Raw genomic sequence first — 130,601 nt, 5'->3', positions numbered from 1 at the left:
AAAAGAACAAATATTTTTAGGTATAAAAGCTTTAAAAGCAGAGAAAAATTATTGGTGCACCTGTAACACATCACAGATGAAACTGGCTCTAGAAGAATTTGTACAGCAAAAATCTTTAATCGAAGCATTCACTGTATGTCTATGTAAGATAATAGTGCAGTGATTACATGTCATGTTAGTGAGTGTACTTTAATTCAGTGACTAGTATTGGTTGATTTGAAGCCAACATGAAAGGCTCTGTGTAAGCAAAGACATTCTTGCTCTATCGGCGTGCCTGATCATACAGTCAAAAAGGAATCGTCTTTCAATTGCATCAGGTGTAACACTAATTGCATTGTTTAAATATTTAAACCAGCACTCGATCAACAGAGGAACAAAGGGAGAGGGAGGGATACGGGTTAAAAAGAGCAAGAGAGCGAGAGGGGCAGAAGAAAGAGAAAGAGATGACAGGAGAAGAAAACACAGCAGAATATGGCTCTTGTTGTTTGTGGAACTCCAGGTCATGACAGCACCTAAACAAAGAGAAACGATAGTAGAGCATCATGGTTGTTTGAGCAATGTGAGGCCTCCTCTGTGTTTTTGTCCATGTCGGGGGAAAATTAAAGATGGAATGGGGGAAACTGGATGTTCCGATCCTTTTTTGTTTTACTTTTCCCAGCAATCAATGAAGTGGCTCATTAGAGACTAACGAGAGGTCTGATGTGCACACTGGGGGCGGCAGGGAGCTGCCAAGTGTATGAGTGAGGCCTTGTATAAAAGCTGTCAGTAATGAGCTGAAACTGGTCCATGTGAGTCCCACTAGAACGAATCCCACTCTGACATGTTCAGTTGTATTTTCATGAGTAAACCAGGGGATTTCAGGCTCTTGTTACTGTAATGAAGCACCAAGGAAAGAACCGTTTGTATAGCCAGTATACCAATAAAATGGTTATGGTAAAGTTTTACTGATTTTTATTCTTTTGTCAGTTAAAGGAATAGTTCAGCCAATTGTGACGTTTCCTTATATTTTTTGTTTGTCCGAGGGCACATGTAATAAACAGAGAGTAACTCATATCCATATGAACAATGTCTTTTATTGGAGAACTTCAAACATAACCAAACTTCATGCATGGCATTTCCGTTTCGCACTTCCTTTTTCCAGTCCCCATGACAAAGCTAACTTTTACATCATAAACGTCATTATATCTAAACATTAAACCAATGAACTATGCAAATTAAATCACCTTTTGTGTTCCGTGGAAGAAAGTAAGTCAAACAAACTATATGAGTGTGAGTAAATAATAACAGAGTTTCCATTTTTTGGTTGAATTATTATTCTGGTTTCAATGGTGGCACACACAAATCAGTGCTTAACCGCATAGTGAGCACCCCTGGTGGCCTACTTTACACCTCTTCCAGAAGCAACATCAGTTTTTCCCAGGAGGTCTCCCATCGAGTTACTGACCAAGCTCTGACCTGCTTAGCTTCAGTGGGCAACCAGGCGAGAGCTACAGGGTGGTATGGCTGCTGCAAACTGATGCTTCCTCATCAATGTCCACCAGCTATGTAGAAAAAGTTACCTTTTTTCCGAACAATCTTCAATAAATCAAAACAATTACCCTGTTTATGTTTGTGAGGCTTTAAAACACATGCACATGATCAACGGAGCCAAGATATAATGACAACTTGGCTTTGGCCCAATAAGGCAAGTGACAGTTCCATAAACTGGCCCGAAACTCCCTCAGACTGGCCCCTCGCCATCCTGTTACTGTTAAGCAAATGTTATTAAGTCCAATGTAACTGATGCAAACCTAAAAGAGCTGTGAAAGTGTATCACTTGTTCCCTCTGATCCTGTTGATCAGGCTTGGAAGCTCTTGAGGACAGCTGGTCTTTCGTTTATCAGGTCCATACTTCTCCACACACATTGTGTCTTTCTCTGTCCCACCCTCCATTGATCTGAAGACCCCTCTACACTTATCCTGCTGTGTACAGAACACGGTCAGAGGGTCAGATTAATGGCAGTCCTTCAGAACAGCTGCTACCGAAGGCAAAGCAGATAGATCCTTATTTGTCTTGCGACTCTTGAGACAGTCCTTTCTTTCTGCCATGATTCAATCCACTCTCTTTGTACATTTATTTAACAGCCACATAAAGTAGGAAGATCAAAGCAAGAATAAAGAGCATTTCTATGACCCTAAACAACATAAATTCTATCTGGATCAATTATATTGATTTGCCTTCAGATATCCTGAAGCTCCTTTTGAGGGCAAAGAATCATGTTTAAATGAAAATGACTCCCTTGGCTTTGTTTTGAAGATACTCTGTTCCATGCTTTAACTTAAAGATCATGAATACTGTAAAACTTAGATTGCAAATACAGCTAAAATTGTATTTATACTTGACTTGACTTTAATACTTGATTTAGAGGGTTCATAAATAGAAAGTATTTCATGAAAAATGTCAAGCCATCATCAGTCATGTAAAGCATTCGATAGTTGAAGGGTCAAAAATGAAGCTCAAGTCCCCTGTCCAACCACAAAGCAGATGTCAATTAGGCCACAGCCTCGGAAACAAATACAATAACTCTAACAGCAAGGCACCTGGCTATCTATGATTCCCCAATAATGTGCTGCCGGCACATGGGTTAGCTCAAGCAGGAACACAAGCAGACTCTTTAATTTAATGAAGACCCTGAACAGCAGGGTTATTACAGAATGTCAGAGTGTTTGGATCAGAATACCAGGTGATTTGAGACTGTTACTCTGAATTGCTACTTTGATTAAAGGTGAAGAGGAAAAAAGAGAGAGAGAAATGATAAAGGGAGTGAGTGATAATTACATAAATGCAACTGTTTTCAGACAGATTCCAGAAAACTCTCCCATCTTCCATTGGTTTTACAAACAGATAGTCCCGCCCCAAACTCACACCATTGGTCAACATAATGTTGTTGTGTTGGGCTGGTCGGGCTGCTCAAACCAACCAAGGAATGTTTTGAAAGCACAACAGAGACACAGTGTTACACTTTAAGGTGAAATAAATCTTCAAATGCCTTGCTTATAGTGGACTCTACACATTAAGCTGAAATTCAGTACAATAAAGAATTTTAATAAACAAATTACACACAATAGCTTTAAGGTAAATCAAATATGCAATTATGATTAATATTGAGTCAGACTTGTGTACAAAGCATATGAAGTAACACACTTTGACATATGAAAGTGGAAAGATCAAAGATGACCCTTGGCCAAGCTCCGCCCCCTTGGTTACCGTTGCGCACTCTGACAAGCTTTGCAGAACTACCCACTGGAATAAATTGGAGATTGCTGTGAAAAAATGTCTTTTTTGGCTAAATATTCTCATAAACAGAATTGATAATATTTTTATGTAGGCTGGAATGAAGTTACATTTTTAAGCATTTCTTTTTTACATTACACAGTAATTTGACTGAAAACTGGGGAGACTGTGAACCAGAATGGAGGCAAACAATTGTAACAGTCACTTGAAAAGAAAAAAGAATCATTTGATGATGATTACAGACCTGATAACATAAGTGTAAGTCAGTGGTTTTTTTATGGTAGTATTTGCAACAAGACCATAGTAAACACATGGAAGCATGGATCTTCTTCACCACCATGGTTAGATGTAACATGATTTCTATAAAACAAACTATGGCTTTTTTGTAATAATAAACAGTGGACCCGTGGCCTATTTCACAAAGCAGGATTAAGCAGCTAGCTAGATAAGTTTAAACTTAATTTAAGCAAACTCTGAATTTGCGGTACCAGTAAAGTTGATAGGCTTTCATGTGGGTACCTCGCCATAGTAACATATGCTAATCAGCTCCGGGGCAGGTAATTTTCCCGATCAGAGACCTCTTCCATATTGAGAGCATCCTGAGCAGCAGCATCACTGCCTGGTTTGGGACGCAAAGCCCTGCAGAGGATAGTGAGGACAGCTGAGAAGATTATCGGGGTCTCTCTTCCCTCCATCAAAGACATTTTACAAAAAACACTGTATCCGCAAAGCAACCAGCATTGTGGACAACCCCCTCACACAAACTCTTTACCCTCCTGCCGTCTGGCAAGAGGTACCGAAGCATTCGGGCCCTCACTGCCAGACTGTGTAACAGCTTCTTCCCCCAAGCCATCAGACTCCTCAATACTCAGAGACTGGTTTGACACACACACACGTGTCCTGAGTTGCACTTTAATTACTGTCACTTTATAACTGTATGCTACCTCAATAACTGCTATGTGCATAGAACACTATCTCATAGTATGTTATGTTTACGCTTTTAGAAACTGTCATCTTTTTGCACTACTGTGTACTGGTTGGCGCTGCACTGTCTCTCACTGTGCTTATTGTCCTGTTCATTGTCAGAAATTTCTTGTACTGTCCCATACATTTAGCACATGTTTGCACATGCACTTTATATAGGTATATAGGTATATATGAGTATTTTATATAGTAAAATACATTCTGTATATGGTTGAAACGACAATAAAAACCACTTGACTTGACTTGATTTGATTCTGGACCAATCAGCTGTGAGCAAAGTGACAGTCACTCCCCTCAATATCTCTCACTCCAATTTAAAGTGCACTTCAATGAGACAATTTTATACATTTATAAATTAAGCTATTTATTATCACTATTTATTGCAAGAAATATATTTTTTAAATATATTTAGAAATATATATGAATTGTTTTCCCATTAATTTTCACACTCTGGCCAAAAAACATGTATATATATATATATATATATATATATATATATATATATATATATATATATATATATATATATATAAATAAACCTAAAATAATTATATAATTTCAAGTTTAAATTCTTTATCATTTACTTGTGATCCTTAATGCTGTGTGAATGTATTATAATTATTCATGACTTCATAGTGATTATTTGTGTTGTTTAAATTTGTTTTATTTTTTTTAACGTCCTCTTGTGCATCTTGTGAAGTGTATTAATTTTTTTATAATTTGGAGAATTATAATATTTTATTCAGTGGAGAAGTAAACCTTGCTATTTCTCTCATGAGATGTGACTCACGCTATCTCGCATGCGATTGGCTGTTCACTTCATTCATGTGAACTCACTCATGAATTTATCATAACCTCAGGTTCAAACTCTGTGTTAGAGAAAGTTGGTAATGAGCATCTTGATACCACTTAACCCTAATGAAGCCTGATTGGATTTGGTGAGTTTTGACAAACTAAAACCAATCCTGGAATTCAGAAATTGTTCAGCTTTACAATACATGTAAAAACAATTAATAAAAAATATAAATATATATAGGTTGTAACAAAACTTAATTATATTCCCTCAGTCCCCTAATGTAGCCTTTGACAAATGTATTTGTTCAGCATGTGATTGAATTAGTGATGTGATAATATTTATTATACATTTATTTCTGCCTAATGTACAGTTAGGTTTACTGTATTAAATTCAAGGGTGCTGATGTAGAATTCTGCGCTGAATTCAAATGGTTTTCGCTTCTCGCGCCATGCTTCTCACTGATTCTTGCAAAGCTGCAAGTTTAGGAGCTTTGCGCTCGCACTGCTCTTTCCATTGAGCCGTATCCATCTATAGTGACATACAGGTGCATTATCCAAGCTTATGCCTCAGTCTGTGTATTTGCTTCTGCTAAACCAGATACTTCAGATGCGTCGCTAGACACAAAAATAAGATGAACCGCGGTACAAATGCATACTAACCTGTATAATTGAGAACCAACTGATATACATGTACTCCAAGTCTAGATACAATTTTAATGCATATAGGAACTTGACAATAGATTTGAATATTATGACTGATAAACGCCCCCCTCTCTACTAATTTGTACTAAGCGCCCCCTGGCATCCTTTGGGCAGTACCACCTTCATTGAGAATCCCTTATGTAAGTGAACAAAACTGCTAGTAATGTCTCATAACACACTCACTATGATGCTGTCAACTCTTCATTTACTAAGATCTGAAACAATGCGACTCTGATTGGAATAAAGCAAAAGCTTATCAGAGAAATGGCGTACAGTAACTGTTGCTAAGATAGGATTGGTCAGAAATGCTTTTAAGGTGGACTTAGCAAAGGGGCAATTTAAAATGTCAAATTGAATATGATTTTTGCCATTCACACTGTCATCTAATAACAAATGGTCATGTGAGTAAATAAATTAGACCACATTTAGCTGTGGTTTGAAAGTAGCCCATCTGTTCATATTCCGATGTGACCAATATATAGATGAAGCAAATATTTGTGGGCAAGAAATCGAAAATACACGGATCAACATGAAATAAGCCACATCAGGAACGTTTAACTGTGTCAGCTGAAGAGTCAACCCAGGTCTTGACATCTAGTGTGTTAAGCCCAGGGGTTTTGGTCCACTCCAGTTGTCTTCAGACCTACTTTACATCCACACTGACAGAAGGCTTAATCAGAGTGTGTGTTAACATAAACCCTTCCATACTGTCACACACAGGTCCATTCACTCCCCTTGACCCCACCTCCCTTTTCTGCAGGAGCCTCTATCAACAGGAGTCGTTTCTTCATTTAATTGCTGGCTAACCCCCGATCTGCCCTCAAGAAGTGTGGACAAGGGAGGGAAGGCTTTGGTCTCCTTCCAGCGCGCGTGTTTACCCCCTCCCAAACACACACACACACACACATGGTCCACACACACCAATGTCTATGAATACAATGGGACAAAGCAGCCGGAGTGCAGAACCACAAGGCAGGCCTGCATGCTTAATTACAAAACCAAGACAAGCCATCTGTGGCATAGGGCTCATCACATCTGCTTTAGATCAATAACATGCACAAATAAGGAAAGTTTTTTTCTGTTATTCAAAAGATACCCAACTACATCAATTCAAAGTTTCTGATCCATGCCATGACATAACATGCGGTTTAGGCCTACAAATTGATCTACAACATGAGGCCATTGATAATCATGTAACCTCCCAGTGGGTCCCAATGGATTGTATGAAAACACTGATAGTGACTTGTAAACCAAAACTGGTCTCAAAGGAGCTGATGAAATAAAATCGACAAAAAGACAATATAAATGTATTCAGCACATTTTAAAACAGTCAACATCTATGAAGTCAAGTCAACCTTTATTTATGGAGTACATTTAAAAATAACAGAAGTTGACCCAAAGAGCTTTACAGATCAAACAAACAAAATGACGATAAAAACAGATTGATTTAAAGTTAAATATAAACCATAATAAAATAAATAAAAACATTTAAATACAACATCATTTATTTATCCATTTCAAACTATTCAACTGATCTATTCAAAAGCTACAGAATAGTAGCTAATAAATTTTTTTTTTAAAGAAGATAAAAAAAATGGCTAATGATGAAGCTGACCTCACATGGAAAGGGAGAGTAATCCATAGATTAGGACCTATCACAGAAAAGGCACTGTCACCCTTAGATCTATAGTGGCAATGAGGAACCATCAATAGAATTTGATCAGAAGACCTGGGTGATCTGGTGGGTCACTGATATATTGGAGCGCAAGACCAGATAGTGCCTTGTAGACAAAAATCTGAATTTTAAAATCGACCCTAAATTTTACAGGAAGCCAGTGCAGAGATGCTAAAACCGGGGAAATGTGATCCCTTTTTCTTGAGCCTGTTAAAATCCTAGCTGCCGCATTTTAAACTAGCTGTAGGTAGGATAATGCAGTTTGGGGCAGGCAATGTGCAATGAGTTACAATAGTCGTGTTTGCCGTCCTTTTCGCGGCGCCGCTTTGTGGTCCGTTCTGCATAACGCGCCGGCTCATTGTTGCGGCCCATTCGGCATGTTTCGTGGCCGAACCACCGGGCCGCTCGGTTCTCCAGATGGCCATTACGCCCCTGATTGACCCAAAAGTGTGCCGGCCCAACGGGAAAATGGTGGCCAGTATGCCCAATTACCAGTCCAGCCCTGCCTTGATGTAATAAGTGAGTGGATCACAATTTCCAAGTCTTTATGGGAAAGAAAATGTTTTATTTTAGCGATAGATCTTAGGTGGAAAAAGCTACCCTTGACAACAGCGATGATCTGCTTATTTATAACGAGGATCTAAAATTACTCCAAAACTCCTTACATCAGTGGTTCTCAACTGGTTTTGCTTCAGGACCAGATTCTACATTGGAAATCAAGTAGCGACCCACCATAGTAAAAACACAACCTGTATTTAATGTATCCTGGGTTGCATTTCCTTTTATGTTGCATAGTTTTGTTCATGGATTTCAAATACAAGGACATGCATCAAGTGACGATATTTTTGTTGTTGACGTCAACAACAAAAGCGACAGGAAGTTGCCCCACCCCTTTTAGAAATTGAAGAGCATATTTACTTACAAGAGCCCATTATTATCCTGTTTGTTTCCTAATTTCAAACATAATTAAAAAAACATACGTATAAAACAGGAAGAAAGGCTTCTCGTTACCATGGTTAGGTCAGTGTAGCTAGTCTTAAATAAAAGTAATAATAATAACAAATTATAGAATTTATGAAAAAATATATACGAGCTGAAACAAATAAATTGTTGATATAAAATAACGTCTAAAAGATTCTACCTTTAGATTATTTCATATGAAACTATAAAATTTTGTCAAAATATAACTGAAAACAAATTAGCGCATAACACAGTGTTGCTCTTTTCCTCCTCAGTGCTGTTTGGCATGTCAGGGCTGCCTACTGTTTGAGAGATTTAACTTGACAAGCTCTGTAATGCTTTAAACTAGAAAAGTCTCAATAGAATTGAAATTGGTCACATCAGTTTTGAGGTCTGCGCTCCGCAATATCGAGGGAAGCTTGATTGTTGCATGAGCGCGCCAAGGAAAAAAGTAGATCATGATCGTGAGCTGGTCCCGTTACACTCGTGCGAAAGTGCAGATGAGAAGCCTTCAGCTGATTGCAAGATAATCATTAAATCTGCCTCGGCAGTCATAAATAGGCTATCACTTGGGCGGCCACTGAAATATCATCAATGGGAGAACCATGGCATTGTTCTTTCCCTGCTCTCCATTTCCCAGGACCCACCAGTTGAGAAACACTGCCTTACATGATCTTGTACATTTGACGACAGAGGAGCTAAATGGGCAACCAGGCCAGGTAAGGAGGACATGGAGGAACCTAAAATCAGAACTTCGGATTTGCTTTCATTTAATTGTAAGAACAAATTTAATTGTTTGCCAGCCAATGTTTAATCTCTTTGAAGCAATTTTGGGTATTCTTTGTTAAACCATTTTTATTTATTTATTTATTTGATCCCCTTTTCTCTCAATTTGGAATGCACAGTAGGTCCTTTACTTAGTCCCACTACTCACATGGCTCGTTGTGCATGACACCGCGGAGACTCCCAGCATGTGGAGGCTCATGCTATTCTTCGTGATCCATGCACAATTTTCTACATGCCCCATTGAGAGCGAGAACCCCTAGTCATGACAACAAGGAAGTTACCCCATGTGACTCTGCTCTTTTTAGCAACCAGGCCAATTTGTTTGCTTAGGAGACCTGGCTGGAGTCACTCAGCACGCCCTGGATTCGTTAAATCTTCGCTGAGCAACCCAGGTCCTCAGATGAACAATTCTTGTCTACACTCACTGGGAAATAAAATTGGGAATCGTAGGCATAACAGTGATACGATACACTGTATTTCTGAAAAATAGCGCTCAGAGGAAGCATATACAGGGAAAACAACAAGGGTCTTAAAATCGACCCTTGAGGGACACCACACTGTAATTGAGCTGACATAGAAGAAAAATTACCTAAATTTACAGAGAACATCCTTTCTTTTAGATAGGAGGAAAACCACTGGAGGACCACTGGAGGGCCACGATTGAGAAGCATATTATGGTCGATAGTGTTGAACGCGGCACTGAGATCTAATAAAACTAAGATGACAGGTGAACCTGAATCCATGGAGAGAAAAGTATCATTAGTGACCTTCAATAATGCAGATTCAGAGCTCTGCAAGGGTCTGAAGCCAGACTCAAATGTATCTAAAATGATAAATGTATTTAGCTGTGAATAAACAACTCTCTAGGCATAAAAGGCAGTTTGGAGATTGGTCTGTAATTGTTGTGTATTGCCGAATCCAAATAAGTTTTTTTTAACAAAGGATGTAGAATTGCATGTTTAAAAATACTTGGACCAACTCCACTTGCTAATGAGCTGGTAATTATAGCTGTCACACTGGAACTGATAGTAATGAAAACTTCTTTAAAAAAGAGTGGAGAAAGAATAAAGGATTAAGGAAGTACAATACTAGACTCTGCTGTCTTCATACAATGCACTGATTAGGGTAAATTACCCTTTTCTCCCCAATTTGGAATGCCCAATTCCCAATGAGCTTAAGTCCTCATGGTGGTGTAGTGACTCACCTCAATCTGGGTGGCGGAGGACAAATCTCATTCAATCCGCATATCTTATCATGTGGCTTGTTGAGCACATTACTGCGGAGATATAGTACATGTGGAGGCTTCACACTATACTCACCACACGCCCCACCGAGAGCAAACCACATTATAGTGACCCCGAGGAGGTTACCCCATGTGACTCTACCCTCCCTAGCAACTGGGCCGATTTGGTTGCTTAAGAGACCTGGCTGGAGTTACTCAGCACACCCTGGATTCAACCTCACGACTCCAGGTGTGGTAGTCAGTGTCTTTACTCGTTGAGCTACACAGGCCCCTGGTAAATTACCTTTTTATATTAGCTTTCTGGCACAATATTTGAACAGAAAAACATCAGGCCAATTTATCTGGCAAAGACATAATAAAAGTCACCACAAAAAAAAATATATAATAATACTAATTTGAGCTAAATCATGTGCTAAACGAACTCAAATAAACTATCTGCACTAACATAAACAGAAAAGAATTTTCATACCCATCCATCCAAACAGTGTTGAATGGTAAAAAAAAAAACAAAAAACATTATTATAAAAATGATAAACTAAAAGCTAAAAAAATTAAATAACAGACAATTACTGCAATATCATTCTCCTCGGAGCCGTGGGAAAAGCTCAGGCAAGGGATATCACTGCTTGCCATAAGGTTGTTTTAGATGCATCAAATTACAGACACCCCCCTCTGTGAAACACCTGCAGGCATGGTTATTATTTCGAGAAACAAAATTCTTGTGCCAAACCAGGGTTATCACATCTCATCCAATTAGATGGAACAAATACGGGCCCATTCCTCTGAATCTTAAAAATAGCAAAATAACACTTTTAAACGTCCATTTATTTCCAATTTACAGAAGCTAATTAAATGATTAAATGTGATTAAGGGAGTGGGTTACACTTTGCACTACTATAACAAGCAGGTCACTGTGCTTCTGTGGACATGATGCAAAGCACTGAATCTGACCTACATGTGTCATGCAAAGACATCCCCTGTGCCAGGATTATTTCTAGAATCAAGAATCAAAAATCTGTCATTATTTAATATTTACTCCAATCATGTCCTATCAAACCTGTATGCTGCTATTTTTTATGTGAATCACAAAGAGAATCTTTTTTATTTGTTTTTTTTTCTCATACAAAACAAATGTTGTCAATTTTTGGCTTGACTATGAACGTCATTGTATGCAAATGTTTTCAAAATTGTCCATTTTGTGTTCCACAAAAGTTTGGAATGATATTAGGGTGAATATTATGACAGCATTTTCCTTTTTGGGTTATCGATTTCTTTAACAAACATAAGAAAATATTGGCAGTATTAGGCTGCTGTAAATTCTGTAAATGATCAGTCAGTTGGTGAAGTTTAATGCCGTGATTTGTTAGGAGCTCAAGCAAACACTGTACATTGAATATTGTGCTAAATGTGGCTTTACTCTAGAGAGTTTTCCATCTTCACATACAGATAGAAACATTAAGCCTATATTAAAATGAGCATTATAGAGAGCGGCATGCAGGTTTCAGATATTAATCAGAGCCAGGTGAAACATCATCAATGAAGTAATCACGCTTCATTTGAGACACACACACACACACACACACACACACACACACACACACACACACACACACACACACACACACACACTCACACACAAATGAATGTTGCAGTAGTATATATCATCATGTGTTTTTTAATTTTTAAATGGGATACCCATCCCCCATGTAAGCCAGTGTGAACGGCGAACAACTGAGTTATGGTGACTAATTTAAATGTAATGTGCCTATGCCTTCTTCAATCAGAACAGAACCCTGACATTAGAAGCTAACCTGCAATGATGCATTTGGTCATAAAAACATTCACCTTCTAGGGGAGATACAGTCACCCGCATAAAAGCCAAAGGGCCACACAGTGACACTTTGCACATTATGACCTTCAAAACAGCGCTGGTGACACCAACCTTTAGGTTACGGCATTGGAGATGGAAAAATAATCTGCATGTCGCAACCTCTGCAAGATAAAGAGCAATCTGCGTCATCCCCTGGCAATCACAATGACAAACAGGTCGATTGATATGCCTTAAAAGGAGATGTTACACAAATTAACAGCAATGCTTGGAGATGAATATATGCGATACAATGAAGAAGAGAAATTATACTTGATGGACACCCCAGCACTAACACTCATCCACTTCCTGACCTTTGATGAGATTAGCCATTTAGCATTGCTATAGGACTGTCTGAACACATTAGCCACTAGCCCATTGTCACCAATCAAAACATCATAAATGAGGAGCTGCAGCATGTAATTGGGAGTCTAAACAACGTTAAATGACATGATTGAAGAGGCCTTATTTGGTCAAAATGAGCCTGTAGTTTGGAGGACAAACAGACAAGGCTAAGCTAACAATGAAACAAGCAAACGTAATCCAATATGGGATCAATGCTGAAATTTTGAATGAGGTGAACATTGTTACAAATAATTGTACCTGATATTAAACACACATCGCAGAGACATCGATTATATCACAGAGACTTCAATTTTGGGCATTCATATCTGAAAGATTCCATTTTAGTTATCAAAACAACATTGGTGTTCAAACGATATTCAGCAGCTGGGTTTTCTTATTTTTTGTTGTGAGTAAAGAATATATGTCAATCTCATTTTACAATGTTTATCAGGTGTTTCTTCACAAATAAGGCAGTTACAAGGATATTTCACTCAAAAAAAGAAAATTGTCTCACTATTTACTCACTCTCATGCCATCCCAGATGTGTATAACTTTCTTTCCTCTGCAGAACACAAAGAAAGATTTTTAGAAGAAAACTTCAGCTCTGTAGGTCTCAAAATGCAAGTGAATGGGTACCAAAATTTTGAAGCTCCAAAAGCACATAAAGGCAGCATAAAAGTTATCCATAAGACTCCAATGGTTAAATCCATGTCTTCAGAAGTGATATGAAAGGTGTGGGCGAGAAAGAGTGAGAAGTCCTTTACTATAAATTAGGGATTCACTGATACAATTTTTCACTCCCCATCCAATTCCGATACCTGATTTCTTAGTATTTCCGTTTTAATTTCTAATGGCTTTTGTTTTGACTCTGGCTTTTATTTTGATGGACCGCTCCAGGAAGACTCCAGAAGAGTTTTTGTAGGCTAGATCACAGTAGTTTAATTCGATTCTCATTCCACATCTGGTGAAATACGCACCGGTGCCGTTCTCAATTCATGTTATAACCGAACCGAACTGTTTAGCATCTATACCTGAGCAGGGGCGCAGATACACATTTCTGAATGGGTATGCAAAACAACATTTTTTACCTAAAACAAATTGGGGGTGGGAGGGTGAGTGTCATCCATTATAAGCGTTGAGTGGGGGGGGTCGATGTTGGAAGGGCTGAGGAGACCAATTTTAGTGAGCCACTGGCGCCCTCCTTTCCCTATGCATTGCATACCTTGCAAATAGGGTTTTTGCACCTCTGCATCTGAGATAAAGTTTGTGTGGAGCACCCACTAATTACACACCGCTCTGAGCAGTTCATCACAAGCCCATGCACGTGCTTATGTGTGTGTGTCAACAGAGTGGCGATCATTCAGGGAAGCATGCTACACATGCAGACTGTATATATATATATATATATATATATATATATATATATATATATATATATATATGTATTAAACACAGACTTTTGTGATTCACAAAACAATTGTTTGTTCACAAGAGTTTTTGAACAAAATGCACAAGTTAAATTGATTACTTTAATAGTGGTATAAATTTTATGAAGAGAGAAATTCAGCTGGGATGGCATGAGGGTGGGTAAATAATGAGAGAATTTTTTGGGGTGAATTGTTCCTTTAAATTACATTTAAGTAGCTTTCATTTTTTCACAGATGTTGTGATGATATCTGTTTGCTATTTTATTAATGTCTGGCTATTTAAAGCTCAAATACGACAATACAATCAGGAAGCTGCAATTTGCTGTATGCTAAATAAAATCAAATGGCTATAAAAAATCATATATCAAATGTGTGAATGAATATTTAAAGATTCCCTGTTTTCATTTAGCTCAGTTCAGGTCACTGCAGGTTACATGCTTTTGAATTATGAGCAGTCTGTTTAAATAAGTGTATGGCAACAAACCCTTAGTTCATTAAATATTAAAAGCAAAAATGTACAAAAACTATTGTTCAAAAATATTTCTCTATAGCTCACAAGGCTCATATAAATTCAGTAAAGCAGCACTGATTCATTATAGATTAGATTTTCCATTTAGTCAAGTCAAGTCAAATGTATTTGTATAGGGCTTTTCACAACAGTTGTTGTTTCAAAGTAGGAGTACATGTAATTATACTATCACAGAAAATGAATGAATATAATGCCAATATGAGTTAATTATGTTTATAACTATTAGTGATTAAAATTAGTAAACAAAGTAAGTGTTGTGGGTCAATGGTTAAACAAAATGACTTTGTATGAACTATAAGTTTTATAGTTAAAGTCATTGAAATCATACCGAAATAACTGATTCATCATAATATCAATTAAGCAAATACTTCAAGACAACAGACTGTTTAAATGAAATAAACAAAGAATAACTAGGCTATGTTTTACAGATTTCTTGGGCTGTTTATTTAAAAGGCCAAATTACCATGAGCTGTTGTGTCAGAGGCTGGACACTTTGCAGTGCATACTACACTAGACTGCTTTCCTTTGTGTAGCCTGCATTCTCTCTCTCTCTGCAACCACTTTGTAAGGTACAGATGGGAGCATGTGCAATTTGGCTGGTTATCCCCTAAAACCCTCAGCAATCATCTGGCAGAGGAAATCTTTCTCTTTCTCTCCCATTCATCTGTACTGTCTGTTCATGGAGCACTGAGGTGAGGTTCTAAGTGGTAGCATCCCACAGAGATCAATATCTTACCTGTCGTCAATACTGTGGCTATTACATAAAACTGGATTAGTTGGATTTATGTTTCTGTCTTCTTCATCTAGCATTGGAGGCTCATCTAGTTGCATTTTTACATTTTCAAAAAACATAATTTAGTATGATTTCTATGCTGTTTTCCTCGTGGGGACTGACAAATTTCCCCACAAAGCCAAAGATTTTGGGGTTTACGATTATGGGGACATTTGGTCCCCACAAAGTCATAAATACATGCTCACACACACACACACACACACACACACACACACAGGCACTTCCTTACCATTATTTGCTGACATCATTGTTGCGATGGAGCAAACACATCCCATGCCACTCTCTACGCTCCTGTTCATCACATCACCGATTTAACACATTCCACAAAACACACTTCAGTACAAATATGGTCGAACCAGAAAAAACTGTCAATCAAAGATTGTTTTCTTCTTTTTTTACCAATCATTCCCTCCCTTTTATGTCAATCTGATCCCCCACTTTTTTTCGCTCTTTCTTGGCCCACTTTTTACTGAACAATGGAGACAATTGGGTGTCGCCTTAGGGCAGTGGAGGATGCGTTTAAATATCAAAAGGCCACAATGGACAGCACGCCAGACTCCTTACACTGGCCCCCACTGTCCATCTGCTTATAACGGGAGAAATGAGGGATGAAGGAGAGTAGGCAAGATAGAGACAAAGAGAAAGGAGACACTTGCGTCACCACAGTGACAGACTTTCGTCTCTCGCCCTTTTCTCGCTTTTTTCTCATTGTTTTGAACGACTCGGTCGCGCTCCTCCCTGTCAGCTGTTAAATGATACTCATGCAGCACCCCCTAAAAACCACCATCCATTCTCATATACAAGTACACACACATGCTAAGACATATGAGGACACAAACAGCCCTCTGGTCTCCTTTTCTGACACCTCCCTCCCCTCCAGCCCTGAGGCTCACATTTCCTGCGAGGAATGAGTCTTCATTTTTTCACATCATCTTGTTTCATGAATTTACCCCTATGCCTGACTACCTTACACAGATACAGAAAGCACAAGCTCACAGTAATTGCATGGTGGCTGTACAAGCACACTGACATAAATGAAGAATCATACCTTTAATCTCCCAGAGCTATCTGTCCCAAGTGACTTTACAGTCAGTTTTTTTTACACACCATCTGAAACCACACTTAATAAGAACACATTGGCCATTTCTAAGCTGTCAGGCGTTCTATAGTAGGTTACATGGGGTTTGCCATGCCTAATGACATCATAGGTACCTGGAAGTAATAACAAAGACCTCTCGTGCCCATTTTATTGTTGTCCTCACACCCTGACCCCTATTCTATCAAAGTCTATAAAAATGGTTTGTTATTTACCACTTTCCAACACGAGCATTCGTATATGTCTAACTGATGCATTTGGGAACTGATTAAGATTCAAATGTGTGTGCGTCAATTGAGCGCAACAGTGCCCGCCCACTTTTTCAGTCATCTTGGTTGCAGAAGTTTTTCCATAATTTTTTTTTAGAGGGCTTTCATAAAATCCTTCATGAAAGATTAGTAAGCCATGAACCAAACCAACCACCTCTGAGGTAAGTCACAATATTACAAATAGTCAAAGGTATAATAATGAATAATAATAAAGGTTTAAATATAAAATGTAATGAGGGAAAGAACTACAATCCCACAAAGTATTGTGAATGATATGATTAAAATAAAAACAATGTGCAGTTGTTGATTTTAGATTGTTGATTAAAAGTATGGAAACAATATATTTTAATCTTATTGCAAAATATTCAGATATATGCAAATATATAAGTAGTTTAAGTGTGAGCAAACTGACTCGGCGGTCACTGTAGAGCACTTTTGCCATGGTTTGTTTGCCGTGATTCCCTGATTGGTTGATACCCCCCTCAGAATCATGGGTAGTGTAGTTCTTTACCAAAGATTATGCTGTTAAACACAGTGTTTAAAAATCAAGTTAAAAATAACATGAACCGATCGATTAGCAACCTCGGAGCTCACGGTAGGTCTCTCTTTAATGTTTTATAATATATCATTAATTATCAATTTCCCTATGGGACAAATAAATGGGATTTTCACATCTGAAATAAGACTGTTGCACTCTATTTTGGTATCTCTGGAATAAATGATTTCCTATTTTATATTTTCTTCTTTGTTTAGGGACAACAGGTGTTTTGACCTGGCCAGGTTTTGATAGGAATATTTCATGCCTTGCTGGCTGTCTTTGATCCCAAGGGATTCAAGGATCTAATGAAGACTTCACACTCTTGCACGAGCCCAAATGTGAATGTGTCATATCAGATGACTCCATTACTAATTGGATCAGAGGGTTATTGATTTTCTATTAGGCTTACATAACTGAAAGCAATCTTTTACATAATGATTTAGCCATATGGTTTTAAATAAATATATTTAATGTGGGAAGGTTTTTGGTATCAAATATGAAATAAAATAAAGTTTTCAATTAATATGTATATTTATTTCTCTCATGATAAAAGCAACATGGAAATAACCAATTTTAATCTAATTGTACACTAATTTACTGACTCACAAACAGTACAGCTTTGCTATAGTACATTGTAACTGTGTTTTCAACAAAGGTTCACAAATACCTGCTAGTGCTCTCACAGGCTAGTTAATGGTTACCATTTTCAGCTAATGTGTACCATCCAATATCCAGCTTTTTGTGGCTTCGGGGGGACATCGAACATCTGTCATTCAATCACTTCTAATGGCTTTCAGCCAACAGAACAAGTCTCAAAATAGTTCAATAGAGCCATATGTTCTGAACGGTCACTTTAAAGACAAGAAGCCTTCTGTTAAAATATTTCCTGCTTTCAGCGATATACAATACCGTAAATCAAACACAACATTTTTAAAGGGATCAACCTATTTCAACATCATCGACATTGTTTTTTATTTACAATGTATGTCAACACATGCATTACATCATTTCTCTGATGTCTGTGTATTGTTGGAATGCTAACAATGAACAATATCAGACTGCCTTTTGTGGGCCTTTTAAAGAAAGCAACATCCACATTGTCATACTGTACATATTTGAAGATAACTCACAATGACAGACAATTGGAGGCTTCTCTCGTGTAATTCATTATACTTTACAAATCCCATCACTGTACTTCGAAAATCTGTTCATTTGAACTATTTATTGAACTCCACTTGCATTTAAAGGAATATTCTGGTTTCAAAATAAATCAAGCTCAATTGACAGGATGTGACCTAATCTTGATTATCACATAAATGTATTTTGACTCGTCATGTAAATGTATTTTGGGTATTATATATATATATATATATATATATATATATATATATATATATACATATATATAAAGTGCTTTTGAAAAGAAGATGCTGCAATTATTCTTTCTATGTTTATGATTTAAAAAAGAAACAAAAAAAAAAAACTCCACACAAACAGGTCAACTGAATCAATCCTGATGTCACCATATGTTACACTGGATGTGCTGTGATCCCAATAATTACAAAATTAGAGCAAAACCACACATACAAACACGCAACAGCAATAAAAATAAATAAAAATTATTTTTATAGCTCAACTGGATTTTAACTGTACTAGCAACACCAAGGTCACCGGTTCCTTTACAAGCTAAATGTATAGCTTTATTGCATGTCAGGTGCTTTTAAAGCTTCTGCAAAAAACATGAATATAACATAATCCCTGACACATCATACACAAATCCTCTGATTACATTACATAAGCCAATAACATGCGCACATCCGTTCCATCATTAGTCTCATCCTTCTCCTTTTCATTCACATAAACTGTCAATGACAATAGTTTCTGTTCTTTCCATGCTTAATTTATGCATTTAATCTATTATATCAGTTCCTTGGGGAGAACTCTGTCCCTGATGCAGACGCGTGACCTAGTGCTTCAGAAGCCTGTGCAGGTGCAGGGCTGCTGGCTTTACAGAGCCAGTGGGCACCCTAGTGGTAGAGGGAACCGTGTGAGCACAACTCAAAGTCATAGAGAGATAGTACAGACTGTGCTTGATTAGAGCAACCCATAAGATCTCCTTACTTTATCTTAAATGCATTATATTTCATTTTATGCAAGACTGTACTACAAAATATTAAACGTTCTAAACCATCCTATGAACAGATGCCTCCCATTAGAGTAATGGAGGATTCCACTTGAATAAAGATGCAAATATATAGCAAATAGATGCAAAGCTTTGATGTTGCACATCAAAAACAGTCATAAAAGTCAAACAGGTCATTGTTAGAAAGGCAGAGCTGAGCACTTCTATAGATCAAACAGAACATGGGAATCTGAAACAGCACTTAGGGTGAGGGTGTGGCTATTGCAAATAAACAATTGACAATATTATACTTTTAAGCATCTTCCCAGACATTTTAGCAACTGAAGCACTTACATGCTCAGAGCATTAGACAGGATGGGCTCAATAAGGAAACAGCAGTGAGTCATGGAGTGAGACGCATTAGTTATCTCATGTTCTCTAGATTGATAATTACCAAGATTTCCTGACAGTGACAGAAAGCAGACCAAGAACAATTACTGTTTCTATCGGTTGCAATGAGGCTACTTCAATTCTCTTTAAGGGTAGTTGACATTAAATGCTATTGAAAAGAGGTGAGTGCAATATTCAATAAAAACAATTTCAAACAGCAATTTGTAAAAAAAAAATTTTAATTTTTTTTTCAAATTCAAAAATGTGAAATCTTTCAAAAAGTCTAGTTTACATCACACCAGTCAAGTTTATACAAATGTAATCTTTGTGTCCAATTTGGTTTCATACATTTTTTGAAAAACATTTATAACATTTTACAAAACAAAATGTATTTAATTTTTTTTTTTTTATGTAATGTGGCGTAAGTATCAAGTAAAAGGAATGAAAGTACTTTCCTTGCATCCTGAATACATGAGAGTGTACACAACGTAAACTCAAAAAAGTTTAAAAACATAAAAAAGGTAAGAACTATTTTAATTAAAAAATATCACTAATTTTTAAGTCAAGAATATTAAGATGTTTTCTCAATGAACAATATTCCATATTTTACAGCATTTATTAATCTTTGTTAAAGTTAATAAAAATACAATTGTTCATATTAGTTCATGTTATTTGATTGTGCATAACCTAAAGTTAAAATATACATCTTTTGATTTTAAAAACATATTTCTATATGTTGAAAATAACATTAACTAAGATGAATAAATACTGTTTATGTACAATTGTACATTGTATGTTAACTAATGTTGTTATCTAATGTTAACAAATTAAACCTTATTCTTAAGTGTTAATAAAAGTTTATTCTGCACCACTCATGTCAACATTACTTTTTCCAGAATTGTTATATTTAAATGAGACTTACAGTTTTAATGGTTACACCACATGGACATTTTTACATCAAGCCCCTGAAAAAAAAAAAGAAAAATAAAGGGGAAAAAATAGTGACCAGTCACAGCAGCTTTCCCTTTTACATTCCTATAAATTATATTTTCATTAAACTTAAAATCTTAATGTCAATAAAAAAGTCCATGGATATGTTATGCTTCAACTACTGTTAAACATTCCAGATCTACCAGATCTAATGGCTCTAACAAGGCCTCCTCAGTAATCAATATGAGAAAGTTATTCTTGTACTGGAGGGCAAAAAAAAGAAATCAATAAAGATGCAGCTAGTAGTCAGTCCTTCTTGTTTCAGTCCAGCCTGAAAACCATACCTATCATTTGCCTTGACTCAGCTGAACCTACATGAAGAGCACTTTGGGGGCTTTAAAAATCTTCCGTTACCATTGCATTCAAGCACACAGACTCAAGGCCCTGGAGCTGTATCCCAAAACATACTAATCTAAAATAAAAACCAAATGTTCAACTGACCCCATCGTTTTGGACTTTCTCTCTTTCTTGCTCTCTTTGTGATTGAAACTCTTTCGCACTGCTCCACCCCCTCTAGAGAAAGCTGCTGTTTCATAGCTAAAAATAGCACCTCTGGAAACAAAAGCCAGAGAAGTAAAAGGTGAAGCATCCAATTGCAGTGTGGGAAACCTGATAGTAGGTGAATCTGAGTCAAGGAGGAGGGGAAAGATGGGAATGCTGTTGGAAGGAGTGAAATGATGTATCTCAGGCTGATCTATGTCAGGTCACAACCTTATTTCATTGCAGACAAGTATATTTAAGCAGGGCCGTAACAAGCATAGATACTGAGAGTGATGCACCCACGCCCTCCCGCCAATATTTAAAGTAGTGGTCGATCAATAGTGTTTTTTCAATGGCCGATTTATTTTTAATTTTTTTGCCAAACTATCCCTTTAAATTGACAAATACCTGTATGTTGGCAGAATTGTCTGAGAGTGAATAGCATGTTTCTCTAATGCTGTTTTAATTGCAGGCTCAGTGTGAATATCAACAGGGTTGCTCCATAATTAACATGTTGCCAAGTATAAGGATTTCTTTCAAATTCACCATATGGCTGAAAACACCTCTATAGGTGATGAGGGGCTATGCAGGTAAAAGCATGTGGTTTTGTGTGTGCTTCTTGTGGCCAAATCTCTTAGCTGTCATACATAAAATATAGAGCACTGTAAAATGAAACACTAGCCTATTAAACTTCAAATTATTTCTTATTAAACTGCTAATGTTGACAGTACTGTTACCTGGTGGATAAACTACTACAATGTGATCATAGCAAGCAGGTAAATGGGTGGAATATCATTATCTGGTGGTGTGTTGAAGTCATTGCAACTTAACAGAGTGAACTAGAAATGAAGTTATTGTGAAAGTGTACTTGATGCAGTTGAATTACAATATACAAAGAGTATCCAGATAGTACCACCAACCAGTTTGATATTCATGAATCAGAGCTGTCACATGCATTACTGTCATAACGCATTTTGTAAATGACAGTTGTGATCTAAACCTTGATTCAACCTTTCGTCCCATTCTGACTTTTTGTAGTACAATTGTTGTGTTACCAGTAAAATGCAACAAGTGCCGTTTGCTAAGACTAAGAGTAAGAAATCTAAGATTTAATCAGATATAGTTATAATTTACATTTTTGACCATTTTGACATTTCTAATCAGAATTGTCAAACTTTCGTCAAGTTTCCAAAAGTTATGATTGGACAATACAGATCATTTTCCGCTAACTGCTGAGATAGCTCGATGGAATACCTGTGTGAATAATTGGAATATAATATGACAAAGACTGCTGAATGAGGGGATAACATGTTCATCAATGGATCATTCAGACCATGGTCCAACTCAGTGGGAATTTGGGCTCAGGCCAAGTCACATGGCCACAGATATCATCTGATGTAAGCAGCTTGGCATCTTTAATTCATGATGGAAAAAAATACAAATAAATGAGTTCAGTTAGGCTAATTCAGCTGTTCTGAGGTTCCCCAATCACCAGAAAAAGATTACAAATGTAAAACTTCTCTCTGCAGGCCAACAGTTAACACATATAGTAGTTCAGAGTCAAACAACAAAGGGAATTATACTGATTGTTCACAGCCAAGAGAGACAGACAGACAGACAGACAAAGTAACAGAGTTCTGGCCGGACCCGATTAAGGCCTTCATCATCTTCTTAAAATCATACTGTCCGTTTCAAACCCAACATGAAACATATTGCCATCAGAACCCTATATGTCTAAGTTATTTGATCCATATAGACACAGGTCAAGCCACAAGAAACGCACTGGATGGAGGATGACAGTGTCACTCCGTGCAGCATCCTTGCCCAACATACGGCAGCATCATCGGCCTAAAAAACAACTAACTTGACAACATCACACAGCCCGAGTGTATCGATCTGTATTTAACAACTCGTGACTTTAAATGAAGCTGTGATCATATGTATCTGCAGTTAAGTGAGATTTTGCACGGATCTTCGTAAAACAGAGACTGTCATAATTTGCGCAGAGCAGCAGAACTAAGACCGCATCCCTCAGATATGCGCAGAGAGGCTGAAGCGCGCGGGATGACCGAGGATTACGCGACTCGTGTTTACTGAAGCAACACTCGTATTAAAGAAAGCACAAATCTAGTATTTTCCATCAGTGCGCTGGATTTATCCCCTCTGAAACCGGTTGCATGTAATTCGCATTAAACGTGACAGCGTATTAGTGATAACATTTCCTCTCTTACCCGAGTCGCTGCTGGTTTGGCCACATGTGATGCAGACTGATTCTCCCACACGCGCAGTGCATTGAGTAGTTCTCGGGTAATGCGGTAGAAGGTGGATAATATCCTCCGTTTCCTTTCTACGCTCGCTGACTGTCTGCAGCCGTTTCGGCAGAGCGCGCACCCGCTGCCCACGCTCGCTCCTGTGCTCGTGGAGAAGTGTGATCCAGGATAGGGCGCGCCTCCGGTTAGCTACAGCTGAACAGGTGTTCTTGAAACGCGCGATCATCTGCATTCATGCAGTACTTCAATAACGTCACACAAATTAAACATTACTATAATTCCACGTGATTCATATCTATGAATAATAGTAACAATAAATAAATAAGGACATTATTGTTAAACCACATTGTTATTTAATTAATTGCAATTTAAATTTGAACATGAATGGTTAAAGTAAATCATAATAATAATTATTAAAATTATTAAATATAATGATATTATGAGTATAATTCAAATTGTATTTTTTATTGTTAAAAAAATAATACAATTTAATAGAATTTTATTTAATAGAATGTACAATTGCAGCCAAAAGTTTGGAGTAATGTACAAATTTTGCTCATATGGAAAGAAATTGGTACTTTTATTCACCAAAGTGGCATTCAACTAATCACAATGTATCATCAGGACATTAATAATGTGAAAAATGACTATTACAATTTGAAAAAAAAGGGGTAAAATGTCTCATCAAAAAATCCTCCAAGCGCAGCAATGACAGCTTTGCAGATCCTTGGCATTCTAGTTGTCAGTTTGTCCAAATACTCAGGTGACATTTCATCCCACACTTCCTGTAGCACTTGGCATAGATGTCGGGCACTTCTCACACGCCTTACAGACTAGCTGATGCCACAAAAGCTCAATGGGCTTAAGATCCATATCACTGTTTTCCAGTTATCTATTGTCCAATGTCTGTGTTTCTTTGCCCACTCTAACCTTTTCTTTTTGTTCTTCTGTTTAAAAGTGGCTTTTTCAATTTAATCTTGTATGCAGTGTGCAGTTCTGTTCCAGAATCCTCAGCCTCCCAAAAGTCAATCCTGCATACTAAACCTTAATGACAAAGGGCTGCCCTGCTATATAACATGTAAATATGCCAGGCGCTGGCCAACTCAGTGATGTTTGGAATACAAAGTAAAACTGCTCACAACCCTGATGTCTAGGTTTGCACTTATTGGATTATGTCAAGGTCATATTCTGTACAGGTCACACTTCACTGCAGTTATTGTTGTGTGCTTGAATTGCTGTTTATAATGCCTCATAATATCTGTCATAGCTGTTAACGTTTCCTTGAATTAATGGCATAAATGAAATATCTCAAGTTTACAATGTTAAACAGTGTTGCAGGTCAGTGCTACAGTTATGAAATGTCTTTCACAAGATTGTATAATGGCTATGGAATCAACAACGGTTTTCTCAACCGTAAATTTAGTTTACTGTCACTATACTTTTTTTAATTAATTTATTTGTTTATTTATTTATTTTGTCAATTTTCCCATTTTCTGCTTTACACATACACAAACATGGGCCCCTCCATCAGGCACTGAGACATTTCAAAATGTCCAAATAATTATTTTTTATATATTCCATAGGGGGTTGTTTCTTATTTTAATACACAACATAATACAGAGAGATCCTGTGCATATATGCTCTGTTACATGAAATTGATATTTTATAGCTGAACATAACTAGAAATTACCAGGTTACTTGAAAAAGTACAGCTTTGCAGAGAAGAGAATCTGTTCCACATTATGAACATATTGTTATAGTCATCTACTCTTAAGGGATCTGTGGCTCCCTCTAGTGGTTTGTGCATAAATCTCATATTCTGGGTAACAATCTAATTAGTATGGAAGCCGGTTTCCGCCACAGATGTTAACAAATGTGGTTCTGTATAATAATGATATACTAAGTCATTATTATGAAATAGTATCTCATATTATTGACAAACTTTCTCGTTATTATGACTTAATATCTCATAATAATGAGAAACCCTCTCAGGCCTAGCCCAGTGCTGTGCATGTGAGTGAAATGGATTTCTTTTCCAAGCTCAGAGCATTCTGGAAATCGCTCAAACTCCGCTCTGGGATTTGCTATTAAATATACATGCATACATACATGCATAAAATAAAAGCTTACCTCTATACAATCATTAGGGAGAAAAACACATACGAACTAATATTTATCTGGCAAATAAATTGTATTGACATATTTTGATCATTGAAAAGAATACTCTATTTCTAAGGATAAAAAAAACAAAATATGTATAAAAAATAAGCAGTCTCTGTAGTGTGTACATGCCACATGATGCTCGTAAATGTACATGACAGAGTACAGGCCTGTCTTACCAAAGCCATCATTATTTCTTTTTTTATTATTATTTCATTAATATTTAACAAATTGGCATATAATTTCCACATGTTGTGAAGAGGGTGAATTGTCCTCACAATCATGTGTCTTGTTATTGTATATTAATATATATAAATAATTTAGTATGAGATACCTTGCATTTGCGTGACTGTGAGTCTGTCATAATCAGAATCACAAGTCCCCCCTGTGTTTTAAGAGTTGATGAGCTGATCATCACCAGGCAGACCGCCTTGAAGTGTATCCTCCTTACTTGTACACTCCACAGCTGATGTGAGCAAGACATCATACCCAGACAAGGCAGCAGAGTTCACTCAAGCTCTCTCTGACTTGCTGGACACGGATCCCCCTGGTCGTAGTGCCAAAGACAGATGGGACCACACCAGAGAGACAGTACACAGCATGTCCATGCGGATCTTTGGAAAGAAGCAGATCAAGAACAACGACTGATTTGAGGCCAACTCCGCCACATTCACTCCAACCATAGAAGAACGCTGCAGTGCCCATCTGGAATACAAGCGTTCCCCCAACCAGAAGACTCTGCAGGCACAAAGATCTGCCAGGAATAAAGTATAGATGGTAGCATGGCAGTCCACATATGACTACTGGCTCCAGCTCTGTCAGAGCATCCAGTTATCGTCCGATGCTGGAAACATCAGGGGCATGTATGACGGCATCTAGAAAGCCATGGGCACCACAAAGAAGGTCACAGCATCACTGAAGTCTGCCATAGGTGAGACCATCCAGAACTAAGACAAGCAGATGGAGCAATGGGTGGAATATTATTCAGAACTGTACTCCAGGCAGAACAACGTAACTGAGGATGCCATCGTCGCCATCAAAAGTCTCCCACTCATGGTGGAAATGGACGAGAAACCCACCCTGATGGAACTGAAGAAGGCCATTGAGCGCTAGCCCATAGAGCAACAAAAGCCCCTCTTTCTGGCGTTTATAGATCTGACCAAGTCCCATTTGACCTTGTCAGCAGAGACGGACTCTTTACTGTCCTGGCGAAGATCGGTTGCCCACCGAAACTACTGAGTATGATCCAGTCGTTCCACGATTACATGAAGGGCACCGTGCTTTATGATGGCTCGATCTCTGATGCCTTTGACATCCATAGCGGTGTCAAACAAGGCTGCGTTCTCACTCAGACACTCTTTGGCATCTTCTTTGCAGGCCTGCTGAGGCACGCCTTTGGAACCTCAACAGAGGGGTTCTACCTGTGCACCTGGTCTGATGGAAGGCTCTTCAATCTGGCCAGACTGAGGTTGAAGAGAAAGGTATGGGAAGCAGTCATCAGGGACATGCTGTTTTTCTGATGATGCCACCATAGCCACCCACACAGAGGCTGAATTACAGTGCCTAATGGACCGCTTTGATTAGGCCTGCAATGACTTCGTTCAAACAATCAGCCTCAAAAAGACAAATGTGATGGCCCAAGACGTGGACCCACCCAGCATCATCATCAATGACTATAAACTGAAGGTTGTGGAACAGTTCACCTACCTTAGCTCCAGCATCATCAGCAACCTCTTGCTCGATATAGAGCTCGAGAAGAGGATTAACAAGGCCTCCACAACCCTGGCCAAATTGTCGCAGAGTGTGTGGAACAACAGCATGCTGACTGTTACGTCCCTATTAATCTAGGGGTATCGAAGGGACATCAACATAAACCAGAACCGAACCAACTAGAACATCCCTATATAAATAAACAGAAGCTTAAGCAGACCACCAACAAGGCTTGAAGTGCAAGGTGCAGGCTTTACTGAGAATAATTAAGTGCATTTACATATTTATATACATATGATCAAACAAAAGAACACAAAAATGGTGAGAAGGGGATGAGAGTGTTGCCAACAAAAAGAAACAAGGAAAACCAAAAACCAACTAACCAAAGGCAGAAAAGGCTTACTGAAAACAAAAACACAAAATAAATCTGCCTACTCTAGCTAAAACAAAAACTTACAATTGGTGGCAACCACTCCTTACCTGGTGATTCTAGACAGTGTTAAGGTCTACATGTTGCAACATGTGCAGGGCCCCTAACCTGTTCCCAATTCAAAACTGTAACATGATACCTGAAAGGTCCATGGACCTTACAAAGTTGAAAGAAAACAAAAGAAAAGCACAGAAACGGACTGAGAGGCTTGTCAATAAAAACCACAAGCAATACAAAAACAGGTCTCCTCATATCACAGCCATCTTGGATTTTATAGCCCTAGGTGATCTCAAGACTCCACGTGCAATTGGCTGATCACACAAGACAGGCGGTGATTGGCTGGAACAAAGGCAAATGGAGGAACCAATGGGGCAGGCTCCTGCAACATAAAACACACAGAGAGAAAACAAAACACATACGCCTAGAGGGCGTAACACTGACCATCAACACAAAAGTTGCTGTGTACCGTGTCTGTGTGGTAAGCACTCTAGTCTATGCCTGTGAAACCTGGACCTTGTACTCTTCACAAGAGAAAAGACTGAGTGCCTTTCATATGCGCTGCCGCCGACGCATACTTGGGATCTCCTGGAAAGATCATGTAACCATCAACGAAGTGCCGGAATGCGCCTAAACCCCAAGTATGGTCACTCTCCTCTGCCAGCTTCGCCTCAGATGGCTAGGCCATGTATGCAGGATGGATGACGGAAGAAACCCAAAGGACATCCTATATTCAGATCTTGCCAGTGGCAATAGGACTACAGGTCGGCCCCATCTCCACTTCAAAGATATATGCAAGAGAGACCTCAAAGCTCTCGATATTGACAACAACAGCTGGGAAGAACTTGCCCAGGACAGGTCATGTTGTAGACACTGCTTGACCACTGGACTGAAAGTTGGAGAAGACAAGCTGCAGCAGCTCGCCGAGGAGAGACTAGCAAAACGAAAGGAAATACATCTCCAGCCGAGAGCTGACACAACTTTCGGTGTCGACACTGCAACAGAGTCTGTCACTCACGTTTGGGACTATACAGCCACTGCAGACGTTGCAGTAACAATTAACTGGACACTCTGCATGGGCGCAGAAATTCCATTGACTCTCGAGACTAACAGACACCTATGGTATCATGTGGCACCTGTTACTTTTCTCAGTGCTGGTCAGGATGGGCCAGTCTCAGTTGTGTATTATTACTTGAAAAAAAGGAACAGAATGCTTTTATGGATAATGCAGATTTCCATTCACAGGTGTGAATCCTTACAATTACTAAAAATTGTGTGTAAAAAATGTCTGCAATACTATATAAAATTTCCTGTGATGTAAATGCAAACTATCACATTGACAGTGCTGACACATGGTACCTGTTACTTTTCTCAGTGGTGGCTATGGGCCAATCACAGTTGTTTATTATTTCAGGATGAGGATATTTATAATAGTTTTATAAATACTGCAGCTGCGGATTTCCAGTAATAGGTCTGAAACCTTTCAATTATCAGTTTTTATTACTGTAAAAATAATTGTTCCATGTAAAATGTCTGCAAAGAGATATGAAACGATCTGAGGTTTAAATGCAGCTGCACGGAGGATTCGGATTTCACAGCGTCAAGCGCCCCCTGCAGGAATAAAACTTTGTGTCTCACAAGACATAGTCACTGGCTGACAACATGTGCAATTTTGGTCTTTCTGTCACCTGTACAAAACTATAGTATTCATTCTGAAAACATGAAATATATCACATGAGTCAAAGGTGGAGTCTGTGGAGATGTTAAAAGCATCCATAGAAATGATCAGTTGTTGTTTTCTGGGTGAGGAAAGCAGACAGGCATGTATTTCAGATGCAATTTTCTGAAAGGGTGAATGTTTCCAAATGACACCTTTTCTGAATATTTGATATGATACTCAGTGTTTAGGCCTAAATGTTAAATGGTCTGCATTTATATAGTGCCTTTTTTAACCTTAGAGTTTACCAAAACGCTTTACACTGTGTACCATTCACCCATTCACACACATATTCACATACCAATGGTGACAGAGCTGCCATGCAAGGTGCTAGCCTGCCATTGGGAGCAACTTGGGGTTCAGTGTCTTGCCCAAGGACATTTCGGCATGTGGAGTCGAATCAAACCACCAACCCGGAGATTAGTGGCCGACACGCTCTACCACCTGAGCCACAGCCGCCAATATTTAGGAGTATGCTATGAATATAATTTTTCTATTTAGCTAAACTCTTATTATGCACTGTATAATGTGTTGTAATGAAACATAATCTTTTGATCATAAATGATTGGGGACAAGGATGTGCTGATGACTGGCAGGGTATTGGCCTATACCCTACTATAAATGTTAATTATGCACTGCTGTTATAATTACAGCATAAAGATATGATTGCATTATTTCCCAATGTCAGTAATCTACCTATTAACTCAGATAGATAGATAGATAGATAGATAGATAGATAGATAGATAGATAGATAGATAGATAGATAGATAGATAGATAGATAGATAGATAGATAGATAGATAGATAGATAGAAAAAAAAATGTCAAAGAAATCACATGGAAGCATGCCCCACTATTGCATATTACTAACCGAAAACAACTCATAGACCTTATTCACAGTAGCACCATCTTTGATCACATCATATTTTCCACAACTCATGTTGTCTGGAGTTCTTACTACAACAAACAGTCTTAGCAAAACAGGGTTTAACAACAGCAATGGAAACAATAGGAAACCGTGAGTTCAACAGAGCTCCCACAGTAGTCATGGTTATCTCTTTTAAACTCCTGTCTCTAGGGCCACACCAATCACAGGTGGAGATTAATTCTGGCTGGTCCAGTCCTGTGGAAAGTGGAGACAGGAGAAAGAGAGAGAACAACACAGGGAGAGAAAGAAACAAAAAGGACAACACAGCAGCATGTATACACAACAATACATCACTGTACGTTACACATCCGTAATCCTCGTGATAGAGCACTCTTTGAGCGAGAGAAACAGCCTGACTCTGACTTTCCAAAAAAACGCTCATCCCTCAAAATCACACTCTTACTCCGATCAGCTTCCACTCCGCACCACTCACATACATTGTTAGGGGGCCCCCAGCAGCCCGGAGCCCTAGACTGCAGCCCAGGTTAGCCTGTGTGTTTTAACATTTGAGTCCTTTTTTACTATAAATATCCACTTTCACTTCCACATTCTTCTTCCGTTGTTGTATACTTTCTACTGGTCGGGCAAAGGTCTAGTAAAAAAGGGCTTAAATATTAATTTCACCCACTCCTAAAACAGATCTGAAGATATAGATTGAACAACTGGGGTATGGATTATTTTCATGCTGCCTTTATGTGCTTTTGGGGGCTTCAGATTTCTGGCCAACATTCACTTGAATTGTGAGGACCAACAGAGCTGAGGTATTCTTCTAAATATCTTTGTTTCAGCTCAGCAGAAGAAAGAAAGTCATACACATCTGGGATGGCATGAGGGTGAGTAAATAATAAGTGAATCTTCATTTTGGGGTGAACTATGCCTTTAATATGTAGAAAGACAAGGTTTTTCCTTCTACGGCAGTGACTGATGTCAGGCGTTAAGGGGACTGATACATGTTTTAGGCACTAGAGACCGCTATTGTACCCCTCAACGCAAACCCTCTGCCTTCATAAATTCTCCAATGAGAACAAGGGCTTTGACATGAGCTTTGACTGAGAAGACGCCGAAACCCAACAGTAAACGATTCGCCAATCAAATAACCCGGTCAGTCAGCAGAGCGCGCGCGAGAGGAAAGAGCGTGTATCTCATTTGGATTAACAGAAATGCGTTCGTAATTTGTCTCTGGTAATGCACGAGCCACGGGACACGAGAAACCACCGTCTGATCGCGATCTATCAAAAAACACAACAATCAAGAGGACCGATCTGCCCTAATATAAACGAGAAGGACTATGATCAAAGACAGTTTAGCGACGTAGGCGGCGACCAAGAGGCCGTGCTGAAGGTATGCGTTGCGATCTTTCTTTATTATCACAGAGAGAGTGCAGTTATAATTAAAGGATTCGTATTATATACGATCAGCTGTTTTGGCGTAGCGACTGTATATTTTCCTAAAATCGTTTGAGCGTTGATTGCGCTTCCCAAAACAGCGCTGCTCCAGTGTAACATTGAATAACTGGGTGCATTCCTAGAAATATGTGCTGTGAAAATCGATACATAATTAAAGGGACATGTTAAAAGATTATCTTAATGTCTTAAAACTGGGTTTAGCCACTACATGGTCTGGGAATGCAAGCAAACGTATTTGTAAACTTATACTGATGGTTTTATTTCTGTAAACATGAATGTATAGAAATAATGTAATACAAATTACATTAACTACCCATATATTCCTATAACAGAGCGGAGATGTTACTGTATGCTTGTCCACGTTTGACTAAAATCACAAAATAAATAAAAACGTATATAAAACAGATGAGTTTCACATAAAATAAAATTAAAAAAAAAGCAGCCAACCTTATTTTGCTGAATGGCTGATGTCATCTTCAGTGTGTGATGTCATTTAATGACAAAGTATGTCAAAGTATCATAACAGACAATAAATCAAAAGAAAACACACACAAAAAAAACCCCATTGCTGTCAGTGTTCAAATCACATATTTGCCACAAATGAATACACGTCAGTGGGAGAATAATTCTAAACACTTAATTCTAGAAATCGGACCATTATTTGGTCAAATATGTTTGCAGTTCAGCAGATCTGAGGATGTAAAGAAATGACAATAGTGCAGTAAATTGAAATGATTTCAATTATTTAATAGTTGACTTTTAGCCCCACAGCAGTGTGAAACATGTTAAATTTCTTATTCTTTTTAACAAGCCTATTTAAATTGTAATCAGTTGAAATTAAACATGATAAATAACATAACCTGTACTAGCCTGGGCACATAAAAGGCACCGAATTGTAGAAATAACCCAGCTGCTTGCCTTGGACCATTTAGAGAGTTTCATGACATTATCGGCTGTATTATTATTGTTTTATATATGCAACATGCTTTGTAAATATCCCCTTGAACAGATTTGGGCTTCAAAGCTCCAGAACCACTTAATTCATATTTAGTCATTCATCCTTTCTTTCATATAGATCGACATTATGATCAAAACAAAGATATTGTAAAATAAGCATTGTTTATAGTTTGGGTTATTATTCTTATAATTGTTTATAATATATATATATATATATATATATATAATTATTTGTACATCATGGATACTGTAAACAGAAAAAGGCAAGATGGTGTCTGTTTCTATGCAATGACTTGAAGCAATATATTGCTTAGGTTAAACTCAGCATCATTATTATTAAGACCTATTTACTCAAGGATCAAAAAATGTTTCAGTCTTATACAACCTACCACATTAATTGTAGTGACTCAATGTCAGCGTTTGTATTTTACTAACCTGAAGAGATTTATACAATTGGAAGTGCTTGGAAAATAGATGCATACAGTGTTTCGATACACGTGAGGACATGTATGACCCAATAAACTCAGTTGGGATTAAGCATCAGGGCCAACTTGATTCAAGATGTCATGTCGAACACAAACTGTTGATGATGGTTTGCAGTGTTTTGTAATTAAGAGAGCACATGTTAATTATACATGATTTATCCTAAAACATGTTGTTCCAGGATTAGGTCCTTATTTGTCTCTTGCAACATATTTGTCCTTTATATTAGTGTGCACACTTCATTTAAAAATTTCAGTTTGGAATAGGGCCCAGACATTCACCATTTTTTTTCAGAGTGCAAAATGTCTTGTGTTGTACATCTGAAACCACCCACACATCTAATAATACTCAGACAAAGCTTCATTTGGGGATGACAAGACCAGTCAGACTGGTGTGAAAAGTGTTTTCATCAGCTTTAATGTCAATTCTAAAGCAGGAACTGGAAAATCCATTGAAACTAGCTGTGGTGGTGTGTGGTCTACACAATATATCACAAATGTGTATATCGGAAGGGCTTGCAATAACAGAAGGATTTTAATACTTTTAAAAAAAGATAAAAAAAAAATGTATACCCTTTTCTCCCAATTTGGAATGCCCGATTCCCACTACCTAGTAGGTCCCTGTGCGGTTACTCACCTCAATCCATGTGGCGGAGAACATATCCACACACAATTTACCACGTGCCCCATTGAGAGCGAGAACCACTAACCGTGACCACGAGGAGGTTACCCCATGTAACTGTAACTTCCCTAGCAACTGGGCCAATTTGGTTGCTTGGGAGACCTGGCTGGAGTCACTCAGTACACCCTGTATTCAAACTCGCGACTCCAGGGGTGGTAGTCAGCGTCAATACTCGCTGAGTTACCTAGGCCCCGTTGTGCTTGCGATTGTTAAGGCCAAAAGACAATTCGCTTATTTGCGTTGCTGATTGGAAAGCAAACAGTATGCATGACTTAAATTCCGTTACAAGAATAATATAATCTATGAGAATGCTGCAAATTATCTCAGACTATCTCAGCTCAGGAGTTGCTTTAAGTTAATTTTTCTTTATTTCCACAGAGCAGTTCGTTATAAGTGCAACTCTGCAGGGTCACTTTCTACATGGCCCTTACATCTGTGATTAAATCATAAAATTATACAAAAATATGTTCACCTCGAACCACAATTTATATTTCAGTGATTATTATAATTATTATGTTTACATTTATAATTGTTTATAGTTCTTAATTTGTATTAGTAGTTTTCCGTCTGATGTCATAGATGAACAGTTGCGTGACGGTAAATGGAAAGGTGGTTATATATGATTTATTTTGACTACTTTATTATTTTAATTGCTTTTTTGTTTAGTGTAAAGTCCAATTTGAATTTAGAAATGTCTTTGGTTTAAGTTTTTAATTTAAATAAATTAATTTAAATTTCAATGCAAAATCACTAAAGCAAGAATATTTACAGATCCCTTAGCTAGGGGGTTAACAATGTTATTGGATATTGTGATATACACTGGCAGCCAAAAGTTTGGAATAATGTACAGATTTTGTTATTTTGGAAGGAAATTTGTACTTTAATTGACCAAAGTGGCATTCAACTGATCACAAAGTATAGTCAGGACATTACTGATGTAAAAAACAGCACCATCACTATTTGAAGAAAGTCATTTTTGATCAAATCTAGACAGGCCCCATTTCCAATAGCCATCAACCCAACACCTTATTCTTGAGTAATCATGCTAAATTGCTAATTTGGTACTAGAAATCACTTGCCATTATAACCACACACTGGTTCGTTAAATGAAGCTTAACAGTCTTTGTGTTTTGGTTGCCAGATTATACAATAGATTGGCATGTCTTAAGGTCAATATTAGGTCAGAAAATCTGAAAACATTTCAGAATGAACAACACACATTTTAATTGCACTTAATTTTTTCAGTTTAATTAGAATTTTTAGTTAAAATAAATAAAAAATAAAGTTTTAAGTTTGAAATCAAGCCACCCGAAAATTACCTCGCAGTACCACTTAGCGTCCAACCAGCGGTAATACCGGTGTTGAACGTAAACACTTCACTGGTGTCAAAATGATGATAGTCTAGTAAGTTTGTGCAGTGTGCGTCTATCCCATGAGCGCTCCGGAGTTCGAGCAAATTTTCTCCATTGTCATTTCAACATTAACAGATTGGTTGATTTCATGAGAATGAAATTCATGTTTTGTTTACCCATTCTTTATTCATTTTTCTCCAAAAATCTGCTAACGACTTGGATGATGTTGTGCATCCTACTGTAGATATGTAGCTAAAGGTATATTATCTATATGTGTTGCTATGTTTATTATCTCTGGGATAGACAGTCCTTTTTCCCAAGAAACTTCAGTATATTTGGGCGATGGGGGTTTTGATGTGCCGTGCTCTCAGATGACATCATCATAGGATTATTGTGTTGCATATCACATAACGTATTATCAAGCTACTTCCTGCATATTACATTTTCCACCACATTCTGTGGCCCAAAACCTCAGTCACCATTCATTTTCTTTTGAATGGTGACTGAGACTGAACTTGTCTTCCACGAAATGAAAAACATTATACTGGTTTGTAACAATAATTAATTTTTATTTTGGGTGAATGATTCCTTTTATGTTTCGTTTTGATTTTAACTGTCAGGTGACCTTTTGTTTCGCATTCGCCCCTGTGATCTGCTTTAGAATTTCTCACCGATGCCACAGAGGCAGAATGTTACCTCATAGTACAAATGTGGACAAGCTCGTACGGCCATCTGCCTGTCCGGTCAGAGTAGAATTGGCTTTTGACCAATATTAGGGTGGGAATGGAAGTGTACCATGATGGAAGACCACAGTCTGCATACATCCAAACTGACTGCGCAAGCCCTAATCAGCTGGCACATCATAAGTTTACACCCTGGGCATGGATGGAGCCATGTGATATTTGTTGGTGGATGTGTTGGGGGAGGGGTGTAAGTGGGGGACAGGGATGACAGCGGTCTCTTTGTCTCTGGCTCTCAGAGCCGTGTGAATATGTCTGGGTTGGCCCTGCCTCACGTGATGCTGCTGCCCTCACTCCTCCCTGTCCTTTGTTTGGCCAATCTGGGAGCCACCCCTGACTGAATGGGATTGTATCCCAGCAGGGGATTGACTCTGGGGGCCTGTATCTGGCTGGCCTGGGGTCCCTGTGCAACAATGCAGAATCACCCGCCATACCACCCCTCCTGCCTTGCCGCTCCCCTTCGGCCATAGCTCAGTCATGAGACTGCACTGGAAGGCCAATGTAGGCCAATGGCAGGGAATGAAAGACAACCTCAATAATGCTGTCTAGAAGGATATACATTTATATTTTTGAAATCTATCTGTTGGAATCTGAGAAGGTGTTTACAAGCACATCTGGGGTTTTTTTTTTTTCGAGATTGGTTTTTACACCTTGCACCAAATCATTGTATATTTTCTTCAATCCATGAGTCCTAAGATTGTTTGGGTGCTTGACTAGAAGTCCCTGAACTAACTTTATGTGCTGAGTCTTCTCGGTGTATACAGATCTTGTGCAGAAATTAAATGAGTGCCTAGATGAATCACTGATGCAGGGTGTAAAAACATCACAGTCAAGTCTGTATATCCTTCTCCTCTCTATTTATCTGGAAAACAAGTTTTGTTTACGTTCAACATATTTATTTAGATGGAAGTCTTATCAAGAGAGAATTGCAGAAGCACACAGGAGTTTCGGATGCATTAGAGGTCAAAATATGGAGCAATGGAGGGGTCCAAAAATGTCTGTCAGACAGATCCTTCTTTTGTTCTGGTGCCACTCTTTTGGCATAAGGTGTGAGAATGTCATACAGTTGTGGTTGTGGGCGGAGGAACATACCCCTTGGCACTGTTGCCACAGTATGAAGGAAACAACAGTTAAAAAATTGTCAAACGCTTGTGTCTTCCCCCACAACACATTTAACTTTCCTCAGACCTTTTGAGTTGTGTTTATCTTCAAGCCCATTAGATAAGCTGTGGCCCATAAACGGTTATACTAGTGGTATACCTTCAACCACTCTGGGGACTAACAACACAATTGAACACTAAAACTAGTTGAGCAGCACTACTCAGCAGGTATTGTGGTCTATTTGAATTCTAAGCTTATCATCTGTTCAGCTGTGACTCTGCAGGAACAGGCTCTTAATATGCCACATCAGTCTTGAAGCAGGAGAGAGCACAGCTTCCCCCCAACCACAGAGGATCCATCCTGCTGCACTGATGAATCTGCTGAAAGAGAGAAATAGGGGGATCAGCTTGGCTTTTTATTTGCTGAGCATGCAAAGACAATATGAGCCAGATGATCAGAGCCAAAGACAATCAAAGCCAGAGGCGCACACATATGCTCCTCTAAACACAAATCTAGCATTGAACATTTTTTGGATCATTTTGATCCAAATGTGATTTGAAGTGGTTCAGTAGATAGTCATGTAGTAACGGATTGTTTACCTGACCATTTGTGGTTATTAGTGGTGCTTTCTTTTACATTTTTTCATTGTTAGGGATTTGAGCAAACACCACGTATATCATCCCACACATTTGTGTTATGGACATGAATGAGTGCGTTTACATGCACAAACTTATACCGATTATGTTTAATAAGCCAGCAACATGTGGCCATGTAAACACGTTAAACAGGTTTCCTTTATCAGGGAAAGGTCATAAAAGTTTTAAGCAAAAAACACAAATCCTGTTAATCCTGTAAACAGATGATGATGATGAAAGATTTTTATACAGATGTTGCAATCTATCCGTTGTTGTAACATGAGCATGTGTTTCTTACTCTGTTATTTTATCTCTTGACAGAGCCCAATGAACCAGTTGTGCAACCCGTAGAGCTGCCGAGCTCCTTCCTGCATTCTTCTTGTTCACTGCAGCACCCCCTATAGGAACATGTCTGCAGCGCAAACGCAAAATGATCGGGAGCAGCGTTGGGGTTGTCTGGAATCCCTCGGCCTCAGCCAGAGGGAACTGGTCCTAGCGGAAGCACTGCAGATGGAGTATGACGCCCTTGCTCGCCACCGAGAGGACAAGGGTCCGGGCAGTACTCTACTAGCAGAAACCAGCAAGTCGTCCCCCTCAAGGAGTGAGCCTTCCTTGCCTAGACGTGTTCCCAGTCCTCGGAATAATTTGCAACAAGTTGTGTCAGGATCTGACCCTATGACCAACCCTGTTCAGCCCGGGGTCTCGAACCTTTCAAGATCCATTGGCGAATCTCACAGCTATAGTAAGGAACCTTGTTACATCCTGGACAAATGGGAAAATGAATTGGAGGGAACATCACAGTTGCTAACGAAGGGACTGTCACCTCTAGATGAGCCTCCACCGGTACCGCCCAGAAATCCCATCCTCCAGAATGATCTGTTCATTGTCCATCGAAACTCTGCTCCACGGGATGTGAACATGTTCACTCCTGAAATGGATCAGCCCAAGCTTTCATCTGGAGACACTCTGAACTATGATAACCTTAACGACTCTCTGAGCAAGCTTAATGCTCACAGCAACACCCTTCCACCTCAGGTTCCCCCCCGCACCTATCTTCCAGTGCAGAAGAGCACTAGAAGCCAGCGAAGAGTGTCAGTTGAACCGGTGAGCAATCTCTCATCTAGGCCCAGTATGTCTCTGAACTATAAAACATATTTAAGATCTTATTTCCATAGGTATTTGTTAAGTGGGTTTGGATGAATAAGTATAATTTCTAGAGGTAGGCATTTTCAAATATTTTCAAACCCACAAAAAATGACTAATTGATTACTTGTAAATTAATTATGACACGTTTGAGAATGGACATTTTGATTTATTTACAAATGTGAACTGAACAATATGCATTCATAAAAATTAGAAAAAAATTATAATAATAAAAAAACAAGCACTCAACCCATACTAAAGGCACTCGTTACTAAAGATTTTAAGAACTGTAAAAACTCCAGAGTAACCATCTGTGACAACTACCAACCACCTAGTAACACCATAGCAACCACAAAAAATACCTTAGCAACCGCCCTGACCACCCTAGCAACCAGCTATAAACGCCCTAGCAACCACCAAGAATACCTTAGCAACCACCTACCAACACCATAGCAACCACCCAGAATACCTTAGCAACCGCTGTTACGAACCCCTGTTGTTACTATGCTCGTTTCGTAAGGGTTCAGCAACACACGAGGAGACGCAAAGCAAAGAGCAGTTTAAAACATTTATTATTTGACTAATAAATGACTGCATAAACTCACGTCTCTCAAATTCACTCACTCCACAGATAATACACATTGACTTGACTCTAACGTCAACATAGACATACTAAACACTAACAAATATAACAAAAGTAGTAGCACAAAACAAAGAACACAGTTGGAGTTGATCAGCCGCTAGACATCATGATGCGCACGGAGTTCACCGCTGCGTGTCTCACCCTCCTGCACACACCACTTATATGCTCAGCACGAGCCATCAGTAAGGTCATGTCATGTAAGGTCAACATGTGTTCAGCCCATGTAGACGAATAAATAACTACATCGTCTAAGTAGATATTACAGTTAGGAACCTCGCCTAAAACTATAGACATTAAACGTTGAAACGTTGCTGGTGCGTTTCGCAGACCGAATGCCATACGCTTATACTGCAGAAAAGCATCAGGGGTTACGAATGCGGAGATCTTAGAGGCGCGCTCGGTTAAAGGCACCTGCCAATAACCTTTCAGAAGATCTAACTTAGTGATGTATTTCGCACCCCCAAGACTGTCAATGCAATCGTCCATCCGCGGTAACGGAAAAGCATCAGCCACAGTGACGGAATTTATCTTTTGGAAGTCAGTACAAAAACGTAAAGACCCATCAGCCTTTGGTACCAAAACGCACGGCGAGCTCCATGGACTATTACTCGGAACAGCGAAACCATTCTGCAATAAATACTTAACCTCACTTTTCATTGCTTCTCTCCGACTCATTGGGCAACGATAAGCATGTTGCTTGATGGGTAATGCACTACCAACCTCGATGTCATGCTGGATGACATTAGTACCGGGAGGTACGTCATTGAACAAACTCGGGAAACTGTCTATCAGCTTCATTACGTCCTCTCGCTGTTCAGGCGATGGATAGGATAGTTGATCGGGAAGCGAAGATAAAACCTTAGAGTTCTCAAAACATGCTCCTCCTAAAGCTTCCATAGATGTATTCAACCCGTCGTCCGCAGTATCGGTAGGCAAAGCATAAGCTAGCAATGAAACACGCTCAGTATTTAATTTAGTCACCAGTTCACAAACCAAATTCTCAGTGTTCTCTTTTGGTTCGACACAACAAAAATATGGTTTCAACATATTCACGTGACATAAACGAGTTTTTCGCCTCCGTTCTGGAGTGTGTAAGATATAATCAGTTTCATTCAACTTACTTTTTATCACGTAAGGACCGGAGAAACGCGCAGAGAGAGAAGATCCAAGAATAGGAAACAACACTAGAGCTTTCTCGCCTGGCAAAAAATTACGCACAACTGCTTTCCTATCGAAATGTTTTTTCATTTTCTTTTGTGACAGAGAAAGTGCTTCCTTCGCCACAGTACAAGCATTGTGCAAACGTTCACGAGTACGTGATACAAAATCAAGGACTTTGGTCTTCGCAGACGAACCGTTACAGAGAAATTCCTCCTTTAACATTTTCAAAGGACCACGGACATTATGTCCGAACACAAGCTCCGACGGGCTAAACCCAAGCGAGTCCTGTCCACTGACTTGACAAATATGACATCTCTTACAGTAGGTCACGACATCAGATTTTAACCCTGGCCAAAAAAAATGCTGGAGCACCCGGTTATAGGTCTTAGTTATCCTTAGGTGTCCAGACCAAGGATGGTCATGAGCCAGACTTAAAACATGTACTCGAAATTTCGAAGGCACCACAATTTGATACACCGCATTCAAATCTTCCCGCTGCTCAGGATTTAAAGATCTACTCCATTTACGCATGAGCACATTATCTTCCCAGTAAAACTGGTGGTTACGCAGTGACATTTTGTCATTTTTAACACTCGCACGACATTTTTCTAATGATAAATCATTTCGCTGAGCTTCGATCAGAATCTCGCGCGAGACGGACAAATCAGCGATAAGATCAAAGCTAACAGATGACCTTAAAGTCGTTTTAGACGAGTCTGGAGAATCGGGAAGAACATCAGTTTTCAAAATCTTTGAGAAGACAGAATCGCAAAGAGTATTACTTTCCTGAATGTCATGTTTCGCCTGTGCTCGCGTCACCACAGCACTAAACACATTCGGCAAATTTCTACCAAGTACATTAGCCTGCAAATCGTTACACGGGACATCAATGACTTGCACTACCGGCATTACCTTACCTCCAGCTATGTCATTTCCCATGATAAAATCCACACCTTTCACCGGTAACGAAGGACGAACTGCAACCTCAAAACACCCAGATGCCAAATCGGACGAAACATATACCCGATGAAGAGGAACGGGCACAAAACCCATTTCAATACCCTGCACAATCGCGCTGGTATTACACGCCGAGTCAGCACAAAAACCCAAAATATCTGTTAATATAAAAGACTGAGATCCTCCGGTGTCACGGAGAATTCTTACAGGTTTTCGGCTTTCGACCTTCTCATTTAACGACACAAATCCATCGAACAAAAAAGGCTGAAAACAGCTATCAGGTGTCGCAAGAGAAATTAAGGATGGCGGGGACACAGTTTTCACTAAAACCGAACCTCGCGGCTGAAAAGATGAGGAATCTTGTGGCTCTTGTTTACGTTTTAAAGTACGACACTCTGCCATAATATGTCCCATCTTATGACAGTAACCGCACTCTCGATTAGACTTTGAACTGGTAGGAACCCATTTATTTCGCAAATCAGAAAGATTTTCATTTTCATTTAATGAGGAACCCCCAGAGTCAGACGGACGTTTTGGAAACACAGTTTTATGCATTAATGCATACTCGTCAGCTAACACAGCAGCCTGTTGTACAGTGCTGACTTTCTGTTCGTTTAAATACAACGCAGTACGTTCTGGAACACAGTTCTTAAACTCTTCAATCAGCAAAAGTTCTCGCAAAGAATTATAGTCAATTACCCTGCACGCCTTGATCCACCGATCAAATAAAATGCCCTTTTCGCGAACGAACTCGACATACGTTTGAGATGTGCCTTTTTTCGTGGTACGAAATCGTTGTTGATAGTGCTCAGGAACCAATTCATATGCTCGTAATATAGCAGTTTTCACGGCATCGTACTGCACGCTTTCCTCTAACGAAAGAGATGCACACACCTCTTGTGCCTTACCTGATAGTTTACATTGTAACATTAGTGCCCAAACCTCGTTTGGCCATCTTAAGGCAACAGCAACTCGTTCAAAAGCTTGAAAATATGCCTCAACTTCCCTCTCACGGAAAGGTGGAACGATACAGATATTTTTAGCCACATCAAAATGTGTCGAAAACGGCACTACAGACTCAGATCCAATATCAGACGGCACAGAATTAACACCCGAAATTGATGGACCAGCCGATGTCTCAGAGTTAACCTCCAACCTAGATGTTTTAACAATAGATTTTTTAGGTACCTCTGGAACCGCCTGCAACTCCAACTCCCGCAGTCGCACCTTCGTATCAGCATCAATTCGATACATTTCGATCTGGCACTTCAAATCATCTTGTCTCGCCTGAGCTTTGTCCTGAGTCTCCAATTGTAACCGTGCTAGACGTAACTTTAAACGGGAATCTGCACGCAAACCCGGTGATGAATCTGTGGACAGTGAAAGAGGTTCAAATTTAGGTATTGAAAAAGACGGACGTACCTCCGCACCAACCCCAATCACTGGAGTCACTGGAACACCACTCGACGAACTTAAGGGCGAACTTCCTACAGCTGGTGTCGCCAACTCCGCTACTGCAGTAGGAACAGCATCCATAGAAGGAAATACCCCTTTATCAATCAGGCTAATCACTAAACAAGCTTTCAACTCTTCTTTCCGCAGTGCTCTAGAGATAGAAATCTCATAATGTTGAGCAATAAGAAACAAATCATTTTTCCGACATATCTCCAAAACTTCAACACTAGGTTGATCTAAAAATGTATTTAGCTCAAACGTTACCATCTTTAAAGAAAAGAAAACGCAAAAGCAGTCAGGATAATCCAACACCCTCTGGACCTACCTACCCATTAATCTAATTATACCCTATCTAATCTTCAGAGGGTACCGATTAAGAGATCGCTCTCTCCCCCGGAATACCTCCAAAAACAACAAACTAAAATCCATCCATCCATCCATCCATCCATCTTCAACCGCTTATCCGAAGTCGGGTCGCGGGGGCAGCTGCTCCAGCAGGGGGCCCCAAACTTCCCTATCCCGAGCCACATTAACCAGCTCTGACTGGGCTGACCTCGAGCGTTCCCAGGCCAGTGTGGACATGTAATCTCTCCACCTAGTCCTGGGTCTTCCCCGAGGCCTCCTCCCAGCTGGACGTGCCTGAAACACCTCCCTAGGGAGGCGGCCAGGGGGCATCCTTACCAGATGCCCAAACCACCTCAACTGACTCCTTTCAACGCAAAGGAGCAGCGGCTCTACTCCGAGCTCCTCACGGATGACTGAGCTCCTCACCCTATCTCTAAGGGAGAAGCCCGCCACCCTTCTGAGGAAGCCCATTTCGGCCGCTTGTACTCGCGACCTAGTTCTTTCGGTCATGACCCAACCTTCATGACCATAGGTGAGGGTAGGAACGAAAATTGACCGGTAGATCGAGAGCTTTGCCTTTCGGCTCAGCTCTCTTTCGCGTGACAACGGTGCGATAGAGCGAGTGCAATACCGCCCCTGCTGCCCCGATTCTCCGGCCAACCTCCCGCTCCATTGTCCCTCACTCGTGAACAAGACCCCGAGGTACTTGAACTCCTTCACTTGGGGCAAAACCTCATTCCCTACCTGGAGTACGCACTCCATCGGTTTCCTGCTGAGAACCATGGCCTCAGATTTAGAGGTGCTAATCCTCATCCCAGCTGCTTCACACTCGACTGCCAAGCTGATCCAGTGAGAGCTGAAGGTCACGGACCGATGATGACATGAAGACAACATCATCTGCAAAAAGCAGCGATGAGATCCCCAGCCCACCGAACCAAGCACACCTTCCCCACCCCGACTACGCCTCGATATCCTGTCCATGAATATCACAAACAGGATTGGTGACAAAGCGCAGCCTTGGCGGAGACCAACCCCACATGGAATGAACTCGACTTTGTGCCGAGGACCCGGACACAGCCCTCGCTTTGGACGTACAGGGATTGGATCGCCCTAAGAAGGGACCCCCCACCCCGTACTCCAGCAGCACCTCCCACAGTCTCTCCCGGGGACCCGGTCATACGCTTCTCCAGATCCACAAAACACATGTAGACCGGATGGGCATACTCCCAGGCCCCCTCCAGGATCCTTGCAGAGTAAAGATCTGGTCCGTCGCTCCACCGACCAGGACCTAAAACCGCATTGTTCCTCTTCAATCTGAGGTTCGACAATCGGCCGAACCCTCCTCTCCAGCACCTTGGAGTAAACTTTACCAGGGAGGCTGAGAAGTGTGATACCCCTGTAGTTGGCACACACTCTCTGATCCCCCTTTTGAAGAGGGAACCACCACCCCGTTCTGCCACTCCTTAGGTACTGTCCCAGATTTCCACGCTAATGTTGAAGAGGCGTGTCATCCATGACACCCCCTCCACATCCAGAGCTTTCAGCATTTCTGGTCGGATCTCATCAATTCCCGGGCTTTGCCACTCGCGGAGTTGTTTGACTACCTCAGTGACCTCCCCAGGGAAATAGAATCTGATCCCCCATCATCCTCCTGCTCTGCCTCTACCATAGAGGGCATGTTGGGATTTAGGAGTTCTTCAAAGTGTTCCTTCCACCGCCCAATAACCTCCTCGGTTGAGGTCAACAGCGTCCCATCTTTGCTGTATACAGCTTGAATGGTTCCCCGCTTCCCCTCCTAAGGTGGCGGACGGTTTTCCAGAAGCACTTTGGTGCGGACCGAAAGTCCTTCTCCATGGCTTCTCTGAACTTTTCCCACACCCACTGCTTTGCCTCCCTCACGGCCGAGGCCGCAGCACTTCGGGCCCTTCGGTACCTTGCAACTGCCTCCGGAGACCTCCGGGACAACAAATCCCGGAAGGCCTCTTTCTTCAGTCGGACGGCTTCCCTGACCACCAGTGTCCACCACGGTGTTCGAGGGTTACCACCCCTTGCGGCACCTAAAACCTTGAGGCCGCAGCTCTCCACCGCTGCTCGGCAATGGAAGCTTTGAACATTGCCCACTCCGGTTCAATGTCCCCAACCTCCGCAGGGATGCCTGAAAAGCTCCGCCGGAGGTGTGAGTTGAAGATCTCACGGACAGGGACCTCCTCCAAACGCTCCCAGTTCACCCAAGACTACTCGCTTGGGCTTCCCAGGTCTGTCCAGAGTCTTTCCCCACCCCTGACCCAACTCACCACCAGATGGTGATCGGTTGACAGCTCTGCCCCTCTCTTTACCCGAGTGTCCAAAACATATGGCCTCAGATCCGACTGACACGATTACAAAATCGATCATCGACCTTCGGCCTAGGGTGCTCTGGTACCACGTACACTTATGAGCATCCTTATGTTCGAACATGGTGTTTGTTATAGATAATCCATGACTAGCACAGAAATCTAATAACAAACATCCACTTGAGTTCAGATCAGGGAGGCCGTTCCTCCCAATCACGCCTTTCCAGGTGTCCCTGTCATTTCCCACGCATGCGTTGAAGTCACCCAGCATCACTATGGAGTCCCCTACTGGGGCCCTATTCAGGACTCCATTCAGGGTCTCCAAGAAGGCCGAATACTCTGAACTGCTGTTCGGTGCATATGCACAGACAACAGTCAGAGTTTTCCCCACAACCCGTGAGGCGTAGGGAGGCTGACCCTCTCATCCACCGGGTAAACTCCAACGTAGTGGCGCTCAGCCGGGACTCGTGAGTATCCCCACACCGCCGTCGCCTCACACCCTGGGAAACTCCAGAGAAGAATAGAGTCCATCCCCTATCCAGGAGTACGGATCCAGAGCCAAAACTGTAGCGTCGATGTAAGCCCCACCAGATCCAACTGGTAACGCTCCACCTCCCTCACTAGTTCCGGCTCCTTCCCCCAGTGAGGTGACATTCCACGTCCCCAGAGCAAGCCTTTGCTGCCCGGGTCTGGTCCGCCGAGGCCCACGGCCTTCACTGCCGCCCATATGGCAGCGCACCCGACTCCTGCGGTTCCTCCAATGGGTGGTGGGCCCAAGGGATGTAGAGGGGGTTCCACGCTGCTTCTTCGGGCTGTGCCCGGCCGGGCTCCGTGACAAACCCGCCACCAGGCGCCGCCGACGAGCCCTCCATCTGGGCCTGGCTCCAGACAGGGGCCCCGGGCTTCCTCCGGGCAGGGTAACTCCTCCTCTTGCCGTTTTTTCCATGAGTCATTTTTGAACCATTCTTAGTCTGGCCCCTCACCTGAGACCACTTTGCCTTGGGAGACCCTACCAGGAGCACATGGCTCCAGACAACACAACCCTCAGGATCATAAGGGCACACAAACCTCTCCACCACGATAAGGTGCTGGTTCCCGGAGAGGACAAACTAAAATAATAAAGAAAAACAATAAACAGTAAACCGTCGTCAGGACGACAAACTAAAATAATAAAGAAAAACAATAAACAGTAAACCGTCGTCAGGACTGGCGCTAAGCACAGCCCCGCTGGCTTACTCTTCCTAACCAGAGGATATGGATCACCTGAATCAAATAGATCAATCAAATTACCACTACTCGGACACAAATCCCAGATGAGCCCCCATTTATGTTACATTTACATTTACATTTATGCATTTGGCAGACGCTTTTATCCAAAGTGACTTACAGTGCAATTATTACAGGGACAATCCCCCCGGAGCAACCTGGAGTTAAGTGCCTTGCACTTATGTTACAAATTCAAGGACACAATGGTGGTGGCCGTGGGTTTCGAACCAACAACCTTCTGATTAACAGCCCTGTGCTTTAGCCACTACACCACCCCTACACGAACCCCTGTTGTTAATATGCTCGTTTCGTAAGGGTTCAGCAACACAAGAGGAGACGCAAAGCAAAGAGCAGTTTAAAACATTTATTATTTGACTAATAAATGACTGCATAAACTCACGTCTCTCAAATTCCCTCACTCCACAGATAATACACATTTACTTGACTCTAACGTCAACATAGACATACTAAACACTAACAAATATAACAAAAGTAGTAGCACAATACAAAGAACACAGTTGGAGTTGATCAGCCGCTAGACATCATGACGCGCACGGAGTTCACCGCTGCGTGTCTCACCCTCCTGCACACACCACTTATATGCTCAGCACGAGCCATCAGAGCAACGAACGACAGGTGCACAAAGGAGGAGCCTATACTCAGAAAGAAAACACCAATTATTAAACAAGACAAACATACACACAAGAATACACAGGCAACACCTATGAAGGCTGAGGCCGTAATACCGCCTAGCAACACCATAGAAACCACCCAGAACACCATAGCAACCACCTAGTAACACCATAGCAACCACCAAAAATACCGTAGCAACCTCCCTGACCACCCTAGCAACCAGCTAGAAAGGCCCTAGCAACCACCCAGAATACCTTAGCAACCGCCTAGCAACACCATAGCAACCACCCTGAACACCATAGCAACCACCTAGTAACACCATAGCAACTGCCTAGAAATCACCCAGAATACCTTAGCAACCGCCTAGCAACAGCCCAGAACACCATAGCTACCGCAAAAATTATTAAAATTGACATGCTTGGCAAAAATTCTACCACTGGACCATTAATGAACACAAGTAAAACTTGCGGATCTATACATTTATTAACGTTAAAATCCTCTGCACTGATAAAATAGGCTAAATTAATACTTCTCGTTAAAACAATGATTAGAAATCTTGTTATGAATTTATAATAAATAAAAATGGAACTTAGTTTAAATATATCAATATACAGTCAGGTCCATAAATATTGGGACATCGACACAATTCTAATCTTTTTGGCTCTATACACCACCACAATGGATTTGAAATTAAACGAACAAGATGTGCTTTAACTGCAGACTTTCAGCTTTAATTTGAGGGTATTTACATCCAAATCAGGTGAACGGTGTAGGAATTACAACAGTTTGTATATGTGCCTCCCACTTTTTAAGGGACCAAAAGTAATGGGACAGATTAACAATCATAAATCAAACTTTCACTTTTTAATACTTGGTTGCAAATCCTTTGTAGTCAATTACAGCCTGAAGTCTGGAATGCATAGACATCACCAGACGCTGGGTTTAATCCCTGGTGATGCTCTGCCAGGCCTCTACTGCAACTGTCTTCAGTTCCTGCTTGTTCTTGGGGCATTTTCCCTTCAGTTTTGTCTTCAGCAAGTGAAATGCATGCTCAATCAGATTCAGGTCTGGTGATTGACTTGGCCATTGCATAACATTCCACGTCCTTCCCTTAAAAAACTCTTTGGTTGCTTTCGCAGTATGCTTCGGGTCATTGTCCATCTGTACTGTGAAGCACTTTCCAATGAGTTCTGAAGCATTTGGCTGAATATGAGCAGATAATATTGCCCGAAACACTTCAGAATTCATCCTGCTGCTTTTGTCAGCAGTCACATCATCAATAAATACAAGAGAACCAGTTCCATTGGCAGCCATACATGCCCACGCCATGACACTACCACCACCATGCTTCACTGTTGAGGTGGTATGCTTTGGATCATGAGCAGTTCCTTTCCTTCTCCATACTCTTCTCTTCCCATCTTTCTGGTACAAGTTGATCTTTGTCTCATCTGTCCATAGGATGTTGTTCCAGAACTGTGAAGGCTTTTTTAGATGTTGTTTGGCAAACTGTAATCTGGCCTTCCTGTTTTTGAGGCTCACCAATGGTTTACATCTTGTGGTGAACCCTCTGTGTTCACTCTGGTGAAGTCTTCTCTTGATTGTTGACTTTGACACACATACACCTACCTCCTGGAGAGTGTTCTTGATCTGGCCAACTGTTGTGAAGGGTGTTTTCTTCACCAGGGAAAGAATTCTTCGGTCATCCACCACAGTTGTTTTCCGTGGTCTTCCGGGTCTTTTGGTGTTGCTGAGCTCACCAGTGCGTTTTTTCTTTTTAAGAATGTTCCAAACAGTTGATTTGGCCACACCTAATGTTTTTGCTATCTCTCTGATGGGTTTGTTTTGAATTGTCAGCCTAATGATGGCTTGCTTCACTGATTGTGACAGCTCTTTGGATCTCATATTGAGAGTTGACAGCAACAGATTCCAAATGCAAATAGCACACTTGAAATGAACTCTGGACCTTTTATCTGCTCTTTGTAAATGGGATAATGAGGGAATAACACACACCTGGCCATGGAACAGCTGAGCAGCCAATTGTCCCATTACTTTTGGTCCCTTAAAAAGTGGGAGGCACATATACAAACTGTTGGTGGTGTATAGAGCCAAAAAGATTAGAATTGTGTTGATGTCCAAATATTTATGGACCTGACTGTGTATATATATATATATATATATATATATATATATATATATATATACAGTATATATTAGTGTTCACTCAAAACAACATAGCAACCGTTTAGAGCCACCTTGAAACCATATTGCAACATATAGAAGCCATATTTCAGCCCCACAATATCGTACAGACATGGTTGTTGGCTCAGCCAAAAAAAGTCCCATAGACTTAACATGGGACTCTTTTGACATGGCCTATCAAGTAGCTAATAAGTAGTGACATTATAACTTCATAGTACTTCTAACTATTGCCCTAGCAACAACTTGGGCAACTATAACATTTACAAGCCATATTTCAGCTCCAGCAAATAGTAGAAACATGGAGTTTGGCTTTTTTAGACTCAGACTGTCAACTCTTCTTTAAATATCATCCCATAAACTGTTTAAGCACACCATAGCAACCATATAGATTACCCTAGTAACCGTACAAATGCATGAATAAGCCATATCTCAGCACCAGAACATCGTACAGACATGTTTGTTGGCTCGTATGCAATCATGTACCACACTCTAGCAACCGAGTGGCGAGTTTTGCCACTGCAAGCACCACTCACATTTTCTTCAGGAAATGTACATTATAGTTTCATTTGTTATTTTCCAAAAATCAAGAAGTGAAAGTTGGCTTTTTACACACACAATAGTCTGATAAGCTTCAGAGTTTCTCGTACTGCATTTTCTGTCCACCCTAAAAGCAGATCTTCGTCCATTGGTTTGCATGAGTCCAAAAAGAACCAAATACCAATAGACTATTATTGCCACACTTAGCTTTACAATTGAGCTTAGATGGCATAATTTCTCATTCTTTCATCCAACACCTCGACGATAAACATCCACTGCGCCCCCAAGTGGACCCAATTGTAACTGCAAGATTTGGTGAGCAATTCCGAGGGAGTTTGTCAATATTTAGGAGTACACCTAGTAAATGTTGCCTCAAAGCTACTATAATAGACAAGAAGCCATAAAACTTAGATTTTGGGTTTCATTCCATGTTGATTTTGTATTATTATTTATGACTTAAAGTAATCCTTTTTACTTTTAAGGTGTCTCTGGGGTCCAAGCCTAATGGCTTTGGCTATGAGCTGTTTCAGGTATCTGAAGAGAGGGATGAGGAGGTGGCTGCCTTTTGTCATGTTCTTGACTTGTGAGTTACTGCTTTGTTTTTCTCACCAACTTCTTTCATATCTAGTTCTGAAGTCTCAAGCTTAAATAGTATAATAAAGTTTCAAAAAATGAATAATGGATTACACCCTCACCTCCCCCAAATAAAATTAAAATAAAACAATTATCAGCAGTGCTTTCAGTTGCATTTCAATTATATAGCTGATATTTGTTTTTGTTTCAGTTGAACACATTACGTTTTTATTAGGCCTGTTCATTCTTGTTTATTTAAATCATTTCGTGTTTTCATCAGGCTGCGATCGGCATGCCCATACAATGATTGCTCGAAAAATGCAGGCTTTGTGTGGAGCCCATGTGTTGCACTGGAGGAACTTCAGCAAGGACTAGGGGTCAGCATCAAGGTCACCGTTTACAGCGACCACTTCAGAGAGCCGCTCACTTTTTCTTGTGATGGTAAGAGCTGAAATGCATTCAATTCTCACAATAGAGTGAATCCAATCTAGTGTGTAGATTATACAATATAAAATGAGTAGACTTGAAGAAATAATTCACCCAAAAATAAAGATTCTGTTATTATATACTCACACTCATGTCTCTCCGAACCTGTGTGCAGTAATACAATGACAGTTTATAATGACTATGGCTGTCAAGCTCAGCAGAGGGGAAGGTTATTAGTGCATAGTGACATAATTTTGGTCTGTTCTTTATACAAAATTATCAAATGGCTTCTGAAGATTTGGAATAAATATCAGTAGTCAAATGGGCAACTTTTATGGTGATTTTTTTAAATCAACATTTGGTGTGAGCATCATGTGCCTTTTTAAAATAGCACCAATTCCCCAGGCACACCTGGACACAGTTTTTCAAGGTTGTTGAGAAAGGATGTTCCAAACATCTTGGAAAACTTTGCCACAGTTCTAGAATGCATCTTAAAGAGATAGTGCACCCAAAAATGAAAATTCTCTCATCAGGAGTGTATGCCTCTCTTCAGTAGAACACATTTGAAGAAAAATAGAAAAGTATCTTGGCTCAGTAGGTCCTTAAAATGCAAGTCAATGGTGATCAGACTTCTGAAGCTCCAAAAATCACAGTCAAGTAGTTCCAAACATATATGCTGTTATTTATGCCATATGCTTTCATACAACACAATTCACAGTGACCATGTAAAGTACTGAGCAAAAGTCTTAGGCACATTAGATGTTTCACAAAAACATTTGAGATCACCAAAAGTGAAGAAAGTCATACACACCTGGGATATCATGAGGGTGAGTAAATTATGAGAGAATTAAAATCTTTGGGTGAACTATGCCTGTAATTCCTTCGGTCTCTTCATGTAATCCCAGACTGACTCAACAATGTTGTGATGCGGACTCTGTGGGGGCCATTCCATCTGTTGCAGGACTCCTTGTTCTACTTCAATTCTATTTGCAAACTAGTTTGGAAATCTAAAATTAGCATTTCCTGTTGACACTAAATCAGAAGGTATAAAATAACCATCTTTATACAAATGTTTTTGTGAAACATCTAATGTGCCTAAGTCTTTTGCACAGTACTGTACGTGGTCACTGTGAACTGTTGTTGTTTGAAAGCATATGGCATAAATAAGAGCATATAGATTTGGAACGACATGAGGGTGAATAAATGATCCCAGCCCTTTCATTTTATGGTAAACTATTTCTTTAAGATCCTAAATATTTTAATATTCTGCATCAGCTCAGTCTTATTTGTGGAGCTGTGTGGACACCATGGCTATTTTGCACCGTACCCTGGAACTTTTGGATAGGCCTAGTGCATCTCATTGGAAAAATTGGAGAGGCTCTGGCTCTTGAATTCTCTTAATAACATTACATTGAATGGGCGTACTGCCAGCCATCTGTTTTGTGTACTCAATTAAAAGAGCCAGCTTTTCATTCACTTGCCTGGGAAGAACACTCACAAGCTCCCACATACACACACACACACACACACACACACACACACACACACACACACACACACACACACACAGATATGGCCTCTTGCAGGGAGATTAGAGAGGGGCCCGAGAAATATGTAGTGAGCATGTTTTCACTCTCACTTATTCACTGCACTTGTTTTTCATCCTTTGGCTTGATTTGCCTAACAGATGCCCTTTGTCATGGCAACATTCTACTGTATGATGAATGTGGTGGGCTAGAGTGCCATTCTTACTCATGGATCTTTTCCTAAACAATGAGCTACTGTGAAATCTGCAAAATGTGGGTGAAAATGATGCTGGTCAACTCAAAATAGTTTATTGTTGTTTTGTATCCTATAACAAAACTTTGTTTTCTTTCGCACACTTGTTTGAACCTGTGGATTGAGTACGTTTGAAGGTAGAGTGTCATTTTGCAGCACCGAATAGAAGTTTTCAAACAATTATCCCAAACATGCACCCATCTTTCATTGGTCAGATAAACGGATAGCCCTGCGATATAGCCCTAGCACCACAGAGCCATTCTGTTTGCATGGGGAAATTAACAAGGGCCTTCTCATAAGGGGCCTGGGTAAAGACGCTGACTACCACCCCTGGAGTCGCGAGTTCGAATCCAGGGCGTGCTGAGTGATTCCAGCCAAGTCTCCCAAGCAACCAAATTAGCCCGGTTGCTAGGGAGGGTAGGGTCACATGGGATAATCTCCTCGAGGTCGCTATAATGTGGTTCGCTCTCGGTGGGGCACGTGTTGAGTTGTGTGTGGATGGCGCGGAGAATAGCGTGAACCCTCCAAATGCACTATGTCTCCGCGGTAACGTGCTCAACAAGCCATGTGATAAGATGGGTTGAAAGTCTCAGACACAGAGGCAACTGAGATTCATCCTCAGCCACCTGGATAGAGGCGAGTCACTATGCCATCATGAGCACATTGGGAATTGGGCATTCCAAATTGGGGAAAAAAAGGGCTTACTTGTAGTTGGCACTGCAAATTTAAAGGAATTTTTCTGGTTCAATACATGTTATGATTTATTGAAAGCATTTGTTTATTTTGACTCTTCCCTTGTTTTCTTAGTGATAAAATTATTAAGAAATTACTTATTATTTTTGGGTATAATGCGACAAGCTTTGCACACCTGGATTTGTGGAAGCTCTGTCAGGTTGGATGGGGACTATCGGTGGACAGCCATTTTCAGGTCTCTCCAGAGATGTTTGATTGGATTGAAGTTCGGGCTCTGGCTGGCCACTCAAGGACATTCACAGAGTTGTCCCTAAGCCACTCTCTTGTGTTGTCTTGGATGTATGCTTAGTCATTATCCTGTTGGAAGGTGAAGGTCTGAGGTCCTGAGTGCTCTGGACCAGGTTTTCATTAAGGATATCTATGTGTTTTGCTGCATTTAGCTTTCCTTCAACCCTGACAAGTTGAAAAACGCTGAAAACGCTGAAAAACACCCCCACAGCACGATGCTACCACTACCATGCTTCACCGTTGGGATGGTATTGTACAGGGTTTCTCCAGACAAGACGCTTGGAATTGAGGCCAAACAGTTCAATCTTCATTTCATCGGACCAGAGAATCTTTTTTCTCACAGTCTGAGAGTCCTTTAATTCCAAGCGGGCTTTCATGTGTCTTGCACTGAGGAGAGGCTTCTGTCTGGCCACTCTGCCATAAAGGCCAGATCGGTGAAGTGTTGCAGTGATGGTGTTGCAGTGATGGTGTTGCAGTGATGGTGTTGCAGTGTTGGTTTTGCTCTGATATGCATTTTCAGCTATGAGACCTTATATAGACTGGTGTGTGCCTTTCCAAATCATGTCCAATCCATTGAATCTTCCACATATGGATTCCAATCTAAGTGTAGAAACATATCAAAGATGATCCAGAGAAATGGGATGCACGTGAGCTACATTTCATGTGTCATAGCAAAGGGTCTGAAAAATTGTTAATGTCATATTTCATTTTTTTCTTTTTAATAAATTTACAAAGTTTTTTATAAATCTGTTTTTTGCTTTGTCAGTATGGATTTTTTAAAAAGCATTTTAGCATAAGGCTGCAGCATAACAAAATGTGATAAAATAAATAAATGAAGGGGTCTGAATACTTTCTGAATGCACTGTAACTACCGTAGATATTTTGATTAAAAAAAGGTGTAAATGTCACACAGTGCTGTGATTCAAAAGAATCTGTGATTTAAAAAAAAAATATGTGTTCACTTAGTTGAATTACTCTAATGAACCAATTCACTCACCTGTAAATGTGACAAAAATAGCTAGATAGGTATAGTTTTGTCATGCTACTTGTTAAAAAAATAACTCTGGAACACTGTTGTGAAAACCGCTACTGCTGTCACATTGCTACGGTTAGTTAGTCCCTCCCCAACTCCATTTGATAGTTATTTTATTGTTTTATTGATTTCTCACTATGCGTGCCCATTTACTAGGAATTGAATGTTGTAAAAAAATAATTATAATTTAATAGAAATGTAATGTTCTCTTCCCACAGGATCCTCCACCATAGACCTGCTGATCTATCAGACTCTCTGCTATGCCCACGATGACTTGGATATGATTGATGTGGACGATTACCTGCTGAAAATCTGCGGTCATGCAGAGTTCCTCAAAAAGTAAGAATTGAGGATTCCCCAAAGGAGATCTGACTGAAGATCACTGACTGCTACTTTGTGGTGTGCTTCTGATATCTGTGGTTGATTGGAGAGTAGGCCTTTGCGGTCCATATTTTGATGAGGGAATTATTATGGAAGGGCTGACTCATGACTTGCTATGTCTTCCTCCTAGCACTTGATTTGCTGCTTTCAAACATGATGAGAGAAGTGAATGAACTGAGTTGGTTACCTCATGAATAATTAAATAACATCTGGATTCTGTGCTGAAAAAAGAGCTTAAACGACCCTAAGGTGGCTTGCTGGGTTTAGCTGGTCTAACTTCTGTTTAGCTGGATTTCCAGACTGACCATCTAACAAGTGCCCAAAAACTCCACTAAACCATCAAAACAGACCAGTCTAACCAACTTGGCTAAACCATCTTAATCTGTGCTCTGGCCATCGATTTTATGGTTTAATTTTGAGTTAAATATGACCAGGGCTTGTTCTTCACAGGTTTAGTGCGAATCACTCATCTAGCCACCAAAGCGGGTTCCAGCATACCATATAAAGTCAAGTCTGAAGCGTAAAATTGGGCGACGAAATATTTGAGAAAGGTTTTTGCCTTAAAATCAATGCAAATACTGTCCTAAGTCAACTATAAATTTTAATTTTATTTATATGCTCTCTGGGTATCTTGTCACTGATATTACTAAGTGCCCTAGCAACACATTTTACTATTGTTTTATTATTATTTCTGTAATATTCCAAATGTTTAAGTCCCAGGTCTTCTCTAGACTTGGACAAGAGCAAATGCTTGTTAGATGGCAACAGTTGACTGGGTGGATTGTGCAGAAATGTTTTAAGGTGGTCTTATTGAGGAATCAGTTGGCAGCCTGAAGCTGGCTGAGGGCTAGCTTGGAAAATTGCACTTAGTCTGAGTTTTAAGACAGTTCTTACATTTTCAGGATTTTCCACACATATATGTAGCATTCTGGTAAACGTCTGTCAAACATTGCTAGAAAATTGCCACAAACTAACTGCAAGTTTGCTACAAATAAGCTGTTGATTATTCCTAAATTAACCTTTTCCCACAGTCTTCATACAGAAACACAATTTGCTTGATCTTCATGTCTGTCCATGGTTCATAATCCGGGCCTTTTCTCATAAATACATAAACTACTTTTTAGGACACCTGCATCAGACAGAATCTCTCCCCAAAGCAACACATTGGTGTATGAGTGTGTGTGTGAATGGGTGATTGGGATGCAGTGTAAAGCGCTTCGATAACCTCTGAGGTTAGAAGAAGCGGTATATAAGTGCAGACCATTTACCATTTAACACCGCACAGAACTGTTCCCTGCTGCTTGACAGTGTGCAGTGTGTTGTTAAATTGTTCCCAACGAATAGGGTAATGAACAGGTTACAAGCACTTGCACTGCAAGGGCCGTTTGAGCTGCTTTGTGGGCGAAAACGGGGTGATTCCAAAGAAATTAATTTAGCCGAATATTTGCGGTTTGTGGTCTGAATATGTTCTCGTCATGAAACATAAGGCCTTCAATTGTGGTTGAATAAAATAAGCCGTACTTATGTCTGTGGATGGCTTTAACCACATTGGGTTTCCCCATAACAAGACCACCATTTTGAGGCGACATGAACAACTGATCACTCATACATTTATTATACTGTTTTCTAGTTTTCTCAAAGACCACTTGACATTTCGTTTTTTAGCTTCAGTTGTAGGCTTCTGTTAAAGGACAAAACCAACTGAGATGTTTGGATGTACGTATATGGCAGCTTTGCTTGTTGCTCCGTTGAGTGCGTGTGTGATTTACATCAGAGTTAGTTTGTCATTTTGTTTTCATTTCTACATTTTTAATTAGTCAATTTAATTTAGTTTAGTGTTTTAGCAGTTTTGACCATGTTTTAGCCAGTTTTAGCCATGTACACACTAATGCATTTTGTTTGAAAACTACTACAGTTTTCCAGAGTATGCGATAATGGAGAGCATTTTCGAAATGCTCCTTTTTTGGTGGAGGAAAATGCTGTTCAAGTGTGGATAAAAGGAGAAAATGAAGCGAAATCAGTGCGTTTTCAAACGAAAATGTATTTGCATGCAGGTGGTTTATGACAGTGGACTACTTAGTGGTATAGTTTAGCTTTAATATTTTCACTAATTTCTAGTTTCAGTTTAGCTTTTAAGTACAATTCATTTTATCTGAATTGTAGGATTTTAGGGCTGCCAAGGCTATTGCGTTAACTGATATTATTTTTAGTAATCCACAATTTTGCAGGGCCATCTAGGGCCATTTTAATGTTTTACAAATGTGGGTTGAAAAGGTTTCAAATCTTATAATATATGATGTATCTAAAACAAACTAATTCATGGCCATTTAATTTTAAGTTAGTTTGGGTGTCATAATTGTTTTTAAGATAATAACACTGTTTAACAGCTGGTTGTTTTTGCTGTGGGTGCAGCTGTGTGGTAGGAAGTCTGTCCTTTCCTGATAACTGTGTTCTTGTGCAGGGCTGTGAAAGTGTGCGTTGTGTGTGCGTTGTGTGCGTTGTGTGTGCGTGTGTGTGTGTGTGTGTGTGTGTGTGTGTGTGTGTGTGTGTGTGTGTGTGTGTGTGTGTGTGTGTGTGTGTGTGTGTGTGACTGTTTCCACACAAGTAAAATGCATCAGTTAATGAACACTGAACTGCTTGAATCATAGAGGCTGCTGCTACAATGAAACAATAATCCATAATGCCAGTGGTACAGCATAAATCATGTTGTGTTGTACAAAGCTCATTCTAATCTCAGTTTCTGTTAGATGTTGTTACACTTATAGTTCTTTTTCGTTGTTTCCTTCATTGTTTTCCTTTGCTTATCTTGTCATTCATTTATTTATAATATTTTCCTAGGTTATGTTACATGTAACGCAATGTTAACACTTTACTTTGGATTAGTAATTAGTCCTGGGTAGGTTTCGAGATTGTACATTTGTAAACCCTGGGTTAATGTTCCTACTTGCTTATTTACAAGGTTTGTCCATTGATTGGACACATACATGACTCCAGTTAACACATTTGCTCTCACTGTTCAACATGTTGCCTTCATATGCTAACTATAGGTCGACCGATAGTGGATTTTGCGATACCGATATCTAAGGTGCTGATATCTGATTAATCTGCCAATTGATTTAACATAGATTTATAGAATGTTACAATGCTCTATATTTAAGTATTTACCAAATTAAGCTTTTTATAGCCTATATATTCACCAGATAAGGTTTTTGCATTATTATTCACAAGCTATGAAGTTGGAGATGCAATGTATGAGCTGACAGGACATTATTTCATGGTCACATTTTTCTTTTCGTGCCCTCGCTTCAATTTAGAATGCTTGATTTATCTTAAATTCACATTGAAGTGGAAAAAAAAAAACTATCGGCATAGATTCCGATAATTCGAAAGCAACTACCTGGATCGTTTAATCTGTAAAACCGATATATTGGTCTACCTCTTATGATAACACTAAAGCAGATATGCTAATATATAGCTCATGACTATGTAGTTTCTGTCACAGGGTTTTGGAAATATCTGGGAATTTTAAAATAAGGATTTCCAGGTCAGGAAAAGTCATGGAGATTCTGTAAATCCCAAAAAGGCTTTGCAATTTCTGTAGTGAATATAAAAGTTATGCTCTGCATTATTTCATTTGCAAGAAGTTGTTCATTGCTAGTGCTGTCTCTTTAATTTATTTCATATATATATTTTTTTTAATCCTTCTGTAAAGTTTGTGGAAAAATCATGGAAATGCATTGGTCAAAAGGTGGGGGAACCTTTTATATAAAGTGCATGAAAAGTGCACATAATGTTTAGTTTCTGATTGATTGCCTGTTTTTAAACAACTCTTTCAGTTGCAACCTGTTCTAGAGCAGGGCTTTATAACCCAGAGTTAAAAAAGACATTAACCCAGGTGTAGTGTAAAAGCCATTTTGTGTACTAAAACCTGTATGGATGATATTATAGAATTTATTTTTGCCTTTTTAAGGCCCTTTAAACTTTTAAAACAATTAGTTTCAGTTACCGTCATCCTGACAGTCTCTAAAAGTCTGCATTTATGTACCAGTAGATAAAAGCAATCTAATGTTTTTTTGCCTCTGCTCTTTTTGTAAAGCAATCAGGCTCTGGCAAGCTTCGAGTACATCCAGCAGTGTTTGAAGTTCGACTGGGACATTCGACTCGTTCTAACCAAAAGGAGTTCCGTCAACATGGAGCTCATTAGAACGGTAAGATGGAAGTTCACAGCAAATGATACAACAATATGTTTTTGTCTTGTTTAAACATTTGAAACCAGCTGACCTGCATCGAATACGTATTTGAATCTGCAAAGTCTTTATGAAACTTTGAGTCACAGGTTTGATTGTGTGCTATTGATTTCTTGCCTTGAACCCTATGTCAAAATGCCCCAGACATGTCCGACATCACTCAGGCTCATTTAGAAATGTCAAAATGTAACATTCCTTTCATTTCTACTGGGAGTGTAGAGTAAAATAATATAATATGTCTGGTGTCTGACTCCTAGATGTTGCACCTAGACACTTACATTGTTTGAGTTCTTGGATGCTTGCATCTTTTAATGGATTTTGTTGTGTTGATAACAGATGGAGGATGATGAGACTCCATCCTCCATGAACCACTGCATTCTTTTGCAAGAGAGGCCAATCAAACAGACTGTGACTAGGTGAGAGTGATGGAAAGAGGTTCAGGAGGTTCAGATTATGATGTTGGTTTGGTTTTAACGTCTACACTGTCTGAGAGATCTAACTCCTAACCATTTGTTTGTCACAGGGAGGCATTGACTTTACTCCTGGACACCTTTCATAATGAGGCAGAGTCCTTCCTTTTATCGGAGGTAAATTTACACGCACTGGTTGTCTCCAAATAGTTATCATTTTGATAAAAGTATGTTAACGTCAACATTAAATCAAAATGAATGCATGTTCCTGGTCTTATTGTGCATATTTATATGCCATATTGGTCATTGCAAATATAGTGAATGTTATTTCAAATGCCACTTACTTTTTTAACCCCTCTCCAATCACCTGTCATATAGACCACTTTTCACAATCCTCAATCGATTCCTCAATGTTCATTGTTCATTGTCTCATGTTCATTCTGTAATATGACATGTTGATATGAAACGGGTTGCAGACTGTGTTTCATGTTGACATCAGACAGAAATGTCATGTAGGGTATTTAAAACGACTTTCTTGCCTTCCCCTCAAACTATTTTCTCATTTGCGGTCTCTTGCAGGTGGAGTTGCTGTTGCATGTGGAGCGGTTAGTGCAGTCAGTGAAGGCCCTGTGCAGCTCTCTAGCAGCTGTTGAAACACCTGACATCACTGCTGCCCTTAACCAGCTGCCAGTGTGCCCCTGCAGACTACAGCCTAAAGTGCAGAAGGTGGGAACAAACACATAGGGGGATCAAGAAATGTTTTAGAAACCCAATAAGCACACTCTATATCAGTGCATTTCAGTAAGCTGCTCTAAAGTGAACACACACACATTGCTGTAGGCGTGCAGTTCTTGCTGCTGTTTCTAGTTCCTCAAATGGTTGGACATTTTTGTGCATGCTTGTATTTTTGGTTTGTGTGAGATTTCCACCACACTGCAGAACTGACACTTTGTTTGGCTCTCTTTATGGTATGCTTATGTGTTTTTGTTTCTATTTGCCTTCATAGGATGTCAGTGTCTTGACAAAGAAAGAAAATAAAGGTATGGTAATGTCTGAATACGTATTTTCCCGGGGTATCAGGCTGTAAGGATGTGAGGATGAGAAGCAAGTGTGTTTATGTATTAAACCGCATTACGAAAGTCTATGATCTCAGATAGGGATAAATAGGAGGGATGTGCAACCTTGTGTAACCATCCCAATTTACATTTTAAGTGAATTGCTACTCCATCAAACACAAAGAATTAAAGGATCATTTGGTTTTAAGGCTCTGATAGCAACAATGGAATAAGCCCTTTAACAGCTTTAAAATCTCATCAGCTTTTATATTCATTAAGTTATATGAATAATGGAAAGTGGTGTTATCAATGCCAAGCTTATTACTTTAAACTTTAATCTTGAGACCTAATTACTGAAATGTTCACATGACCCGTTCTATGGGCATAACATGCACAAGTTTATCAAAGAACGTCAAATGTTGTTAATAGACTTGTTGTTAATACTGAGCATCTACGCAAGAAAGACAATGAAAGTGTGTCGTTGTTTAGATGCTCATAATTATTCCCTCCTTTAGTGTCTCTTTTTTCTACTCCATCTACTCTGAGATCTTGGCAGTACTCCAGATATTAGTTGGCAAAAATGTAATTCACCTACCAGAGATAAAGTATGTGCTACAGTTGTTAGTACTGCACATATCCAGCTGTCTCTGTTCATAGCAGGGTTTCATGCTTCCATTTGTGGTTGTTCTTTCACCAATCTAAACACTTAAATTTCCTTTTGGTATCCAGGGAGTGTCCAGCCACCATTTGGATCACAACATGATCCACATTTTAATAAAGACATTCTATTACATTCGTATTGCGTTAAAGTAACTATGAATTATAGCTCATCCCACTGTTGTTTTGACACCTAGCTGGAAATGTTCAAGGGACAAAGACATCTCTTCCTTTAAACCCACGAACAGTCCTTGAAATGGTCTATAAAAATATTTGACCACAGAATAAAAAAATGGATTGATCATCTGAGCCATGTTATAATTATTGATATTCTTTGCATCAGTATATGTACAGCACAGACTCTGGGAACTATGGTCCTTAATATAACTTATTTTTTTCTTGGCAGCGAAAATAGTTGAGAAGTTGACTGCAGCCATCTTGGATCTTGTGGAGCTGTATTGTAGCACATTCAATGCTAATTTTCACACCATGCCACACAGCAGCAGAGCCACAGCCCCCATACAGGAAGCTGGAATGTTCACCAACATCCTTTCCTTTAGCGTGTACGCGGCTCATCGCATCCCCATCACATGGGCTGCCAGGTAATGATGTCTTCATCAATTTAGCTTTGTAAGTTTGAGGAGAAAATGCTGATAGTCCCACCCTCATGCCGTTGGTCGGGCTGTTTCGGATGCTCAAACAAACAGAGCAATGTTTTGATGGCATCATAAAGCTGCAGTACACTTTTCGAGAAAATCAACCTACAATGATTTAGTTTTACAGTTGAAGACAGAAGTTTACATACACTTTAGTTGAAGTCATTAAAATGAATTTTTTAACCACTCCACAGATTTCATATTAGCAAACTACAGATTTTGGTAAGTCTTTTAGGACATCTACTTTTGCATGACATGAGTAATTTTTCAAACAATTGTTTACAGACAGATTGTCACTTTTACACAATCACAATTCCAATTGGTCAGAAGTTTACAAACACTAAGTTAACTGTGCCTTTAAACAGCTTGGAAAATTCCAGAAAATGATGTCAAGCCTAATTTAGCATGTGATAGGCTAATTGGAGTCAATTGGAGGTGTACCTGTGGACGTATTTTAAGGCCTACCTTCAAACTCTGTGTCTCTTTGCTTGACATCATGCTGGACCTCCACAAGACTTGTTCATCCTTGGGAGCAATTTTCAAACACCTGAAGGTACCACATTCATCTGTACAAACAATAGTATACAAGTATAAACACCATGGGACAACACAGCCATCATACCGCTCTGGAAGGAGACACCTTCTGTCTCCTAGAGATGAGCATAGTTTGGTGCGAAAAGTGAAAATGAATCCCAGAACAACAGCAAAGGACCTTGTGAAGATGCTGAAGGAAACAGGTAGACACGTATCTATATCTACAGTAAATTTAGACCTATATTGACATAACCTGAAAGGCTGCTCAGCAAGGAAGTAGCCACTGCTCCAAAACTGCCATAAAAAAGCCAGACTACAGTTTGCAAGTGCACATGGGAACCAAGATCTTACATTTTGGAAAAATGTCCTCTGGTCTGATGAAACAAAAAAGTAACTGTTTGCCCATTATGACCATAGTAATGTTTCTAGGAAAAAGGGTGAGGCATGCAAGCTGAAGAAAACCATCCCAACCGTGAAGCATGGGGGTGGCAGTGTCATGTTGTGGGGGTGCTTTGCTGCAGGAGGAACTGGTGCACTTCACAAAATAGATGGCATCATGAGAAAGGAAAATTATGTGGATATATTGAAGCAACATCTCAAGACATAATCCAGGAAGTTAAATCTCGGTCACAATTGGGCCTTCCAAATGGACAATGATCCCAAGCATACCTCCAGTTATGGCAAAATGGCTTAAGGACAGCAAAGTCAAGGTATTGGAGTGGCCATCATAAAGCCCTGACCTCAATCCGATTTAAAATTTGTTACACCAGTTCTGTCTGGAGGAATTGGCCAAAATTTCAGCAACTTATTGAGAGAAGCTTGTGGAAGGCTACCCAAAATGTTTGACCCAAGTTAAACAATTTAAAGGGAATGCTACCGAATACTAACAAAGTGTATGTAAACTTCTGACCCACTAGGAATGTGATGAAAGTATATGATGAAAATATAGTAGTGATCTTAACTGACCTAAGACAGGGAATGTTTTCTATGATAAATGTCAGGAATTGTGAAAATCTGAGTTTAAATGTATTTGTCTAAGGTGTATGTAAACTTTTGAATTCAACTGTAGTTCTCTTTGGATATTAAACTGAGGCAGGGGAAATCATTTTAATATCGAAAAAAAATTCACTCATCACCTTTAAAATGTGTGATATAAAACCCAAAAGTTGGGTTCTGGAAGTAAAAAGCCATTCATTTTTTATGATTGCTTATAAACCACTAAAGACAGACATACCATAAGCTCCAAGGTGGTAAATGGTAAATGCTTCGGTTGAAGCCATTGGTCTGTGTTCACTTCTTTTTTCAGAAATTGTTTTTAATAACAATAGTGTATATCTACACTACCCATGATGCTGAATAGAGACACCAATCAGAGAACCAAGGCAAACAAAACACTGCAAATAAGCAACAACCGCCCACTCTCATGACGTACTGCGTATTAAGCAATCCAGTCTGTCTCCCTACACTTTCAAACTACTTGCTGTATATATTAGTAAATGTTTGAATGTTGTGCAACTAAATGAAAATATATTGTTTCTATACTTAAAGTCAACTATTTTAAATCAATAGTTTTATATTTTTCCATTGTTTTTAATCCAATCGCATCATTCTCAGGCCCTCATGAAAGTATACAGCCTTCTACCTTTTGTCTGATTATTTAAAAAAATATACACTCACCTAAAGGATTATTAGGAACACCTGTTCAATTTCTCATTAATGCAATTATCTAATCAACCAATCACATGGCAGTTGCTTCAATGCATTTAGGGGTGTGGTCCTGGTCAAGACAATCTCCTGAACTCCAAACTGAATGTCAGAATGATAAAGAAAGTTGATTTAAGCAATTTTGAGCGTGGCATGGTTGTTGGTGCCAGACGGGCCGGTCTGAGTATTTCACAATCTGCTCAGTTACTGGGATTTTCACGCACAACCATTTCTAGGGTTTACAAAGAATGGTGTGAAAAGGGAAAAACATCCAGTATGCGGCAGTCCTGTGGGCGAAAATGCCTTGTTGATGCTAGAGGTCAGAGGAGAATGGGTCGACTGATTCAAGCTGATAGAAGAGCAACTTTGCCTGAAATAACCACTCGTTACAACCGAGGTATGCAGCAAAGCATTTGTGAAGCCACAACACGCACAACCTTGAGGCAGATGGGCTACAACAGCAGAAGAACCCACCGGGTACCACTCATCTCCACTACAAATAGGAAAAAGAGGCTACAATATGCAAGAGCTCACCAAAATTGGACAGTTGAAGACTGGAAAAATGTTGCCTGGTCTGATGAGTCTCGATTTCTGTTGAGACATTCAGATGGTAGAGTCAGAATTTGGCATAAACAGAATGAGAACATGGATCCATCATGCCTTGTTACCACTGTGCAGGCTGGTGGTGGTGGTGTAATGGTGTGGGGGATGTTTTCTTGGCACACCTTAGGCCCCTTAGTGCCAACTGGGCATCGTTTAAATGCCACGGCCTACCTGAGCATTGTTTCTGACCATGTCCATCCCTTTATGGCCACCATGTACCCATCCTCTGATGGCTACTTCCAGCAGGATAATGCACCATGTCACAAAGCTTGAATCATTTCAAATTGGTTTCTTGAACATGACAATGAGTTCACTGTACTAAAATGGCCCCCACAGTCACCAGATCTCAACCCAATAGAGCATCTTTGGGATGTGGTGGAATGGGAGCTTCGTGCCCTGGATGTGCATCCCACAATTCTCCATCAACTGCAAGATGCTATCCTATCAATATGGGCCAACATTTCTAAAGAATGCTTTCAGCACCTTGTTGAGTCAATACCACGTAGAATTAAGGCAGTTCTGAAGGCGAAAGGGGGTCAAACACAGTATTAGTATGGTGTTCCTAATAATCCTTTAGGTGAGTGTATATATTTTACTAAAATCATAGTTTGTGATGTTGTGATTCACCTCAGAGCTGGTTGGTTTTGTTCATGGCTTATAACTATTTTATTAATGCTATACGAAATCCCTATGGAAGAAATAAATGGGGATAATTCCTCTGAAACCCAGATGGCTAAAAAAGTGGGCAGGCACTGTTGCACTATTGCTCACTTATTGTGCCATATGGCTAAAAATTGGAATTTGGAGCATTTCACTCTCCGAGGTTTAAGCAAGTGAATATGAAGGATTTGCAGTGTCGAACTTCTCTCGTTTGTTTTGCAAATGCAAACAGATTGACGATCTGGAATTACAGGTTTTTTGAGAGGGCTTTCTATGATTATTATTTTACATGTCCTATGAACCAAAAAACTGAAACTAGAACAATATTCAAAACAATAGGGTAACAACTAAATGTTAAAAATTTAGATTACTTTTAGATTGTGACAGCTTCGGAAATAAAACAATAGCAAACGTTGACAGTATGGGAAGTAGAGGCATCTTAATCGCAGCTGTACACCATCTGTCCAGATTGCTGATCCCTTTGAGGATTATTCAGCATTGTGCTGGACAGAACTTGAGAATTGCATACCCACTTTTCTCTCCCTTTCTCCATCAACACCTATAGCCAATGGCGTAGATTTGGTTTGAACATTGAGGGGGACCAAATGTGGATCTGGTGGACAAGATAAATAAAACATATTCAATGTAGGATGCTGCGGTGTGAGTTTTTGACGGTTAGTTTACCGTCTGAGGAAAAAAAATCTTGGTTAACAGGTTTTACAATTATTTGCACATTTGCTTATTATGCAACAGCACTGATGCCAAAAATGCATATCACATAACAATTGTCTAAACGTCTAAGTGAATGTATTTCTTGGGATTATGTGGACTCTAAGGGAAGCCCTATGATAAGAAAACTGGTAAACACTCACACATACACACACAGAAAAAAGAGGTAATAATAGAATATTGTAAGTGCGCAACATGTAGTTCATGTCATTAAACAGTTTTTCTTCTTCATCAGTTTATTAAAGCAACTCAGATCTGTCAGACACCCCAACATAAAGAATCAGCGACAGACTCTAAATACTGTCCTCTCAACACCTTTCAAATGAACCTGTGGACTATGCATAATAATGGGAACATTGCTTACAGCATTTAAAGTCCGATCATGACTAAAATTGACATTTATTGTTGAATGTGGTGAATTTGTACAGAAACAATGCTTTAAATAATGAGGGCGATTTAAGACTCAACTTTTCAGTTCACTTGCTAATAGTAACTACACGCAATGCAATTCACACTGTCAGCATGCTTAAACATTACAAAAAGTGGCGTCTTTAACTCATCACCACAGCTAAAAATATTAAACTTGCTAGTTTTTTTGGATTACTAGTGTCTTTCTATGACTTCTTTCTTCTTTTTTACATCCGTCATCGTCAGTCAGTCATTTAAATGTTGCCAAACAGCCAATTTAAGTTGCTTTTTTGATGGATATGAGTCTGGTAGATCAAATTCCTCTGTTATATTTTGGAATTAATGTGTTTAAGCTTCAGTTTCATGTGAAATTGAAAGTTCACATTCAGTTTGCGACAATCACGCAACGCGGCCATTGTCCGTAACCATAGCAACAGCTCCAGTACACACACAGTCACGAGTTTTTCCATTTAGGCTTACAAAATCTTATGAAAAAATATTGTACATTATATATTTATACGTTATATCTAATAGTTTTGCCACGTGTAAATAAAGCATTTCATGATTTTTAACCGTGGATTCCAAATTCTTAATGGTTAAATTAACCGTATAATTGCATCATCCCTAAGTCAATGCATTCACTTAAATATTTATGCACTGTATCATAGCAAACATTCAGAAAAACCATTTGGGTTAATGTTTACGAAAAATGTACCCATTCCGAAAATTTGAATTCTTACCTCCTCATCTGAAAACAACTGATCATTTCTATGGATGCCTTTTAACATCTCCAATGACTAATATATATATATAAATCTCCCCCTTCACAGCATTGGGGGGACGTGTGAGCCCCCAATTCTACACCAGTCCCCAGCAATATAATTGAACTGCAGCAATTGCTTCCAGCAGCATGGAGACAGATGCTGGCCATCCCTACATTTCATCACACCTCGCCCAGGCATTCAATGATGAAGTAATATAGTCCCCTGTTCTCCCCAATGTTTACAGGAATGGTCTCTCCTGCCACTTGACCTGGACTAGTGCTTTTTGTCTCTCTGAAACTGATTCTGAATGGGGAATGAGCCATTACAAAGGAGCGTGTATGGGAACTCCACTTGACCTTTGAACACTAGAGGCCAGGCGGAGGTCAGGCTGGGCACCAGGCACCTGTGTAGTGTTGATGGAGGGCTGAAGCTCTCTTGAATACCATCTGCTTGAGGCAATCATGAAAATTTTGCTTTAAGGCTGATCTAGGATCAGATTCCTTTACTCCTATTAAAACTTGCTCATTACAAAAAAGGCACAAATGTCATTTTAGGGAAAGGGCAGTTTCTCAAAAGGGATAGTTCACCCAAAAATTAAAATTCTGTAATTTACTAGAGTTACAATTCATACACGTGTCGTTCCTAACCCATATAACTTTCTTCTGTGGAACAAAAAAGGAAATGTGATGCAGAAAGTCTCAGTCCATGTGCTTTTTTTTTCTTTGTATGCAAATAAAGATGCAATGGAAGTTAATTGTGACTACGACTAACATAATGCATCACATCTCCTTTAGTGTTCCACAGGAGAAGTCTTTGGAACAACATGAGGGTGATGAAATTAATTGTCATTTTTGGGTGAACTGTCTGTTTAAACATTATCTTGTGGATGGATAAACGATTTGTAGAGGACATTTACCAGAGTTTTGTTTCTAGTGTTTCTGTGGATCTTCAGATCAGTATTCCATACAAGTAGCGTTGGCATTTTACTTGTTTTCCCTCCCTCTTTGGTATTCCATTTAGCTTGAGAATGTTTTTCCTTCTATTTAAATCGGCCTCTGGAGAGTTCATTTCCCATTTAGAACTCTCCAAGTGCTTCAATTTAGTATGAAATGTCGAGAACATATGGAGATAAGGAAGACAGAGTCAGAAAAAGGTGGCAAGGCTTCAAAAATTAAGTTGTTAACCCAAATACACAGAAATGTTTGAGTTTACAAACAGCTTGATTTCTCAAGCATAAAGTAAACAGCTGTGATGGTCACATGAGAATTGTGGCTTTCTCTGGGTCAAATATTACAGAGTGATGGCATACAAATGTCATTTATTAAAGCAATAAGCAATGAGAGACAGGATGCTTCAGAAGCCTTTTCACATAGAATGCACTTTTGCGTCCATCTGCGCAGTTTTTTCTATTTTTGACCGTTGCACCACGTCTAGATGTTTTTGTTTTTCAGCATCTCTTCCTGGAGTGGTGCGTTTTTTAGATGCAGTGCCAAGTTAAAAAGAACTTAAACTTTTAAAAATGCATCTGGAGACCCCTTCGTTCTATTCTATTTGTTGCGCTGCATCTAGATTTTTTTTAATGCAAGAGCGCGTTTTGTCTGAACGGCCCTTTAATCACTCTTAACTGGTAAATTCACTGTAACACACAGTGTGCTATTGCTTTTATTGAACGGTGGCAACAGCAATATAATAAGACACCAATGTTCAGTTAACAGTTACATTTATTATTAATAATTATTGAAATTAAATATTATTTTGCCTAATTGTTCATTATGGGAGTTAATGGTTGCTAAGCAATGTTGCAACTTCCGCATTAGCATGTGTGCCCACCGTTGTGCTTGTAGTTATTTTACAACAGCTTAGAATGTGGCTCGTCCATTCAAAATTGAGTTGCAACTACTAGTGTTACAACTGTAAAGTGAATTCAGTCATATGACCGCAGATCTTCAGTTTGTTTTAAGTCTGCTCTCTTGATTCTCCTCCAGTATTCATGATTTATTGAAAAGTCAGTTATGTAAAATATCTTCTTTTAGCTGCCATTTGCTGGTCTCACTTTTTCTGTCTTTCACAAATACATCCACAGCTATGAAAATTTCTTCCTGTCCTGTTCGCTCACCCATGGGGGGGTGGAGCTCTGTGCCCCCCAGCACACCAGTAAACAGTCAGTCAGCAAATATCTGTTCCACTTGGTGGTTTGGGAACAGAGGTGAGCCTGACTCCAACTCCAAACACATGCTACACACTCCCTTTAGTACAGTCTATGAGATTTGTCAAAATCAAATGGGTTATAATTGAAAGTTGTAGAAATAGATCGGGCGCTATTTTACCCACTCACAAGGTGCATGTTTAGAAACAACCGGAATGGAGCAGAGGAATCCAGCAACACTTGCAGTGATAAACTTTATTGGACTTTAAAATAAATTACACAAACACTTTGGTTTGTATTGTTTATTTTAATGTACAATAAGGTTTATCACTGCAAGTGTTGGTGGATTCCTCTGCTCCATTATACATGAAAGTTATCAGGAAAAAGTCACATGTTACTTCATGCATACTTACTTCAAATTACTTTTTCAAAATAGATGGTTCAGCTCAGCTTCCTGTAGCTATTTTCCATACTCTGCTCCCTTATTGTAGAGTTATGGTACTGTCTTGAGCTATTTTAGTAGATAATTGTCATTTATTGTCTCAATATATTTAGACTCCGGAATGTAGGTGTAAATATACTGTTTTAACTCAAATTGGAGGTGTTGTGAATCACTCTCAGAACTCCTCCCTCTCTCAGGACGTCTTTCGAAATAAACAAGTCTATGCTTCATTTGTGATAACTGTTTAAGATGAACCGTCATTTTTTTTTGTACCACAAGTATTTATTATGCAATGTGAACACACATGGGAGGAACCTTTTTAACACATTTACATTTTAAAAAGACACTGGTCTAAATATGCAACAGTTCTATACTGGTCCGCATGTGTACAATAACCTACCGAGACATGTGTTTTTCAAGTAAACCATGATATATATAATATTATATTATAGCCAAATGATAAAATGGCCTATCACCTCACCATTGCACCACTGGTCGTTTTTGCTGTGAATAACGATTTTTCTGTTTAAATATCTAATATTATAAAAATATCTAATTTTTAATTGTTCTCCCTCTATTTCAAAATATAGAGTTTGCTTCCCTGTTCAGATCAACCAGTTGCCAAGGGAGTCACAGCTGAACGCGACTCTATACGCCACCCCTTTGCCACCCCCTGGCGGGGTGGAGGAGAAGAGCAAGCAGAAACGCAGTATAGAAGCTCTCGGCTGGGTCACCATGCCCCTATTCAGCTTTAGACAGTAAGAATTTATCTGATTTTGTTCAGTGCATCTTTTACTGGAGGGCATGAAAACAGACTCTTTAAGCACTAGATTTCTGCTGATACTCACCTCCTACATTAAAGCTGTTGTGATGATTATAACAGGCCGACTGCTGCAAGTATACAGCGGCCTACAAACCCCACACACACACACACACACACACAGAGGACATGTGAAAACCTGAGTTTAAATGTATTTGGCTAAGGTGTATGTTAAGTTCTGACTTCAACTGTATTTACCAATTCACGTACGATAAATGCAAAACAAATAATTCACAAACATACTTATTGGGCCAAGTTTGTATGTATTTATACTCCATCCTTGTCTGTATCCTGTTGTTGCTTGTTTTGTGCATCCATAAACGGATGTTAGGTGTTGTTCAAGCCCCCTGTTTTCCCTCTTCCTCAGTGTTCTGACCTGTGGGAGGAAGCTTCTGGGTCTCTGGCCTTCAACTCCAGGCAGTGGAAATGCTCGGTCCAGTACGCCCAACTTTAGCCAGCCAGACAGCGTCATCCTACAGGTTCGGTCCATTGTGTAATCTTACAGTACACCATTTTTTGCTTATCATTATATAGAACATGTAAACCTGACATTTGAATGAGCATATACACTCACTGAGCACTTTATTTGGAACACAATGGTCCTTATAATGTGCCCAATGGGGTCTTCTACTGTAGCCCATTCACCTCAAGGTTTTACATGTTGTGCATTCTGAGATTCTATTCTGGTCACTACAATTGTACAGAGGGGTTATCTGAGTTACCATAGCCTTTCTGTCCGTTCGAACCTGTCTGGCCGTTCTCCGTTGACCTCTCTCATCAACAAGGCATTTCCATCAGCAGAACTGTCATTCATCGGATGTTTTTTGTTTTTCGCACCATTCTGAGAAAACTCATGAGACTGTTATGTGTGAGAATCCCAGGAGTTCGACAGTTACAGAAATACTCAAACCAGCCCGTCTTGCACGAACAATCATGCCACAGTCAAAATCACTGAGATCACATGTTATCCCCATTCGGATGGTTGATGTGAACATTAACTGAAGCTTCTGACCCATATCTGCATGGTTTTATGCACTGCACTGCTGCCACACGATTGGCTGATTAGATAATCTCATGAATAATTAGGTGTACAGGTGTTCCTAAAGTGCTCAGTGAGTGTACACCGCAAGCTTATTTTCCTTCACATATTTGTCACTATATATGTCTTTATATCTTATTTTGGTTAATCCGCCTTTTATTCTGGAGACTGCAACATGCCAAATAGGCCGTTATCAGGTCTAAGGATGAGCCTTCCTGTTAAAACAAACCATCTCACTTTTTCCTGTTTTCCAAGGTTATTTGCATACCTTTTCAGTTTATAAGAGAGAAGTTGTATGTTCTAAAGGCATGTGTCTTGGCAGATAAATGATTATGCTATTTTTTTTTTTTTCTTCTGTAGTGAAGGTATGTTTCAAATTTGGCTCATAGCTTTGCCAGTAATAATGTCAGGCAAGTATGCTTGTGAAAATGTAGAAAGGGATTGTCCCTCTGCCTGTTCAAGGTCCTAAAAGTAGGTCAGATAGCTTTGCAGAGAGAGAGCATTACAAAACTCTCACAGCTTCTATACACATCTATATGCACCTCGGTAAAAGGGTATGCACAGAAAAAAGGGTTCAAAAAGTACAAAACTAGATCAAACTGTTTTTATGGTTTTGCTCTAATTCTATTTTAGGAGTGGGGTAAAACACAACATTTTTCCTAACAATACCCTATACAAAATGTATTTAATTTTAATAGTTTAAGTCTCACAAACCTTAAAGGGATAGTTTACCCATAAAATGGAAATTGCGTAATTTATTCAGTCACATTGTTTCAAACCTGTATGGCTTTCTTCTATGGAACACAAAAGGAGATCACCAAAGTATCAGTCACCATTCACTTTGATTCTAATAAATAATAATAAAAAAGATGCAATGAAATTCTTTCTTTCTGCATAAAATCTCCTTTTGTGTTCCACTGAATAAAGGACATCATACAACTTTGGAACAACATGAGGGTGAGTAAATTATGACAGGATGTTCATTTCTGGCTGCGCTATTGTCATTCAGTGAGTTAGATGTTCAGTAGCCGCTCCAATTCAGTGATTGAATGATTCATTTTAACAAATGCAAACTGTTAACTTGTGAATTTGTGACTGATTCGTGAGTCTTTTTGACCATTTCTTTAATTGAACCTGCTCATAAGGGTAATTTGTATGTAACTAGGTCTTCACTGATTTCGTACTGCAACTCACTACTAGACAGATCAAGTATCATTTATTTTGCCGTGACACTGAGGGTGTAGCAGTAGTGCTGCTGTTTTTGATTAGTGGTGCAGGAAACATCATATCAGTAAAAAACACACGCACTCTCAGAAACTCATCACAAACACCTGAGACCTGTCACCCCAGACCTCCCTGTGCACACTGAGTCACTTCCTCCATATGCATTAATATCCTCTGTTAACACACTCAGACATGACATTACGCTGCCGCTCTCTGTAAACAGCACTTCTTATTAGATTTGGATCATTTTCAAATTTTGGCATATCAAAGTGTTGCTGCTCTGCACAGTTTGCTAATTCAAGCAGTTACTTGATGCATAAAAGTGAATGCACTGACACCTGAAATAAATTAGATGTTAGTTTAGTTTCATTCTGTTATAAATCAAATCCAGATGGGATGTTTAACCAAAGTCATTTTCACTCTTTGTATGGCAGAATTACAAAGTAACATCAAAGTTCAACAAGTTTAAAATATATTGGTCTCTAGTTTTGTACATGCATTAAAAAGAAAACCTTCAGAAAGTTGTTTATATAATATAATTATTGCAGCTTTATGTTGAGTGTTCCCATTTCCTGTTTTCTTTTTTCTTTTTCATGCAGTTTGTATAGAATATGTGTGAGCACTGTTGCAGAAATCTACTTCTGTCTGGTGACTTACTATGCCTAGTATGCACATATATTTTGTTATCGATTTATCCCTACCCCCCACTGGTACTGTCTTGAATTTGTGCAGTAAATCACGTGTGTGCATGGTTTTCTCCTTGCACGGACTGGGTCTCTGTGAAATTCCCACCCTTCGCTTAGGCCTCCTACCATGCAAACCTCATTCTTTTCTCTGCTACCTCCATGTGCCAAGCCACCCCATGGCAGTGCCAACTGGGGTCTTTTGTGCCCGATTGGCATGGCTTTGTCTGAGGGCAGTGGGCTGTGCAGTTTAAACTAGGAGTAAAGCTGGGTCATGTGCTTATAGGCTCTGCCCTTCATTAAGGTGCTGGGACTATTCAGGTTATTCAGCATGAGGTGGCAGCTCAGTTAGTCCCTGCAATCTGCCTGTTCACCGTAAAGATGCAGCTGGGGTTAATGACACATCTGGGGCTCGTTAAAACTCCTGCCTAACGTGTGATCTCTTTGTCCTATCCGTTGCTGCTTTTCTCTCTCTTACTTTCTCTGACCCATTTCTTACATTCTTTTCCTTTTCCCATTCATTTAGTTTACAATTTTCATTGGAAAGTCTTTGGGATTGTTCAATAGTTTCACACCTTGCCAAGTCTCACTTCATCAATCCAGAAGTTCTATCCCTTTTACCGGCTGAAAAAATTAACAGACAAAAAAACAAACAAATATCTTAAAACAGCCTGGGCTGGTTTGCAGGTCTTGCGATCAATGATGGGATGCTATTTAAAAACAAACAGCCCCCTTCAGTAGAAAATACCAGTAAAACAAACTAAGGCCGATATCAGAGATAAAAGTGCAAAAAAAAAAATGTGTGGACCTCCTCAAGTATGGTATATCCTTGAGAGCAATTTCTAAACGCCTGAAGGTACCACGTTTATCTGTACAAACAATAGTACGCAAGTATAAACACCATGAGACTGCGCATCTATAATACCGCTCAGTAAGAGATACATTCTGTGTCCTATAGAGATGAACGTAATTTGGTGTGAAAAAGTGCAAATCAATCCCAGAACAACAGAAAAGTTGCTTGTGAAGATGCTGGAGAAAACGAGTAGACAAGTATCTATATCCACAGTAAAGCGAGTCCTATATGGACATAACCTGAAAGGCTGCTCAGCAAGGAAGAAGCCACTGCTCTAAAATTGCCATTAAAAAGCCAGACTACAGTTTGCAAGTGCACATTGGGACAAAGATTTTACATTTTGGGGAAATGTCCTCTGGTCTAATGAAACAAAAATGGAACTGTTTGGCCATAATAACCATAGTTATGTTTGGAGGAAAAAGGGTGAGGCTTGCAAGCTGAAGAAAAACATCCCAACTGTGAAGCATTGGGGTAAGGAGCATCATGTCGTGGGGGTGCTTTGCTGCGAGAGTGACTGGTGCAAAATAGATGGCATCATGAGGAAGGAAAATGATGTGGATATATTGAAGCAACCTCTCAAGACATCAGCCAGGAAACACTGTCACAAATGTTTCTTCCAAATGGACAAAAGTTCTCCAAAGTTGTGGCAAAATGGATTAAGGACAACAAAGCCAAGGTATTGGAGTGGCCACCACAAAGTCCCGACCTCAATCCAATAGAAAATTTGTGGGCAGAACTGAAAAAGCGTGTGCAAGTCTGTCTCTGTTACATCAGTTTCCAAAATTCCAGCAACTTATTGTGAGAAGCTTGTGGAAGGCTACCCAAAACATTTGTCCCTAGTTAATCAATTTAAAGGCAATGCTGCCAAATACTAACAAAGTGTATGTAAACTTCTGACCCACTAGGAATGTGATGAAAGAAATAAAAGCTGAAATAAATTATTTTCTCTACTGTTATTCTGACATTTCAAATTTTTTATATAAAGTAGTGATCTTAACTGACCTAAGACTAAGAGAGTTTAAATGTATTTGGCTAAGTTGTATGTAAACTTCTGACTTCAACTATATATATATATATATATATATATATATATATATATATATATATATATATATTATATGCCAACATTTTCTTTTTAATTCAGCTTCTGAATTAAAAAGAAAATGTTGGCATGAGTAGTTAACCATCGATTGGCATGAGTAGATAACCATCGATTATTAATTCTTAAAAAATAATCAGGGAAAATTCGGATTTCTCCCCTTTTCTCCCTAATTTGGAATGCCCAATTCCCAATGCACTCTTAAGTCCTTGTGGTGGCATAGTGACTCTCCTCAATCCAGGTGGCAGAGGACGAAACTCAGCTGCCGCTCAATCCGCTCATTTTATCATGTGGCTTTAGTGTGTTACCATGGAGACGTAGCACGTGTGGAGGCTTCAGGCTATTCTCCGTGGTGTCCACGCACAACTCACCACACACCCCAACGAGAGTGAGAACCACACATTATAGTGACCATGAGGAGGTTACCCCATGTGACTCTACCCTCCCAAGCAACCGGGCCAATTTGGTTGCTTAGCAGTCCTGGCTGGAGTCACTCAGCATGCTCTGTATTTGAACTTGCGACTCCAGGGGTGTTAGTCAGCGTCAATACTCGCTGAGCTACCCAGGCCCCTGATATTCGTGCCTTAAAAATTCTGGATATTTTCAAACACTCAAAACAAATGTTCAAAAACCTATTTGAAATTAAAGATTAAGAACAAGGAGAGTATTTGAAAACCTTTTGCTTGATGATTACACCACTTGACATCTTTAAAGTCATAAATATACATTTTGTTTGTAGAAAATGCATATTCAATGCTGTGCATACAAACAGCCCCAGAGGGAACGTTTGTTGTGAAAGTCATGAAGCGCATGGTAGACTTCAGTGTTCATTAGTTGCAGTGTGTTCTGCTCCGCTAATGGGTGAAGTGTGATACTAAGAGGCATATGGCAATAATGATTGGACTGATTTCAACTCGCACTGACAGATGCCCAAGTGTGAAAACAGACCCAGATGTCCCAATCATGAACCAGCATTTAAAGCCGTTTTCATCTTGCTGATATGGTTTTCTTGATTTCAAATCTGATTTTGTTTCCCCCCTTGCACTGGTTTCACGTGGCTGCAGTTTTAGTATGTCTTTAGCTTAGTGTATGTAGTATATCTTGCATTGGCGTTCAGTGTTGGCAGTATTGAACTTGGCATGTTCAAGGCGAAAGCCTCAGCTGTTCATCGGGCCGTATCCCTCCAGGAGTTTTGTTACAGCATTTAATGCGTATGTTGAAACAGCTGCCAGTCGTGACCGTGAATGTAAGCGTTTGCTGTGGATCATAAACCTTCTAATTTCTCTTTACCCCATCTTTAAAACCCATGAGCTGGAGAAAATGTACCTATGATAGCTGTTTATCTTCTATTAACAAAAGTCTGCTATCTGTTAGTTGTAAGCAACAGAATAGAATTAAGTATTTAGTCGGAGCCATACAGTAAAGAGTCCAATGAAGAAATCAGTTTTTTGCATTGGCTTTTTAGGTGGACTTTCCCACTTCTTCATTCGAAATACACTTCAGCACCCCTGCTCCTGCAGAGTTTAGTCCGCAGTACGAGTTCTCCCGCCTGGACCAGGTCAGCCAGAGACAGCTGCATGATGTCCTGCACAAGAAGTCTGTTTTCTGGTAAGTTGGCTGTATGATCTCTTGAAGCTACTTCTGCATCCTGACCTAATATGCATTTTCATACTTTAATGTGTTTCAGATCATCCCCTCTAAAAGGCTATGTTAGTATCTAAAATGCTGTATATAATATCCTTGATTCACATTGCACAGCTTCAAAGATACAAACAAATATTCAAGATCATGAACTGATGATTTACTACTTACTGTTGGGTTGCTGGAGGAGGAACATTCTCATTCTATTCAGTATTTAATTGGGTAAAATTCAGTAAAATCAGAAGAACTTTTAGAATAATTTTTGAAGTACACTAGCATATCAAGAGTTCAATTTTGGTTTCATAGTGTCTTTAAGAATCGGTCAGTGAAAGACACATATTGATCAACCACTATTTGAATATTGGGGGCCCATGAATATTTTCAGTATGAAAGGCAGTTCAAGGTCTTAAATATATATAACAATTCCTAGGCTCTATTTTTTGCTAAGCTTTTGAGTCTTTACATGCCACTTGATCATTCTAGCTCTTTCATGTAATGGTAGTGCACACAAGTCGTCAATTTTTTTATTTATTTGTATAGCGCTTTTTTTACAACACACATAGTTTCAAAGCAGCTTTACAGAAAATCATGCTTTATAGATATTACGGTTCATTTTTAATTAAAGTTATCATTGTATTTAGAACCCCAGTGAGCAAGCCGAATGTGACTGTGGGAAGGAACACAAAACTCCATAAGATGTTGTTTAATGGAGAAAAATAACCTTGGGAGAAACCAGACCCACTGTGTAGGCGAGTTCCCATCAGGCTAAACAGCATGAATATAATGCCAATATAATTCTTTTTGTATGTGTGTAGTGCAAGTCATGGTTTAAAATTAGTAAACTAAGTAAGTGTTAAGGGCCAATGTTTAAACAACAACATTTTGTACAGTGGTAAGTTTAATGATAATGTCTTTGAAGTCCATTCTGGATTTACTGCAGAAATTCTCACAGATGCATTGTCCTTGTTATTTGGCTGATGTAGGCTTTTGTTGGCAATTCATTGATAGTCTATGTATTCCATTTTAAGAATGTAGTCCATCATTAGACTAAGGTGCTGCGGGCAGAGATCAGTGAGATGAATCGCATTTGAAAATCAATACACTTTAATTTGGAGTATTGTGAAATTTTTGCTGGTTTAGAAGAAATATAAAGTTGGGTATTGTTGGCATAACAGTGGAAAATTATTCTACAATTCCTGATAATGTCTCCCAGGGGAAGAATATATAAGGAGAAAAGCAAAGGTCCTAAAACTAATCCCTGTGGCACTCCAAACTACTGTTTGATCTGACAATTCCTTGTTTACACAGACAAAGTGGTAGCGGTCTGATAGATAGGACCAAAACCCTGCCAGTCCACAAATGCCAACTTAACTCTCAAGCCTATCTAAGAGAATGTCATGATCTGTGGTGTCGAAGGCAGCTCTAAGATCTAAGGTAGGATGTGACACCAACTGCCACAGTAATGAGTCTCATTCTCTCTTGTGTGACTAAGATGAGCTCCTCAACATCCCTCTGAGCTTCACACACAGAGACATGTTCCTTATGGAGAGGAAAAGATATCTTGTGCTGTGTGTTGGTGAAATATGTATGATAAAAAATGACATATGTCTGAATTTAATAACAAAAGCTGGTTGTTTGAGATCTCCAGACTGTAGCTAAACGTAGTCTTTTCCAAAATTGTAGATGACCCAGCTGTCATAATCTTATCTATTTTAAAAACCTTAGCACAACTGAATGCATTCTCTGTTGTGGCCAAACAGTCACCAGCTATGTGTAATGCATAGGATAAGCATTTAGTTGAGAGGCCACAGATCATTCATCATTGTTTACCAACCAAACCAGTTCACAGTGACACAATGGCCACTTCTTTTCTAGTGCTAAAATAAGAGTTTTGCTGATATTTTGTCTTCACTGATGACCAATGTGGTGAGAGAGGCCAATAACTGATTAATCAGCCGATTTAAAAACAAATAAATAAATACATAAAATGTATTTCTTATATTATAATTTTTATTTCTTATTCTTATTTATTTCTAATGCTATGATGGGCACAGATAAAGACACTAAAAGACTCCAAAAGAATACAATTCCAAATGCAGTTTACTGCTGAACCAAATTCCCAATAATACCCAGAAGAAAAATGACAATTTGGTGTATAAGGCTGGACTTTTAATATTAAACAAGTAGGAAACACACCAGGAACTCTTATTTTGAAATGATGGCGACTTGGCTCTGTTACAATGCTCTGTATTAATGATTAATCAAATAAAGCTTTTAAAGCCTATATATTCACCAGATGAAGGATTTTGTTTATGCATATTTTCCAAATGAGGTTTAATGAAGAATATTTGTATTATTATTATTATTACTATTTTTTATTTATTATTCACAAGATATGAAGTTAGTTACATGATGTTTGTGCTGACGAGGCAAGTTTCCATATAGTCACATTTTTATTTGCATGCCCTCGCTTCAATTTTGACACTTGATTATCTAATCAAAATAACTAATAAAAATATGCAAGTTGAAGTGAGGATAAAAATACGGATGAATATTTTCAGTGACTAAAGATTTGGACGCACTAAAGGCCCAAACAAACTCTACGCAAGTACATGAACACAGACACGTATTGCTACGCAAGCTCAATTTCATGCATAGTTGTGTTGTAAAATGTGTCAGCGCACATATTGAATTTGCATATCAACCTTTAAATTTAATTTGACCTCATACCTTATTACATAATCTATACAGTACATTCATATCTGTTTTCATAGGTACATGTGTAAATATTTTCTTTTTTTTTTCTCTACTTAAACTTTATCCTCTCTGGTTTCATGGTTCAGCACTTTATGGTTTTCTTTTCTCCCCCGTATTTTGAATATGAGGGCTTATCTGGTGTTCATCAGGGCTTGGTGCTCTTCAAATAATGTGAATATCCTCCCCAGCTGGCCCTGTTCTTCCTCACTCGCTCTCTTTCTCTCCCTGTTATTTTTTTCTACTCCTTTCTTTCTTTATTGCTCAGACTCTTTGGAGTTCTTTTTTTTTTCTCCTGTTTTCTTCCCAATATGGAATGCCCAATTCCCAATGCACTCTTAAGTCCTCGTGGTGGCATAGTGACTCGCCTCAATCCAGGTGGCGGAGGATGAATCTCAGTTGCCTCCCAGTCTGAGACCGTCAATCCACACATCTTGAGTGCGTTACCGCGGAGACACAGCATGTGTAGAGGCTTCACACTATTCTCTGTGGCATCCACACACAACTCATGCGCACCACCTAGAGCGAGAACCACACATAATAGTGACTACATGGATGTCACACCATATGACTCTAACCTCCCTAGCAACCGCGCCCTTGCTTAGGAGACCTGGCTGGAGTCACTCAGCACGCCCTGGATTTGAACTCACGACTCCAGTAGTGGTAGTGAGCATCAATACTCAACGAGCTACCCAGGCCTCTCTGTAGAGCTCCTAAACATTTGCTTCCGTGTAAAATGTGAAGCTGAACCAGCCTGGAAATATTCAGTCATAAACATTCAGGCTCCAGTTCATTGTCGAGTGTTTGAGTTTGGTGTAAACTCTGATTGGCCGTGTGTCAGCAGACCCAGACAAATGTTTAATCTCTTTTTATTTTTTTAAACTGTATTACACCACGAATATGGAATGCACATTATTTGTTTTAGTAAAGTTCGTTTTAAGTGATTGTTTCACAGATGGGCTTCAGGGTTGCCTTGGGCAACTGCAGCCTGGAATCAATACTGCTCCTCCAGTCCCCTGTGAATTGTGGGATATGTAGTTCTCAAGTGATGGTCCCGTATGCATGTTGCAGTGAAGAGTATGTGTGTGTCCATTTAAAGAACCCTTCCCCCAGTACTTTGAGCTGTGTGATGACTCATTATGGTTGCAAGCAAAACAAAGGTAATCTGATATGAAGGTCCTACTCTATGGCTGTCATCCCTAGATTGAGAAAACACTTGTTAAACATGGATTCATTCTCCAGAAAGAAACACAGGTATAGTATCTGAATGGTGTTGGACAGGTTGTCATTGTATAAAGAACTGACTTGGCTAGCAGCTAATGACTCTGTCATTCATATGACCACACTGAGCGAGTGCTCACTAATTAGATACAGTTGAAGTCAGAAGTTTACATACACTTAGGTTTAAGTAATTTAAACTAATTTTTTTGAGTTTAATAGCAAATAGGGCAGCATCATGCTGTGGGGGTGCTTTGCTGCAGGAGGGACTGGTGCACTTCACAAAATAGATGGCATCATGAGGAAGGAAAATGATGTGGATATATTGAAGCAACATCTCAAGACATCAGCCAGGAAGTTAAAGCTTGTTCGCAAATGGGTCTTCCAAAGGAACAATGACCCCAAGCATACCTCGAAATGTGTTTAGTTTAAATGTGTTTGGCTATGGTGTATGTAAACTTCTGACTTCAACTGTATGAACAATGCATGACAACCGCCAAAAGAGCCACAGCAAATACCTCAACACATCATGACTGGAGTGTCTTGGTGCATATCAAGGTTTGGGAACAGAAAACTGGTGTAACAGTTCGGGAAAGATGGAACAAACAACAAGACACACACACACACACACAGAGCAGCCGCGTCTGTCTCTCTCTCTCTCTCTCTCTGGCCATCCCCGGCTCCTCCTTTATCCCTCTCCTACTGATTGGGCAATTCGGCATCGGGCGTGTCCTACTTGAAATGAACCAAGAATTCAGAGAATTCATAATTACTGGATGTTTGATGATATGACAACATACAGTTCAAGATAGACGTGTGTTTTGTTGTAAGAAGTGGTATTTTATAAAAATCAATGTTTGAATGAAAAAAAAATACTGTGTAAACATAATTTGAAGGAATCTGTTCTGATAAAATATGAAATTATTTTATAATTTGGCAACAGTCTGCAGATGGCAGTAAACCCTGTAAGAATTGTATTTCTTATTTCCAAATGTTTATTTCTCAGTAAAGTAAAAAAAAAAATGAATCCGAGGAATCGGAATTGTTAAGAAATCGGATCTGGAATCATCAAATTCCTTAAGATTTTCTATCCCTATTAATGATGTATGTACGATATGTCTGGCATCAGTGCTAAAACAGCTTCATGTTTCGTAGCACAAGTTAAAAACAAAAAACATTCAAACTAATATTATAAAACGTATAGTTCCGGCTCTGAAATTGGAGAAGCGTCATTCAAAGCTGTTGTAATATTGCAGATATACTGACAGTTTAATTCTATTAATAGGGCAAGCTGTAGCATTGCTTGGCATTGCTTGGCAACTGTAAACAGTAAAGAACAAAACTTTTTGTTGTGCCCAAAAACACCACTTAAAAACAAGTTCTTATATATCTCGACTTGTTTGGGGTATGTCCCTCTCTATATTTTTCCATTTCTCCATGTTTCTTACATTAAAAATATGTAATGCAGTCCTGCTCACTGATAGATGCTGTAAAAATGGTATATCAACATCTCTGTTGGCACACCGCAAGGTATAGACTGTCATATCGCCCAGCCCTAAATGTAGCATTGGTGGTGTGTTGCTCTGTGTGTGTTCAGACTATATCTTAATTACCCCTCATTTCTCTATATGTGTTAGTTCTCCTTGTTTCTGATGGCTACTCATGAAAAAAACACTTCTGTTTACCCTGGACTGAAGCCTTTTGGAGTGTTTACCTCCAGAGGCAGAACTCTTGATCTTGTAATGTTCAAGGAAGGCTTTGCTATGTCAGTGTAAACAAAGAAAACCTGCATCTTACATTGTGCAGAGTGCATTTCCAGCAGGTAGCAGTCATAACTGAATAATACGTTTTAATATCAATAGTTCTCGCTGTTGCCTTTTTACCCAGTTGAACAGTCTTTCTTTCTGGCTATGGTACAATGTTGTACATGATATGGTTGTAAACCATAAATACACTGTAGCTGTGCATCTGGAAACAACATTAAAGTCTTCCCGGATATCACTGTTATGCTTCATCTCCCATGTGAAATGTGTGCGTATGTCTTCATTTACATGAGCTACCATCAATGCTGAGTGAAGAAGGTTTTGGTGTCCTCCTCTCTTGCTGTATTTTAAACTTTTATCAAGTTTGTGCAAGAATGGTTTAAATCCACTAATGTTCTGTTTCATTACTTTCTGGCCTGTGTCTCTGTGCAGGTTGAGTCCAGAGGACAAGCGTCTGCTCTGGGAGAAGCGTTATTTCTGCCATGTGGAGGCCGCTGGTCGACTGCCGCTGGTCCTGGCCAGCGCGCCCAGCTGGGAGTGGGCATGTCTGCCTGACATCTACGCCCTGCTTCGCCAGTGGGGATGCATGAACCACCTGGACACCCTAGGCCTGCTGAATGCCACGTGAGTGTTTTGGTAACCATGGCAACGGCTAGCTCTGTTGTTTAGCTGCAGGCTAAATGGAGCTTGACTGGTCTTCAAGGGCTGGCAGAAGAGCTGATTTGAGTAGACCATGAAGAATTGACCTTTAGAATTGTCCAGTAGAACACATGTGGAGAGCAGAGGCCAGGGCAGACATCCAGTGCCCTCTGTCTTTCCAAACCCGTTCTTTCTTGTGCAGAAAACAAAAGGAACAATTTGCATGAAAATCCCTCTCTGTCTTTTCAATACAATGGCAATTGATAATTACTTAATTTAAAGCTTAAAAAAACAGAAGTATCATAAAAGTAGTCCATGACATGTACATCATATTCCAAGTCTTCTGAAGGCATTCGATTTGGTGAGAGACAACACCAACTCCTTTTTCACTGTACATCTTGCCATTGTTGTCTTGTTGCACGAGCTTGAAATAATATTCGCCAAGGAGACTGCAGTCAAGATGTACAGTGAAAAAGGCGTTACATTTTGGTCTGTTTTCACCCAAAACCAACTGGATCACTTCAGAAGGCCAGATTTAATCACTGGTGTTTGATGGATTATGTTTATGCTGACTTTATCTGCTTTTTGGAGCTTCATAATGCCTGGCCACCATTCAGTTGCATTGTGAGGACCTACAGAGCTAATATATTCTTCTAAAAACCTTTATTTGCGTTCTGCAGAAGACAGGAAGTCATACACATTTTAGATGGCATGAGGGTGATTTAAATAATGATAGAACTATCCCTTTAAGAGGTTGTTTTGATGTTTTTCCAACCAGGTTTCCAGATCAGGAGTGCAGGCGCACAGCTGTACAGTGGATGGACTCCATCTCAGATCCTGAGCTTTTGGACTTCCTTCCTCAGTTAGTGCAGGTAACACAGGCCTTGTATCTCACTTCCTTTTTCATGCTCTTGCCCTATTTCCGTGTTGCTTTTGTCTCAGTTCCCTTCGCTTTACCAACCATAATCTGTTTTTCTTCCTCCCTTCTGCCAACCAACCATTTTCTTTCTCACACTTTCTCTTTCTCTGTTTTGTATAGGCTTTGAAGTATGAGTGCTATCTGGACAGTCACCTAGTGCGGTTTCTGCTGAGAAGGGCTATCGGTGATGTGCGCATCGCTCACTACCTCTTCTGGTGTGTCCTCACTCCTCAGATTATTAAAAAACAAAACAATGTACTGTACATTTACAACACTTAAACTGAGAAATCGGGTCACGCCAGCTCACTCGCTTTCAAATTTGTCAACTTTAAGCTGGTATGCTTATTTGCTGCATGTGTGTGAAATAACTTGAATCTTTGATCGTAACTATTGTGATTAACTTGTTAGCACCATGAATGTTGGCTGCATTTTACAGTATGCAAATTTATAAAGCCATGCACAGAGATTTATCACCGCCTCACATCGATTAGGATGGTGGGTGTATGAAATCAGCTCACAGCTCCACCTGCTGTACAGATGAGGTAATGTTCTCTCGTGGATCAGTCAGTACATACGGTACAAAAAGTTTAACCTCAAAGCTTTAATCGACACTTCACAGAATGAATATCTTTTATAAAGTGCAAAACTATTTGATGTTACAGCCTTGTAGTTACAGCTTTGAGCTTGTAACCAAAAAGTTGTTAATTCAAAATCTTTACTGTTAATTTCTAGTACCGTATGCTTTACATCTTGACTGCTGTATCTGACTGTATAAGGCTGATCCCTGTCTTCCCATTGTCAGCCGAAGCATCATGTAACTGCTCATTTGCATAAATTTCAGCTGTGCTCAACCTTTTAGGGAGCACTTTCTATGAAGCCCATATTTTTAATGCATTGGAAAGGCGTTATGAATGCATTATAATGCATTTGTAATGTTTTATAATACACGTTATATGTTAAAATATATAGGTAGGTATAAATATGCTTACAGTAAAATGGCAAAGCAATGTCTTTTGTAAACATCGCTAAGATATTTTTAATTGGTAAATTGTAAATCAAGCCTGTAAAATGCAGTTAAAAAGCACAAAATCCAAAAAATATATAAATAAAACATATTTAATGTAAATTTAGAGACAAAAAACACTTGTAAAGCTACAATGTAAAAAAAACACATCAGTAGCTCGCATCTGAGAATTGTTTTTTTTTTTTTTTTTACACATGTAGCCAAATCTTTGTTACTTTTTTTAATGCAATAAAGAATAAAAAACTTGAATGTTTGTGCATCTTTTTAGGATCTTATATTTATATAACTTATATTATATAAGCATGACTTGTGATGTATTGTTTGTGTAAGTTTATGTAAGATGGCGTTGCTTTTGAAACTTTAAAGCAGGCATTGACCGCTTATAATGGTATATGATCACGTCATAAAACCATATGGTTGTTTACACTATGCTGCTTTTCCATGACTGCAATTAACTTTATTAACTTTTGAGAATAAAATTGGATGTTTATTGTGTTAGAATGCATTATTCTCTTTAAGGTATAACAGTGAATAGGTTAAGTATTAATAGTGTATTAAAACTGTAGTTACAATTATTTATGTGAAGTTATAACATTTTACAGGGTGTATTTTGTGAAATTATGAATACAGTATAATGTATTTATAATGCCTTTTCAATGAATTATAAATATGGGCTTTATAGAAGTGTTACCCTTTTTGCATTGGCAATGGTATTGTCACTCATATCGTTAGAAATCGCAATTTTTCATTGAAAATAAATGACTTCCGATCGCTTTGTCATTGTAAGTTGCTGTATGTGTGAACGCCCCTGAATAAGTGTTCAGCCAGTCACTTCGGATAATAGCATGTTCTAATAAAATGATATAATGTTCCCATTTGTCTCTCTCTGTAGGTTGCTGAAAGATACTCTTCAGGACTCTCAGTTCAGTGTGAGGTATCAGTACCTGCTGGCTGCTCTGCTCTGCTGCTCTGGTCGTAGTTTGAGGGAGGAGTTTGATCGGCAGTGCTGGGTGGTCAACATTCTGGCTAAAGTGGCCCAGCGGGTCAGAGATGCCTCTCCTTCATCTAGACAGGTCAGTTTCACTGTAACATTTAAATATTTGCTTAACTTTATATTCTCTACTGCTTCATGGGAATGACTTTAAAAGACTATTCAATTAAAATAACTGCAGTTAAAGTTCTAATTTTGTTGATCGGCACTGATTTAACTATTTTTTTTTACATGAAAGGGCAAGTTTATGCCACAGGGTCCTATGATCATGGCAAAATATTACATTGACATGTTCTGTACCGGTGTCTCATCCTATCCGAGACGCCATGCTTCACATCCGGTGTTCAACCGGCTTGAGTGTCACTTTAATGTTCTTCAGGCCATCTGGTCAGCACATTGATTCTCGTCAGTCTTTTGTCTAATGTTCAGGCTATTCTCCGTGAGGGTCTGGAGGAGGTCAGTCAGTTCTTCTCTATGAACAGAAGCTGTCGACTTCCCCTCAACCCAGGTCTGCTCGTCAAGGGCATCAACATACAGGTAATGCATGTTTCATTATGTTAATCATATGAAAGTCATTGTTGTGCTTCTCAGGGCCATCACAGATCTCTTACTCTCTCTCCATGTAGTCTTGCTCCTACTTCAACTCGAATGCAGTTCCTCTCAAGCTCTCCTTCCAGAACTTGGATCCTCTGGGAGACAACATCAACGTCATTTTTAAAGTATGTCCTTTACAGCTCAGTGCTGTAGTTAAGATACTTTTTTTGGGTCTGTGTCATTTATGGCCATGTGCTCTCTTTCTTTCAGTCTGGAGATGATCTGAGGCAGGACATGCTGACTTTGCAGATCATCCGGATCATGAATAAGATCTGGATCCAAGAGGGGCTGGACATGAGGATGGTCATCTTCCGTTGCTTTTCTACTGGACGTGGTAAAGGTAAAAACCCATTGCCCATATGGACTCCAGTTTATGGTCCCACTCAGTAGATGATGGGTCTGTTCCAATACATACTTCATCCCAGAGCACCCTGACCAACATGGAATCGCATAAGTGTTCAATTTAGAATGCTCTACATCGGTGTGACTCTTCACACGCATGGTAGACGCAGAATTATAGAGCAAAAATATGTATTGAAAACACACTTAAGTAAAATAGTCAGATTTCTTTTATTTTCAGTGTTGAGTGGATTGTATGTATATTTATAATCAAAAGTTAAAGCAAAAGTGCATTCGGAAATTATTCAAACCCCTTAATTTTTTCAAATGTTGTTATATTGCAGCCTTATGCTATAATGCTTTAACTATTTTTCACATCAATCTACGCTCCATACCCCCATAATGACAAAGCAAAAAACTTATTTTTGATAACTTTGCAAATTTATTAAAAAGAAAAAAATGAAATATCACATTGGCATAAGTATTCAGATCCTTTGCTATGGCACTTCAAATTAACCTAAAAGGTGCATCCCATTTCTCTGGATCATCTTTGAGATGTTTCTACACTTTGATTGGAGTCCACCAGTGGCAAATTCAATTTATTGAACATGATTTGGAAAGGCACACACCTGTCTGTATAAGGTCTCATAGCTGAAAATGCATATCAGAGTAAAAACCAAGCCATGAGGTCAACAGAACTGCCTGCAGAGCTCAGAGACAGGATTTTGTCGAGGCACAGATCTGGGGAAGGCTACCAAGGCCTCCATAATTCTTTAATGGAAGAAGTTTGGAACAACCAGGACTCTTCCTAGAGCTAGCTGCCTGGCCAAACTGAGAGATTGGGGAGAAGGGCCTTGTAAGATAGGTGACCAAGAACCTGATGGTCACTCTAGTTGAGCTCCAGAGATCATGTGTGGAGATGGGAGAAACATACAGAAGGACAGCCATCACTGCAACACTCCACTGATCTGGGCTTTACGGCAGAGTGGCCAGACGGAAGCCTCTCCTCAGTGCAAGACACATGAAAGCCCACTTGAAATTTCCAAAAAAGCACTGACAGAGCTTGAGAGGATCTGCAGAGAAGAATGGCAGAAAATCCCCAAATCCAGGTGTGCTTCAACTAAGTACTGAGTTAAGGATCTGAATACAGTGTTTTCTTTTTAATACATTTGCAAAGTTATCAAAAATCTGTGTATTTGCTTTGTCATTATGGGCTATGGAGTGTAGATTGATGTGTACATTTTATATATATATATATATATGTATGAGAGAGAGAGAGAGAGAGAGAGAGAGAGAGAGAGAGAGAGATTTAAAGCATTTTAGCATAAGGCTGCAACATAACAATGTGAGGAAAAAAAAAATGAAGGGGTCTGAATACTTTCTGAAAGCACTATCTCGTTTCATTCGCCATCTTGAATTTTTCACTGCATTCTGCAATTGCCTTCTCTGTGAAGGATGCATGCAATTCTGTCCTTGAATTTGGCGAAAGTGAGGCATCATATGAGGCAGCGTATTTAAAGGAATGTTCCATGTTTAGTACAAGTTAAGCTTAGAGATTTGATTACACTAAAATCATGTAAACATGTAAAGTGTTTACATATTGTTGCTATACATATATAACTGTGTATTTTTAATGTTATGGACTGGCCCTATTCACTTCTATTGTAAGTGCCTTGCTCTAATCCAATTAATTTTTTAAATAATCAAGATAGGACAAGTTTAACTTATTTTCTGTTGTAATCAACATTTTATTATAAATGCTGTTGACTTGGGTTATTGTATTGAACCCGGAACATTCCTTCAAGTAGAAACTTTTGGAACAGATCGGGAGTATTCCTACAGAATAATGTCTTAAATTGAGGCTTCCAGAGGCAGCTCATTAGGATTTGGAACAGAGCTAATATGATGATTATATCATCCACTGAATTTGTGAGGGTGTGTTTGGAAGCAATTTCAAAATTTCTCATCTCTGCTCTTGTTTAGGCATGGTAGAGATGATTCCCAATGCTGAAACCTTGAGGAAGATCCAGGTTGAACATGGAGTGACTGGTTCCTTCAAGGACCGGCCACTGGCAGACTGGCTGCAGAAACACAACCCCACTGAGGAAGAGTATGAAAAGGTGGACCTCTTGCTTTTTTTAGTATCATCATACTATTTTAAGACATATTTGCTAAACCAATACATACATGCAAACAGGTTTCTGCTGTGAAATATGCAGAAAGATCCGTGGCTGCTCTAGTTGCAATGGGTTGCATCGGGTTGCATCATGCTAATTTCTGTATATTTAATGAGCTAATATTCAAGCACATTAAGAATCATTACTTGCCTTAAGGGAATAGCTCAGGGGAAAAAAAATTAAATTCTGTCATTATTTATTCTTCCTCATGTTTTTCAAACCAGTATGACTTTCTTCTGCGGAACACAAAATATATATAGAAAAACAACATTTTTTTATTTTCTCCCAATTTGGAATGCCCAATTCCCACTACTTAGTAGGTCCTCATGGTGGCGCGGTTACTCACCTCAATCTGGGTGGCGGAGGACAAGTTTCAGTTGCCTCTGCTTCTGAGCTGTCAACCCGCACATCTTATCACGTGGCTCGTTGTGCATGACACCTTGGAGACTCCGCATGTGGAGGCTCATGCGACTCTCTGTGATCCATGCACAACTTACCACGCACCCCATTGAGAACGAGAACCACTAATCGCAACCTCGAGGAGGTTACCCCATGTGACTCTACCCTCCCTAGCAACCGGGTCAATTTGGTTGCCTAGGAGACCTGGCTGGAGTCACTCAGCACACCCTGTATTCGAACTCGTGACTCCAGAGGTGGTAGTCAGCGTCAATACTCGCTGAGCTACCCAGGTCCCCACAGAAGATATATTTTAAAGAAAGTCAATGAATCATTGATTTCTATACAATTGTATTTGACTCTTTTTAAAGCTTAAAAAAGCCTAAGAAGTTTAATAAAACCAGTTAAAAAATAACTCTGTTGTGTTTTTTCACAGGCTGTGGAAAACTTTATCTATTCCTGTGCTGGTTGTTGTGTGGCTACTCACATTCTGGGCATCTGCGATCGGCACAACGACAACATCATGCTGAAAACCAGCGGACACATGTTCCACATTGACTTCGGCAAGTTCCTGGGCCATGCACAGATGTTTGGCAACATCAAACGGTAGGAGTTCCTCTGCCCCAGATATTGATTGTAGAAAAATGCAAGAAATACAACAAGACCTGTTTCACATTCTTGTAGTATAAATGAACACAGGAATGTTTTTGAACTTAACAAGTTCAGAGGTGTTGATAGTAAATATTGTCAAAGATTTGAATCTTCTTGTAATTCGCAGAGACCGTGCTCCTTTTGTGTTTACGTCCGACATGGCATATGTCATCAATGGAGGTGATAAGCCATCAAGCCGTTTCCATGACTTTGTGGACTTGTGTTGTGAAGCCTACAATCTCATCAGGAAACACGCACATCTCTTTCTCAACCTGCTCGGCCTGGTGAAAACTCTGATATTTTGGTTATATTGTATATGTAATTTTGTAATGAGGACTAAGATTGTACTTTTTTTGTTGTAGTCATTTGGATCCACAGAGTGGTTACAGTCATTTAAGTAATGTTGTTTTCTGGCTCGCTTGATCACTTGCCTATTATTTGGATGTTTATTTGAAGTGCCATGTATCGTTAGAGTCTTAGATTGTAATACTATTATTGACCCTGTGTGTTTATGTGTGTGCAGATGCTGTCCAGTGGTATTCCAGAGTTGTCTGATGTGGATGATTTAAAATATGTTTATGATGCTCTACGACCACATGAGTCTGAACCAGATGCCACCATGCACTTCACCAGGTGGGAACTTGCAGGCACTGTTGTTCTTGCCCATGAAGTCCACGATTGACTATTACATTTATGCAATGCATATAGTGCTGGACTACATTTTTACAAGATTACAAGAGTGGTACTTGTCCTTGCAAAATGTGCCACCACTATGCTAGGGTATTGTGGGTGGTTGCAATAATGGTGTTGTCCAATTTGCTAAGGTTTTCTTGTTTTAAGAACGTTTACATGCAGTTACAGTTTTTTTGGGGGGTTGTTACTTTGGGATTGCGTGATGGCCAAAGTCATAACAACCCACCCCCAGATCAACAACAACAACAACTTACATTTATATAGCGCTTTTCTAGGCACTCAAAGCGCTTTACATAGTATAGGGGGAATCTCCTCAACCACCACCAGTGTGCAGCATCCACCTGGATGATGCGACGGCAGCCATAGTGCGCCAGAACGCCCACCACACACCAGCTATTGGTGGAGAGGAGATGGTAGAGTGATGTAGCCAATTCAGGGATGGAGATTATTAGGAGGCCATGATAGATAGATTGGGGCCAATGGGGGGAATTTGGCTAGGACACCGGGGTTAAACCCCTACTCTTTACGAGAAGTGCCCTAGGGATTTTTAATGACCACAGAGTGTCAGGACCTCGGTTTAACGTCCCATCCAAAAGATGGTGCTTTTTTTACATTATAGTGTCCCCGTCACTATACTGGGGCATTAGGACCCACACAGACCATAGGGTGAGCACCCCCTGCTGGCCTCCCTAATACCACTTCCAGCAGCAACCTTGGTTTTCTCCAGGAGGTCTCCCATCCAGGTACTGGCCAGGCTCAACCCTGCTTAGATTTAGTGGGCAACCAGGCAATAGCTGCAGGGTGATATGGCTACCAACAATCTCTCTTTTTCCACCTGTTTTATCATAGTAATAGTGACCTAGCTTGCCTTTGGACTTTGCAATCTCATTATATGTGTCTCAGGGACACAAATTTATTCTTGAAACCTTACTTGTTAAGTTGGCTTGATGAAGCCAACATACTGTTATTCTACAAAATTTGTAATTTTTCAAAATTCCAAAACTGATTCCAAAAACTTTAACACTAACTCCAACTTGAGCTTTCAAGCTACAGCCACGAAACTTGGCACAGACCTTCAGACTGTTCTGGAATAGTGTGTTGTGTCTTTTCCAGCTGATCAGACTTAAGGTTTTCACACAGCAGACAGTTAAAATGTGACAAACCCCATAGACCGAATGTTCAAATGGGCCAACGGAATGCTCATTAATTCAAACTCCAACTGTCAAAAATTCAAATGTAAACAAACCCACAAAAGGAATTTAATCTTTCTGACTATCTATGTAACATTCTGTCGGACTGTCTTGCTAGCTGGCTGTTTGTCTTACTGTAATGTCTGTATGTTCAACTAACTTTAAAATTCTAAAACTAGTTTAAACATTCAGACAAGGCTTTTTTTTTCATCTAGTAAATTTCGCTAATGTAGCTTAATATAAGTCATTGCTCACTGGTTCGTTTTTCTGACTCCATATCTGAATCCTGTGCCCCGTTCTAGGCTAATTGAGTCCAGTCTTGGGAGTATGGCCACAAAGCTCAACTTCTTCATTCACAACTTGGCACAAATGAAGTTTGCATCCTCTGAGGAGCGCCCCGTTTTGTCATTTGCGCCACGTGTCTACACCCTGAAGACTGATGGCCCAATTCACAGCCTGTTTGTTTGCAGACACTTTAAAACATACACCCCAAGCAAGGGCTACGTAAGTATACCACATTGAAATACAAGTGCATTACAGTCCAAATGCATTTAAAGGCCATTATAATAATTGATATGTCATTGTTAACATTTTCCTCCTCCATGCAGTCTTATGTTGTAAAAGTAGACAGAGAAGGTCAACAGGGAGCAACATTAGTCCAGAGAACCTTTGAGGAGTTCCATGAACTTCACAGTAAACTACAGCTCATTGTCCCTTCGTCAAAACTACCCAGGTACACTGTTAAAATCTTTCAGAAAAGTAAATTACACGAAATCAAGTGATCACTCCACTGTTTATATACGCAGCCCACACCCTTACCTTAAGTGATTTGAAAAAGCCCCAACCTTAGTGGAACCTAATGCAGGTTTCAGCTGTCAGTCGATATATTTATTAAAAAAAAAAAAAAAACTGTGATAAGATTTAAAGGCAAATGAAAGCTGGGCACTGATGATTTCTTCCCAGACTACTAGCATTACAAATCCATTGCCAGCATACAGAGTACAGAAGGTTATATACAGTATACTTATGAAAAATATGCAGTGCTCTTCATGTTATTACACCCCTCTCAAGATGTAACGTTCCCATAGCTTTCCCAGCCGCTTTGTGATTGGTCGGTCTCGAGGGGAGGCCCTGGCAGACAGAAGGAAAGAGGCACTAAATGGATATGTTTGGCATTTGATCCATGCTGCTCCAGAGGTGGCACAGGTAACCTTTGGCCTGACTTTCAATTTTGGTTTTAATATTTTTTAATTTACCTATAAATATTCAAATCACCATCACTAGCGAAAACTGAGCAAATTCTATGTTACTGTATTTATTTTTCTAGTGTAATATAAAAGCTTAGAAATATCATAAAGCACACTACCCTTAATAATATTTCCTGAAGAACCATGATAATAACTGAACAGAATGTTCACATCCTGCTGCATTTAGTTTCACTTTGACTGGTATGTTTCTTGTAACTGCAGCAGAAAACAGACACTGAAAATATGTGTTGTCTGTAAACAGACCACAGTATTGAGGCACGACCGGCACTGGCAGCTGCCAAACAATGCACACTTTCACTTTCCCTTTGCTGTGCTTCAGGGTGCATCTCAGGAATGCAACCAGATCACATAGCATCTGTATTTTTGTAATGCACGTAAATATGAGGCTTCCCTTAAAGACAAGTACTGGATGTTCACTCGGAGGGCATTTGGCAACTCACTTGGGTGATTCTTTTCTAAGTAGGCAGAAGGCACACAGGTACAGGTCCTATCTACTTCAATAGGGAAAGACCGAAATCTCTAAAACTGTTTGTCAAGATTGCGTTTCATTAGCATTTCAAATCGGCAATAAAGTCTGACAGCAGTGGTATCACAAAGTGTGCATGGCTCAAGTCATTCTATAAAACATTATTTTAGACACATTAATAATGTCTCTGCCCCATCGTGTTATTCTTTAGCTTGTTTAAACACTATGTTTATTTTGGTGCCTGCTTGTTAGTTAAGTGTTACCCTCTCCTCTTTCAGTGTGATCTCATCTACACCTTCTTTCACCCTCTACCAAGAGACGAACGGACAGGAAGTGTAGGAACTGTTGTAAATGCACTCCAAAATAAGCAAACAGGTACGTTTTTCTCTCCTTAATAAACTCACACACATCTACACCCTCTAAATATTTACTGCAGTAACAACATGTGAGAATGAATCAGCAAACTTATGCATGCTTACAAATATGATGGATTCAAAGTTCACACATTTTATTCTACCATCATATCGAATTATCATAGTGTAAAGGAAAAGATAGGTTGGTCCTATCAGCTGCGTAGAGTCTTTTTGAGCAAGTCTGTGACTAAGAGTCACACCCAGTGCATGGCTTTATCTTTAACTACTAATGCAATGTGCCTGCAATAGCACAACATGAGGTCAGTGCGGTCAGAATTCAGGGTTGACCTGACACAAGTTAGTAAGCTCTTCTTTTGTTCACTACCTAGGGATTTATCTATCATTTAACTATCGGTAGTTAAACATTGAAAGAGTCATCATGAGTAAAAATTGCTCTTTTGCAGCCGTTACGGCTTCAGTACTTTCAAGGCTGATCAGTGATGTGACTTTGCCAAGTAGTACGTCCTTGCTGGTCCTAGAATAACATTTATATTACCCAATCAGGGGTAGGTAAAAGTGTAGGTTTAGGGAAGGGCTCAAACCGTGTCTACACCGAAGTGTATGCGAGTAGAGCGTCACAACACATCAAAACTAGATCACTCCCATTACTACACTACACAAATATTTGCTAGACCTTTTTTCAATCTGACACTCATTCAGTGCGGACAGCAACTTTTGTGATTTTTGCAAAAAAATAAAATTATATTTATTTATATATATATATATATATATATATATATATATATATATATATATATATATATATATATATATATATATATATATATATATATATATATATAATTATATTATTTAATTGTTTGTATTAAGGAAACATAAAATGTTAGTTATGAAATCAGCCTTAGTTAAACAAAGGATTCAGACATTTTATTAAAAAAATTATAAAAATGTAGTTTCCATAACCATCATTTTCACCATTGAATTCTATTAAACACAAAACTTAACAGAAATATACTGTAATGCTTGACCATTCACCACCGGACATTGTTAGTAGACAAATAGTAATAACAATAATAATAATTAATAAAATAAAAAACTAGTGAGTTTGACAAAAATGTTTTATCAAAACCGGCTACATCAAAGCCAGCTTGGGATGTTTCTGATCTCTGGTCTACTGGTCTGGTTAGTAGCAATACTAACATCATAATTATTAAGTACATTTTGATACCAATGAATTTCTCTTTCAAATAAAGCGGAATGCACAGTTATTTTCCCAATTTACCTGAAGTTTTGCATCAAACTTTACAGCCAATTCGCCTCTATAGTGAACAATCTGAAATGACTTCAATACTTCCAGTGGAAACACTGTGTAAGGTCATTGTTTAACTAACAAAAGATGTTGATCCAGAAACATCCAGGTCTTACATTGTTAAATCACAATGTCCTATCTGATCTGTGATAAAGGTCTCTGTTCGTCAGGTGAATGTCCTGTAAACCTAGGCTGAAGACTGATTTCTGGAAATCCAATCTATTTATTTACTTAATCCAATATAGCATTTACATTTATGCATTTGGCAGACGCTTTTATCCAAAGCGACTTACAGTGCACTTATTACAGGGACAATCCCCCCGGAGCAACCTGGAGTTAAGTGCCTTGCTCAAGGACACAATGGTGGTGGCTGTGGGGATCAAACCAGCAACCTTCTGCTTACCAGTTCAGTGCTTTAGCCCACTACGCCACCACCACTCCACATAACTGTACTTTGTAGACAGATGGCCAGGAAGATCCAACACTAAATCAAGTTCCTCTTTTTTTTTTTTTTACCAGATGTTTCTTGGGCTCCTGTGCCTGGCAAGGTGGCAGGTGAAGTGAAGCTCTCGATTTTGTACAAGAGTGACAAGATCTTCGTTATGGTGATGCACATCAGAGGCTTGGTGAGTCTTACATACCAGGACAGAGGGATTTATTTGACATTTACCATATGCATACAAAACTATTTGGACACTTAAGCCTTATATTGTGTGTGTGTGTGTGTGTGTGTGTGTGTGTGTGTGTGTGTGTGTTGTGTTGTGTCATTTTTAGTGGATGTGTGTAGTCAGTTCCTCTCAGGCTTACATCTTTCATGTTTTCATTCTCAAGATTGTGTTGCTGCTACAGTCGGACCTCACTAATGCATTATGCACCTTTTAGCAAGCTTTGCAGGATGGAACAGATCCTGATCCCTACGTCAAACTGTACCTCCTCCCTGACCCCCAGAAAACCAGCAAGAGGAAGACCAAGGCAGCCCGTCGCACATGCAACCCCACTTACAATGAAATGGTGAGAAACACTCACTAGGCTGAAAGCAACATGTTTGGTTGATATCAGTGACTAACATCACTTCCTCTTATCTTCTCTTGGTAGCTGGTCTATGATCGAGTACCACGCGGTGACTTGCAGCAGAGGACCATTCACCTGCGAGTACTAAATGAGGGCGCATTCTGGGAGAACACCCTGTTGGGTGAAACCATCATCCACTTGAAGGACCTCACACCAGGCCATCGCTGGGTGGATTGGCATCAGCTGGGCACTAGAGGCTCCGACATAAACCGCTAACAGAGAATACCTGAGACTGGCATGCGCTTGTTTGGATGCCCATTTTGTGTGCATGTGTTTGTGTCTGTCTTTGCTTATGGGTCAGGGAGTTGGAGATGCCCAGCTGCTCAGAAGGCTGTTTCCCCCAGTGGGGGTGTTTTGTTGTTGATTCTCCTACCCAGGAGATGCGTAGATTCGGTGATGGAGTGTCATCACTTGATACAGTTCTGGTGGGGTACCGTGCACCATGTGAACCAGACCTTGTTTGAAAGAAAGCAGTTCTTGGTAACACTATGGGACAAAGACCATTTGTTGACACAAGGATTGGCAGTGATCATGAAATGACATTTAAAGATGAAACTTCCGTACACCAGATTTTTGGGGTGCTATCTGGAAATTTGTTTAAAGTTTGCTGTCCACATCTATGACATTTTAAAGCCCCATTTTGTCTTCTTGAGAGTGCAAATTTAAGTTATTTTCTTTTAAAGATTTTTCTCTATTGCAGCTCAATTTGTGAGCCATGTTGTGTCTTGTGACATTAGTTCTATCGCTTTGTATCAGATTTTGCAAAAGTTTACCTAGAAATTAAGTGTGGGGCCGCGTTTGTACTGTAAAGCCAGTAAATTTGCTTGCCTGTGGCAGGGATTTATCTGATCACCGGAAAAAGGGAACAATGCTTAATCTGACTTCAAAAACGAATTTGAAACTTGCTTAATATAAACACTGCAGTGGAAATAACACAAACAGTTGTACAATTATTTTGAAATTATAGTTTGCTTCTTTACTTACCAATATAACTATGGTTTTGAGGAGACTAAAGAAACAAAGATTGATATTTTTTTTTTAAGATTGATAGTCTAAATCTAGGCCTAAATTGTATTTTGTCATCAGCAGAGTGAATGTAGTGCCTCACTAAAAAAATTCTAATAAGTTTAAAATGTATGCATTTCAATTTCATAACAAAATTCTACCAAATTAGCAGCCAATAGTCTTTAATAATAATACAAAATAAAATACAAATCTTTAATTTATTAATTTCATTTTGTTCACTATTACACAGTTAAATTTGATGGAATTTTGTTATGTAATTGAAATGTGTAAATCTTAAAAAAAATATTATATATATATATATATATATATATATATATATATATATATATATATATATATATATATATATATATATATATATAATTAATATATTAGTGTATGTTCAATGATTGGGCACATAAAAACAAAACCATGAATTTAATGTACAGTATATTGACAACAGAGACAAACCCTGAGGAATAAGGATTGTTAATTCCTAAAGAAAGCATAAACACCTACTGTATGTTTCTTTCTGAAATGATGGCACACAGCTTTATACGCTGAGGAGGCCTTTGAAGGGACTTGACTTCAGGGCCAACAATTTTACGTGGTTGGTAAATGAATTATATCTGCACATGACAAACGTTTTGCATGCAATTTGCTACTGGATCAATATTGCACTTTTGCATTCTTTTGTCATGTACAATGACTTCAGATTTTTCCAAGTTTTATTGGTTAATCATTATTATTTTGTATTTTTATTGGTTAAAAGGGAATGAATTTAAAGCTTTAGACTGTAGGTTTGTCAGTATCTCCATTGCTCCTTGTTTTACAGTATGTAAAACTGCATGCAAAGTAAGTGCTAAATATACCACCATAGCTTCTCGTTTCCATGAGAAACTTGTGCTGAAACACTTTGCATTCCAATTTGCTTTGCTTTGCACTCAGTTCTATTTTGAGAAAGCTATATCTGAATGCTTAATGTCAGATCTAAGGTTTGATGGGTAAAAAAAAAGTGATTTTCTTTTATATATACCATTGTGTAAAATGTATTGGAAAAGTACAGGAACTTTTACATTTATTTTATTGAAATCATGTCTTGATAAATAAATAACTTACAAGTTGAAAGTGCAACCCCTGTATGTCAAGGTGCTGTAGCAATCCATGAGCATTAAGCAAATTCTTGCCTGATCACCCATGAGTCATATTCTGTGGCTCTTTCTAACCAGACAAACAAGTTCCATTTCAGTCATGTTAAAGAAGTAGTGAACTTTATTTAAAATGAGCAATGTTTGTGGTTTTTGCTTTTGTTAGGGCACTACTGTGTGAAGTTTAACAAATGAGAATTTATTTGTATCATTGCATGCCAACCCAAGAGGGAAAACCAGTTATTTTCAAAAAGGTATCTTTTTGTTGTGAATGTGCAGTGTGGGTAAAGGTATGAAACTTTTATAACACCTGTGACCCTTATTTTAATAACGAAAGGGAATGTGAGAGGAAAAACATGGGATTAGCACACTGAAATAGCTGAGAATTTACTTTTGATGTGATTTATGGATATAAATGGGCTTTATCCCACTTTTCATTTTTCGACACAAGGTGTAATGTGTTCTAATTTCAAACTATGTTTTTTTATATATATATATATATATATATATATATATATACTTTATTTGCACTTAATAAATGCACAGGATAACTGATTTGAAAACGCTGATGCTTTGTCTTTGCTACATAGTCAATTTGCCTTTGTTGGGTTTTGGATGCATACTAAACCACTACAAAGATGGTGCAATTATCAGTGACAAGTGGTGAAACTTGGGCAAAATGCACATGGTAATCTTGTCAGGTGTGGAGGCAAATTCACAATAATCCCCCTAATTCAGACATGCACAAATATCGTTGCATACCGCTGACCGCAACGATCCGCTTTGCTCAGTGAGAGAACAGTGACTTTATCCCATATGCCATTTTGGCTAACATCACACTGAGGTAAGAATTACATCAGGCCTGGATTTATCATAATGGCTTTAATTGCTTGTCTGAGAACTGCATATTCTTCCTTATAGCTTATTATTGTTTAGAAAGATCTCCAGAGAATTATGACATAAATGTTGCATTCACCTAATGTATCAAATTATACAATACATTTAATTGGGGTATCCTGGGAATAATATTCAGCTCTCTTCTCACTTCATCAACTAGTCTGGAAATGGAAAGACAAAAAGTTGTATTAATTAAAAACACAGGAATAATTCAAAGAGACAGTGCAGTATGAAGACTATAAAAATAACCATAAAAAGCATTAAAGCAATAATTCATTCCAAAATGAAAATTCTCTCATTTACTGACCCTCATGCCATCCTAGATATGAATTTGTTTATTTCTTCTGCAGAACACAAAGATTTTCGAAGAATATCTCAGCTCTGTAGGTCCATACAATGCAAGTGAATGGTGACCAAAACTTTGAAGCTCCAAAATGCACATAAAGGCAGCAAGAAAGTAACCCATAAGACTCCAGTGGTTTAATCCATGTCTTCAGAAGCAGTCTAACTGGTTTTGTGTCCAAAATGACCAACTTCTTTTTCACTTTATATATTGCCATGGCGGTCTCTGGATGATCATGATTTTAAGCTTGATTACTCTTCCTAGTGCTTGACTCATGCACAGAGCTCAAGATGGTGCTAGGAAGTGTAATCAATCTTTAAATCATAGTCAACAAGGAGACCGCTGATGTCAGTCTAGTGAAAAGGAAGTTATATTTTGGTCTGTTCTCATCCAAAATCGATTGGATTGCTTCAGAAGACATGGATTAATCAACGGAAGTCGTATAGATTACTTTTATGCTTTATGTGCTTTTTGGAGCTTTAAAGTTTTGGTCAACATTCAATTACATTGATAGACCTACAGAGCTGAGATATTCTTCTAAAAATCGTTGTGTTCTGCAGAAGAAAGGAAGTCATACACATCTGGGATGGCATGAGGGTGAGTAAATAATGAGAGGATTTTCATTTTTGGGAGAACTATTCCTTTAAACCTGTACCAGAAAGATTCCCAAAAATAGGCATGGTACAGACCCAAGTACAAATGGATCTGTCAGATTTATGCTCAAAGTCTCACTAGACTAGATTAGTCAAATTGTTTCCATTTTCTGGTTTAGTCAAAAATATCACAGCATAAAGCAATAATATGCAACTGGAAGATTTACTTTTTCCGGGGTGTTTTCTGTCTGTATTGCACTGGAATTGCGTGACATGCACTGAATATTTTATTAGCTGTAACACACATCACACACACAGTACCACGTGAGATCGACATTTTATCACGATCCCTAAGCTTTCTTGAAGTTCCGGAAATTTAGAGACGCTCCCTTACAGCTTTTTCTGATGAAATCCCTTCACTTTAGCTTTGCAGCTAGCTCTGACGAGCGGGCGAAACGGGGACGCCAACGAGTCTGAACACGAAGTTTTCATGTTCAAAGCTAATGTGTTTTCTTATTTAAACATAAGAGAGTTAATTTAGGCTCGATTTGGGGGATTTTAAATTTTTTCCCTCATCAATTTTGCGGTATTTTCCTCAGAGAAACTCGGCGGCTGGGCTCGATTTGAGGTGACATAAGACTGACAGTTGAAGAACCGACCGTCTCTTCCATCAGACGACAAAATGGCTTTTGTTTCGACCTCTGCTTTGGGATACACCGACCTATTTCACTCAAAAAGTCTTTCCTTCCCTTCTGTCGTCACTACAATCCCCTCAAGCCGAAATAAGTGGTGTTATTTTCCTCAGGACAGCACAGTTGGCGCTGACGCCGCGGTCAATATGGGCGCTGATGGTATTCGCTGCCGCCGGGTTGGACTCTATGCAATTTAAACGACATGAACAGTTTATTTCACCGTGGAGAATATATATCAGTGCTCATGGATGGTGATAAGGGCTGCAAACAATTAAACAAAAATGAGCATTTCACTTTACTCGTAGCTAACATTTAGCCAAAACTGAAAATTGTGTCTTAATATAACTAGATGCGTTAACCAGCTCTGTCTCTTGTGGCCATATCCGCGTTGTGTTTGGAATAAGCACTACTCTTGAATACATAAACATTCATTGTAACCTTTTGAGAGACCTCTCTAAGCCCAATCACTTTTAGTAAGGAAACGTGGAGATATTGCTAAAGGAAGTCTGATGTTAATAGTTAGCTTATCGAAGTTCCATTTCCATTCAGTTTATGTAGTTCTGACCATTTCATTGGAGGACACATGTTCAGAAGTATGAGTGCACGTGGGCACTTTTCAAAAGGGGACACGCATTCCACGCGTGACAGCAGTGACGACAGCACTGACAGCTCGTGGATCAGCTTGTTCTCTCTGGTCTCCAGGCCTGCGTGGTCTCTCTTGCAGAGATATTTACCAGGAAGAGCCCAGACTGCTTTTGATGTGAAGTCAAATCTAGATATTGGGAACTCACTAATGGGGGGACTCGGTGAGACCCCTCTGAAAGTTAAATACCTCCACTGCCAGCATGAAAACGCGGCGTGCGCGTCCACTGGAGATCCGGGGACTCTGGCCTGGTTAACTCACGACTCATGGAGTGAACTGGGGATCCGGAACACTGCACAGAAGGATTTCAAATTGCAAATGCAGGCATCGGTCGGATACCTCGGAACGGCGAGAAATTTTCTCAGCCAGGTGTTGAGCGCGCCCTCCACGCAAGAAAAATTGCGCACGGCGGCCAAGCGCGGAAGACCAGAAAGCGGGTGCGTCTTGTGCGGGAACACTGTGGCAACGCGCTCTGATAACACCTGGTGGTTGGGTGGATTTGGGGGGCGCGAGGATAGCCTACAAAACTGGCTGCTAAATGCACCACAAAGCAGAAAAGAGACTGATACGTGCTGGCAGCATTGTGGAGTTCATCACAGTGTTGGCTATTGTCAGAGTCGCGCACAGGCTGCCGTTTCCAAGACAACAGAACTGTGTGTACGTAGCGATGATAGGGAATCAATGCACAACGAAAGCGCTGGACCCTTGTGCCCCAAAGAGCGTGCCCACAATGAAAGCCTACACGCGCCCAAACCAGAATCCCTTCCAAGCTCATACCAGCTGCCACTAGATATTGAGCAACATGTTTTAAAACCCTTAGAATACAGTAGAGCCTACAGTGAAGTGGCAGTTCTGACCCCAGACCAAGACAATGGCTACTCCAGCTTGGAGGAAGAACACTTGCTTGGTAAGCTTTGTAGTATGAAACTGCTTTCTGAGGAGCAGGAGTTGTTGGAGACAGGTGGTCCCATTGCCTCTGAGGAGATATCATCACAGAGTAACACAACTGGGATTGAGTCTGTGGAACAGGCTAACAGTGAGCCTGCCACCTACGAAAAGGAAATGAATCAAAGGGAAGATGCTGAGTTTTCTGACTCTGAGAAGACAGCAGATTCGCCAGCACCAGCAGCTGAAGACTTGCCCGCTTTGCCCACTTCACGCTGTCAAAACAAGGTCATTGCTTACATCATGGGCAGCCCTTGCAGTGAGGTCTCTGAATCAGAGGATGAGGGTGATTGGGACAGTAATGATGATGATGGATTTGATAGTGAAGGCTCATCTCACTTCTCAGAGTCTGAGGACCTGGATGACAGTGATGATGAAACAGAGGAGGATTCGGATGAAGATGAGGCAGACTCCGAAACAGAGAGACTGTGGAATTCCTTGTGTCAAAATAATGATCCTTACAACCCACGAAACTTCACAGCTCTGATAAGGACTGCCTCCAAGCCTAGCCCTGCCATGGACTCCTCATTCTCGGAGTTTCCGTCAGCGCATATGGTCACCCATATTTCACCTCCACTTTCATCCCACTCACTTTCAGAAAATGAGTCCAGTGAAGAGGCCTGTGAGATGGATGAGGAAGAGAATCATAGACTATGGAACTCTTTTACTTGCTCAGCTGATCCCTACAGTCTTCTCAACTTCCAGGCCACCATACAGACTCAGAAGCCCCCCAAAGGGTGCCATAAGGAAACAGCACAGGGAACCCCTTGCTACAATGGGGAGGAGGCTGAGGAGAGGTTGGACAGTGGATTCTCAGAGATTTCCCCTGTGCCATGCTCAAGCAGTCCCACGGGTGTTCAGCTTAAGAAGGTTTTTATAATCTTATACATTTTCATAGTCCATATGTAATGCATTCAATTTAAACTCTATACAATTTCCTGTTTTAAACTGCCTGTATTTGATCTTCCTGAATGTTCCGTTTTCTTACAAGGTGTTAAAGGAGTAGTTCACCCTCAACATCATTTACTCACCCTTATGTTGTCTCAAACCTGTATGACTTCCTTCTGCAGAACACAAACATATTTTGATGGAGCTGTACAGTGAATATATTCATACAATGTAAGTAAATGGGGACCAACACTTCCAGCTTCAAAAACGACACAAATGTAATCTATACAACTCAAGCGGTTTAATCCATGTCTTCTGAAATGATACGATTGGTTGTGAGGTAGAACAGATGCATTTGTCAAGTGCAAGGAAGGGTAATCACGCTTCAAATTGTGATCCCGCCTGGGAGAATACTGATGGCAAGATTTATAGTGAAAGCGAAAACAGATCGAATAGCTTCAGAAGACCTAGATTAAACCACATGAAATGTATGGATTACCTTTATGCTGCTATTATGTCCTTTTTGAAGCTTGGAAGTGTTGGACACCATTGACTTGAATTGTATGGATATAGTCACATAATATCTCCATCAAAATATCTCAGTTTGTGTTCTGCAGAAGAAAAAAGTCACATGGGTGATAAAATGAGATGATTTTCATTTTTGATTTGAACTATTATTTTAAGTATTCAAGGGTGGTGTAGTGTCTTAAGAACACCTCTCTATTGTGTCTGGAATGAAATAATGAATCAGATGGAGACAATCACTACTTCCTTGAATCATACAGATCGTATTACACTGAAAGTAATGCTGCAGATACTCTGTAGGGTTGGGTTTAGGTAAGTGTGTCTGACCATAGCCTGTACTTCTACTTTGTCATCTCAAAAAAAAATCTAAGAATTAAAATCATGAAACATGCACTGTCAAACCTTAGTTAATTAAACTTAATCTTAGGGTTGGGAAAGTAATTTCCTTAGCCTAGTTAATACTAAATGATCAACAACATTTTTTTAATATAAGACTAAGGTTAGATGAGATAAGGCTTTATCTTCCCTGGCGGAAATTAAGCATTTACAGCAGTTTGCATAGCAGAAATACAGGTAGATTAAAAGAAAGGAAAGAAGAACTGAAAAATTGTACAGCACAGAATGCTTTATGTATTGGATATGTTATGTAAGATAATGTTTAAATCCTCATGTGTCCCTCCAATATGATATTTATGTCCTTAAATAATTTTTTATGCTATAAGATGAATGGTTGCAACACATAATTTTCTTTCATTCTGATTTTCTGCCTTATTTCTGTTCTCTGACAACATGAAGGTATAGGTTAGTGTGTGGAAAGTGATGTAAAGCCATGCAATATCATTTTTACTTTTTCCCCCTTGCCTGTGATGATCTGATGCAATAGTTCCATTTTGCTGTCTCTAGGGAGACGAGAGTTAGTGCTCTGCCCATTGCTCATTATGACTTGATGGTGTAATGCATTTCATGACTCGGGCATCACTTTAGTCACATTCATTAATGTTGGTCTGGGAATGATTGCACTCCCAAACACTCAGATGGAGGGCATGTACATAAGGAGCTATCACTTACTCAACTAACACATTTTAACAATGTTGGGGAAGAAGAATCTAGTTACATAGCAACAGTAAGAGAGTGAGTCCGGAAAGGGAGGCGAGAAATACAATTTTCTTTTTCCTTTACCTGTTTTTATTTAAACTTAATTTGGCTGTAAATACACTGAAAAGCAAAGGAGAGATTGACACACTTTTACATTTTGATTCCCATTTGTTTGCACATATATATATATATATATATATATATATATATATATATACACACACATATTGCTTTACCTATGGTTTATCAGTCACTGTCATCTAGTGGTAGCACATTCATTGCTTTCAAAAAAAAAAAAAAAAGAGAGAGCGTATTAAAATGGGATTCTGAGTTTTAATGGCACAGTATACACTATTATATAAAATGTAATGAAGTGCAGGAAGCATATTGCTCAAGGCTAGATTAACTTTTCCAAAACTTCTGTTAAACTCTCCCTTTGGTTTCAATATAAATATTTTTTCCCCTTTTACAGGTGAAGTTTGTGGAAGAGGTAGAGGAGTTCTATACCAGCAGTGATGAGGACCGCCATGGCCCTTGGGAGGAAATTGCCCGGGACCGCTGTCGTTTTCAGAGGCGTGTCCTGGAAGTTGAAGAGACTATCAGCTACTGCCTTTCTCCAACTTTCCGCCTGGTCATATATCAGAGACTTTACAATACTAGCTAATTAAAAGCCTTGTTTGTTGTTTAAAAAAAAAATTAAACAATGAAAATATATATATATATATATATATATATATACACACACACACACACACACACACACACACAGGTCAGCCACAACATTAAAACCACCTGCCTAATATTGTGTAGGTCCTCCTTGTGCTGCCAAAACAGTGCCAACCTGCATCTCAGAACAGCATTCTGAGATGATATTCTTCTCACCACAATTGTAAACAGCTGTTATCTGAGTTACCATAGACTTTGTCAGTTCGAACCAGTCTGGCCATTCTCTGTTGACCTCTCTCATCAACAAGCCAGAACTGCTGCTCACTGGAAGTTTTTTGGTTTTGGCACCATTCTGAGTAAATTCTAGAGACTGTTATGTGAAAATCTGTAGAGATCAGCAGTTACAGAAATACTCAAACAGCCCATCTGGCACCAACAATCATCCATGCGATTATCTAATCAGCCAATGGTGTGGCAGTATAGTGCATAAAATAATGCAGATATGGGTCAGGAGCTTCAGTTAACGTTCACATCAACCATCAGGGTGGGGGAAAAAAATGTGATCTCAGTGATTTGGACCATGGCATGATTGTTGGTGGATTTTCACACACAGCAGTCTAGAATATACTCCAAATGATGCCAAAAAACATCCAGTGAGTGGCAGTTCTGTGGACGGAAATGCCTTGATGAGAGAGGTCAACAAAAATTGCCAAACTAGTTCGAACTGACAAAGTCTATGGTAACTCCAATAACCGTACAACATTTGTGGTGAGAAGAATAGCATCTCGGAATGCTATTCTGAGATGCTGGTTGGCGCTGTTATGGCGGCACGAGGGAGACCTACACAATATTAGGCATGCAGTTTTAATGTTGTGGCTGATCAGTGTATATCAATAGTTAAAATCAGGGCATCAGAAAGCCCTTAATTGTTGTAAGGGCTCACAAGTCACACATCCAATAAAGTCCAAGATTTCTGCCAGGGAAGGACACATCACCTGAGTTGTGCTGAAGGTTCACATAATGTTTTGTGCTTAGTTGTTGTGTGGATTGTGGAAATATTTATTTTGTTTGATTTTTCTTTTCTATAATTCATGCTGTCATTTCTATCCCTTACTACATTAGTTTAGCTCAGAGAAGGAGAAAAAAAAAAACAGGAAACTGAGATATGTCATGTCTGTTTTATTGCAAGACTCAGTGCAAAAGAAAACTGCAAAAGGTTTTGAATATCTGTTTGTTTACTAGTGTTTTTTCTATGCTTATTGGGAAATTGGTTTAATTGACTAAGTTACATAATCAACTATAAGAAAATTGGTCATACTCTTAACGTGACACAAAAAAGCACCTCTATCCAACCCCACTAAATGTATGTTCATCATGCTCTTAAAAGTATTAGTGCAAAGAAAAAAAATTTGGGAAAAAGAAAATGACCTTCGTGAAGTGTTCTCTTTGCATTCCCTGTTGTTTTCTTCTAGCAGGCCTTCTTACAAATGTATAATGTAACCTCAAAGCCAAATATAACATACTTCTATTCTGGAACGGATCACTAAGCCTCGCCTTAGTGTTTGAAGCTAAAGGGGCTGTGCAGGCTAAACAATCCTCCAGAGTAATGGCACTCATTACCCACATTGAACCTAGTGGTATTTTTTGTTTTTGCCAGAGGTGAGCAATGCTTATATCAGTAAATGTTCCTGTGTTAGAGTGAAGAAATATGGGCATGGGCCTTAGTGCAATGCACTTGCATGATCCTAAATTGAAAGATTTATTGGACGGAACAATTTTACTTAATGTGTGGACATCACTGTTGTGTAATGAGGGTTTTATCTGTGCTTTGTGGCAGCTGTGACAAATAGTAAAATCTTGACTCTAAAGGTGAAATGCAGGGACAAAATGCATGTTTTTGATCTGAAATATAATATGCTTGATGTTGAAGCATAAAGGTAATTTGTTATTCAGTATAATTAACAAATGCATTTTATTTTTGTAATACATTTTAGGAAGCATTTGTTATGGGATTTGTGACAGAAGAGACTAGTCCTAATTTAATTAACATTCAATAAAAAGTAATACAAGAAAAATGACGTGTATTCTTGCTTTATATTTAAATTTGCATTTGACTATAATCTTATGTAACTAAAAATGTAAAACAAATTATGAGATTAAGCACATTATGACTTATTCTTAGGCAGCATAAATTGGTCTTTATATATTGAAACATACCTTTATATAATTGAAAGGGGTCCCTTGCAAGTGGACTATTATGTCCTTGGCATAAACAGAAAACCCTGGTAAACAATGAAAGCAATATCAGTATCCAGTAGAGGGCGTTGTTAAAGTCTATTTTAGCTGGCTCATCGCAGCTACATCAGTAAACGAGTAATATTTTTTTTACTGATAAATCCTTTGTTTTACGAGGCATAAATATTTATTTTCCTGACAACTTACCCCTGAGTCAGTTTTTGATAAATGTAAAAAGTAACGCAATACTTTGGGGCACATAGAGAACGAATTGCATGGATGAAGTGGATATTTACCTACAATCTATTGAAAGAAACTCTACAAATGCACCATATTGTTTGACAGAGATTAAGTTTAGAACTGCAGCACATGCAGATTGTGAACGTCTCAATGCACTGACTTACCTCCAGCATCCCCCCTGCAATCTACGCCCCTGGTCCTGGTCAACCGAAAGAAACAAAAGCAGCTGAGATCTAGATCACTCCACTCTGGTGGAGTGCCATTCAGGGGTAGGCGTAGGTGTGCGCTTTAGGGGTAGGGACCAATGATGTTTGGGGTGGGTGTAGGGATGTGGTGCCCTCTAAATAGCAAGTAAATCACTCCCATATGCAACAAAATTTTGTGCTATCCGACAAAAATATGAATTTTATGAGCTTGAGTTGTGTAGTGGCAAAGAAGAAATTGAGCGCCATAATCCTTTTACTGAACAAGAAACCGGCGATTAGGAAGTTGTATTCAGCCTCGTCTGTTACTGCATGTTGTGTCGCATGAGTGCTCACCCTGAAGAAAATGTACCTTATTTGGCTGCGGTGGGTCTGGATCATGATCACGCAGTCCCCATCACTTTAGCTGAGCTTTAGAATGTCAATGACATTGCATTTAAGATTCAACTTTATTGTCATTGTGCAGAGTACAGGTACAGAGCCAATGAAATGCAGTTGTTTTCGCATATCCAAACTAAGCTGGGGTAAGAGCGCAGGGTCAGCCATAAAACAGGGCCCCTGGAGCAGATGGGTTAAAGGGCCTTGCTCAAGGGCCCAATAGTGTTATCTTGGCGGTGCTGCGGCTTGAACCCCCGACCTTTTGGTCAGTAACCCAGAGCCTTAACCTCTGAGCCTTGGGAGGATTTTCAGGACTAATTTCAAACCAAATTGCAAATTGTATTTGCAGATATGTTTTGTATTTGTGGATGCATAAATTGTGACATAATCCAAATGCAGTTGCAAACTGCATATTACCGGTTGCATTTTCATTTAAACAAACGTACAAAGTCTGCCAAATTTCAATTGGAAAAGCAAAGTCCATTTGCAATTGCATTTCCTATGTCTTACAAGGTATGGCCCTGTCATATTGAAAAAATTATATTAATTACCCCATTTGCAATTACACTTCCTCGACATCCCGTATGTAGCCTGCCAAAATTGAAATGAAATAGCAATTCCCTTTGCACTTGCATTTCCGATGCCTTACACGACCTGTTAATCAGTTTTGGGGGTGGGAGTTTATATTGTGAGGTGTGTTTATAATTGGTAGTAATGTCAGTCACAATCGACCGCATTATAGAACACCTGACGCCTTGCTGTCGACAGTCAAGGAGTTGTTTGTTTGTGTACATTATTTAAACTTTCCACTAGGCATGGCAAATGAAGCTGATCACTGGCTTCAATCACCGTCAGTGAAGCCTGGTCACAAGCAAAGCCGGGGAGGGTGGCTCATCTTGGCTTGAATGGCATGCCTGAGCCCCCTGGATGTGCAATTGTACAGGTGGTTTGAGTGAAAATGTAGTCGGGAGGAGCAGTTCTTCCAGGCTTTCTTGATGGTGACTGAAGCCGAGGAGGGTGGCGCTTATTGGTTTGAGGCAGAGGCTAACGGCCCTGCGTGAACGGCAAGAGAAAGCAGTGGAAAAAATTTAAAGTCAATGCATTGGGACCGCATGTGCTCCAGGGTCTAACTCGTGGTGAGTGAAGCCGGGGAGGATGGCTCATCTCGGCTTGAATGACATGTCCGAGCCCCCTGGATGTGCAGTTGAACAGGGAGTTTGATGAAGAAAAAAATGAAGTAGGGAGGAGCGGTTCCTCCAGGCCCTCAGTGATGGTGACTGAAGCTGAGGAGTGTGGCTCATCTCAGCTTGAATGATATGTCCGAGCCCCCTAGATGTGCAGTTGAACAGGGGGTCAAAAATGCAATAATGCAGTTGGGAGCATGTGCTCTCCATAACCTCAGTGATGGTGACTGAAGCTGAGGACTGTGGATCAGATTGTGGGCACAAAAGCCGAGTTCTTTGTCGACAGTACGGGAAGGACACGCTTTAACTGCACATGTGCGTAAAAGCGGAAACACAAACAAACACAGTCCATGGAATTCCGCTCTGAACCTTCGCAAATTGGCATCAAGGATATATATAACCCTCATATCCTTGTTTTCATAATTTCATTAGCTACATGACTCAACAGTCAGAACTGATCTAGCTTTTCATTGGCCGGCTTTATCCAGAGACAAACATGGATGATGCAAATCTTTAAATCACTTGTGTTGACTATTTTGATTGACTACCCAATCACAACTGCACAGAACATTTTGAGGGAGGGACATTTCTTCATATTTGTACATTTGTGGACTAAAATCTCTAATGGATTTTATTTATTGGACTCTTGCAATGTAAAGCATACCAAAGTTTGGAGGATTGTACTCATCTGTGTTTAACTGGAAGACAATAAATGTCAGAACTTTTTGGTTTCATTTTCCGTGTTTTGATTTTTACTTCTGACACGTTTAATAAAATCTTATTGTGGTAACTTTGCGATTGTCAAAATATCTTTAAAATATCAGATCTTGAGACCCAGATCTTTCAAATTATATATTGGATGTCAATATTAGTTTACAATTTCACAGTTTAAAAATGCATTAAACATAAATCAGTCGTTAAGAGGTGCTTGAAACACTCACGTGAGTGAACAGTCAGGCTAGAGCCCTTCCAAAAGGGGAGCCAAAAAGGTTAGCATAGAATAGCATAACATGGTGGTCCCATAGACATTCTATGGGGGTACACTGGCTAAAAGACAAGAGGACGTTCTTTTTGAATGGATGTCATGATGCTGAATACACCACTTTTGTAAGGAAACAGCTCATCACTTAATCAAATCCATGCTTCGATACAGGGCTTCATTTGAATTTCGCTGCATACTCGATACACGCCTTGAAGTTCAGTGTCTGTAATATCAATAGCGTGTATTGTTTTCAGAGAATCTTCACTTAGCTTCATTACCCATTCTTAGTGGAAAGCTTAAATGATGTACACAAATGCACATCTCCTTCTTGGCTGTCGTCAGGTGTTCAAAAACACGGTCGATTCTGACTAACGTCACTACTAATTACAAACACGCCCCACAGTATAAACTCCCACCCCCAAAACTGATTGACAGGTGTCTGTGTAAGGCATCGGAATAGCAAGTGCAAAGGGAATTGTGATTCCATTTTAATTTTGGCAGACTCCATACGGGATATTGCGGAAGTAAAATATTCCTTGTATATGCCTTTTCTTTATAACAGCATAATAATAATAATAATTATTATTATACAATTATTATTTAAAAATATATATTTGTATTATTATTTTCTTACCTGGTGAAGCTGAATTTGTAGGCTACATTAACTGTGGAATATGTTGTTAACTGTGGTTTCTCCTGGTATTTCAGATATTAATATCTGCATGAAGCAGAATTTTCATTTGCCTGTGCATGTATAACAACATTATCTGGAGGCAAGAGCTGTCAAGCAAGATGTGAAATGTCAAGCACACATTTTGCAGTGAATAGTAAATACAAATGCAAACATTTAAAGAAATTAAAATAAAAACAATATAGTCTACAAACAGATGAAAGTCCCGTAAGACTATCAGGATTTTTTTTAAAATAATAATAATAAAAAAATATGTTTATAATAATAATGTTAATAGCGCCTTTACAGAGTTCAAGAACACTTTAGCACATTTTAAAGAAGAAGAAAAATAAAAGATTGAGCATGTTTCAGTTTCTTCGTTTTACACAAGGAGGAATCTTCCTAATAGATGAATACTCTATGGAGCATTTAAACCTTTAAGAGCATGTTGTTAACTCTTTTCGGAATAAAGTCTTAACCAGTTAATAACCTTAATCCTTGACGTGAATTCAAATGTGGTTAAATTTAAGAGACAGAAAGATGAGCTCAGATGTTATATTTTACATCGCGCTCAGGTTTAGACTATACACTCACCTAAAGGATTATTAGGAACACCTGTTCAATTTCTCATTAATGCAATTATCTAATCAACTAATCACATGGCAGTTGCTTCAATGCATTTAGGGGTGTGATCCTGGTCAAGACAATCTCCTGAACTCCAAACTGAATGTCAGAATGGGAAAGAAAGGTGATTTAAGCAATTTTGAGCGTGGCATGGTTGTTGGTGCCAGACGGGCCGGTCTGAGTATTTCACAAACTGCTCAGTTACTGGGATTTTCACGCACAACCATTTCTAGGGTTTACAAAGAATGGTGTGAAAAGGAAAAACATCCAGTATGCGGCAGTCCTGTGGGCTGAAAATGCCTTGTTGATGCTAGAGGTCAGAGGAGAATGGGCCGACTGATACAAGCTGATAGAAGAGCAACTTTGCCTGAAATAACCACTCGTTACAACCAAGGTATGCAGCAAAGCATTTGTGAAGCCACAACACGCACAACCTTGAGGCGGATGGGCTACAACAGCAGAAGACCCCACCGGGTACCACTCATCTCCACTACAAATAGGAAAAAGAGGCTACAATTTGCAAGAGCTCACCAAAATTGGACAGTTGAAGACTGGAAAAATGTTGCCTGGTCTGATGAGTCTCGATTTCTGTTGAGACATTCAGATGGTAGAGTCAGAATTTGGCATACACAGAATGAGAACATGGATCCATCATGCCTTGTTACCACTGTGCAGGCTGGTGGTGGTGGTGTAATGGTGTGGGGGATGTTTTCTTGGCACACTTTAGGCCCCTTAGTGCCAATTGGGCATCGTTCAAATGCCACGGCCTACCTGAGCATTGTTTCTGACCATGTCCATCCCTTTATGGCCACCATGTACCCATCCTCTGATGGCTACTTCCAGCAGGATAATGCACCATATCACAAAGCTCGAATCATTTCAAATTGGTTTCTTGAACATGACAATGAGTTCACTGTACTAAAATGGCCCCCACAGTCACCAGATCTCAACCCAATAGAGCATCTTTGGGATGTGGTGGAACGGGAGCTTCGTGCCCTGGATGTGCATCCCACAAATCTCCATCAACTGCAAGATGTTATCCTATCAATATGGGCCAACATTTCTAAAGAATGCTTTCAGCACCTTGTTGAATCAATGCCACGTAGAATTAAGGCAGTTCTGAAGGCGAAAGGGGGTCAAACACAGTATTAGTATGGTGTTCCTAATAATCCTTTAGGTGAGTGTAAATAAATACATGTGAAACTCACATGTAAATCGCGTGATACATTAACATAGACATTTCAAGAAGTGGGAAGTTTATATGATGTCGTATCTTAGTTAGCCCCCTAGATGTGCTGTTGAACAGGGGGTTTGATTAAAAAATACAGATATCAAACAAGTTCCCTGAATTAGAGTCGTTCCTTGCGATTTATTTATGTCAACTGGAATACTAAAGATCAATATTACATTTATTTTATCTTGCTTTTATTGTCCAGTGCTATGATTTTTATCTTTATTTATTATTAGTTGCTTAATATTTAGAGAGCAGAAGTGTTGGACAGGACAGCATACTTCTCCCTTTAGGATAAATCAATATTAGGTTGAGAGCTGAATATATAGGTTATAGAAAAGGCTTTTTCTGTCAATAGAGGATGCAATATTTGACACAAGAGGGCGCAGTATACCATTTTTTTCTTTCATATAAATTTGACAAATTCTTTTTGTAGTTTTTTTTATAGACTTCACATGTAGCTTTTTTTGTGTCTGAAACATTTTAATCTAAACTATCATTCCTAATATTGTGCACCAAATGCCTGCAGGAATAAGACAACCATTTGTCCCAGAGTCTTTCTGTACTGAATACTGCCACATTTCTGTAATAGCTGTGGCCTGCAAGAAGCCAAATAAAACTTTTATATTCATAACTGAATGTCAACACTCTGAACACCTAACTGACGAGGGCCTCTCTGCTATGTTTTGTGTTTGCTGCAGTTGTGAGCTTTTGGAATGTGAGGTATTAGAGTAGATTAAATCCAGCTGTAGATTCAATAGCTGAAATATGAGCAATATCACCTGCCACCAAATCCTTTCTTACTGTGCTGGGAATCCCCTGATCTCTCTCTCTCTCTCTCTCTCTCTCTCTCTCTCTCTCTCTCTCTCTCTCTCTCTCTCTCTCTTTGTCTGTTTCTTATTTCTTTTGTCTATACTTCATTTAAAAAAAAAAAAAAAATTCTAAAAATAATAGTTATAAAAAAAACGACTAAATATTCACAAAAGCCTATCCTCTAACAATTCAAACAATTGCAATCTCAACACAAGTTTTTGCTAGGGATGCACCGATACCACTTTTTCTCTTCCGATTCCGATACCGGAAATCTCAGTATCAGCCGATACCAATCCCAAGCCGATACCAGTGTTGTTGTTTTTTTGCATAATCAGTTTAGAATATCTTTACATTATTGTGTGGAACTACACATTATTTCAATATAAATGTAGAGCTTATTAAGAAACACTTTATTATTAACTAGTATACTGTATAATGTAGCAGCAAATTTAACAGTAATTCCAGTCTTCAGTAGAAAAGAAACCAGCCTTTTTATTATTGTTTTTTTTTAATGTTTCAACTTGCATCTGGACTTTAAAGGATTCAGATCTCTGTTTTGTTCAATTTAGTTCAGTTTTCATTCACACAGTTATTTTTTGTAACCCATTCAACTTATAAATTGTAAACAAATACTAATGATGACAATAATAATAATAAATTGTTATTAATATTATTATTTTTGACTTTTAATTTGAAATAAAACAGTAATATATTTAAATCGTGCATTTTTTAAACCCTCACACTTTTATTTTGACATTCTGATCTCTCCAGGAAGTCCTGTATGTGTCTGTTTGTAGGCAAGATCACAGTAGTTTAATTCGCTTTTATTCGAATTCTGGTAAAATGTGCCTTTCTAAATGCATATTATAAGTGAACTGAACTATTGAGTATCTATACATCTGAGATGCTGTTCTTGAGTAGCACTCAAATATTGTGCACCGCTTTGAAGGCTAAAAATAGCCATGAGTGCATCCCCAGCCTGTGTGTGAGTTTGTGTCAACAGAGCAGCACCATTCACTAACGCGCTGGTGCTGCGCATAGTATACTATATATTTACTTATTAAACACAGCCTTTTGTGATTCACAGAGCTATCGCACATCTTCAAGTGGCTTTGAATAAAATGTACGTGTCATATGAACTGCTTTAATGGTGTTTTAATGGTTGTTTTATGTACATTTTGAAGCTTGACAGTAACAAACATGACTAATACACAGTATCAGATTTTGATCGGGTTCGTCAGACCGATATCAATCCATCTAAAAACGTCCTGTATTCAGTCCTAGTTTTAGCAAAAAACGAATATTTTGTCAAATATATGTGTTACACAATTATTGGAACCCTTTTATTCAATACTGTGTGCAACATCCCTCTATAAGAGTCTTCTCCTATAATGCATAATGAGGTTGGAGAACACATGGCAAGTGTTCCGAAACATTCCTCAATACAGAATCACTCTAGATCCTTCAAATTCCGAGGTCCATGATGATGGACTCTCCTCTTCAGTTCACCCTACAGGTTTTCTATGGGGTTCAGGTCAGGTGACTGGGATGGCCATGGCAGAACCTTGTTTTTGTGGTCAGTGAGCCATTTTTGTGTTGATTTTGATGTTTGTTTTTTGATCATTGTCCTGCTGGAAGATCATACCACGGCCCATTTTAAGCTTTCTAGCAGAGGCAGAGGTTTTCATTTTTTATCTGTTGGTATTTGATAGGGTTCGTGATACAATGTTTCCCCTGGTATAAAAACAGCCCAACGATGTTAAAGATCCACCACCACATTTAACCATGTGCATGAGGTACTTTTCCATATGGCTACCTCTCTATGTGTGCCAAACCCATCTCTGGTATTTGCTGCCAAAAAAAGCTCTTGTTTTGTTTCATCTGACCACACAACCAGGTCCCATTTGAAGTTCTAGTAGTGTCTGGCAAACTGAAGAGGCTTGAGTTTTTTGTTAAATGAGATCAGAGGCTTTTTTTCTTGAAACCCTACAAACGACTTGTGGTGATGTACGTGATGTCTGATTGACGTTTTGAAGACTTTCTGACCCAAAGCCCAACTAATTACTGCAATTCTCCAGCTATGATCCTTGGAGAATTGTTGGCCACTCGAACCATCCTCCTCAACATGCGTGGAGACAATATAGACACATGTGCTCTTGTAGGATAATTCGTAACATCTCCTCACTTCTTAATTATTGCCCTGATGTTGGAAATGGGTAATTTCAATGCTTTGAATATTTTCTTATAGCCTCTTCCCATTTTGTGAAGCTCAACAACATTTTGCTACACTTCATAACTTTATTCTTTGGTCTTACCCATTGTGATGGATGACATATTTATATTCCTGTGAAACAGGAAGTCATGGCAGAACAATTTCATGTTCCTAGTAAACCAGTGGTACTAAAAAATATAAAATATGAATGGGAATATACTTCAGAAATATTGTACTCATAATAATTTCTAGAGGTGCCAATAATTGTGGCAAATGTGTTTTGGAGAAAAATATTTAATTATGATATTTTACCCCACTTTATTTTAGTTAACTTCAGTTAAACGCTAGATTTTTGTGAATATTTTGAAAGAAAAATCAAAAAGATAAATAATAAAGACATATTTTTCACAGCCTTCGTTTTTTACCAGGGGTGCCAATATTTTTGGCCACAACTGTATATTTAAGCAATATCACACGAGCAAGAGAACAATATGGCCCTACATCAGCACTGCCGCTGGCCGAGTGCCATAGGTTATCACAGCAGTGCTGATTTAGGGACATGTAGCATGATTGCGAGTGTGATATTGCTTATATGCAACAGTTCAATGAACAAGTAAATTTTTTAAAATTAGGCAAAACTGAGTACGGTCATAAAATTCATGCATGGAACTACTTTCTTACACGATGGATCAGAATCTGCCATTGCTGGTTCAAATGCAAATGATGCGTCCAATCCTCCGTTAGTAATTAAAAAATGTCGCTTCAGAAATAGTATCACGGCTTGTGCTGTTTCAAACAAGTTATTGGATAATCAAGGATGGATGTGTGTGTAAGTGAGAGAGAGAGAGAGAGAGAGAGAGAGAGAGAGAGACGGAGCTTGTGCAATCACCTGTTGCCACACCTAAGCAGAGATGCTGTCAGCTTTCTGAAGGTCAGCTTTCTCAGTGAAACATTATTGTACAAGCGGGGGTATTTATCGCTATTTTGTGTGCACAAATGTCGATCACTATAGAAACCGCAATGCCCTCTGCCATTTCAAACAGCACCCATTGTGTAATTAATCAGTCTGTTGTGTTTCTCAGCTGTGATGAGCTGTGATGCTGAAGTTGTTTGTTTAAAGCCGATTAAAGCTATTTCTTAGCTTTAGTAGTGTAGTGTAGTAGGTGTAGTAAGCAATCTGAAGAGCTATTGTATGTAAGCGGCTGACGCGGATTCACTTCACGTCACCTAACTGACTCATATTACACACAAAATTGATCTTTCGCCACCACCTGCTGGCTAACATATGTAATGTCAAAAATAAATAAATAAAGACAAACCATAGCTCTTAACAGACCTGCACTGCTCTTAAACTTTAATTTAGAACAGCATGAACACAAGTGGAGTGATACAAACAGTGAAGCTTCTGAGTGCTGATGGTGTCGGACCATCAGTGCTCATGGAACGTCTCTCTTCCAATCAGATTAGAGGACCGGAATTAACTGTTGTATACATATATATATATATATATATATATATATATATATATATATATATATATATATATATTAGGGCTGTCAATTTAACACGTTAATTCAGTGCAATTAATTTAATTAAAAATAACGCGTTAAAAAATTCATTCAATTAATTGCAATGTCCCCGGACTGTAATGAAGATTCCTGAGAAAGCTTGTAGTACCACCTGTTTACTCCAGATGGCAGTAATTGAAATTTCATCTCTGTGGCAACACGCAGTTCAAACATTGAAGCACAACACAGACATGCATTACTTTCTTGCATTCAAAACACTTGATGGAGCGCAAAACCGATCTAAGCGATTTCAAGATGTGTTCTTCTAAATATTAAACTATATTTAACTTGACACAGCGACATAAAAATGTATGTTTATAACGCAACACACCCGAGACGCTACACAAGCATGTCTGATGCAGGTGTACATTGACGGGTCCTTAAACAAGCCCTCATAATAAATCTCTGATTGACAAATTGACTTGTGAAATGGATTGCTGTGAACTGTATGCCAATGATTGTCTTATGATCAATAATATGGTTGTAAACAATACATTGTATTCTGAAGCTGTTTTTGTATTGATTTATCAATAATTAACTCTTCTGCTACAAGAATGTAATGCATTTTAATTATCTGAATAATTTTTTTATTTTACATATATAATTTTTTATATTTAAAGATAACTATGTATCATTATTTCATCATTATATATTGAATTATTGTTATATGAGGGGCTTTCATCATGTCATTACATGGCTCAGTGGTTGAGGCTCAGGGTTACTGAACAGAAGGTTGGGGGTTCAAGCCCCAGCACTACCAAGATGCCACTGTTGGGCCCTTGAGCAAGGCACTTAACTCCAGGTTGCTCTGGGGGGATTGTCCCTGTAATAAGTGCACTGTAAGTCGCTTTGGATAAAAGCGTCTGCCAAATGTAAATATATACATACTATTTTGTATTTTAGTATTTAATTGATAATTTATAGAAAGGTTTGTTTTGACCTTTCATACTGTTTGTACCACTTTATAGAGTTATTTTGAACTATTTTCACATTTCTTACATAACACCTCTCTTTGATTTTTTCCTGGCAGGTGTAGCACAGTTTAGAAGCGGTTAATCCATGGCTTTAAGCCAGAAACATGAGGGCCATTGGTGAGCTTCTTGCCTAGGGGTGGGCTGTCAGAGATTACAGGTTCATTTCTCACTCTTTCTTTAATTAAACGTAAAAAACAGCAGCTGCGATTCAGCCACCCACTGTTCTGCACCGTACCCATCAGCATAATGGTTCCCCATCCATCTCTTCCTCTCTTGCCCTCCCTCCCTCTCTTCATTTTCTAACCAGCAATGATTGACAGCTTAGAGCGAGTCATGTGACAATTAAATACCCAGGGATTTTTAGCGAGCATGCTCCGTAATGTCCCTCCGCCCCTCTCTGTTTCATTTATCCATCCTTTCCTGTGAAGGGGTTGCTGTTATTGTACAGCATCTTACCATGTTTGCCAGCAGCAGCTAGTCTTGTTGCTGTTGTCAGTCGGGTTGCCTCCATATGAAAGACTGTTTCTTTTCGTTGCTGTTTGATGCTATCAACTGATTCATTATTTTGTATTTTTAATATCATTATTTTATCATTGTTGTTGTTTTGTGGGCATATCAAGAATATTCAATATATCAACTGTCAAGAAGCGAGGAGCTTTTAGCCGTTGCCAGGTTAGTGTTGATATCTTCACTTATTGCGTGTGTACAAAGGAAAGCAATAGAAAGGAATTATACGCTTCAGGGCTGTTTTTGGCATATCATTTCTTTACCAAACGGCTCCCTTTTTTCACACGCTTATGTTTAATTAATATGGGAAGTTTTGGAGTGAATATTTTATAACAGATTCATTTGCAGCACACAGGTAAGCAGTACATCATGTCCGACAGGCTGAATGTTTTGATCTGGTTAGTCCTCATTGGGGACATGCATAATTTTGTGGGGTGTTGTCCATGGTTATAGTTGCTATGGTCTCACCGGATGGGCTTTGTGGTCATCTGTCCCCCCCAGAATGCCGCCACCTGTCTGTCTTGTGCCTGTCTTTCTCTCTACTCCTCTCTCAATGCTGGGTTTGTTTGATTCAAGCAAAGCTGTGCTGTGCCATCCAGCATGCAAAGTAATCCAAGGCAGCATTTGAGCAAATCTGAGAGTCTGAGCTTTGTCATGCCAGAGCTTTTGGGATGAACTTCACTTAGATTGAGAGGATAAACTCAATTGACTTCAACGGGCATTCTGTTTAGTGCCAGGTTGGGGGTGTGTGATCTTTATTTAGAAGAGCACAAACGATCTTAAAATAAATTAAATTTAGAAGTCTAATAAACTGCTAATCGAATATGGTTGTTTTACTTGTTGTTATGGATGTTCAAATCCATTCAAATCCAAATCATTTGAGGTCTCTTAGATTAAAAAGCATTTAAAAGGGATGAATGCAACGTTTTGACCCAAAAAAACGCATCTGTTCTGGAAGCACATTTGCTGTCTGTCCCTGGCTCCACACACTGATATATCTGTTTGTGGTGCCACTCTCTCTCTCCCTCTCTTCTGTTTATCTGCCATGTGATTGGTTTGTACAAAGGAAATGTACTTTTGGTTTCTGTTTCTCATTTGCCGGAACATGCAGTTTTTGTAAAGTAATAATGCTGATTGCAGTTTCGTGTGAAGCTTACAGAGTTAACAAAGGAGGGAGGGAAATGTGTGTGCGCATGTTTAACAGGGAAGGCTGTGTCTGGTTTCAGCATCAAAATGACAAAACATGAGAAAGTGTTTGCATTGGCATACAATTTTTATCACCCACATGCAAACTCTTTTTCGTTCACTCTTTCTTCTCAGTCTCCGAAGGATGTCTTAATAACAGACTATTTGAAATAAACCCTGTGGTTGGAATAAGATATATTTATCCCTTCAAATGACCAAGTGGTGTACACAAGGTGTCATATAGGCCACACTAGACTGACCCATGGGTATTTATTGAAAGGTGAAGAATCACCAAAATACCAATATTATAATACCCCTTTGACTGTGAAGCATGTGCTCCTGATCTGCCCTATTTTGAACGTCATGAGACAACGCTTTTTATCTGGAAAAACCTTGAAAGACTTGATTTGTAAGATGTGCCCAGGAAAGCTCTTGGTATTTTATTAAAAGTGCAACTTAAGGAACTGTTATAGAATTTATTTACTGAACTGGAATGAATAGTCTTTTTTCTATGTATTGTTTTTGCAAGGTGTGTTGTTTTATGAAGTGTTTAATTGGCACCTGTAAGTGCCATGAAATATACATTGTAGCTGATATGGCAATAAACACCAAACAAACAAACAAACAAACTTCTCAGTCTCTGTCTTTTAAATACAACAGCTCCTCTCTGATGCAGTACTGATTCTCTGCGCACCCAAGGCGAATACTGAGTAGGGGTGGAATGCGGTGCTTCTAGAGCAGGCTAAAGGGTTACATTGCAGAACCCAAAACTTCACCTTTGACCATGAAACAATACATATCCAAGTACACAGCCTATGTAATATGCCGTAATTTCTGCAGAATCTGCAGTAAGCTGCAGAATTCTGGAGAAGGTTATAGCTGCAGACAGAGCTCCAAAAAAGGGGCAGGAGCTCCAAAAGATATAGTTAGCCCCTTACCTAACCCTTTCCCTAACCCTAACCATCTGTGGAGGTGTCACCCCCTTTTGGAGTTGGCATAACCCACTTTTGGTGTAAACCAAAAAAAAGGTGAAACCTTTCTATTTAGGAGATTCCGCCCCCATTTGAGGATCTCCGGCCTGCTATTATACCTTATTGGTGGAAGCCTATACCTTATTAGTTTTAATGCAATTAACCATGGTATTACTACAGTAAAATGCTTTTAATATATTCTCCATGTTAAATTTGGGTTACTATGATTTTACTACAAAATACCACTGTGAATCTATAGTTACTGTTGCAAAAGCATTGTTGATGTTTGTAATAGGCAAATAGCCTCTGGCATCATAAATTTGGCTTCTTTTGATCAGATCATGCTAAAAACCAATATTTTTCAGGCTGGTCCAGCTAATGAACATGCATGTTCTCAATTAACCAATTAAAAAAGAAATTTTTGTATCTAAAATTTGATTGGCTATTTTATCTCTAAGGCAGCATTGCCTTTTTTTTAAATCATATTGGGCATTACAATTTCTCTCATTTATTTTAATACAAGTGCTCCTTCTTGAATACAAAATAGAGATGATAGACAACATTTCCAAGCTTTTATTTGCCATACAATGAAAAAGGATGGTGATTCATTCCTTATAAGGGTTCCTGTTTCTTAATGGTTCCACTAACGATTCATTTAGTACTTTTGGAAATAAGAAATACACAACATTGCATAACATACTAAAAGATCTTATTTAATTTTCGATGTTGAATATGATTTAGAAGAATATGAAGATATTTAGTAGTTTGCTCCGACTGATGTATGTGTTTTTGATTCACCAAAAAGAGCCAGTTTATAAGAATCATTTGTTTGGGAACTGCACTATACTGGTCACACTGTGTGCTACTGAATAAACAAAAATGTTGGCACTTAAAAGTAATTCTTTCGGGAATTGGATCGGAGTACACTGGTAGTGCTGTGTGTTATTGAATCACTTAAAAAAAAAAAAAAAAAAGAGTCTGCACAAATGATTAATTTGTTTGGGAATCAGAGTACACTGATAGCGCTGTCATTGTTTGGGAATCGAGGTATTGTGTGATATTGATTCACTAAAAGAAGAGTAGGTTCATAGGAGTCATTCGTTCGGGAACCACTCTACACTGGTTAAGCTGTATGTTATTGATTCACTAAAAGAATCAGCTGATAAGAGTCATTCAACTGGGAATTAGACTACATTCACACTGTGTTATTAATGCTGTTGATTTAGTAGTGGGTACTGTCAGAGTATTTTAGTTCTGTACTTCGTTTGCATCGGCTGAAAAATACATGTTCAAAAACCATTCTGAACCATTCTCGTTTTTTCAACACAGTATCAACAATGAGTACATTGGTCCTTACAAAGAAAAGAGAATGTCCTTGCTTGTTCTCTCCTTTGTTCTGCAGTTTAGACATAAAGCACTGTGACAAATCAAAGCCTTGGCACATTTCTCAAGCAGTATTGCACTGAGATACTATATACACAGGCAAATAGATCATTAATTGTTGGGAAATCAACTAGCCACTGTAGACTTGGATGCGTTTATGTTGATTCTGTCTCTATGGGGTGGTGTTACCTTACAGCACACGCTTGAGTGAACACAATTAGGCATGGAAAACTGCACAGCACTTAGACTCCATCACTGTCCTTCAGAGTGGATTACAGTGAGCCAGCCAGTGAGAGAGGGGTGCAGGAGGATAAAAAGACCCTGAGATTAAATGGTTAATCTGCTCACTCATCACCTTTATTAGTGGGTTGACCCCTCCCAAGAGGGTTTGGAATATAACCCATTAAATATATGTCCATGGGACAGCCATGTCCACTGTCTGTGGAAGTAAGAACAAAGGGAGGGAGCGAGAAATAGGGGTAGAGGATGGAAATTAACTCATTATGGGATTGACATGGAAACAGTTTTTGTGCTATTCAGAAAAATTACTGTTCACAGATCAACTTTAACTAAAAATGTGCAAAAATACAGTGTGAACAGTATACAACAGTGAGTATATGTGTGTTAAATATTACATTTCTGTACTAAATTTAAACCACCCTCTAACGGACGACAGCCACGCCTCCCCGGGTGGATCGGAGGCAGTCTTCCGGCCCCTGGCAGACGGAGTGCCCCGCCACGTTCTCTGGAAACAGAAGGGGTCTCCCCCGCCCCTGGCAGCAGTTCTCCTGCTCCAAGCGGTCAGCCAGGAGCCCCTCCCCACTTGCGGTCGGCGGTCTCAGACCCTGCCACGTTTCAGCGGCTAGTAGGGGTCTCCTCCACCCCTGGCAACGGCCCTGACCGCTTCAGGCCGTCGGTTAGGAGCCCCTTCTCCCTTTGCGGTTGGTGGCCGTACCTCCGCTCTCAGGCAGATATTTCATTATGAAATAATTATATTTCAATAATTATAAACATAATAAATACAATTCTAATAAAGTAATAGTATTACATTATTGTAGCTGACAAGTAAAGCATTGATAAGACAATACAAATGTGGCTGAAGAAGTCAATATACAGTGCCATAAATATTGGCACCCTTGGTAAATATGAGCAAAGAAGGCTGTATTGTTTAATTCAAAATATTCACAAAAATCTAGCTTTTAATTTAAGTAAACTAAATGAAGGGGGGTCTCATAATTAAATCAATATTTTTCTCCAAAATAAGTTCATTATAAAACATATAAAACAATTATTGGCACCTCTAGAAATTCTTATGAGTACAATATATCTGAAGTATATTCCCATTCATATTTTAAAAAAATTTAGTACACCTGGGTGACTAGGAACATTAAATTGTTCAGCCATGACTTCCTGTTTCACAGGGATATAAATATGAGGTAACACACTTAGTCGTCCATCACAATGTCATGTTCACTGTTGTCTTTTGTTTTGTGCTTTTATGTTGAAGTTTAGTTTAGCTCCTGTTTCCTGTTTTGGTTTTTGTAGTCCTTTGTAGTTTCTTTTATTACCTTGTCTTGTTTCACTGTTCCCTCTTGTTTACCATTTTCGTCACTTTCTGCATTCCTTAGTTTTCACTTTTGTCCCTTATGTAACTCCATAGTCTCTTTGTTAGCGTTCGTGTTTTCCGTCATTGTTTTCACCTGTCCCTCGTCAACTTGCCACTTGCCGCTGTTTCTTCCCTCGTTATCTTGTTTAGTGTTCTGTTTGTTCATTGGCCCCTTAGTTCTATGTTCATGTATATCCTGGTTTTTTAGTCCCTCTCTTTCGTTGATTGTATGTGCCGTTGCATGTGTTCTCTCTATGCGTGTTTACTCCAGGTTTCCCAGCCCTCCGTGGATGTTCTGTCTCCACGTGTTCAGTGTTATGTTAGTTAGTGTCTGAGTTTGCTTTTCCCCTCGTGGACCGCTTATTTGCTACAGTGTTTGTTTATTTTGGTACTGTAATAAAGCTGCATTTGGATCCGCACACCCTTCTGCCTTTCCCTTATTCTCCAATCATTACACACAATGGGTAAGACCAATGAATAAAGTTATGATGTGCAGCAAAATGTTGTTGAGCTTCACAAAGTGGGAAGTGGCTATGAGAAAATATTCAAAGCATTGCTAATTCCCATTTCCAACATCAGGGCAATAATTAAGAAGTGAGGAGATGTTACGAATCATCCTACAAGAGCACATGTGTCTATATTGTCTCCACGCATGGTGAGGAGGATGGTTTGAGTGGCCAAATATATTTCAAGGATCACAGCTGAAGAGTTGCAGTAATTAGTTGGGCTTTGGGGTCAGAAAGTCTCAAAAACTGCAGTCAGACATCACGTACATCACCACAAGTTGTTTGTAGGGTTTCAAGAAAAAAGCCTCTGCTCTCATTTAACAACAAACTCAAGTGTCTTCAGTTTGCCAGACACTACTAGAACTTCAAATGGGACCTGGTTGTGTGGTCAGATGAAACAAAACAAGAGCTTTTTTTGGCAGCAAATACCAGAGATGGGTTTGGCACACATAGAGAGGTAGCCATATGGAAAAGTACCTCATGCACATGGTTAAATGTGGTGGTGGATCTTTAACATCGTTGGGCTGTTTTTATACCAGGGGAAACATTGCATCACGAACCCTATCAAATACCAACAGATAAAAAATGAAAACCTCTGCCTCTGCTAGAAAGCTTAAAATGGGCCGTGGTATGATCTTCCAGCAGGACAATGATCAAAAAACAAACATCAAAATGAACACAAAAATGGCTCACTGACCACAAAAACAAGGTTCTGTCATGGTTATCCCAGTCCCCTGATCTATTATAAGGGCTTTTCTAAGGACACGTCAATGTACACATGGTCGGGTGGAGGCTTTTGAGTATTTCAGTTGCGTTGTGTCATCAACACTGCATATTCGAGTCACTGTGTCAAATTAAACATAGTTTAAAAATGTATTTCTTTAAAAAATATTCCATAATGCGTACTATAGAGGATTAAACTAATAGAAGAAGAAAACAGGGTAGAGATTGTATGGATTCAGATGCATTGTTTTCCCAGGGTCTCTTTGATGTTTTTAGTGTCCTGAGAACCTGTTTATTCTGGATTTTGACCCCAACCCATTTACTTGTTTATTCTTTCATGAAATAGATACTTATACATATTTTATAAACTGTATAAAGTAGACATCTGAAAATGGTTCCTCACAGACAAGACAGATTGCCTCTGTCTTTAGCCTGTTTAGCACAGGGGACCAGGTGGCCTGCCAAAAAGACATGCCAAGCACACGACAGATCACACCCAACTGGATCTTAACCCTTTTAACTCCTGTGGCTGTCAACTCCATACCAATAGGAAATGACTGCCACTGTCTAAGGGTGTTAATCCCTATTTGGATCATTTAGTGGTTGCTTCACCTACCGCTACTATCTTGGTTTGGTTAATCATATGAGCAACTTTGACCAAATCCGGTGGGTATGCGATGCTCTGAAAGCATCTCTGATTAACCTCCGAGGTCACTCAGAGGTTCGCATTGTACCCTGACAATGATAGACGTTGGCACAAGTGCCTTGATGTTCACCTGCTGTGTAAAGCTATTCAACTGGAATGATTGAACTACTCAAGTGGCATTAAGCTTTTCAACTGAAATTATTTTGGACTACATCAATCATAAACCAGGAACCCTGGTAGATCTTATCATCCCAGTGTGGTCTATTGCTCTCTAGAGCTGTGGGAGCAGTTGCTGCACTGAAACCACTTCTTATTTCCCTATATACTTGTATATAGTATGTGCAACTGATATAGAAAAGCTTACATCATACATCACAGCTTATTAAATTATAATCTCTAAAGAATGCTTGGTCCTTTTCTGCCACTCAAGCCGTCTATTGGATGTGAATCTCTGACAAGACAATACATTTCTGACAAGAAAGATCTGCAGACAATATTATTAGTGTTGTATTTCAGAGCAATAGGGCCACACAGGATATAGAACCATTAGTATTTAAATAGCATCACAAATCCTCCTTCTTCTGTAGATTGGTTGAGCAGTACAGGACTAAACCAGACACTAAGACAGCCCGCCTCTTTTCCCTCAGGACTAATTAAAAAGCTTTTTGTCTTAATTCCTTCCTAGGCAAAGACACACCATAGTATTTACCCAATGCAGTTCATCACTAGCAATTGTGTGGTAGTCACAACACACAAACTTTTATATGAATGTGAGAGTGTGCTAACATTATGTAGGTTTGCTGAAAGAAGTGTGTGGCATGGGCGGTGTGGACATGTGTCTGTCTGCGGGAGAGGGAGAGCAGTAAGGCTCGTCACCTGGGTTGTGATTTCTCATCTGTCGCTCATTATATTGATGGCGGAGGGAGACCTGATTAGGCACGCCAGAGCGTCAGTTTGGGAAAGAATTGTGGTTGTATGTTCCCGTCTGGCTTGCAAGATTTGTTTGTGTGTATTTGGCCACTAAGTGCCCTTTTTTTGTTAAAGTATTTTTGTGATGTTGAAGAGTTATAAAATACTCACACTAACAATTCATTGCCACCTGACTCCTCCATTTCCCACAAACTTAAACTTATCATAAATAGTTTTATCCAGATGGCACAACTCCTCTTGAGCTCTAAATGTGTGACGGAAATGATGGATGTACTGCAGTTTAGCTTTACAGAGATGGCACAACTCATTCTGTCAACACATGATTGCTACATCGGTGGTACAGTCCTGGAACATTGTATTCTTGCCTTGCTGAAGTGTTGTGACCCCAAAACATTAAGGCAGACTTAATTGGACAGGCTGACATTTGCAAATACAGCAATGTGTTTGGAGGATCAGTAACTTGAAAATCAGGTCCCCTTGAGTTTTAACAACCTCTCAAGCTTTCAGAAAATATGTTTTTCTTTCTAAACTACAAATGCACACCTCCCACTTTCTTGCCTGGCAAACTTGAAATGCCCCTCCATGGTGCTTACCACAATGCTTGTCATGTGGAGGACAAAGAGCCGCTTGGCTCTGGCATTGAGCGGTGCTTTGACGCCCTGCTGCGAGTCATGTGGAAGCCACTTAAAAGTATGAATCTCAGCTGTGGTACCTTTTAAAAGTACCTTTCAAAAGCAGATTGCTAGATGGACGTTTTTGACCATTCTCGTGCATGAGCACTATGTTTTTAAGATGCCTTGTCAAAAGTTTTTTTAAAATTTGCATCTCTGTTCCAGTTGTAGTGCTGCATCTAGCTTTTAATCTGAACAGCCCCTTGAGATGTACTTTCAAATAAGTTAGTTGATACACTGTCTTAGTTCTGTAGCATCCTTCCTGTTTCGTCCAGGATAAATGCTAGCTTTCTGTAACCCTCCATCAAATCTACAGACAACTATATTTGCATTTCCTGAATAAAATAGCGGTGCTTGCAAGGCAGTTTTAATGTTTTAAACTTGGGTTTAGTAAAATGTAATGCTGCATCAGAGCCATTATTTTACCGTTACCATTACACTCAACTCATCTGTTTTCTGTTGGCTGTGTCAACAGAGGATCAATGTGTGGAAAAGTAAATGCAATATGCAAATATGATGGGATTATCACTGTTGGTTACATTTTGAAAACTGAACACTATCAATTCAAGTCAATGGGAATTTTTTTTTATTTTAAAATTTTGTCAAAATGTTTAAAGTTCACAAAAACTGACTTTAAGTTTAGCTGTTTAGAACAAACATCTAACCAGATTGTTTGAGCTATATCAATACAGAGCTTTAGTAACATACATCTTTGGTTCATAGACAGAACAGATGTAAATAATGATGTTGAACTGATTTAAGAGCAGGAGCAAGTAAATACAGCAGCATTTGACCACATGACTAGTCATGGGTTTACCCTTTAGCTTGTGCTG

At 39.3% G+C, this 130,601-nt stretch overlaps 2 protein-coding genes across 2 annotated transcripts; both read left to right on the top strand.

The window, feature by feature from the left end:
- The first annotated feature begins 31,590 nt into the window (after positions 1–31,590).
- On the top strand, positions 31,591–99,144 carry LOC127632998 (phosphatidylinositol 4-phosphate 3-kinase C2 domain-containing subunit beta-like). The gene is made up of 33 exons (XM_052111853.1): positions 31,591–31,817; positions 38,153–38,935; positions 50,986–51,086; positions 51,357–51,517; positions 55,514–55,634; positions 59,773–59,884; positions 60,260–60,339; positions 60,447–60,510; positions 60,913–61,059; positions 61,340–61,373; positions 62,452–62,647; positions 70,187–70,309; positions 71,282–71,449; positions 71,879–71,990; positions 77,875–78,017; positions 84,218–84,409; positions 85,203–85,296; positions 85,464–85,558; positions 87,260–87,440; positions 87,788–87,895; positions 87,985–88,077; positions 88,163–88,292; positions 90,275–90,411; positions 91,301–91,470; positions 91,643–91,799; positions 92,039–92,148; positions 93,701–93,902; positions 94,007–94,131; positions 94,487–94,604; positions 95,411–95,507; positions 97,335–97,441; positions 97,698–97,826; positions 97,911–99,144. The coding sequence occupies exons 2-33, from the start codon at positions 38,240–38,242 to the stop codon at positions 98,100–98,102; spliced, it is 4,695 nt and encodes a 1,564-aa protein (XP_051967813.1). The 5' UTR covers positions 31,591–31,817; positions 38,153–38,239; the 3' UTR covers positions 98,103–99,144.
- Positions 99,145–102,014: 2,870 nt separating this feature from the next.
- On the top strand, positions 102,015–109,392 carry LOC127633001 (protein phosphatase 1 regulatory subunit 15B-like). Its single transcript, XM_052111855.1, has 2 exons — positions 102,015–105,022; positions 107,133–109,392. The coding sequence occupies exons 1-2, from the start codon at positions 103,148–103,150 to the stop codon at positions 107,322–107,324; spliced, it is 2,067 nt and encodes a 688-aa protein (XP_051967815.1). The 5' UTR covers positions 102,015–103,147; the 3' UTR covers positions 107,325–109,392.
- The last annotated feature ends 21,209 nt before the right edge of the window (positions 109,393–130,601 follow it).

Source organism: Xyrauchen texanus, chromosome 39 (genome assembly GCF_025860055.1).
Source record: "Xyrauchen texanus isolate HMW12.3.18 chromosome 39, RBS_HiC_50CHRs, whole genome shotgun sequence".
Taxonomy (NCBI): Eukaryota; Metazoa; Chordata; class Actinopteri; order Cypriniformes; family Catostomidae; genus Xyrauchen; species Xyrauchen texanus.
Note: the sequence above shows the minus strand (reverse complement) of the source record. Positions and strands in the feature narration are given on the sequence as shown.

Excerpts from the sequence above, each read along its gene's own strand:
- LOC127632998 (XM_052111853.1), top strand. The coding sequence starts at position 38,240 with ATGTCTGCAGCGCAAACGCAAAATGATCGGGAGCAGCGTTGGGGTTGT. Across the intron at positions 51,087-51,356 it reads TTTTGTCATGTTCTTGACTT|GCTGCGATCGGCATGCCCAT; the intron begins GTGAGTTACTGC and ends TGTTTTCATCAG. Across the intron at positions 62,648-70,186 it reads CCCATCACATGGGCTGCCAG|CTATGAAAATTTCTTCCTGT; the intron begins GTAATGATGTCT and ends ATACATCCACAG.
- LOC127633001 (XM_052111855.1), top strand. The coding sequence starts at position 103,148 with ATGTTCAGAAGTATGAGTGCACGTGGGCACTTTTCAAAAGGGGACACG. Across the intron at positions 105,023-107,132 it reads CGGGTGTTCAGCTTAAGAAG|GTGAAGTTTGTGGAAGAGGT; the intron begins GTTTTTATAATC and ends CCCCTTTTACAG.